At 35.4% G+C, this 144,179-nt stretch overlaps 3 protein-coding genes, 1 long non-coding RNA gene and 2 pseudogenes across 5 annotated transcripts; 3 read left to right on the forward strand and 3 right to left on the reverse strand.

Annotated features, from left to right (window-relative positions):
• Nucleotides 1-4,088, forward strand: part of LOC149203364 (uncharacterized) — a 5,115-nt pseudogene extending 1,027 nt beyond the window's left edge.
• Nucleotides 4,089-25,561: 21,473 nt separating this feature from the next.
• LOC149203365 (RING-box protein 1a-like) lies at nt 25,562-56,837 on the forward strand. The gene is made up of 5 exons (XM_089401842.1): nt 25,562-25,598; nt 42,529-42,579; nt 42,717-42,776; nt 56,508-56,579; nt 56,800-56,837. Exons 1-5 carry the CDS (start codon nt 25,562-25,564, stop codon nt 56,835-56,837), a joined length of 258 nt encoding a protein of 85 aa, XP_089257968.1.
• On the reverse strand, nt 48,101-49,026 carry LOC149203366 (uncharacterized). The gene is made up of 2 exons (XR_016253952.1): nt 48,447-49,026; nt 48,101-48,320 (listed from the first exon to the last, which is right to left on the reverse strand). It is a non-coding gene; the product is annotated as an uncharacterized LOC149203366 (long non-coding RNA).
• LOC149203367 (putative glutamate carboxypeptidase LAMP1) lies at nt 49,209-56,295 on the reverse strand (annotated as a pseudogene). The gene is made up of 12 exons (XR_016253951.1): nt 55,049-56,295; nt 52,909-52,976; nt 52,639-52,720; nt 52,456-52,547; nt 51,794-51,946; nt 51,616-51,690; nt 51,061-51,148; nt 50,877-50,960; nt 50,550-50,638; nt 50,087-50,215; nt 49,865-49,987; nt 49,209-49,762 (listed from the first exon to the last, which is right to left on the reverse strand). The product of XR_016253951.1 is annotated as a putative glutamate carboxypeptidase LAMP1 (transcript).
• Nucleotides 56,838-96,357: 39,520 nt separating the features above from the next.
• Nucleotides 96,358-97,200, reverse strand: LOC149203368 (uncharacterized). The gene has a single exon (XM_089401843.1). It carries the CDS (start codon nt 97,198-97,200, stop codon nt 96,358-96,360), a length of 843 nt encoding a protein of 280 aa, XP_089257969.1.
• Nucleotides 97,201-117,921: 20,721 nt separating this feature from the next.
• LOC149203369 (RING-box protein 1a-like) lies at nt 117,922-118,608 on the forward strand (the record flags this gene model as incomplete). Its single annotated transcript, XM_089401844.1, has 4 exons — nt 117,922-117,985; nt 118,123-118,182; nt 118,282-118,353; nt 118,571-118,608. Coding segments are annotated over 4 exons (234 nt in total), but the record flags the coding sequence as incomplete, so codon positions are not given.
• Between the last annotated feature and the right edge of the window lie 25,571 nt (nt 118,609-144,179).

Genomic DNA, 144,179 nt, shown 5'->3' on the forward strand with positions numbered 1-144,179 from the left:
TATATTTGTCTAGTGATCTCTTGTATTACTTGATATTGAATAGTGTCTAGCCGATTCCAAATGAAGTGAGTTAGAGTTGGATCAAGTTCAACATTCTTAATACGTTTCTTCCTCAGTCTTTCCATCTTTATTTTTTTAATAAAGGTTCAAAAACTATCCGGTGCTCCATTATCATCTTTCTTTATCTTTTATAAAATAAACAAATATATGTGTAAGTTATAAATTAAAAATAGTACACAGATGAATAAAAATGAATGTATAAATCAAGATACATTTTTAAATGCAAGATAAAAAGCTTTTAATGTTGATGTAGAGCTTGAATCTAGATAGTTGCATCCAACATCATCCCAACTATCCTCATTCAACTATTTAACCATTTGTTCTTGAATTTTCATGTAAGCTTTGTGACTACATAGATAAAGTAACAAAAAGTTAATATAATGATAATTATAACAAATACTACCAAGAACAACATGTTTTATTTAAAAGAAAACTTTAATCTAGAAATAAATAAAAATAATTCAACAAACTTACTTTTAAAATTCCCTAGACATTTCCTCCAATCATAATTCCGCCGACCTCACATGAGATAATCTTGTTTTGACAATTTTTTCACCTTTCACTCCTTTCGTTGCTCTCCACGGTGTGATAGTCATATCTTCTAGAAGTTGCTTCATTTCAGGAACTGATTTACTGCTACTACATATCAATGGCTTAAACTTTTTGACCTTCTGGTTTTTAATGCCAATGTTTTCCCACATGCTAAAAATTTCATCAATCAACTTCCAAACATTTCCAGTTTTAAATGCTAATTGGAAAATGTTATCAACACCTCCGAATAAATCACTAATTTTGTTGCCTTTTCCACCTTTCGAATTGGTATTCTGTTCAATTTGATAGTCTAAATGTGAAGGACAATGTACTATCAGTTGCATGTTTTCTCCAATAAAAGAAATTCATGCATGCAAAAGGACTAAAGTTCCTTGAGTATTTCACAATTTTACAGGGTGTGAGATTAGTGTTACACTTGGTAACAATAGGATCGCTAATGGAAAATTGTGCAAGGAAATAGAAGCTTGGAGGGCAGGGAGGAAGGCTTGTGAGAAGCTTTGATTTCCTATGAGCATCCAAGAGGATTGTACTAATCGCTGGCTAGATCTGAGAGCTAAGGCTTTATATAATTCTAATATATTTCCACCTTGTATGATAACACAGATAGTGGGGTTTTCAGCTAAGGCTTTCCCCCGAGTATTTTTTGTGTTTCATGTGTATTGATTCTTCTTCTTCTGGTTATATGTGTTCAGCTTGATCTTTCTCAATCTTTAAGCTTCTACAAGTTTGATAGTAGAATCAAATTATAGTATTTTTCTTTGGTATATTGCATTTCTATATGGTCTAAGAGCAAGATTTGTAGAGAATTTGCAGAATTTCTTCATAGTTCTCCTCATCCTCACAATTGGATGAAGTCTCATCTCTAGTATTGCGCCTTATTTCCTCATGTACCAAATCATACCATAAGCATTCTAAATCTGGTATTTTCTTCCTCCCATTCGTTGAATCTTGGTAGATGTGCTGACTCTCAGGAAGGGCTAGAAGGGATATTCCCACCAAATCATCTGCTGCTACAATAGCACCAATTTTACCAAGTTCTTCATGACATTGTGTGAACCTACTCAAGTATGGTGGAATGCTCTCATTCTTCTACATCTTGATATTTCAAAGTTCATCCTTAAGTACTAGTTTCGTGTGGTCACTACTGTTATGAAACAAATCTATCAGTGCTTTCCCCATTACATGTAGAGTCTATCTCCCATGGAGATTTGAGAAAATATGATATTGTACTCCCTCCAATATGGTTCTCCGCACCTTGGCTACACAATTCTTCTATTCTTCTAGGTCCTTAGCATCAGATGTTGTTGGTTTCAGAATATCATTATCAATGAATTCGTTCAACCGATTATCCTCTAGTACTATCTCCAAGAGTTAATCTAAACCTATAATAGTAACAATATATTAATTTTTTAATTTTATTTTTAATCGCACATTCAAGAAACTCTAAAGAAATCCCACAATCTTCGCTATTTTGTTTGGGAGGCATTTTAATTCCTTCACAAAAAAAAACCAAACCTTTTCCATGTCAAAAAAATAAATCCATTTATTGATTTTTATATATTTATTTATTTACTTAAACAATATAAGTATCATTCTTAAAAAAAAAATCTTTTATTTTTTTTTAATTTAAAAAAATTATATTTAAATTATTTTAGTTTTCTGAAAAAAATTAAATATCTTTATAATTTATTTAATTTATATTGTTTAAAAATAAATTAACATTAAATTTAGATTATTTTTATATGTATATTTAAATAAATTCTTATTTTTCTAATTAACATATGTGTTTTTTTAATTAACACACACACACACACACACACAGATATATATATATATATATATATATATATATATATATATATATATATATATATATATGATGGAATTGTTGTCTTTGTTTCAAGAGACATTCACATAGACACTCTATGAATACTATTGAACATACTTGAATTGAAAAGCATCACAAAAGTCAAGCAAACGGCTCGTCAAGTACATTTAAGATTATTCTTGAATGTAGCAATTCACGAGAAATAAATAAAATAAATTTTACATTGCATGTTAAAGATATTGAAAGAGATGATTGTACACATATCTATCTATATTTTGGTATGATTAACTTTGGTGGACCATATGAGGTGATGGGTAGAGTACCAGACATATGTTTGGTGCCGAATGTAGACACTATCTATGTTCTTGGAAAATTGCCCAAGACACATGAAAATGTTAGATATCGTCTCTAAAAGGTCAAGTATGACACATATGAAGAATCTACACCATTGTGTGATGAAATCACATCCAACATTTCAAATAACATTGTAAGCATGTTTATTTATATTTATGTTATGCATTATTGTAAGGATCACTAAAATTTTTATAAATGATTGATCATTGACATATTTTATTTTGTTTGATAGGATTTTCCTAAGAGTCTTTCAATGATGTTGGAAGGTATTTATTTTATAGAGCCAAATATTATTAATGTGATCAACAGTCTCCATATATAGACAAAAGAAGAAAGGAGAAGGAAGCAAAAAGCAATAATCCATGACACTGCAATAGTACATACAGGGGATCATCAAAGAATCCCTAAGGTGGTTCAATCTAGCAAAGCTAAACATGTTTTTTTGTAGATGTCAAAACTGAAGCTGAAAATTATGTTACCATTAGTGAGGAGGGGATTAGAATTTTTGTTCAAAAGGAGAAAAGAAATAAAACACCAGAAATAAAAATGGCCATGAATGTCTCTCTTCTAGTTTAACTTGAATGATTTTCTATTTTATTCTAAGAAAATTTTAATCTAATCATTTCTGCATGCAAACATCCAGGTCGATAATTGTGCAATTTGCAGTAACCACATTATGGATCTCTGTAACTATGATTTAATTATACAATTTAATGGTAGAAACCTGAGAAAATGGATTGTTTTGGGGATATTTTTGAATCAGTTTGACTAAATTATATGAAATTTGAAAATAATATTATTATATTTTCTTCTGTACATATAGGTATAGAGTGTTAGGCAAATCAAGTAACTGAGACCACTGAAGAATGCATAGTTTCATGGGGTATGTTAAAAATATGTATTATTATTATTCACTTAAGCTCAAGGTTATGAAAATTTTATATGTTTTTCTTTGATATTTGAAACAGGAGTTTGTAATCATGCCTTTGATTTTCACTGCATAAGTCAGTGGCTTAAGACAAGAAAAGTCTACCCATTAAGTATGTATTCTAAACTTCCTTCTTGTGCAATCAATCTTTAGGGCTGCATTTTAGTAGAGTGAAATTATTTTGAAATGGGAACATGAATCTTTTTAAGGAAATGGTTACCTTTTTTTTTGTTCACTTTATCTTTGGTTGGACAATGAGAGAGGATGTTTACTTTTAAGATTCATTTGTACTTTTATTTTACACCTTACTATGTATATGCTGTTGTAGATAGTAGCGAGTGGGAGTTCTAGAAATATGGACATTAGAGTTGTGATCACTACCAGTCTCCTATTTTTTTTCTTTCTAAATTCATTTGTATAATGTTGTTGGTTTGTTTATCAAATATATAATTGGTTGGCTTGTTTATTTTTGTAATTTAAAGTTTTCTTACAAATAATGTCATGTATTTTTGGAAAATGATTTATTATAAAAAACACTTTACAATGTAACATGCAGTATGCATTTTCTTCTTTTCCCTACAATTTATGTCTTAACCCAACACATTGATAAATCTCCTTGCGTTTTATATTAATTCTTCTTCACTATTTCTCTAGCTCCCTTACATTACATTGAAGTGTGTATGGGGCATTCTTTTTCCTTGATATTCCATGTTTTTTTATGAAATTCTTTCATTTTCGTGAAACACTCCATCATCTTCTTTCTTCAACATTATTATTGTATTCTCTCTATGACTATTTACATGAGCCTTAAATTCTTTAAATTTATTAAGGACATATTTCTTTTGGAGAGAAAAAATCCATGTGAATCTTGAGAAATCTCCTCTCAATATAAAATAGTATATCCACATAATGTTACTCTGTTGTGTTTACAGAACATGAAATACTAATAGAAATGGAAATTTAGAGTGAAATCAAGCATACCTTTGACCATATGCTTAGCATATAATGTTCAAGGTCCTTATTCTATATGCCTTGGTATTTGATGCCACATCATTTTCCTTGTTCTAAAGATAATGGGGCATCTATATGATTCATTTCCACCCTTGGGTATTTCTGATACTACAACCTTCGAAGCAATCAATATTTTTTTTCTTTCTAAATTTATTTGTATAATATTGTTGGTTTGTTTATCAAATATATAATTGTAACTTGATTTTTTTTAATTAAATGATTCCAAGAATATAAATATTAAAAAAAAATTAAATATAAGTTAGAATTTAATTGTAATATCATTTATTTAAAATTGAATAATTTTAAAAACTATATGAAGCAAAATATTTATAATGAATAGATGATAAATTATGATGCTATTGAATGATTGTTAAATTAATTAATGTTAAAAATATAAAAGTCATTTAATAATATATATGGGATTAAAATTAAATAATTTAGTTATATTTCTTATTAAAAACTTTAAACGAGGAAATTGGTTATTTAATTTAAAATTTTATTATGGATAATAGATTTTGGAAGATGAAATTGGATATTAAATTTAAAATTTTGTTATTGATAATATGTTTTTCTTTTTGAAAAAGAAAATAATTTAAAAATTGATAACAAAACTTTTATGAGTCACCAATACTTTGGAATAATTTATTCCAAATGGCTTTCCCCTAAATATTACTCCTCAAATTTGACAACTTAACTTAACTAACTACACCATCTAAGTTGGATAACGGAGGCATCTCTCATTTTTCTCATGATAATTTAATAGATGGACTGGTTATTTCTTCCTTTAGTGAAATGGAAATAGTGAGAGCCATATCGAGTTAAGAAGCAAAAGCAAAAGTAGGGAAAGTTTTGTACTCACAAAAATTTAAGAGGCATATTCCATTGGATTAAAAATATAATATTTCTATACCTTCCTATTGTTGTTTCAAGTCGTTAAACATTGTAAACATGGAGAACGCAATCTTTATATAATCCATGATTTATGTTGATTGTAAATTTCGTTATTAGATAAATTTTTATAATAATATGCCTCTTAAATTTTTATAATAATATGCCTCTAAAAATAATACAATGTTCTAATTATTACAATAATTGATGTAAAGATAAATTTGACAGATCCAACCCTCTCTACTAAGAATTGATTTGACCATTTAGGTCAATGAGATTCATCTCATGTTAACCACAACATGTGAACATACAATCACATTGCTTGGTAAGTCCAAATGCTCTTGCATTAATTGACAAAATGATGTGGCAACGCGCAACTAAAATAGTGTTTGATACCAATAGCATACTCTAGTGAGAAACTAAATCAATTTGAGAAGTTTTAATTCAAGAATATTAGATTTTTAAAAGGTTGAATAAAAGTGTGGTGAACTCACTTCTTTCTATTCAATTCTAAGAGATTCCTAAAATTAATAATTTATTTGAAAATGACTATCTAAAAATCATGTAGAAAAGTGTAATTTATTTTACTATATAATTAACCTAAGGGGAAGCCATCTTATAATTGAATTTCATCCACATTAATATTTAATACTTTTTTCTCTCAACCATGTAATGATTTTGGTTTTATTGCGTTGACACTGTGGCAGTGCTCTAGCGACAAGCCAACCTACAATGTTCCTTGCATTGTTACAAAACTAGTCCATTTACAACTACCTTCCGTACAAATCAAATCCATATACTATAGGCCGCTCTCCCATCCACGTGGGACAAGTCTCATTCTCTTAGCTCGCCACTATGTGAGAAGGTAATGGCCCTTCTTGTTAAACCTAAGATAATTTTTTGGTCCCTTATGTTCAGAGTTGCAACCATGACCCATACGTTGCACATTGCCAAGTGTTTGATAGAAAGTTAGTTCTGGTTGCGGAAGGCCAGGTCAAGTCATGGTTTCCTTTTCTGGTTTACAAGCATTGTCTTAGTGTTTTTTATGAGTTTTGAAAGTTACATAGAGTTTTTGGTAGAAGAAAAACCCCAGACTTGGAAATTATCCTTTGCATGTATCCTTTCGTGTACTTTGCTAAGGTACACCCTTTGCATGTATCATGTTGCTCTAGTGCTCTGTTATGAAACCAACTCAAGAAAAGATAGAAAATATAGATCAACGCCTTAGAATTCAGCCTCTTCGAGGGGGAAACCTCCTTTACATTACATAAATGAACAATTGTTCGATGATTGAAATGACAAAACCTCCTTTCTATATATAGGAGTCTAAGGAGTCATAATATAATCCAGCCGACCTAACAACAATAATATAAAGCCACAAAAATAACAATAGAGGGATTCCATGGGGCACAGAAATAACAACATGGGGGTAATAGGGGCACAACAATATAAATAACGGGTATAACTACAATAGTAATGGGGTAATCACTAGTATTATAGGGACCCAACATGCCCCTCTCCTTCAAAAAAGTGTTGTCCTCAATGCTTGAGTAGTTCTGGATACTTCTGCATAAAATTCTCATCCTCCCATGTGGAATCTTCAGCAGATAAGTTCTTCCACTTGATAAGATACTCTGAAATTGATCGATTTCATAGCTGTCGAGTTCTTGTTTCTATGACTGCTTCCAGTTCCAATATAATTTTTCCTTCCTCGTCAAGTTCTGGCAATATTGTTTGAACTGGGAGCTTGTCGCCTATAACCTTCTTTAAACATGAAACATGGAAAACTGGGTGCAATCGAGAAGCTGTAGGAAGCTCCAATTTGTATGCCATAGTACCAATCTTTTGCAACACCTTGTACGGACCATAATACTTTGGTGATAATTTATTATCCTTCTTAGCTTGCTTTAGGGACATTTGCTTGTATGGTTGTAGCCGTAGGAATACCCAATCACCTACATCAAAACTTCTTTCACTGCGATGTTGATCTGCCTGTTGTTTCATTCTATTTTTTGCCAACACGAGGCTATCCTTTAAGAGTTGGAGGACTTGTTGTTGATGTTCGATGTGATGTTCCACTGCCTGAACCTTAGAATTTTCTCTTAAATATGATGTGATGGATGGTTGTTGATACCCATAAAGTGCCATAAATGGGGTCATTTTTATTGCTCTATGGAAGGAAGTGTTATACCACCATTCAGCCAGAGGCAACCATTTGACCCATTGTGTCTGTTTATCAGATACAAAGCAACGAAGATATCCTTCCAAACATTTGTTTACTATCTCAGTTTTCCCATCAGATTGAGGATGATAAGATGAGCTATGAGCTAGCTGAGTACCAAGACAAGAGAATAATTATGTCCAAAAATTTCCAGTGAAAATGGGATCTCTCTCACTTACAATAATCTTTGGGTTTCTATGTAGCTTTTGAATTGTTTCCATAAATGCAGTAGAAACTGTACTGGCTTTAAATGGATGTGATAATGCACAAAAGTGTGCATACTTGGTAAGTCTGTCAACTACCACCATGATTACACTCTTTCCCTCAGACTTGGGTAAACCTGTGATAAAATCCATTGAAACCTCCTCCCAACGTTGGCTTGGAATGGATAAAGGTTGTAATAGACCCGGTGTCTTAATTGTTTCAACTTTATTTTGTTGGCAAACCAAACATTCAACCACAAACTTTTGAATATCTGATTTAAGGCCATCCCAAAAAAATTCCTTCTTAACCCTGTGGTAAGTTTTTAAAAATCCTGAGTGCCCTCCTATGGGAGAAGTGTGCAATTCCATAAGAATCTTTTGTTTTAGCTGGGAATTCTTACAGAGGTATAAGCGATCTTTGTACCATAACGAGTCATTTTTCCAGCTAAATGTATCAGACGTACTGGAATCTTGTTGTAGCTTTCGAATAAGTTCCCACACTTCTTCATCATTCTTCCATTCCTCCCTTGCTTCGTTTATCCAATTTGGTTGGATAATAGAAATGGCGCACAACAATGCTTCCACATCCTCATCCTTTCTTGAGAGTGCATCTGCCACCACATTTTGCTTCCCTTTTTTGTAGATGATTTCAAAGCCATAACCCAACATCTTTGTGACCCACTTTTGTTGCTCTTCAGAGGATAATATTTTTTCTAAAAAGTATTTAAGGCTATCATGATCCGTTTTTACCTTGAAGTGTCTTCCCATTAGGTAGGGTCGCCATTTCTTAAGTGCATGGAGTATTGCCAACATTTCCTTCTCATAAATAGCTTTGCTTAAAAACTTTCCCTTGATTGGATGACTTTCAAAAGCAATGGGTCTTTCATCTTGCATTAGAACAACACCAATTCCATTTCCTGAAGCATCACATTCCACAATAAAGGTTTTTGTGAAGTTCGGTGTAGCTAAGACCGGTGCTTGGCACATTGCCTCTTTAAGATGTTCAAAGGCCTTTGTTGCTTCCGGAGTCCATGAAAATGCATCTTTCTTCAATAATTTTGTTAGAGGTGCTGCTATTCTCCCATAATTCTTAACAAATTTGCGATAATACCCTGTCAACCCAAGAAATCCTCGCAGATGCTTTATGGATGTGGGGATTTTCCATTCCTTAATGGCTTTAATTTTGCTAGGGTCTACCTTAACGCCTTCATGAGATACAATATGACCCAAATATTCCACCTCCTGGACTCCAAAGAAACATTTGGATCTTTTTGCATATAATTGTTTCTCCTCCAGTAGTTGTAGCACCTTGTCAACATGTTCAACATGATCCTTCCGAGACTTGTAGATTAGTATATCATCAAAAAATACTAACACAAATTTTCTAAGGAATGGTTTGAAAATTGAATTCATCAAACCTTGAAATGTTTAAGGTGCATTGGTAAGGCCAAAAGGCATGACCGAAAATTCATAATGACCCTCATGAGTTCTAAATGCCGTTTTCGGAATGTCTTCAATCTTCATTCTGATTTGATGATATCTCGAACGAAGATCCAACTTGGTGAAGTAAATTGATCCATGCAATTCATCCAGTAATTCATCAATGACAGGAATGGGGAACTTATCTTTAATAGTGAGCTTGTTGAGCTCCCTATAATCCGGACACATGCGCCATGATCCATCCTTCTTGTGCACCAATACTACTCGAGCAGAGGAAGAACTTTGACTTGGTTGAATTATACCAGCCTCTAGCATTTCTGCAACCATACGTTCAATTTCACTTTTTTGGACGTAGGGATATTTGTACGGCCTGATGTTTGGAGGAACACTTCCTGGAATCAGATGGATAGCATGATCATGATCACGCATAGGTGGGAGACCTTTGGGAGTCTCAAATACCTTGGAATGATTGTCCAGGACTTTTTGGAGATCTGGAGAAATAGATGATTCCGATGTGGAAACATCTAGTGAACATAATTGTGCAATTACACCTCTTTGCTCCTTTTTTAGAAGCTTTGTCATAGCATTAGAGCTGACTATCTTTCCTGGTTTCCCTGCAATACCCCTTAATTCAACTTCCTTTCCTTCCGTAGAAAATTTTATGAAATGTTCTTGAAAATTAAAAGCTATTATACCCAAGGATTGTAGCCATTGGACTCCTAGTACAACATCAACACCTCCCATTGGAATGGCAAGCATTGGGCTAGTCAATACATATTCTCCCATGGATAGCTTGATATTATGGCACCTTCCAGAGCAATTTATTGTTCCTCCATTTGCAATCATCACTTGACACTCTGGTGCTGGATATAGGAAGCAATTCAATTCTTTTGCTACCCTACAATGAATAAAATTGTGGGTGCTTCCTGAATCAATCAACACTATTACCTTTTTCTTCTTGATTTGTCCTTCTATCTTGATGGTTTGAGGAGTGGTAATTCCCACCAATGCATTACAAGATATGGTTGGATTTATTTTTTCTTCATCTAGGCTTTGTTCCTGGAGTATATCTTCTTCTTTTGACCTTTCTTGCTCCTTTTCTTCTTCCTCTTCACAATCTATGTAGAATAATTTCTTCTCAGCACACTTATGACCTTTAGTGTACTTGCTATCACAACTGTAACAAAGCCCTTTTTCTCTTTTTTCTTCCAATTGTTGTGGTGTCAACCTTATAGGTTGTGGAAGACTAGGGGCAACAACACTTCTGTCTTTATAGTTGTGAGTGGTATGCTTCCTGGTTGCCATAATTTTGCTTTCCATTTTTCTTGCTAACCTGAATGCCTTCTCTAATGAATCAGTTTCCCAAAGGCAAACATCATGTTGGATATTATCCTTTAAAGACCCTATGAACACATCAATCCTATGCTCCTCTGGAATATCTTTTACCCTTATGTTCAATTTTTGGAACTCCTCAATGTGCTCCATTACTGAACCCTTTTGTTTGAGACTTATCAATTGGCTAAAAAAAGTGTTGCTTTTTGTATCTTCATAATGTGCTATCAATTCTTCCGTAAAAATTGCCCAAGTGATAAATTGTTTACGAGAGCAAAGCCATTGATACCATACAAACTGATTTGGTTCCAAATATACAGTTGCCATACGTACCTTTTGTGTGTTTTGCACATTATTGAGATCGAATAACTGCTCCCTCTGTAATATCCATGTGGCAGGATCCTTGCCATCAAACTTCCTCATATCAATTTTTGGAATATGGTGAGTCTTCAATCCAACATTAGCGTATATGGACTCATGATTAACATTTCTTTTGTTCTCATCATGAGTTTCCTTTAGTACCCTTTCACCCTTAGGGACCATTTCTTGTAGCAACTTATTCATATTTATCTTCAATTCGTCCATGTCTGTCTTCAAATCTATCTTCAAATCATCCATCTTAGCTTCCACATCAATCATCTTAGCTTCTACGCATTTCTTTAAACAGTCCATATTAGCTTCTACACCTTTATTTAAACCATCCATATCAGCTTCTATATCTTTCTTTAAACCATCCATCTTAGATTCTGTTCCTTTTTGTGCAAGGGACAGTTGTTGCACTTGGTCTTGTATTTTTGATATATCATGTTGCATTTCTTCCTCTTCTTCATGAGTCATGCTAGAGCTTTCAGGTTCCTTACTAGGTGTTTTCATTTTCTTTCCTCGGGGCATTAGTTATCGATAATAATGCTCTACTATGCCCTTTGAATTCCTTCAAAATAAATTTTCAAACCAAGCTTAAGCAAAAATTTAAGAAAATCTACACACCTTTTTTCACTTTGTAGGAGCTCGATATTGCCTCTGATGTATCTCTGTACCTTCCAATCATCTACTTCCGAATTTCTGAGCTGTAGTAGCCCTCTGTGTCCTCTTTCCAATGCCACAAGTCTGACCCAAATTGGATTCTCCAAGGAAGAGTTATGTGAAATCTCCCATAGTGACTTGCTTATAGACTAGTTCAGTAGAGCGAACTTGTACGAAGTGCCACGAGTCACTGTTTCGACCTTTGGATCTGAAACATGCATACAAGAAACTATAGTCCGTCCTCTTTTTGTACCTTTTTACAAAATTTCAATCTGATCCCCAGAGAGAAAGTTAAGACGATTTTCCCCAGGTCACTTGTTTTGAATGTAATTCAACAGTCTACAAAAAGACCAACTTCCTCAGCTCATATCTCCAGAAATATCGAGAAAAAAGCTCTGAAGTTCACATCAGCTTGGATTGCAATCACGTTTTTTCATGTATTTCTCATTTTTTGTGTAGTAGGGTCCGTCGAAAGCATGAAACGTGGGTACTCCTTGGATGAGGAATTATTTTTTGCATCCAACAAGTATTCCCATTTGAAGTTTATGTAAAACCGTACAGAGATAAGTTGAAAATATGAGTTGAAAAAGTATTTTTATTATTTGATTGTTTTTTAATCTTTTTGTTTTTTAACTCCAAAAGTGGTGAATCATCCCCATCGTTGACACCACTGTATTGAATCTTATTGGTTCTTATAAAGTTTATTTTGGTTGTACAATTTTCTTAGTAGGCACATTTTAGACCTCAAAATTCCCATAATGTTTTATTTTTAAAGATTAAAAAAATGTTTTTTTCTTAATTATCTAATTTTGTTTTATTTGATTTTCTTTAAGTTTTAAAAATAATTCTTAAATTATGTTTTTCTAGAAATATGTATTTTTTTCAAATATATATATGTATGTATTTTTTTCAATTATATATGTATATATATATATAGTTTTAATCTTTCATCTTTTTTTTTAATATTTGATTTTTTTAACATTTGCAGGAAATTCTTCATCCTCCCCTTCATCAATGGTGTTCTCATAATCCTTGGGATTAGGACTAGGTGGCAAATTTGAATTTCTATTTAGTGGAAATTCTTCATCCTCCCCTTCGTTAGTGGTGCTCTCATAATCCTTAGGATTAGGACTAAGTGGAAACTTTGAATCTCTATTTTTTGGAAATTAGTCATCCTCCCTCTCCCCTTCCTCAGTGGTGCTCTCACAATCCCTGAGATTAGGACTATGTGGAAACTTTGAATTTGGAAATCCTTCATCCTCCCAAACACCAGTGGTGCTCTCATAATCTTTAGGATTATAACTAAGTGGAAAATTTGACTCTTTACTTACTAGAAATTCATCATCCTACCCTTCATCAGTGGTGCTCTCATGATCCTTAAGATTAGTTCTAAGTGGAATAATTGACTCTCTATTCATAGGAAATTCTTTCTGCTACCCTTCATCAATGTTTCCCTTGTCATCCTTAGGATTAAGTCCAAGTGGAAATTTTTTCTCTCTATTCATAGTGAAAGAATTCCTGTTATATTCATCAAAATGAATAGAGTTGTTGCATGACGAAGATGTCGATGCTAGAGAAAGTAAAACTTCACTATTAGAGGAATCCATGAGCTTTAACCAAAAGATATCAAATGATACAAATGCACTCTTCTCCCAATGACAATTTATAGCTTAGAGTTTGAAAATTTGCCTCTAAAGTTTCCTGCCAAAAATTTCGCTGAAAATTTTCCCTCCAAAGTTCCCCCTAAAACATTTTGCCTAAAATTTTTCCTCCAAAAACTTCGTTTAAAATATTTCTCTCCAAAATTTTCTTCTAAAATTTACTTGAAAAGATATTACTAAAATTTTTGTCTTCAAAAAAATTCACCCTACTTCCTATTCAAAATATCAACATAAATTTTTGTTTAATGCATTCCTTAAAAATTAAAATAATTTTTCTATTTAAATTATTTCACATTGACTACTTAACTAAATTAATTTTTATAATTAATATTTTATTTTTTATTCCACACTTAATAAGAGTTAATCTAAACCTATAATATTAACAATATATTAACTTTTTAATTTTAATTTTAATCCCACATTCGAGAAACTCTAAAGCAATCCCACAATCTTCACTACTTGGTTTGGGGGGGATTTCAATTCCTTCATGAAAAAAAAAAAAAACTATTCCATGTCAAAAAAGTAAATCCATTTATTGCTTTTGTATTTCAAGCAACTGGCTCTTCAAGTACATTCAAAATTATTCCTAAACGGAGGAATTCATGAGAAATAAATAAAACAAATTTTACATTACATGTTAAAGATATTGAAAGAGATGATTGTACACATATCTATCTATATTGTGATATGATTAACTTTGGTGGACCATATGAGGTGATGGGTAGAGTACGAGACATATGTTTGGTTCCGAATGTGGACACTATCTACGTTCTTGTAAAATTTCTCAAGCCACATGAAACTATTAGATATCGTCTCCCAAAGGTCAAGTATGACACATATGAAGAATCTACACTATTGTATGATGAAATCACATCCAACATTTCAAATAACATTGTAAGTGTGTTTATTTATATTTATGTGTTATGCATTATTGTAAGGATCACTATTTTCTTATAAATGATTGATCATTGACATATTGTATTTTGTTTGATAGGATTTTTCTAAGAGTCTTTCAATGATGTTGGAGGGTATTTATTTTCTAGAGCCAAATATTATGAATGTGATCAACAGTTTCCATACAGAGACACAATAAGAAAGGAGAAGGAAGCAAAAAGAAATAATCCATTTTACTACAATAGTACATATAGGGGATCATCAAAGAATCCCTAAGGTGGTTCAATTTAGCAAAGCTAAACATGTTGTTTTTGTAGATGTCAAAACTGAAGCTGAAAATTATGTTACCATTAGTGAGGAGGATATTAGAACTATTTTTCAAAAGGAGAAAAGAAATAAAACACCAGAAAGAAAAATGGTCATGAATGTCTCTCTTCTAGTTGATGAAGAAGAGATTGTTTATATAGAAGATATATTAACCAGTGAGAAGAAGTCAAAATTTAGTCAATCTGCTAAAATCATGGGCAACAATGAACATCAAAGTGAAATTTCTAAAGGAAGCAAAGAAATCATAATACTGGGTGTTGATTTAGAGTATGGCATTATTAAAACAAAACAAAATGTCATTCGAGATCACTTGATGAATAATAAAATAATTATTGGTGGCAAAACAATTTTGCTCAATGTCAGCTAATTATATAGGCCAGATGAAGGACAATCTCAATATCAAATTAGAAAGTCACATCACCTACATGTCCATAATTTGAAAACATTTTTCAGGTACAATCCATGTGCACATGTGGTGGATTATGTGTTTCTTGTTCATCCAAATTATGTTCCCAACAAAGAGCCATTTAATAGGACATGCTGTTTTGAATACGAATATTATGTAATTGGAGGGAACCATTCAGCAGAAATCAAAAGACAATTGATCGAGGAATATCCCAATAACTCTCTTTTTGAAACAGTGAAATGCATCATTTATGTCGGTTTAACAAGAACAAATGAAAATTTATTGGCATTACATCATAATGAAGATAATGAGTATAGAATGCCTATGACTTTCATCCAAAGGGTCAAATTTATGCATGATGAATTTGAACATAGTTACAATCAAATGAAAAAATGACCTAGTACCCCTTTTTGTTTAGAGGGCTTAGTTTTTATACGTTAAATTTTCTAATGACTTAAGTGTGGATAATTTTTTTAAATGTTGATGATTTTCATGTTAGTAATAAAACATAAAAATAAGAATAAGAAAGCACAGCACAAAAAATCAAATACTATATATATATATATATATATATATATATATATATATATATATATATATATATATATATATATATATATATATATCATTTAAATAAAAACAAATTAAACTAAAACAAAAAATCTAAAAACATTTTCAATTGTTTTTATATATATATATATATATATATATATAATTTAAATTTATAATATATAAAAAAAATTATTTAAATAATTTTTTTTTTTCTAGTTTTAATTTTAATTTACTTTTAATTTTTAACTTTTATTTTTTTTATTTTTTATTTTATTTTATTTTACTTTTTTAGTTATTTACATTTTTTTAATATGTTGTTATTTTCTATTTTCTATTTTATTTAAACAAATTTTTTTATTTTATATATATATTTATATATATATATATTATATATATATATATATATATATATATATATTATATTATATATATATATATATATTGTGCCATTTTTTTATATTTTTAATTTATTTTTTATTATTTTTTTATTTTTTTTTCCGTTTTACAAGTTAATTCTGTTTTTTTTTTTTTTTTTTTTTTTTTTACGTTTTTATCGTTTTTTTTCGTTTTTTATTTTTTCTTTTCTATATTTTATGATATTTAATTTATATTTTGTCATGATTCCCCTTGCCACCCCTACCCATTAATTCTCTAAGGTAGCTCCTAAGAAATTTTGGAGGTAGATTCTAACTGAAAAAACTAAAGATAATAATAAAATTGCTTTACACGACTAAAATTCCTATCTTAAAAATCTTTATGAATATCCAAATGTCATGGATAACTTTGAAACCTTGCTCACAATGAAAGAAGTTTTCTCATTAGAGGACATTGATTTTGGGGTTAATCGTTTGGCTAATGGAAAATCTAAGCACATTGAAGGTTACCAGATGGAAATCTTAAAAAATTGTGGTCCTGTCCTCATCCCCAACATTCACAATCTTTTCAATCAAGCAGTCAAGCAAGGGTTCCCTAAACCATGGACTCAACGCCTCATTATCCCTATTTTTAAAAGTGGGGATACAAATAACCCCTCTAATTAATAGACAATTATCATCATCCCTCTCCTAGCCAAGTTATATGGTATTATTTTGGAAAGGAAGTCAAGCATATGGCTTGAAAGTGAAGGTAAGTGAGCTAAAGACCAAGCAGGTTTTAGAAAGCAGCACACAACAACATATGACCTCGTTATGCTTAGGATCATTGTGGAGGAATGCCGCAATGATAAATCCAATCTCTTTTGTTTCTTTCTAGACTTTAGAAAGTCTTTCGATACAGTTCCTAGAAACAACCTTTGGAAGAGATTAGAAGAGCTAAAGGTTCCTTTTGAGTTGAGAGCTACCTGTATAAGGTTATACAAGAATGTAATTGCCAAGTTAAAGAGAAATGATTGGTAGCCAAAAGATATTCCCCCTCTCCCCTACCCTGTTTGGCATCTACATCAACAAGCTAGAAGGTTGTTTAGAGGAAGCAAGATGTGATGGCATGATCTTAGCTGGGATAGTCATCATCCTTCTTCTCTACGCTGATGATATTGTTCTTCTCGCAAGGTGCCCATCTGATCTTGATAAGCAACTTATGCTTCTTAAGGATTTCTGCTCTACCATGGGTATGATTGTTAACACTGACAAAACAAAAGTTATGATTATCAAATCCAAGAAGGACACTTATGCTAATTTTATGTATGACAATAGTAACTTGGAGGAAGTGTCTTCGTGCAAGTACCTAGGAATTGATATTCATCACAGGCTCAACTGGAACTATAGCATTGAGAAAAGGATTAATGGGGGACAAAAAGCTTCTTTTGGTCCTGAAAAGAATTTTAAAACTATAAACCTCATAATGTGGGATAGAAAGAAGTTCCTCTTTGAAACTTTAGTCACTCCGGTTATCTTATATGGATGTGAGGTTTGGGGTTGTAACATCTCTAGAGAATCCTGGAGAAGGATTGAGCAAATCTAGAAGCGTTTTCTAACGTATAATATCAAAATTAAAAGCAACATACCCTATCCTAGTCTCCTTATAGAAGTGGGTCTTTCCCCCATCGATAGCATAGCTATGAATAGGCTTTTGTTGTACAAGCACACACTCAATAACATAGGAGACCATAGATTTCCTAAGCTAGCTTTAAATTCTAGCCAAAACCACCTAAGGCTCAAACAAGGTTGGTATAAAGACACCAGGGGCTGGTTAAACCATTGGGAGATCGATGAGAATGTTGCATTGCAAAACATTAATAACATTAAAAATATTGTTACTTCTGAGTTCAAAGAAAAAATGTGGCATGAGAAATATTTAGCAGCTAAAAGAAAATTAAGACATTATAAGGAGGTCATCAACCCCACCCTAGAAGATCAAAAGTATCTCTATGTTTTAATTAGCTCAAAGAAGAAAATTAATATAGCCAAGATTAGAACGAACTCTCATGAGCTCCATAGTGAAACGGGTTGTTGGGGAGTTCCTAAAACACCATTGCAAGGAGTGAAGGATGACAAACTATTCAAACCAATACTATGTCATGTGAACTCAGGTGAATTGTCATTGGACAAAATGTGCTCAGAATTTCAAAAATAATTTTGTTGAATTATTTTTACTTTTTCTTGGATTATAATTTTCCTTTAAATATAAGAAGTTGTTGTTAGTAGTATTTTTTATATATATCACTATATCAACAATTTTTATTTTATTTATTCATTCATAAAATTTATATGAAGATACAAGAACATATAGTTAGAATGTTGAATGAAGAGAGCTGGGATGATCTTGTATGCAACTACCCAGAATTAAGTTCTACAACAACACTTTAAGATTTTTATCTTGCATTCAGAAATGTATGTTGATTTTTACATTCATTTTATTCATATGTAATTTTATTTTATTTTATCACTTATACTCATATTTGTTTATTTCATTAAAGATGTCCAAGAAGGATGCAGGTGGAGTACCAAATACTTTCAAAATATTTATTGATAAAATTAAGTTGGAAAGGATGAGAAAACAACATCTTAGGAATGTTGAACTTAATCCTACTCTTACTCATTTGATTTGGAAGGGGCTGGACACTATCCAATATCAAATAATACAAGGTGATTGTGAAGACATTGCAAAACACATACCTAAAAGGGAATATGCCCTAGTTATTGCATATATTTCCCATGGTTTTAATTTCCCAGACATTGGATATGATAGTGAGACTTATACTTATGAAGCTTTTAATAAAGTGGTTACGGGCTCTCAAGAAGTCACAACATCACTAGTTTGGATATTTGTGACATTTCATTATTACACACAATTTGCAATGTTATTAACAAGCTTCAAGGGAAAAGCAAACTGAAGAATGTAACTTACATGGTAAGACATCGAAATTGTATGTTTGATTAATGTTAAAAAAAAATTATGTACAATTTAATTAAAATTTTACCATGTCATGTTATAGGAAAAAGTAAAATCTTATTTCTTCTGGAGATCAACCAATTATAAGTGATTATGAGTTCATCCATGTTGAATGTTGGAAAAAGATGATAGCTATAAGCGTATTCTTCTTAATCGAGTAGATGGAAAGAGTCATAGCCAAGTACTAGTTCCTGATGTTGTCATAAGAAAGTCAACATATGAGCATAAAGATGAAAAAGTAGAGATAGTTAACATTTATAAAAAACTGCGAGCATTGATAAATGTCTTATATATTTATGTTCAAATGAATGAGATTGGGTTTTGGATTTATTTTCGTGTTCAGGTAAGTTTTATTATATAAAATTGAATTTAATATTTTCTTTTTTAGTTTTTATGTGTTTATACTAATTTAATTACTTATTTATTTTGTGCTTGATGATTATGCCGAACACTAGCATGTTTCCCACAAAAAGGAACAAATTGCATTGCGATTGAAAAACACTCACTACAATGCAATTTTATTCAACAAAAAATTAATGCTCTTCAGTTTCTGGCAGATGCAATGCAAGAAGTTGGTTTGAGGAAAGGATATTTTAATGAATCACATGTGGAAAAAATGGCAAAGGAACCTCAACCATTGTTATATGGAATGATTGAAAAAGGACACTTTGGGAGATTTGCAGACATGAAATATCGATTAGAAAATGACATTGAGGAAAATCGAGAAGAAAATATTGTGGAAGAAGAAAATAGCGAAGCTACAGAAAATGATGAACATGGATTATATGATATTCTTAATGAACTTTAAGTTATGCTTGCAAATCAAGCTCAATTTTGAGAGATATTCATTAGTTTTACTTGTAATGTTTTGACACTGAGATTTTATGAGAAGAATGAGCATTTGATTATTGTTGTTATATGTTCAATATTTGTATTATCTGATTTTCTCTTTAATTTTTATGTGAATCATTTTCTTTTGTAAAAAAATTGTCATAACTACTAATTTTTAACATAAAATTCATAAAAAAAAAAAATTATTTTTCTAAAAAAAATTGTTAGAATTTTCCCATAAAAAACGTTTATTTAACATGTCATTTTTGACAAAAAAATATCAAAATGTGTATTTTTTTCATTGTATTTATATTGAAAATGTGTAATTTTTTGTCAAATGTTTAATATTATTGTTATTTTAGTGACAATTATTTGATTTGCATTGAAATAATAATTAACATTAGATAAATATATAGAAAATGCTAACATTAAATTATTGACCAAATTATTTTTTTTAACTATGCAAAAATTTAAGATTTTATTTCAAAAACTATTGAAAAGAAAAATTAAAAAAACAGAAATACAATTGAAAGTAAAAATGAATCTCATCAAAGCGTAAAAGTGATTCTCATCAAGGATGGAAAGGGAAGGATAAAGGTAAAGGTAAATGGTAGCCGAAAAAAACAAGGCCTCAGAATGGAGAATAGAAAAAAAATGTTGCACCACAAAAGAAGTTCAATGTAGCTGTAGTAAAATAGAGGTGATTGTACTGGACGATTGGAGTGTTGGACATGCAGTAAGGAGAACCTTAAGAGAGTTTGTCAAAAAATTAGGGTGGTAGGTCAGAGTGTTTCTTGAATCTATGCGGCATTGGATAACATACAGGCAGACCATCAGGCATGTATCATTGAGACGGATAGTAAGATTTGTGATCAAGTTGTTTCTATTTTGGTTGACCATGGATATAATTATAGTTATGTTAGCCTTGACATGGTGGATAGGTGTGGTTTGAATAAAGAAGTGCATGCAGAATCTTGGTTAGTGTAATTGGCTACAAGTACAAAGAGGTGAGTTCATCATTGGGTAAGAGCTTGTGAATTTGATTTGAATGGTATGCATACCACAGTACATTTTAATGTATTACCGTTGGGATCATACAATATGATGTTGAGCATGGATTAGTTGTACCTTCATAGGACCAAGGTGGATTGTTATCACAAAGACATTGAGTGGTTGGATGACACTGGGGAACAAAGAGTCTTACAGGGAGAGAAGAAATCCACATCACTTAGGATGGAGACAACTATGTAGGAAAAGCATAGTCATAGAAAAGGGTGTGTGTTATTTCCAGTGCATATTTCTAGTGACAAAGGTAAGGAAGTTGATGATGCAGATGTTTTGAGAAGCTACCCAGTTCTACAACAGTTTCAAGATGTGTTTCCCACAGATATTTCAGAGTTGCCACCTCATAGGGAAGTATACTTTTCTATTGAGTTGGTGCTAGGGGAAGCTCCAGTATCAAAATCACCTTACAGGATGAGCACACCTTAGTTGGTAGAGTTAAAGTTGAAATTGAAATATATGCTTGAAAAGGGATACATTAAACCAAGTGTATCACCATGGGGCACACTGATATTGTTTATAAAAGAAGAAGGATGGTACTATCAGATTATGCATTGACTATAAGAAGTTTAACAAACTGACCATCAAGAATAGGTATCCGTTGTCTAGGATTGATGGATTTTTTGATCAACTAAATTGAGTAGTAGTGTTCTCGAATATTGATTTTAGATCAAGATACTATCAGGTACACATTAAAGAGGATAACATTTACAAGACAACTCTTTGGACCAGGTATGGGAATTATGGATTTGTTGTAGATCCATTCGGTTTGAATAATGATCCATCTACCTTTATGTGTTTGATGAATAGTGTGTCGCGTCCTTATTTGGACAAGTTTGTTATTGTGTTCATTCATTACATATTCGTGTATTATAAAAATGAGGAAGAGCATGTTGAGAATTTGGCAGCAGTCTTGAGGTTGTTGAGAGAGCATCAGTTGTATGCTAAACTAAACAACTGCAGTTTCTTTCAGACTGAGGTACATTGCTTGGGACATGTTGTCTCTAAGGAGAGCATAACAATGGATCTAGAAAAGGTAAGAGCTATCATGGAGTGGGAAGCTCCTAGAAATGTAGATGAGGTGAGATCCTTCATGGGATTGGTAAGTTATTATAGGAGGCTCATTAGGAATTTCTCACAAATTTCTTATCCTATTTCATTATTGTAGAGGAAAGGTGAGAAGTTTGAATGGATAGAGGACTGAGCGGCCAGTTTGAGCAGCTCAAGTAGTTTTTGACACATGCACTAGCATTAAGGATTTTGGATCTGAGCAAAGAGTTTGTAGTATGTATAGATGCTTGCAAGAAAGGACTTGGTGGAGTCCTTATGCGGGATGGACAGGTGGTATGATATGAGTCACGAAAACAATGAGCATGACCAGAACTATCTGACACATGATCTTGAGTTGGCAATGATCATACATGCATTGAAGATGTGGAGGCACTATCTTCTTGGCATGAGGTTTGTATTTATGAGTAATTAAAGTGGGTTGAGATACTTGTCTGACCAATTGAATTTGAATGCCAAGAAGGCTAGACAATTGGCCATGATCAATGACTTCAACTTTGAGATCAAATACATCAAAGGAAAGGAGAATAGGGTCGCAGATTCTCTTAGCAAGAAGATATAGGTAATTCATACAATAGCTAGGAGTTCCTATGGGACAAATATGTTGGATAGGGTCTTGCAGGTAGGTTAACATAATATCAGGTACATGGAGATTATGTGCAGGTTGCAACGTAACATAGGTACAAGTATAGGTAGTAGTATAGATATAGATGCAAGTGCATAGGATGTCGACTATTTTCTTACAGTAGTGGCTTGATTAGGTTTAGAGATAGGATATATGTGCCAGACAATCGTGAGCTCAAGAAGGTGATCTTGAGGGATTTTCGTGTGAAACCATATTTAGATCACCTAGGCTATCAGAAGACGTTGACCGTAATGATGAAATTCTATTATGGGCTGAATCTAAATAAGGATGTAGCAAAGTTTGTGGCTAGATGTTTTAATTGTCAATAGATAAATGTAGTGTGTAGGCATCCAGGTGGACTCCTACAATCTATTGCAATTTCAGAGTGGAAATGTGAGGTCATTTTCATGGACTTTATCATGAGTTTTCCGAGGACAGTGAAAAATCATGATTCCATCATGGTAGTGGTGGACGGGTTGAAAAAGGTAGCGCACTTCATTCCAATGAAGTCTACATTATCAGTGAGTGATGTAGCATAGGTGTTCATCAGATACATGGTCAGATTGCACAATGTTCCAAAGAATATTATTTTAGACAGGGATGCAAAGTTCACTTCTATGTTTTGGAAGGATTTGAAGGAGCACCCACATTCTCCCTCTCATTTTGCATAAGTCTCTAAGCTTTTCCGGTTCTCTTCCTACCTTCTTTCGATGATTCTATTAGAGGACTCCATACTTTCTCTTAAAGGAAAAGCATTCCATAAAAAGGTCCAATTGGTGGTTCAAATCCCCATTCATGTACCTTTACCTTTAGAAGCTATCTTTATGGTTTGACGATTGAGTTTCGTCCACCAACCATGGCCAAGGCTACTTCAGATGACTCATAACGTTCACAATATACATAAAGCAACAAATAACTTTGTAATGATATTTAACAAATTCATATTATTTTTTAAATTCTAAAAATATGAAACTAATATATTTTTAATAATAATATTTACTAAAATGGTTGAGTGTAAATTGCCATGCCGAAAATGGTTTGTTTAAATCAAATTTAATTTAAGGTGTCTGTTCCCCACTACATCATAGGTATCATGGATTTTGAACATGAAGCTCCATAACCACATCCTAAAAATGAATATATTTAGTTTTTATTTATGATATATAAACAAATATTTGATTGCACGTATTAGAATCAACCTATGTAAAACCCTTGCACCTTTCCTAATTCCAAGGTGAAGATAATTCATTATATTTTAATAAAATAAGAACCTTTTTCTTGTAATAGTTTTTATGACTTTCTGCTTATTTATATTTTATTTTGAATGTCATATTATAGTGATGTACATTATTTCTTATTTCTTAGTAATTTAAATATGTAATATAATTTTAAAAAGTAAGGTTATCAAGTTTTTATTAATATAAAGATTTAAATGTGAAAATTTTAAAATAATTCTAATTAAAAGTGAATTTCATTAACAAATTTCTTTTTTATATATATAGCATAAAAAATAATTATATTTAAAAAATAAAATAATTATAATATATATTTATGAATGGAAATATTTAGTTTAAATGAAAGAGAGTTATGTAATTGATGTGATATTTGGAGTACCTACTAAGTATATGATATGCATTTATAGTTTGGGAAATTTTATCAACGACTATAGTGTTTTACAGTGTTTGTTATGCTATACTGACTTTCAATAAATTAAAAAACTAGATTTGTGTCACTTGGCTCCCGCCCGTCAATTTCCTATGGGTTTGAGAATATTGCAATTCTAATATGTTCCTTCAATGATAAGTTCCTCATTATTATTTATAACATCCATTTATATGTAAGCAAATGTTATTTAGAAAAATGGTCCTTTAACTTTAATTAATCTAAAAAATTAGATTTGTGCCATGTGGCTCCCCACCGACCAATTTCCTAGGTATTGGAGATTATTCAAATCCTAATAAGTTCTTCCATGATAAGTTCCTCATTATTATTTATAACATTCATTTATATATAAGAAAATTTTATTTAGCAAAATGGTCCCGTTTACAAAAAGATGTTTAATTCTTCTTTTTCCTAAGTTAAAGTTGACCCGTGTCAAAAAACAGATGGACAAATGTCAAATGGAGATGAAAAAGGTAGACAATGCCTAGCCTGGCCATTTTCAAAAGGAGAAAATATTCACATAATGTTACTATGTTTTGTTTACAAAACATGAAATATTAATAGAAATCAAAATCTAGAGTGCAATCAAACAAAACTTTAACCATACCTTTAGCGTATAATGTTTCAAGGTCCTTATTATGTATGCCCTAGTATTTGATGCCACATCATTGTCCTTTTTCTAAAGATAATGGTGGCTCCATATGATTCATTTCCACCCTTGGGAAAAAAAAAATTGAGCCTAAGCACATAGACTCGATTATATCTTTCATACGAAAATGCTCCCATTTCAGACTTTTTATGGATATTGAGCTCTTGGTATGTTATATTTTTTTCAAGATACATTTAAAGTGATAGGAAATATAGAAACATATGCAGAATAGTGTCAGGCCAGGAGGTAACTCCTAAAATGTGATTGTATTATTCATTCAGTTTGTTCATTATTATATACAAGAGGGAGTGACTATTTAGTTCATCTACCAATGACTCTCCATTTTCTGTATTATTTATTTACAGTTGTTCACCCAATCCTTCTGATTAGGTGTCAACATCCCCCCCCATAATATGAAGGGAAGTTGGTGAGTCCAAGCATCGTTCTGAATCTTTCAAGCTTTTCTCTTCCAAGCGCTTTGGTGAACATGTTTGAAATTTTCTCATTATTGGAACAATGGTGAAGATGGATTGTTTTGGCCTCAACATGATGTCGAATTAGATGATATTTTGTATTGATGTGCTTCATTCGATCATGGAACTTTGGGTTCTTGGCCACCATTATTGCCAAGGTATTTTCAATCATGAGTGGAGATGATTGTACTTGTTTTACCTACAAATCTTCAAGAATTCCCTCAGCCGCACAATTCCTTTTGTTGCCTCAACTACTACCACATATTCTGCCTCTATTTTGGAATCTGCTGGAATTGATTATTTGTGTGATCTCCAAGAGACAGCTCCTAATCCAAGACTCATAGAATAAACTGAAGTAGATACCCCAGTTTATTTATCTCCATCGAAGTTTGAATCAGAGTATCCAATCAAGCTCAATTCGTCCACCTGTGTATACTTGATTCCAAAGTCTTGAGTTCCCTTCAAGTACTTTAGAACTCTTTTTGCAGCAGACCAATCTCCCTCACAAGGCTTTTGAATAAATTTGGAGAGGATTCGAACAGTAAACGAAATGTCAGGTTTGGTAGTAGTTAGGTAGTTGAGACTTCCTACAAGTTGTCTATACTTTGTTGCATCCTCAAATTATTTTCCTTCAATGGATGTGAGCTTTAAGTTTTATTCCATTGGAGTAGTTAGAGGATTGCATTCAGTCATGCAAAACCTATTCAACAGATCTCCAATGTACTTATTTTGAGAAAGGAATATGGACTTCAGATGTTGAGTTACTTCAATACCAAGATAGTAATGAATGTAGCCCAAATTAGTCAGTTCAAAATCTTTCAAAAATTCTTTCTTTATGGATGCAATGTAGCTCTCATTGTCCCCTATCATCAAAATATCATCTACATATACCACAAGATATACAAATATTTTTCCAACCTTCTTGACAAACAGAGTTGCATCATCAAGATCATAATGTTTGAAATTGAGATTCAAAAGATGCTCACTTAGTTTTTCATACCAGGCTCGTGGTGCTTGTTTGAGGCCATACAAGGATTTCAAAATTTTTCATACTTTATGTTAATGTTCTTTCATCACAAATCCTTCAAGCTGGGACATAAAGACATTCTCTTTTAGATCTCCATTTAAGAAAGCAGTTTTTACATCCATTTAATGGACTTTCCAACCATTCTGAGCTACTAAGGCAAAGAGTGTCCGGATGGTAGCCCATTTTGCCGTGGGGGAAAAAGTATCCTCATAATCGACCCACTCCTTCTGTGCAAAAGCTTTTGCCACAAGCCAGGCTTTGTGCTTGTCAAGTGAGCCATCAACTTTATACTTGTTCTTGTAGACCCACTTGCAGCCAAGTGGCTTGGTTCCCAATGGAGGATCAACCAGCTTCCAAGTGACATTATTTATTAAGGCATCATACTCCTTTTGCATTACTTCTTTCCATTCGTCATGAGAAGCAACTTCTTCGAAGGAAGTTGGCTCAAAATCTCTAGACAAATTCAATTCACAATCATAAGAAACATCCACATCAACAGGTGAACCAAAGTCATCTACATCACTCCATTTTGCCAGTTTGAATTTCTAGTTCCTGTCTTTCCAACCTCATAAGAATCAACACTTTCAAGTGTCTTTGTCGGCCACTTTGGGGGACCTTTCCCAGATGGTCCAAGCTTCTCCATCGATTGAGTTGGGACTGAACCAAGATTGAGTCTCCCAATTCTATCAATCACATCACTCAAAGTATCATTCATTGTTGAAGTTTCATGTGGGGGAGAGAGTGCTTCAGAAGAAGATTCCATGTGTTGATCTAGTATAGGAATCCCCCCTTCAAGATATGGAATTTGATTATCAAATTCTTCAAATGTTTTTTCATTTGAAAATCTATCCAAGCGATCAAACTGCTACTCAAAAACATTGTCAGTTTTGGAAGATTCAAGAAAGATTACATCTCTAGATACAAAAAACATTTTATTGACTTCATCATAGAGACGGTATGCTTTGGAGGTGTTTGAATACCCCAGGAATACACTCCCGACTTCTTGCACCAAGTTTGTTTCTATGTACCTTTGGTATCAAGGCATAACATGTGGAACCAAAGACCCTGAGATGCTTTACTGAAGAAATGTGCCCATACCACATTTCATAAGGAGTCTTGTCTCTAATATCATTATATGGGCATCTATTCTTTACATATATAGCACATAGAACTACATCAACCCAAAACATCAATTTTACATTTTTGAAAAACGTCATGGAGCACACCATATTTAAGATTGTCCTATTCATTCTTTTAGATACTCCATTCTGTTGGGGATTATAAGGAATGGTTTCTTGATGTTTGATCCCATGTTGGTGAAGACAGTTTTCAAATTCATTTGAAGTGTATTCTTTTCCATTATTAGTGCGAATAGAGCCAATATGAGATTGTGCATCATTTTCAATGCATCTATGTGTTAGAGTTAACATAGAAGAATTTAAAACACAAATAAGACACACATCATTCAACCATGAAGAAACACAGATTTTAACATTGTTCACCCAACCAATCTGGGCTACATCCACCAAAACAGAGGCATCGACAATCTTATTATCCAACAGGAGATTACAACAACATAATTCTTCACACCCTCTCAGCTCACATATTCTCTACGAGCTTACATTTTATAGCTGGGAGAAGAAAACTGAATCATAAATTCTCTCACAACAAATATAGGATGCAATAACTCCTCCTCAGGAATAAATGGAGCTAATTTAGCAACAAATCCTATTGTTGTCACATTCATGAGATTTTTTCCAAATTTAATTAACAGAAAATTTCAACAATCTCCACCTTGACAACAATTAGACTGATACCCTGTTCCTTTATTATTTTATGTTTTCTGCAAGCGAAGAGAAGCCAGACACCAACGTAGTTTCTTTAGAAAAACTGGTTTCGTGAACATGTCTGCACAGTTTTCCTTTGTATGCACTTTTTCAAGAGAGACTCCCCTTTCAGTGATAACCTGTCTTACAAAATGGTGCTTGATAGGTATATGCTTTGATTTACTATGATAGGCCGAATTCTTAGCCAAATGAATTGCACTTTGACTATCACAAAATAACTTGATGTTGTCCTGTAACCTACCAAACTCACCAAACAAACCTTTCAACCAAATCACTTCTTTGCAAGCATGTGAAGTAGCTATGTATTCTACTTCAGTAGTGGATAAAGCAAAAATGTTCTGTAGCTTTGACATCCAGCTAATAGCTCCACCTGCTAGAGTAAAGACATACCCTGAAGTTGACCTTCTCTTATCCAAATCACCTGCAAAATCGGAATCAACATATCCGCAAAAAAATTCACTACTCCTGTTATAAGTGATACAATAATCACTTGTACCTCTCAAATACCGAAGCACCCATTTCATTGTTGACCAGTGTTCTTTTCCTAGATTTGCCATATACCTGCTGACAACCCCAACTGCATGTGAAATATCTGGTCGAGTACAAACCATCGCATACATCAAACAACCTACTACATTGGCATATGGAATTCGAGACATATATTCTTTTTCTTCATTTGTATTAGGACATAAACTAGAAGAAAGATTAAAATGGGAAGCTAAAGGGACTGAAACAGGATTCACATTGTTCATACCAAACCTCAAGAGTATTTTCTCAATATACTTCTGTTGTGATATCCACAGCTTAGCATTGCTCCTGTCTCTGAATATCTCCATGACCAAAATTTGTCTTGCTGCTCCTAGGTCTTTCATATCAAACGTCCTAGCCATCTGAGCCTTTAACCTGTTGATCTCTATTATGATTTTGCTTGCTAAAAGCATATTGTCAACATACAACACTAAGATAATGAAAATGCCATTACTTGATTTCTTAAAGTAAACACAATGATCATATTCACTTCTTATATAATTTTGACTCATCATGAGAGAATCAAATATCTTGTACCATTATCGAGGCGACTGCTTCACACCATACAATGATTTCTTGAGCCGACAGACAAATTTATTGTTGCGATTTTGAAAAAACCCTTATGATTGTTCCATGTAAATCTCCTCATCTAAATCTCCATGTAAAAATGTAGTTTTAACATCTAGTTGTTTTAATTCTAAATCAAGTAAAGCAACTAGTGCTAATACAATTCGAATTGAAACAATTTTTACAATTGGTGAAAATATCTCATGAAAATAAATGCCTACTTTCTGAGAGAAACCTTTTGCGACCAGCCTTGCTTTTTACCTGTCCTCTGTATCATCAACACCCCTTTTCAATTTGTAAACCCATTTACATCCCACAATTTTTCTATCTTTAGGAAGTTCTACCAAATCCCATGTTCCATTCTTGACTAATGCCATCATCTCGTCCTTCATAGCTTCTTTCCACTCTTCAGTTTTAGAACCTTCTACAGCTTCCTGATAGCATAAAGGTTCATCATCATTAGCAGTTAAAGCAATTGAAGTAACATAATCATCATACCTTTTAGGAAGACATTTTATTCTTGTGGACCTCCTTAAAGATGTTTCTGGTACTTCCACAATTTGTTGATTATTACTTGTAGGAACTTCTTCATTATCTGCATCTGAAACACGTCCATGATCTGCATCTGAAACTTGTTCATAATCTTCATCTGAAACTTGTTCATCTTGACTATCATCAGTATTTGAACTGGTTTCAAAGTGAATGTGTTGAAGCTTAGATACATTATCCTGTTTCAATTTATCATCTACATCTGGATTTTCAAGTGAAGATTCATTAAATTTAATATCTTTGTTAATGATGATCTTGTGAGTAGTAGGATCCCACAACCGGTACCCCTTAGTCCCATCACCATATCCAAAAAAGATATATCTTTTTGATTTAGGATCTAATTTAGAACGTTGATGTTTCAGAACTAGAGCATATGCATCACAACCAAAAACTTTAAGTTTAGAATAATCACAAGGATGACCTTTCCATACCTCTTGAGGAATTTTGCATCCAATTGCAGTTGATGGTGATCGATTTATCAAATAGCAAGCTTTAGAAACTGCTTCTGTCCACAATTCCTTCTGCAAATTGGCGTTACCCAACATACTTCTTGCTCTCTCTAAAAGAGTCTTGTTCATGCATTCAACAACTCAATTTTGCTGAGGAGTATATACAGTGGTTTTATGTCTTTCGATCCCAGCGTCCTTGCAATAATTATCAAATTCCTTTGAAGTAAACTCACCACCATTGTAAGTTCTTAAACATTTAATGGTTCTTCCAGTGATTTTTTCAACAAATGCTCTAAACTGTTTGAAAACTGTGAATACATCAGCCTTCTTCTTTAACATGTAGACCCACACTTTTATAGAGAAATCATCAATAAAAGATACAAAATATGACGATCCTCCATATGAGGTTGTAGGAGATGGACCCCAAACATCAGAATGGATATAATCAAGGATTCCCTTATTAGTATGTTTTCTAGTTTTAAACTTCTGCTTGCTCTGTTTCCAAAATAGGCAATGTTTGCAGAAATCTAACTTAACAGACTTGAAATTAGGAAGTAACTTACGATCAGATAAAATCTTTAAACCTCTTTCAATCATATGGCCCAACCTTTGATGCCATAAACAAATAGAATTACTGTTGTTTTCAGATACTGTAGAAACATGATCTGACTCTATTCTTCCTTCTAACTGAAAAAGATTTCCAACCTTCTTTGCTTCATTACTAGTAAAATTCCTTTATAAACTTTCATTACTCCACCTTGAATAAAAGTTTTATATCCATTAGTGTCTAGTACTCCTAGTGAAATGAGGCTTTTTCTTAGTTTAGGTACATGTCTTACATCAGTTACAATTTTATTTGTCCCATCAAACATTTTAAACTGGATTCTTCCAATTCCCACAATGTTACATGTGACATCATTTCCCATGTAAACTACTCCATGATTGATTGATTTATAAGTTTTAAACCATTCTCTATGAATGCACATGTGATTTGATGCACCCGAATTTAACAACCAATGTTGATCATGATTAGACAAATTAACTGATAACACTTCATCACTCATACCTGAAATGGATACCGAACCTGTATCTGTCGTGCTTGCTTCTTTCTTCTTTGTCGAAGAGTCTTCTTTCGATGTTTGCTGTCTCTTCCAACAGTCCTTCTTCAAATGTCCCGATTTGCCACAAAACTAGTTTTTTACTTTACTCTTCTTCCCTTTCGATTTTGAAAGCGCGTTGTTGTGCTTACTGGAGAATCTTTCTTTAGAACAACCTCTGACCATCATTGCTTCTGATGTAGAAGTTTCTGAATTTGACCTCTTCCTTGTTTCTTCGGACAACAAAGCTCCAACAACATCATCAAATTCAAGGGTTTCTGATGAACTAAGACTTATACAAGTAACAAAATGATCCCATGACTCGAGCAACGAGCATAATAAAGTTATAGCTTTATCTTCTGATTCAAATTTTACTTCTATACTTTCTAACTGCACCGGAGAGTATTAAAGGTATTCAAATGATCAATAATAGATGTACCTTCCTTCATGCGCAAACTCTACAACTGTCGCTTCAGAAGAATCCTATTGGTTAAGGATTTCGTCATGTACAACTTTTCAAGCTTTGTCCACAAACCAACAGTAGTTTTCTCTGACACGATGTTAAACAAAACATCGTCCGCCAAACACAATCGAATGTCACTCAGTGCTCTTTCATCCAAGTCACTCCATTCATTATCTGTCATGGTGTAAGGTTGTTTAGCTTTTCCAAACAAGGCCTTTGCCACACCTTGTTGCACGAGTAGATCATACATCTTCACTTTCCAGATCTTGAAGTTGTTTTTATCATTGAACTTCTCGATCTCAAATCGAGCACTTTGAGTTTTGTCCATGTTTTGTTACACAAAATCTCCAATCGAAACTTTTAATAAATGAAATTTTTATTTAAAAAAAAATTTCCTTCCATAAATAAAATTCCTTTGCCTTCAAATATCATGGCATATTACCATTTAAAAACAAAATCTGATATAGATAACTTTTATCAAAAAACCTTCAAATCGACTTTAATGCAGAATCATTGCCTACTACTAATTAATGGGCTATATGTTGTGATATTAAAAGTATAAACTGTTTGTTTTCTTTAAAAGATTAGTGTGAAAGCATTTTCAAATAGATCAAGTAATTTGTGCAAAGATTATCCAAGAGCTACCAAGTCAACATAAACTGAGTCATTGCATAAAGTTTATAACGAATTTGAATCTCAACATCCCACTGACTTACCATCCATCCATCATCGAATTGACAACGCTTTCTCTGCGCCTTTGACTCCTTGTGTAGGAACTTTAAGATAAATTAGCATCAATTTATGTAAATTGATCTGTCTTCATCCGTCGAATCTTCCACTTCTGAAAAACATCATTCCGGAAATTATATAATTTAACCTCTGCATTATTTATCACTTCTGGAAATCAAATGTTTCGTCTGAGTTAGGATAGGATCCATCAAATGGATTAAACTCTTGCATCATTTCCAGGTCCGAGCCACATTCTGCAATTACAATGATATTAAAATCGATTTTAAAAATTCGATATGGTACCGTTTATGTCTGAATTGACACAACGTATACAACCACTCAATTTTGCAACTGTAAAATAGTTTTCTTCGGCATTTCAACGCATCCACATCGGCTCTGCACAGCACCGTCTCATTCGATGGTACATCTAGATCCACGCATCAGACTTGGAATATCTTGGTCTCTGTCACACGTACCCGCTCAACAACCTGCTCTGATACCAAGTGTTAGAGTTAACACAGCAGAATCTAAAACACAAATAAGACACACAGCATTCAACCATGAAAAAACACAGATTTTAACGTGGTTCACCTAACCAATCTGGGCTACATCCACCAAAACAGAGACATCGACAATCTTATTATTCAACAGGAGATTACAACAACATAATTCCTCACACCCTCTCAGCTCACACATTCTCTACGGGCTTACATTTTATAGCTGGGAGAAGAAAAAATAATCATAAATTCTCTCACAACAAATATAGGATGCAATAACTCCTCCTCGGGAATAAATGGAGCTAATTTAGCAACAAATTCTATTGTTTTCACATTCATGAGATTTTTTCCAAATTTAATTAACATAAAATCTCAACACTATGAAAGTTCTTGAATGTTTGAAAAGCATCAGATTTGTTCTTCAATAAATAAACCCAACACATTCTAGTGTAGTCATCAATAAATGTCATCATATATTCATTTCCATTTGCAGAAGAAACAAGCATTGGACCAAATAACTCTAAATAAATGAGTTCAAGTTTTCTATGTGATCTGGAATTTGAATCATGAAAAGATTGTTTGCTATGCTTTCCTAGAATGCAAGCATCACATTGTTTAAGTTTCCTAGGAGTTGTAGGAAAACTAGTAACACCACATTTCTTCAACAAGCAAGGCTATCATAGTTCAAGTGTCCAAAGCTAGCATACCATAATAAACTTGATGGAAATTTACCTTCTTGATAATGAGAATTGTATGAGAGATTTTGTGCACAAACAAAGGTAGCCTGTAGCTTGAGAAGCCTTTCTTCTTCAATCCTCGTCATGACAAGTGAGTGGTCTAATGCTTTTCTCACCTCAAGCTTTCCATCAAAAATATGAATGGATTGTCCTTGCTTTTCGATGTGGACCAAGGACAACAAGTTTCTCCTCAGCTATGGGAGATATAGAACATGATGCAGAAGAAAGTCAGGAAGACCAGGCAATTTAAGCCTGATTGTGCTAGGCCCTGATGGCTTGAGTTTTGATTTGTCTGCAAAGTACACTACTCCATCAACATTGTTAGTAAATTCTTCAAAAGAATCTCTTCTAAAATTCACATGGCAATTTTCTCCTGAATCAAGAAACCAATCGCTTTTCCAAGATTGAATTAAGTGAAGCATTAAATAAGCTTTCATTTACTCCAATATTATAGTGTGCCCCAACATAGTGAGCGGATTTAGGTGATTTACCTTTCTCTTTGTCATTAGTTTTACCTTTGGTTTGGTTTCTTTCCTACTCAATTCTGTCCCAAGGCAACTTGCATGTGGATGCATCATGTGATCCATCTCTTTTACAGTGTATGCACTGCAAATCTGACTTTTCTCCTTGAGAGTGTCTGCCCCCCTTGCCTCTAAAATTTCTTCCTCTTCCTCTTCGACCACCTCTTCCTCTAGAAGAATCTTGAGGAAGATTCTTTTCTCTATGAGCAAGGCACACAACCTTTTCAGAATACTGAGGGGTTGTCTTCTTCCAAAAAGCCTTCTCTCTTTCAACAATTTTTTTCACAAGGGAGTCAAAGGTAATACCTTTGAGGTTTCCATTTGCTTGCAATGACTCGAGATAATTTGAGTAAGTGGGATAAAGTGCCTTGAGGAAAGCTATCAAAGGAATATCCAATTCAACATTAGTGACTTTGATGTCATGCATAATAGATTTAGCTTCTAATGCAAGAGCAAGAGGATCATCATTTTGTAATTCGAGGGTGAATAGTTTAATCATGAGTTGAACAACTTCAAGTGCAGAGTGTGAGTCATAGGGTTCCTTCAGTTTTTGTAAGGCTTAAAAAGCATTTGAAAATGGAAAAATATGGTGACTCACCTCTTCATTTACTGATGTTGCAATCAATGCATAAGCCTTGTTGTTCTTATTTTCCCAAATGGCTAATTCCTTATCTGAGGTAGGTTGTTCTCGCTCTTTGTCCCCATTTCCAACACACACTCCTTTCCACAGCTCATTAAAAATGAGAGTGTGTTTGATTTTCCATGACCATTCTGGATAGTTCTCCTTGCTGGTGAGAACCACTTCCACAATAGATATTAATGAATGCATTTTAAAAATCTGTGTATTGTAAAACTACTTCTGTTGTCAATGTATGCAATTTGTACTTCTGGTGGTAAAACAATCATAATATGATATGTATAGGGTGGAGGTATTACTGGGGGATGGTATATTTGGGAGAGGGAGTATGTACGGGAGATATTATAAATAAATCAGATTTATTTACCATGTAATGGAGTTATATGGAGGCACTGCGAGTGATGGGACTTGTCCTGCAAGTTAAGAGGGAGAGGATACCCTATAGCAGATATATGTGGAGGAGCGAAGATGTGGGAGTAGTGTAGTGTGGGAGGAGGGGCTGTATAGTCCAGAGAATAGCACAACATGGGAGGAGGGGACGCATGGTCTAAGGAGCAGTGCAACGTGGTAGGATTTTAATGCAACGTATGGAGTGAGCAGAGTGGAAGTCTACGGATATCTTATATTTCATAGTTAAAATTCTATTGTGGGTAACCCGGGAGTGGTATGGCCACATAGCGTATATAATAGTTAGTGGCAGGCCTTTGTAATATGACAACATGCAAGTCGTATGGAGTATGGGAGGTGCTCGACAGTGTGGGAGTGATTGTATGGGAGCATATACTTTCATAACAATAAGAAAAGGTGTATTAAATAGTGTGGGGGAGGTGTTATGAATGATACTAGTGTGAGGGAGGTGTTATGAAAACAACATTGAAAACAATATGGCTCAGAGCCACAATGGCACCACAGTAGTTGAGTCTTTTCCCGTAGTGGCGTTCCCTCATTAGCCTTCGATTTTTCTTCTGCAAGTTTTGGACTTAGCGGAGTTTTGATTTGGGAGTGCTAATATCCGAATTGGGGGTGTCAATAGTAGATGCTGGAATAGGCACCACAATACACTCAAAGGTGTCAGTTCTACAATATGAGCGGAACATAGGTAGAATAGGTGGAATAGGAGTCACAGGGGAGCGAATGCTAAAAATAGAGTTGGCTCTGATTCCATGTTAGGCCAGGAGGTAAATCCTGAAATGTAATTGTATTATTCATTCAGGTTGTTCATTATCATATACAAGAGGGAGTGATTGTTCAGTTCATCTCCTGATGACTCTCCATTTTCTCTGTTATTTATTTATAGTTGTTCACCCAATCCCTATGATTAGGTGTCAACAAAGAGTAAAAGAAATTTGATAGTTCCTATGGAATATCTTCAAATTGTGCAAAATCTAATGAAGAAACAAGTTGATGAACATGGAACTGAAAGACAGTTAGAGGAGGGTGATTGGGTAATGAACATGGAAGTGAAAGACAATTAGAGGAGGATTACTGGGTAATTTTGATACTACAAACTTAGAAGCAATCAACACTCAAGGAAAAAAATTGAATCATAAACTAGCTCCAGAATTTTACTTACAAGCAACCTGTATGCCCTAATTCCAATGTTTCCTTCTGCTATTGTGTAACCTTGTTAAAGACATTAATGATGAGAGGTAACTCTTAAATCCTCTAATGAGATTGATATCCCGATATTGTACATTGGAAAAAATAATTTACTCATAGAAGTGTGCGTCCATTCTTGAAAGTGCTAAAAAATGCAAGTCCATCCTGAAAAGTATGTGTGTGGGGCTTGGTGGAGCATTGGTATACAACAATAGGATTGAGTGCATGTTTCCAAAAATGATTAGATGCAAAAAAAAATAAAAAAAAAATAAAAAAAATCTATGTACATAACTTTATTAAATGCAAAAGTGCATCTAAAATATTTGTTATAAAAGCTCATTCTCATTATACCACTATTCATTATACTACTATCCCATGATATAGTAGGGAATAAAAAGAACTTACCAATAATGGTAAAGATTATTGCTAAAAAAAATTAATATTACTTCAAAATAGTCTAAGGATTGAATAGGAAATCATAATAAAAAGAAAAAAAATGTAGGATGAAGTAAATAAAATAAAAGTGATTTCTTAAAAATAGAATGTGATTTTCTCAAAAACTAAGAAACAAAGATAAAGAAAAATAAAATATAAATATCTATAATAAGCTATGTGTGTTGAAACAACGAAACAGGGAAAATAAATATAAATATTTATAAAATGATATGTGTGTTGTTAAAGATACTCATATACAACATCTATCACAAAAAGAAATAAATATACAACGAACTCTATTCTCAACTCTATTCTCAATTCTTTTCTAAGCCAATAAAAGAATTGAGAAACACTAAATCAAATTTGACATCCCTTCAAACATATGTCACTCTAAGGGATGGAAAATACAAATGGTAGTTTTGGGGACTTTTTGTGTAACCCACAAGTACCCCCAACTCTTTTGTATGCTCTAACTTCTTCCTTTACTCTTTGGAGACATGGAAACAAGCAGAGGCTCCAAAGATATTGAACTGTGACACATCAAGCTTCCTCCTCGAGAAATTCTACTCTGGTGTGATCATGCCAATAATCCAATGAGGATCCTTGTTCTGTAAATACACCATTGTGTTGCATGCTTCAACCCACAATTGTAGAGGTAGGATTTGGTCATGCAACAACACATGTGCTACTCCCATAATGCTATGGTTCTTCATCTCAGCAACCCCATCCTATTGTGGGTTGTGGGGTGTTTTCAACACTCACCAAATTCCTTCTTTGGCACAAATTTTTTTAAACTCATTCGACATGTACTCACCTCCATTATCACTTCTAATATCCTTCACCTTCTTGCCCGTTTCTTTCTCCACAAGTGCCTTGAACTCTAATAAATTAGAGAAAGTCTCATCTTTCTTCTACATGAAGAAGACCCAACACTTTCCTGAGAAGTCATCAATAAATATGACAAAATTTGTGTATAGCAGTGGAGGTTTTCGAGAAAGGTCCATAGACATCAAAGTGGATCCTTTCAAGGACTACATGTTCTGTGATGTCACAATCATGGAAAGTGGCTTTTGTGTACTTCGCTAAGGTACACCCTTTGCATGTATCTTGTTGCTCTTGTGCTCCTTTGGGGAGCCCTGTGGTAATCTGTTGCATGATATTTAAAGTGCCATGATCAAAATGACCAACTATTTTATGCCAAAATTCACTCACATCGTGACTCTGCACCATCTCTGCCTTTGTGCTCAATGAAGCACAATCCTCCATATCCAGCTTGTAGAGGTTCTTCACACGAACCTCAATATTCTTCACCTATCATGTGGCTATGTGTCTCAGGAATTCCATTCCTTTGTTGAAGATCATATTGTATCCACAGTCTTTGAAAACTGCAACAAATATAAGATTCTTCTCTAGACCCAAAAAAACATCACATCGTTGAGACTGAGAGCATAGCCTCACTCCCTATAAAAGGTGACTGCACCAATCCCAGTCACGATGTACCTTCCATGATATCCCATCTTGATGTGCATTTGGAGATCCTTCTCCTCCAAATCATTGAAAAAATATTTGTTCCCCGTCATATGGAATGAGGCACCACTTTCAACATACCATACACTTTCCATCATTGTGATGGCCATGCATGCAATTAGAGTAAAATCAAGCTCAAATTGTGTAGCTAAAGCTTCACCTATTGCTCCTCTTGAGGTCTTCTTATGTATCTTCTTATGTGGAAACTTCGTGGAATAGTGCCCAAATTCATGAAAGTGAAGACACTTGATTCTGGACAAGTCTTTCTTCTTCCCCCCTTGGCTAGATTCTGCTTTTGATTGGGATTTCTTCCCTTCCCCTTTATTTTCATTTCCATCCAAGGCACAATTATCCTCATCCTTGGCATTGGATGAAGTCCTGTCTCTAGTAAAGCACCTTATTTCCTCCTATAGCAAATCAGACCATAAGAATTACCAATTTGATAGTTTCTTCATCCCATTCACAGGATCTTGGTAGTTGTGCCAACTCTTGGGAAGGCTTAGAAGGGATAGGCCCACCAAATCATCCACTTCTATAGTAACAGAAGCTTTACCAAGATCTTCATGACATTGTGTGAAGCCTCTCAGGTATGGTGGAATGGTCTCATTCCTCTTTTTCTTGATATTTCAAAGTTTGTCCTTGAGTGCCAAATTCTTATGGTCACTACTATTCTAGAACAAATCTATCATTGCTTTCCACATTGCATGCAGAGTCTATCTCACATGGAGATTTGAGAAAATATGGTATCATACTCCCTCCAATATGATTCTCATCACCTTGGCTACACACTTCTTCCATTATACTAGATCCTTAGCATCAGATGCTGCTGGTTTCAGAATATCATTATCAATGAATTCCTTCAACCGATTATCCTCCAGTACTACCTCCATGTGGTACTTCCAAGAAACATAATCTGAGCTTCCCTCAAGGGCATACTCGAGACTTAGTCCATTGAAAACCATATTGTCAGTCCTGGAGTAAACCTACAACATTGATCTTCAAATTTAAATCTCCTGCAATGACAAATTCAAAATATTTTCACCAGAGTGATTCCAGCTCTAATACCATGTAGAAATTAATGTGTAGATTCAATACTTCTCATGAATTTACTAAATCACAAGACTTGAAGCTACTCTACCTATTGGCGGAAGTTAATTCACCATATAGAACACAAATCATAGACATGCAAAAGGAAACATCACACACATGCACACATATTTATCTAGGGGAAAGCAACTACTCAAAATTGCTTACTATCTATATTTCATTAATCACATAATAGAGATGAAATATGTATGCTTAATCAATCTTGAGCACACCCTGCACGTGTATAGTCTATCCCTTTGCCTGACTGACTGACCCTAACCAACATTTAGCCAATTTTAAGCCCCCCAAGCTCTTATTTCCTTGCGATGTTTCCCTAGCAAATTGGCCCATATTATTTAGGAATCTCCACTATTGAATTGTGCAATTCCCTAGCGTCCTTCATGTGACTGCATGCATCACCTGTACACATGGGAATATGCTACAACTCATAGTACACTGCCTTGGAATCTCCATCTCAACTAGGTAACTCAAATTCTCTACATGCAACAATTATTTTTGGTTGATTGATTAGATAACTGGTTGATCACTAAGTGTGGTTGAAGTTCCGCTTCCATAACTTGACCTCCACTAGTTGTTATGATAGTTAGAACAAGTTAAATTGATAATAACTCAAATTAACTAAAATAGATTGTTGCAAATTAGCAATCAAACATATTGAACTGAATTCAATCTTCCTCGACTGGAATTAAATTACTTAACTGAGTGACAAGTGCCATGTCATCTTAGTTAACTACCTCCAAGATTTATGTGGAAATAGAAATTCGAATTTTCTCTAGTTTGACCAAGGCAAAGTCAAACTAAGATTTTCTTGCTACAGTTTCAACAGAAAGTGAATAGATATTCCCATTCTACACCAAAATGAATTAGAGGATTTTTTTATTATGAAATTTAAATCAAACCAATGTTATTTTTTCCAATTAAATTTATTTATAGGAATTAAAAATGACCAGTATAGGTCATTTCGATAACCTTTGCAGGGAAGGAGACAAAACATGGGACATCTTTGTCACAAAAATAATGAAATCTCCATTCACTCCATCTCTCTATCTCCATTTTTCTCGCGTTCTTTCTCTCTCCCTTTGCCTGCCTCCCTCCCTCATTGTCTCTCTCCCTCTCTCCCCCATCACTATTTCTCTCTATACATCTCCCTTCATCTCTCTTTATGTCTTTCTTCTTCCCTCTCTCTCCTCAAACCATATCTATCTCTATATCCCTATGTATTTCTTCTTGATCTGTCTCTCTTTATCTCTCCCCTCCAACTCTCTCTCTCCCTTTATCATCCCTCAAACCCCATCTCTATATTTTGGGTCTAAGGCTTGAGATTCTTCGCCTAATCATGGTCAAGGCCACCTTGGACACCTCAATTGTTTTTTTGGGACCTACTGCATTAAATTATTCCATAAATCATTTCTAGGGTCCTATGAGACATAAGTACTAGTGAAAACCACTTAGTGGCATGGGATCTATAATCACAAGCCAAACACATCTCTAAGAGCCCATGTGTGGTTTTTCAAGGCATTCTTCTTGGCCTAGATGGATAAAAGCTTTTTTTGTGGTTGAAAGTCCATGCTTCCATCATAGCCATGTCCTGGGATAGAAAACCCATGCTTGAGCTAACATTATTATCCATAGGTTCCTAAAGAATTTCTTTAGGGCTTAGGGCTAGGTTCCACACCTCCATCCATCCCCCCAACCCCAAAACAATTTTCATGGCACTATGACCCAAATCTATTGCTAAAAAACTTCTAGAGGACTCCATACTTTCTCTTAAAGGAAAAGCATCCCACAAAAAGGTCCAATTGGTGGTTCAAAACCCCATTCCCATCCCTTTACCTTTAGAAGCTATCTTTATGGTTTGACGATTGAGTTTCCTCCCCCAACCATGGCCAAGGCTACTTGGGATGAATCATAACTTTCATCATGACTTATGCATGCCTTCTTCCCTATATCATTTCTAGGGTTGTGGGACATGTAGCTACTACTCAATACCACCTTGCATTGAAAATTACATGGTCGGTTCAATAATTAATTAATGGTTGATGATTAAAGATACTAACCATAAATATACATCAACGAATAAATAATTTTGTAATGTGATTTAATAAATTTTTATTATTTTTTAAATTTAAAAAATATGAAACTAATATATTTTAAATAATAATATTTACTAAAATGGTTAGGTTTAATTTTATTCAAACTAATTATTGAAAATAATTAAAAGACAAAATATAGTAATACATATAGTTAATAAATCAATAATTTGGTAGATAAATTACAATAAATATAGAGAGAGTTATTCATATTGCAAGTTTTTAATAAATAAACAAAATATAGTTTATTGTAAAAATTAATAAATACCCGTTAAAAATATTGTTACCTAAATTTATGTCAATAAAGAAATCAACATTTATTACTCAATAAAATCAATTTTTTAGAAAGTCCTGATTTAATGGAAAGAAAGTCATATTTTCTTTTATGGTCGGCTCATTCGTAATAAAAACTTGAAGCACCAAAGGGCACGTATAAATACATTGCGATCTGATATATATGTGATATCGTGTTGAGTTTCATTGACACATGATCTGAAATTGTTTAAACCACCCGAAAGTGTGTAGGGCGTATTTTGATCGTTCGTTTCAACGTAAAATTGAACTGTTCAATCTCAATTTCAATCTCAGACAAGAATCCTTCTCACTAAAAATATCCAATTTAACTTGAATGATTTACTATTTTATTCTAACACAATTTTAATCTAATCATTTCTGCATGCAGACATCCAGGTCGATAATTGTGCAATTTGCAGAAACCACATTATGGATCTCTGTATGTGCTATTTATTTATATAATTTAATGGTAGAAAATTGAGAAGATGGATTGTTTTTGGGAGATTTTTGAATCAGTTTGACTAAATTATATGAAATTTGAAAATAATATTATTATTTTTGTTTTTGTACATATAGGTATAGAGTGTCAGGCAAATCAAGGAACTGAAACCACTGAAGAATGCAGTGTTGCATGGGGTATAACTAGCATTTGCACCACATGTTGAAAAGGAAACGCCGTAAGGCAATGATATAAAAAACAATAGCATAGAAGAAAGAAGTCAAATTTTTATGCAAATGACATAAGAAACAACAGCATAGAAGAAAGAAGTCAAATTTTTATGCAATTTTGTTTCTTTACCGGTGTTATTTGTTATCATCAACAAATGGCTAGATCATCTATTCATATTACCAAGTGCTTTCAGTTCATAAGGTTTATCCTAAGGTCCTTGATGGATGCCAATACTGTCTTCTGACATTGCTTGATGAACATTTGACAAAGGATGAGAACAATGATGTAATTGAAATTCAAAGATTATGAATAAATAAGGAAGACCTTTATATAAGGGAAATTAACTCAATATGTTCATTTTAAAGATATGCTATCACCAATATTAATATTCATTAGGTTGGGGACAAATAGAAAATTAGCATTAGGTTTCTAACATCCAAATGGTCTCACCATTGTTTGAATTAAGCACTCCTAGTGATAAAAAGAGTGAAAATATGTTAAAAATTGGATTCTATGAGCTTCTAAAGGCCATTATGTTGTCAAAGATTGCCCGAGGTGAGAATTAATCAAGTGTCGGATACCCAAAAAACCAGCGATTGGATTTAGTAAACTACAAGTAAAGCCTGTTCAAGGTGTAAGATCGAATTTACCATAATGAGCATAGACAAACTAACTAGTGGACAGGTAGTCAAACAAACTATGTGCTTCTAAAGGCATTATGTCGTCAAATATTGCAGATGCCCCAACATGAGAATTAAACAGGTGGATGATACTAGAATTAGGTGGATGATACTAGAATTTGAATGTGTAACATCAAAGTTCCAAATGGCTAGTTTATAAAGAGAAAATTAGTAAGAAAGGAGCAGGGTAATCTTATATAATTTCATTGGCTTCACATTTGAACATTATGTTGTTCTGAACCATGATACCCTTAACTCATATATTAATTCAATGGAGTTGCCCTCTGTCAGGCTTGCCTGGGCATGTATTTATTTATGTGAGGTTGTGGCTAGTATCACAGTCACATGTCTCTGCCTTTCGCTTGCATGGATCTATGTTGGGCCCTGGCCGACCAGTAGTCTGCTCTACTTTCCATTGGTGCAACAGTGAGACACAGCCTTGAACAAAAGTTCAGTCTAGTAACGTAATAGAAAAGGCATATGTTCTTGACTTAAAGGGATGACCGGCTGGTGATCTCATATGTCGTTTTCCCATTTTCTGAGCATTCACATCCACCACTTCTTTAAGTATCGCTTGTGTTACAAGCGAAAGTTAGATTGCTTCTCTGTGTTGAATGATCCACTCAGGAGATTAATTTGAGTGTTAGGATGTTTAGCCAGTTTATAATTGAAATCGTGTAGAAAATTAATGAGAATTTGAAATCACTATTTTATTTATGAAACGAAAAAACGATTTAAACACATTAATTTTTTTCACCATATTCCGATGAGAACTGGGTCGTCGGGGCAAAATTGTAGTTTCAATAGATAATGCATCTCCTAAATCGCGTAGTCTAAACAGATCACAATTTTGCTCGAAAAAAAATTTGAAATTCTAATATGATTTTGAGAAAATCTCACAGAATTTTTTGAGAATCTCGGATACCACTGTCAAGCTTCAGGATTTTGGGGTGCCCTCCTCTGTTTTCAAAGTCTTAATTTATATTGGAGAAGGGAATGACCAATGTCTTTTTATTTTCATTTTTGTTATACACTAAAAGAACTACTAGTACCCTTTTATCCACAATTTCTCTATACAAGGAGCATAGATTTAAATTTCCCAAAAAAAAATAACCTGTTACAATTTTACAAAATGTTAAAAGACACAACAGCATGAATACAGGGTATGCCAGCTTCCTTTTAAAAGCTTTGCACATGAAATCGAGCTCGAAACCAGATCTGCATAATCTTATATAATGTGACCACGATCTTACAACTGATGCATGAACTCCCTCTCCTGGGTAACAAATCTGGCTAAAGCAAACTTCCCAGCACTTTTATAGGCATCTATAACTGCCTTGAACCTGAATTCGTTTCGCTGAAAACCCTTGTGTTTCATTTTGTAAAACATTCTCCTAACTCCGTCTACCAACCCTAGCTTCCCATAGCTAATTGTCATACTTGCATAAGTAATTGTATCTGGTTCAAGACCTTTGGCTTGCATGATCATGAACATGTTGTAAGCTTCATTAATCCTCCCAGCACTACCAAGTGCATATATAACAGCATTGTAAGAAGACACATCAAAATCCAACCCAGAAGCTCTCAGTTCATCACAAGCTTCCAAACCTTCAGCATGCATCCCCACTGCAGAAAAGATTGTCATTCTCAAGGCCTGAATACCATGTGGAAGCTATACAAGGAGCATAGATTTAAATTTCCAAAAAAAAGAATAACCTGTTACAATTTTACAAAATGTTAAAAGACACAACAGCATGAATACAGGGTATGCCAGCTTCCTTTTAAAAGTTGTGCACATGAAATCGAGCTCGAAACCAGATCTGCATAATCTTATATAATGTGACCATGATCTTGCAACTGATGCATGAACTCCCTCTCCTGGGTAACAAATCTGGCTAAAGCAAACTTCCCAGCACTTTTATAGGCATCTATAACTGCCTTGAACATGAATTCGTTTGGCTGAAAACCCTTATGTTTCATTTTGTAAAACATTCTCCTAACACCGTCTACCAACCCTAGCTTCCCATAGCTAATTGTCATACTTGCATAAGTAATTGTATCTGCTTCAAGACCTTTGGCTTGCATGATCATGAACATGTTGTAAGCTTCATTAATCCTCCCAGCACTACCAAGTGCAGATATAACAACATTGTAAAAAGACACATCAAAATCCAACCCAGAAGCTCTCAGTTCATCACAAGCTTCCAAAGCTTCAGCATGCATCCCCACTGCAGAAAATATTGTCATTCTCAAGGCCTGAATACCATGTGGAAGCTATACAAGGAGCATAGATTTAAATTTCCCAAAAAAAAAAAAAACCTGTTACAATTTTACAAAATGTTAAAAGACACAACAGCATGAATACAGGGTATGCCAGCTTCCTTTTAAAAGTTGTGCACATGAAATCGAGCTTGAAACCAGATCTGCATAATCTTATATAATGTGACCATGATCTTGCAACTGATGCATGAACTCCCACTCCTGGGTAACAAATCTGGCTAAAGCAAACTTCCCAGCACTTTTATAGGCATCTATAACTGCCTTTGAACATGAATTCGTTTGGCTGAAAACCCTTCTGTTTCATTTTGTAAAACATTCTCCTAACACCGTCTACCAACCCTAGCTTCCCATAGCTAATTGTCATACTTGCATAAGTAATTGTATCTGGTTCAAGACCTTTGGCTTGCATGATCATGAACATGTTGTAAGCTTCATTAATCCTCCCAGCACTACCAAGTGCATATATAATAGCATTGTAAGAAGACACATCAAAATCCAACCCAGAAGCTCTCAGTTCATCACAAGCTTCCAAAGCTTCAGCATGCATCCCCACTGCAGAAAAGATTGTCATTCTCAAGGCCTGAATACCATGTGGAAGCCCACTTTTACGTGCAACATCGAGCTGCTCTACTGTATCCCTTGGAATGCCTCCTCCCTTTAGAAGAATGCCCAGTGTTTTGTATGTATTCTCATTGGGTGAAGCCTTTAGTTTTAACATTTGATGAAAAACTTCAGCAGCCTCTCTCAATCTTCCATCTGCAATGAACAGGCTAATGACGCTATTAAAAGAAAGAACGTTAGTAAGAAATCCCGATTCTAACATTTCCTTTGCAATTTCAGTGGCTTCATTAAGCCTTCCATTCTTTTTTTATAAGGACAACATCATGGAAAAAGAAAATTCATTTGCGTGCTGCTTTTCCTTCAAGACTTTGAATACTTCTTGTGCTTCAGTCACTATATCAGTGCGAGCATAAAGGTCAAGCATACAGCCTGATAAAAAGGCATCTGGTTCAACACCCAATTTCTGTATGCGTTTGTACGTTTCTTGTGCTTCCTTAAAAAAACCACGTTTACTATAAACCTTAATCAAAGAACTATACACCACAGAGTTCCCTGCAAAACCAGCATTTTGCATTATTTGAAAGTAACGTACAGCTTCTTCCACACATCCAGCTTCAACAAATGCATTTATCAAGGCACCATAAACAAAAACATCTAGCTCCACACCTGCGTTAACCATCTTTTCAAACATCTTCTCTGCCTCTGCAGCTCGACCCAATCTTCCATAGGCTGCAATAACAACACAAAATGATGAACCCTGGAGGTTGGGAGTGGATCATAAGCTCCCGGAAGAAACTTGGAAACTGAGGAGGCCAAGCTATAATGACACTGGGTAGCAGACCCCGCAATTACAAAGGAAAAGAACATACATTAGGTAATGTTAAACGTATGTAACTGGTAAACAAGCTGCAATTATTAAACGGAGATCAAGTTGGCCGATGCCACATATCCAAATCGAAGATTTATAACTCTTTATAATGTAGACAACTCCTTGAAATATGTAAACGATATAACATACGGGCAAACACGAGTAAGCAAGGAATTGAGTATACATCACATTATTTTATGAAGATATAACCGAAGACGCAAACCCCGAACTAGGTATACATATTTAGCAAAGATTCAAAAACAAATTTAAGCAAATGGTGCCGTCGACTGCTGGCCATGGTAGCCATATCAAACCGCAAAATAATTAACGGCACAGCTCTATAAACCTTCATCGTCACAAAAGAGAATAACAGGAAACTACATAATTTCAGAGCAGAATAAGCTCTAGGTAATATCTGAAATGATAATCACATCGTCATAGCAAAATTTATTTACATTTGGGAAAAAACCCATTAAAAAGCTCTAACCCTCTTCTAAATTGAGCTTTTTGGCTACGAAACAGGCATCCCATAGATGCAGAGAGCCATAACCACGCTTTAAGTTTCCCCTCCAACCAAGGCAAGTTCTTACCCAAAACTGGAAACTCCGCCACTGTAGACACGTCGCCCTACCAAGCAGGTTGAGCCAGCTCCGGGTCCCAACGTCCTGCGTTGCATTTCAAATACAAGAAAACTGATTAGGGTATCTGATAGGGATTGAACGCCTACAGTCACGAAGAACAAGGAAATAAGAGCAGAACAAGTAAATAAGAGCAGAGAACCAGCTGAAAGATAAAACCAAAGCTTTTTACCTGTAAACATTTCTGATCCACCGCCAGACCATCAAACAGGACCCAAACAGAGTTACCGACCACTGAAACAGCATTGCGGAAAATGGCCGCATCAGAGCAACCTTCGCGGGTGGAATGCAAAACAAATGAAGTCATTCTCTCCACAGTTGGAGATGAGGAAACTCTGGCAAAAGCTCCACCGTTGGGTCGCATTGGAGCCACGCTTTAAATTTCCCCTCAAACTATGGCAAGTTCTTACCCGTAAGGAAACTCTGCCACTGTAGACACGTCGCCCTACCAAGCAGGTTGAGCCAGCTCGGGGTCCCAACGTCCTGCGTTGCATTTCAAATACAGGAAAACTGATTAGGGTTTATGATAGGGCTTGAACGCCTACAGTCACGAAGAACAAAGAAATAAGAGCGGAGAACCAGCTGAAAGATAAAACTAAAGCTTTTTACCTGTAAACATTTCTGATCCACCGCCAGACCATCAAACAGGACCCAAACAGAGTTACCGACCACCGAAACAGCACTGCGGAAAATGGCCGCATTAGAGCAAACTTCGCGGGTGGAATGCAAAACAAATGAAGTCATTCTCTCCACAGTTGGAGGATCTGAATCTGGCATCTTCGTTCATAATCCAGTCCGTCCTCTGTCTGTAAGGGGATTTTCATTCATAAAACGCGGGAAATTTCTTCTGATCGATGCAGGATTTCTCTTTCGATGGAGGAAATTTGAAGCCCTGAAGATCCATTGAAAACTTTGCCTGCAAAACCCTCACTGGAGATAAAAGCTCATCAAGCTCCAAGCTCCTAGAGTCGGATGCCCAGAGACGCTGCCTGCTCAGGGAGATTTGAAGCAGCGAGAAAAACTGTGCGGCGATTTGAAGCAGCGAGAAAAGCTGTGCCAAAAAAATATAAAAAACTAACCTAAACTACATCCAACGGTCTGGAACGTTTCAATCGTCTAACATCTAATCTGATGGCTCAAACAAGGACACAGTGGCAATTGGGGGAGTTGATTTCAGAGGGAAACGCCTTACGGCGTAAAAATGTTAGGTAGTAGCGGATCCTTTTTGTGAGAAATAATTTACGCAAGTCACTTGCAACCATAATAATTGTTTTGCATATGTAAAAATCTCTCTCCATCATAAATTAATATTCTGATTGTTGGTTGTCGGAGAAAACAAGGCAATATATTTATGATGATAATGCTGGGATATTACAAAATGACAACACAAGATCGTTAGCTTGATTCTAATTATTGTAACCTTATAATATGCTGATTACAATTTTAATAGCTTTCTTGTTTATGACGTACTAAACCATACATAAGGAAAACTAGAGACATAGTTTTACTCTGATCTTGTTTGCCCCAGTGCCCCATCTAACCTGATGATTTATCGAAAACCAGAGATACGTAGTTTTACTCTCATTTTGTTAGTTCCTAAGCTAACATGATGATGGGCCTTATGGTATCAATCCCACTGGCCTTATGGCATCTCATGTGCCATTGCCTTTGTTTACCCCCCTGGGAACATTTTGAATAGAGACTCAACTCATAACAGCTTGAAAATGACCAAATCAACTGAGCTCCCCATGAATGACCAGAGCTACACGGCTGATTGCTCTTGACACCCTCCATATTTGGTGCTGTACACCAGCCCACCCATCACCACTATGATTGGCCTCATCACCTGCTACAAGCGCAAGCAAGTCACTTATACCAGGAAACGCTGTTGTCCCATACTTGTTGATTTTAGACGGCCCATATACCTGCATGCGAGCCAAACATATGTGCAACTCTGTTTTAATAACCTTGCATTTAAGAAACATCACAAACACAGCAATCATATATTTTGAACATATGTCCTTTACCAAGTGCTTATACCAAGGCGAACCAGGCAGCCCATCTGCGTCTGTAAATGCACGCTCTGCCATTACAAGATGGTCATTCAAGCTCCTCAGCTCTGCACTTTCATCCTCAAGAGCCTCCAGTTCCTGAATTTAGAGCATTATAAAGTTGTACCTAATCAATTACCATCCAAAAATTTAAAGGCCTTTATATCTCTTGCAGGGGTTTTGAAGAAGAAACCAAACCTGTGCTTTTTTCTTAATCTGCAACGCAGCTTTTCTGAGCTCAGCAATGGACTTATGCAATGGATTTGTAGACACGAAGCAAGGTGCATCGACAGAGCTTAACTGTGATTCTAATGTATCCACATACAACTGTCCCAATTACAGGCCAAATATGTCAAAGAATTTTCAATGGATTTTCAAAATTTGCATCTTCTGATACTAATTTGCCAAGTATAAGCAGTTGATTTATAGCATATGGTATCAATTAGAATTAGACTGAACAAAACTTCCTACTATCAATTAGAAAAGAGTTAACAAACACTTTGCTGCCATTTATGTTCAGAACAGCAGATGAATTTATGTTAGGTTTAGATTTTATTTATTTAAAATGAAAAACTTAACATGAATTTTTGCTGGTTTTTTAATATATTTGTTTATAAAAAAGACAAAGTCTTCATTTAAACTAATCCAACATCTTTCCTACCTGCAGATTGTCGGCATACGTTGTATAGTTGAAAGGGAGAACCTTTGCATCCGCTAGCTTGAGCGCTGTTAGACCCCACATTGCTCCCACTGGACAATAGGTAGAAAATCAAATGTTTGATTATAATCATTAAATTTAACTCTCCGACCATCTTCAAAGGGGCTAGGGATGTCTGCCATGAACAAATTGCACAGATACTAAGACTTTACAGGTTGTGCTGTGGGATGTATGTTACTGCAACCTGTAAGCCTTTGGATCCACACAACTTGTGCATGGCTGATATTCCTTGCCAGAGGGCAATGTATGGAACGTTGACAATGTACTTACGTGCAACATGCCTATGAAAATGCGGGTCGCCATATTTTTCCATCCACATGTAATCATCATACAGAGAATGATATGCCGGAAAGTCTATCATCAATACATTGTAGAAATAAGTACAATAACTTGTTGATCTCTCTATTTGTATTTAATTTCAATTTCCTGTATTCTATGACTGTGATTTCTTTACCTTCTCCAAAGGTGAAGTCAGTGCCTGGAATTCCGGCATGCTGCACAAATGGGGCATAATCGGATCCCCCTCCACCTAACCTTTTAATCTGAGATGGAAATTTAGTAAGCTCTTTACAGCAATACCCAATTTTTATTGGCAATTTACAGCAATACCCGATTTTTATGGGCAAATATTAAGCACCATGTAGTCAAATCCGATGAGAATAATGTGATATTCAATTTGACCAGATGAAAAGAGAGTAAACCAAAACTAATCATTGACTTACTGTGTGGTACTTAATATTTGCCAAATTTCCTTCTGATAGGGAATCAGATTAATCATATTGATTTAAAACCAATGAGATGTAATCTTACTTATCCTTATCATTAATTGAAGCATAAAGTCATGAAACAAAACATGAGGACTTACAGAAGGATGGGAATCTTGGCTGGAAGAAGCCAAGATTAATCAGAATCAGATTAATCATATTAATTTAAAACCAGTGAGATGTAATCTTACTTATCATATCATTAATTGAAGGATAAGGTAATGAAACAAAACATGAACACTTACAGGAGGACGGGAATCTTGGCTGGAAGAAGCCCATGATTCATAGATTGTCTTTCCAGGATTGTCTGGATCTTCCACCTTTGCAAATCAGAGTATAATAATCAATTCAAAGTATAACGATCAGTATTTTACTGACAGTGGAAAGTAGAATAGACCCACTTGAATAAAATATCCAACTGACCTCTTTAGCTATATCCTGAATAAAATCGTCAAGTTGGGGTGTTGATTGAAGTTTAAACCCCGGGCCCTTGACAGCCTCATCAACATTGAGATATGCCACGGCTGATGAGAACAGTAAATCATAGTTCTGCTCCACCCATTCCGTGGATCCAATCTGCAATTTTTATTGGTTGATAAATAGCATATATCTCAGAAAGATTCTAAGTTTTGTGTTAATCACATTTATTTAACATAGAAAGAGAAAAGTAGTAAAATTTTCAGAACTTTTTTGGATTAATCTATATATATATATATATATATATTTTTTTTTTCAATGTGAACTTTGTGGGGAATTTAAAAGAGTAAAGGGAACAGGACACCTACAGCTAATCCATAATTAAACAAATATTTAGTAGTAGTAATATTACTACTACTAGAGACTAGTTAAACTTACCCATCGATATAGACTCTTCTCTTGGTACAATGAGTAGCTATAATTATATTTTTGGAATCCCAAATGGATATCCTTGACACATACCTCCTCTATCTTAATCTAAACTACCATATTTATTCATGGATCAGATAACCGTCAAAAACAGAGCCCCAGAACATAATTGGGATGAAATACCGATTGCCAGAACATCATATTCCTCCACTCTTCATAAAGTAAATACAAGTTCTTACCAATGCGTATTCCTCTGCATCCAGTTACACAATAGTATACTTCTCTTTGGCTGCCAACCCTGTTTTAGCAACTTCCCTAGTCTCTGAGATATCTGAACAAGACAGAGAGTGGTTAACTTGGATATCTTTACGAATAGAAATAGGTTAGAAAAGAAGGGGGATTAAGCTAGCAATGATTCAGACTTCCAGAAGGGTTGCAGTTCCGCTATTCGGGTCACAGGCACCAAAAGTCCATGCATCGCGGTGGTTACCCAGCAAAACATACCTGCTTATCACCAAAGATATCTTTTTCTTATATCAATAGCTACAGTATTTCAAGCTGTAATATATTTAGTGAAGACTTGCAACAGGAGTTAGATGATATTAACCATTGTTTCAGCGTTAAAATACGCTCCATGAATGGACATGCATTGATACACTCATGAAGTTAAAGTCCCAGAAGGTGATCCATACCTGTTAGGCTCCTCCGAACCTTTTATGAGTCCAAATACATCTCGAATTGGGGCAATGGTATGATTTGACTGAAATTACAATCAAACATCAATATGTAAGGATCTCTGCCTTGTATCAGAACTACAAAGATATTCAGATTAATTGCAACAAACATTACATGAGAGGAAAGACAGCTGTTATACAGTGTGAATTTGATCTAAAATCACCAGAATGTAAGATTTCCATTAAAGAAAAATAAGTATAGATTTCATAGCTTCTCACCCAAATATAAAATGTACTTTAAGGAGAGTGCTAAACACCATGCTTCTAACTGGTTATGAAATATGCACATATCACTACATATGTCCTAAACTAATGGTTCCGTTGAGGGGGCCTAAGTTCTAAATCTTGTTTGGAGAAGGCAGTCTCATGGAAGCAAATAGCCGAGCCTTTCATGAGTAATGGAATTTATATCTCATGAAAATTCTAATCTCCTCCTACTTCGGAGATTCTGATAATCTCACTGTCTTTTCTCTTATTCCGGTCGTCGAATTTTGCTGGCCTTGTGCGGTTTTCTGCTTCTTCATATCGCCAAAGTAATGTCTTTTGCAGCCTTGCTACTCCGAAATCTTTCTCAGAAGACACTTTTCAGAATAATACGAAGCCCCTCTGTATAAGCATAGCCTAATATTATGCTTTGTGTGTAACAGAAAGCTAACTATCCACACCAGTTTTTAGAAAAATAGGAAGCTCCTCAATGAAACTATAGCGTAATATTGTACTTTCAGTGTTACAGGACGCTAGCTATCTACACCTTTAAATTAGATGAATTGTTAAAAGAAATGATGAAAGGGGCATATAATCAGTGATAGAGTAAGAGCAAGTACTATGTTTAATTCTTAGTTTATCCACTTTTCAACATGGTATTGGATTCAATAGGCTCCTCCAGGATGTTAGCAGTTCTGAGCAAGGGCGTTGGAAATCATGGAAAAATTGACAGAAACATACTTATTTTGAGGTATAAAATTTGACAAATTTTAATATCCCTGAAAATGGCAATTATAAATGATAGAAACATATTTATTTTGAAGTATAAAATTTAACAAATTTTAATATTCCTGAAAATGGCAATTATAATTGTTTGATAATATTACTCTAAAAATTTCAAAAATAAATGTCTGATAATATTACTATAAAAATTTCAAAAATTTTAGATTGTTATCTAATTAAACCCTACAAATTTTAACTTTTTAGAGAGTAAATCACGCCTTTAGATTCAACTGTTAAGAATTCAGTTCTTAGTTTCAATTGTTAATTTCAATTATATATTAGCATTCTAATAAATGTTTCTTCTAAATTAAAGAGTTAGTTGGGCTGCTATCTAGCATTAGATTGGTAAGAGTTTATTATATTTGGTTCTTCTTAGCCAACTCATTTGTTCTACCTTAAGGCCACTCCTCTCAAAATTTTCAATTTCAATCGTTGCCAAAATTTGGGTAAGCAATTTAGAAAATTAATCTTGATTTCAATGTCAGGAAAAAATTGGGTGGTTTCAATCCAGATTAAAAAAAAAAAAGATTGTGTTATTAATGCAAATTGTGTAGAGTTCAGATACTCCACCATCATCAAAGACACATAAAACTTGGAATAAATAGGATAGAGAACAGGACTAAGAATAAATAAAATTTAGGACTGAGAATAAACAAAACTGGATGGCTTTCTCCTTAAAATTAAGGATTGATTTTGAAACAGAATTGTTGGTTGGGCTGCTCTCCAGCCGTAAATTGGTAAGAGATTATTATATTTGGTAGCTTTCTGTCTGGAAAAATCATATTGGTGCATTCCCGGCTAAAATTTGGGTTCTTTCCGTGCAGGAAAAAAATAATTGAAACAGAAGCTAGTTTTTAAGGAGATGCGGTTTGAGCAACTCTTCCCAGCAGTTTCAAATTCAATCCTCGGACAAAAACGGGGTAGTGCTTGTCCCCTGCCCGCTGGTTTGAAACAGAAGCAAGATCTTCCAATTGGGAGGATTCATCGTGTCTTTTTAGGGGGTTTGAAGCAAGAAGTTGCGTAAAATCCTTATTGTGGAAAACTAAGATGTATGATTTTGGGGCTACAGAAGGGATGCAGGGTTAGATTGAATAAAGATGGGCATGCTTACCTTGTAATGAAGATTGAGAATGCTTGGTCCCCCACCAAGGCGATATGCAGGCAAGTCCAGAGCACCATGCCAATCAGCAGGAGCAACAGGGCCACCAAGCGACTTCATTATGGTTGTGGCATCCTCCGCTGATATTGGAATCGATGGAATCGTAGGCAGTTTAGTCCTGGGATCATCTACTGATAAGCGTTCTGAATCAGGGAGACTGGGCCAACCGGGCGTTAGGATCCCCAATTTCTTGATAAATAGAACCTCGTTGAACTCCAGATGGAGGTAACCATGTAGAGTCTGGATAGTATCCTTGTGTTCTGTTCCCTCCATAGTCTCGAGGATCAGAATATATCATAACTCCAACTGCTCCAGCTCCTGCAGCAATCTCTACGATATCTCCTCTGAAACTTTTTCCATATTTTGCGATAACAATGGCACCTTTAGCATCCAATCCCATGTCTCTGAGAGTGGAGTAGTCCTCTTCTCTGCCATAGTTGACAAACACCACTTCTGCAGAAATGTCTGCGGATGGAGAGTAAGAATGAAAGGTGGGAATGACTTTGGCGTTCTTGGTGGAAGGATCGCTTTCTATTTCCTGCTCCTTCAGTTTTAGCTGGATGACCTCCCCCTGCGGTAATGCGAGGGATAAAGACCTTGACAGAGGATAAGTCAGCAGAACTTCATAATCTGTGTAATGAGCATCCAGACCAGAATTATGAAAAGTGGAGAGAACATAGTCTGCTGTGGCAAAGTTTTCAGGGGTGCTGGCCACATGGGGTTCTTGGGTGATGACCTTGAGATGTTGAGCTATGGTGTCGTTGCATCTCATCTTCAAGAACAGTCTGTGATAGTCCTCGGCGCTGATGGTGGTCTTGGCCTTGATGGGTATTTCGAGTATTCGAGTACTGAAGGGGACGAGCATGGCTGCAGCGAGGAGAAAGGCGGTATATATCCCGCAGAACAGCTTGGAACGGTGCAGAGTCCATCTGGATGAAGATGGATTGGAATCCTGAACAAGGAGAGGCTCTTCCCGTAGTGAATACTTCCATAATCCCATTGATAACTTGCTTCTGAATAACGCTACTCTGCTTTTTCTGTTCACCAAGTGCCCAACTGAAATGCCCAATTCATCCTGTATTAACACAAGACGGCCAGTTGATGTTTACAAAAACGATAGAGGTTGCCTAGTATCCAGTACACCGCCCTCATGCAGGTCCGCCTCTGCAGGTCCGCCGCCGCCCCCTCAACACCCTCTAAACCCTAAAAAACTTTAACCTCTTAATCAACGGTTCATTTTTCTCCAATCGTCTAACACTAGATCTAAGGGCTACGATTACGACACGAAGACATTTTGGGAGGTTGATTTCAGAGGGGAACGCCTTACGGCGTAATAATAATATTATTATTATTATTGGCTTAAGCTCTAGGTTATCAAAGTTTTATATGTTTTTTTTTACATTTGAAACAGGAACCTGCAATCATGCCTTTCATTTTCACTGCATAAGTCGGTGGCTTAAGACAAGACAAGTCTGCCCATTATGTATGTATTCTAAACTTCCCTCTTGTGCAATTAATCTTTAGGGTTGCATTTTAGTAGAGTGAAATTATTTTGAAATGGAAACATGAATCTTTTTAAGGAAAATTATGGTTAGTTTTTTTTCTGTTCACTTTATTTTTGGTTGGACAATGAGAGAGGAAGTTTACTTTGAAGATTCATTTGAACTTTTATTTTACACCTCACTATGTATATATTGGTGCAGATAATAGTGAGTGGGAGTTCCAGAAATATGGACATTAAAGCTGTGATCACCACCAGTGTCTTATTTTTTTCTTTCTAAATTCATTTGTATAATGTTGTTGGTTTGTAAATCAAATATATAATTGGTTGGTTTGTTTGTTTTCATAATTTAAAGTTTTCTTATTAATAATGTGACGTATTTTTTGAAAATGATTTATTATAAAAAACAATTTACAATGTAACATGCAGTATATTCACTAGCTTTGTTAAATTCATGTGTGCATGGAGTATTCTTGTTCCTTGATATTCCATGTTTTTTATGAAATTCTTTCATTTTCGCAAAAGAAATTGCCTTGCATTTTATATTAATGTCTTATTCACTATTTCTCTAGCATTTTATATTAATATCTTATTCACTATTTCTCTAGCTTAGTTACATTGATGTGTGCATGGGGCATTCTTTTTCCTTGATATTCCATGTTTTTATGAAATTCTTTCATTTTCGTGAAACACTCCATCATCTTCTTTCTTCAACATTCTTACATGAGCTTTAAATTCTTTAAATTTATTAATGACATAATTCTTTTGGAGAGAAAAAATCCATATGAAAGAGGAAAGAGTAAAAGGGCTTTGTGTACATAGTGGAAAGTAAAATTATGGCAACAAGGAAGTCTACACCTCATAACTATAAAGATGGAAGTGTTGTTTCTGTTAGCCTTCCACAACCTACAAAGGTTACACCACAACAATTGGAAGAGAAAAGAGAAAAAGGGCTTTGTTGCAATTGTGAAAGAAAATGCACTAAAGGTCATAAGTGTGATGAGAAGAAATTATTTTACATAGAGTATGAAGAGGAGGAAGAAAAGGATCAAGAAACATCAAAAGGAGGGGATATACATTAGGACCCAACACTAGAGAAAGAAGAAATGAATCAGACCATATCTTTTAAAGCATTGGCAAGAATTACCACTCTTCAAACTCTCAAGATAGAAGGACATATCAAGAAGAAAAAGGTGCAAGAAGTGAAAGATCACATCGGAAGAAATGAATCCAACCATATATTGTAATTCATTGGTCAAAATTACCACTCTTCAAACAATCAAGATGGAAGGACATATCAAGAAGAAAAAGGTTCAAGCAGAGAAAGATCACATTGAGCATCAACAACAAGTTCTCCAACTTTTAAAGGATAACACCACTTTGGTGAGAAATTGAATGAAGCAACAGGTAGATCAACATCATAGTGAAAAATGTTTTGATGTAGGTGATTGGGTAATTTTACTGCTACATCTCAAGCAAGCTATTTATGAGAAGGAAGCACTTAAGAAATGGCAACCTTACCAAATGGGAAGACACTTGAAGGTAAAAATGGGTCATGATTGTCTTAAATACCTTTTAGAACAACTATTATTTTTAAAAGAATAGAAAAAATGTGTCACAAATATGATGGGTTATGACTTTGACATCATCTATAGAAAATGGAAGCAAAATTTTGTTGCATATGCACTCTCAAGAAAGGATGAGGATGACGAAGCATTGTTTTGTGCTATTTCTATTGTTCAACGAGATTGGATAAACGAAGCAATGGATGAATGGAAAGGGATGAAGAAGTATGGCCACTTATTCGAAAGTTGCAAAAGATCCCAATTCAAACAATATTGCTAGAAATTGAAGAGGAAGGAAAAATCATATTGGAACCTGGAGTAGTCACAGAAACAAGAACCCAACCACTACAAAATCGATGAATTTTGGAGTATCTCATCAAGTGGAAGAACTTACCCGCTGAAGATTCCACATGGGAGGACAAGAATTTTTTACAGAAGCATCAAGAACTACTCAAGCATTGAGGACAACACTTTTTGAAGGAGTGAGGCATGTTAGGCCCTTATACTACTAGGGTAACCCCTTATTGTTATTAGTACAACCCCCTTATTATATTGATGTACCAATGTAGTGCCGATATTGTTACTATTGTGCCCCATAGAATCCCACTATTGTTATTATTCTGCCCTTACATTATTATTGTTATGTCGGCTTTGATTATATTATGACCCCTTAGACTCCTATATATAGAAAGGAGGTCTTTTCATTTGTATCATCCAAGAATTGTTTATTTATCATCCCATAAGTATAATGAAAGTCCTTGGTCATGCCTCTATTCCTCCTCTCTGCCACCCATTTTGTTGTGGGTTGTGAGTGCATTCAAATCCCTTCTAATAATCTACGTGGCACGTAATTATTTGAAGGCATTAGACATACTCTCCTCAATTATCACTTCTCAGGGATTTAATTTTCTTTCCAATTACATTTTCAGCTAAGGCTTTAAATTAAACAAACTCTGAATAAGCCTCATGTTTCTTTCCACACACATATGAGCGAACTCGCTGCAAGATGGCTTCAACTCTACTATCTCGGCCTTGGAAGGAGGATTTAAAATATTTCCTATGAGTGAATCCCTTGCAGACATCATGTTGATCAATGATGAATCTTGGAAATTGAATGGTGATCCATTTCATTATTTTCAAAACTCCATAGTGTAGGTCTCCCACACGCCTATGCCATAGCTCTCCAACATCTCAGCCCTAAACATGTTCTTCCTTGCTAATCAATGCAATGCGTGCATCCACCTCTAGCTCGTAAATATTTTTAACCCAAACACCATTTCTTTTACTTGTCTAGCAACAACACACTCTAGATAAGCCTTCCCTCTTTTGAACACCAAATAATATCCTCTATCTTCCATAACAACTACATAAATTAATTTGTTTTTATTATATCAAATGAGACAATGATCAATTACAATGACAACTTCAATCATTGAATCTCAATCTGCACTACAATACTAATCTCCTGCTTTTCCCACATGAACAACACTTAGCTAAAATAGGCCTCCAAATTCCTCCTATTTCCTTGCACAATTCCTTCTCCTAAAGAATAGATAACTACTATTTCCTTACGCAATTCTTGAGGAAATTCGCTCACCTGCTACATGCAAACATTGTACACTCACTTGTATAGAATAATAATTACATTCATGCCATTTTTTCCTCCACTAAACTGGGCAATTCAAATTTCATGCATGACGAGCTATTTTTAGTACATTGACTAGTTAACTAAGAGATCAGTGGGTTAAAAAACAATTACAACTACTCAACTAAACTCATATTGACTCTATTCATTATTATAGCTCATATAACTAGTTTTAACTAACTATAAATCTACTAGATTGCTATATCTTATCAATCAACTCATACAAAACTCTAACTTTTGTCCACAAACTCAAATTGATTGGCTTAACTAAGTCACTTGGCCATGTCACTCTTGCTAAATGCAACTCAAGTCATCCTACTGATGTGGAAATTCAAATTTCTCCATTTGACTAAGGAACAATTCAAATGAATCCTTTTCTTGCTACAATTTAACACTCCCTCTTAGAAAGAAATGGGTTTTGAGCAACCCCAATCCTTCTCTTATGGAACTTAGACTTACCTCTTGAAAAATTGTTTTTCAATATGTCTACATCCTGCTCCTCTATAGGAATTTACTGTAACATAAAAATCCTCCTATGCACACAATTTCTTAGGCGATTGTACCTAATTGTACCTATCATAAAACATTGGATTTTCAAAGAGTTTTATACAACTCTAATTGTCACACTTGATAAATGTAGGCTCCATCCCATTAATAAAGAGATCAACGAGGATCTTTCTCATCAAAATATTCTCGCATTTTACTTGACTAGAAACCATATACTCAACCTCTACTGAGCTAAGTGCTACAAATCTTTGTTTCCTACTATAACAATAAACTACTGTTAACCCAACACTGAAGACTACTCTCGATGTCCTCTTACTATCTATGGTTCTCCCTGCCTAATCTGCATCTGTGAAGCCTTGGAGTTTCACTCCATCAGTCTTCCTATACTATAAACCAAGTCTATTCTGCCTCTGAGGTATCTTAGAATATGTTTTGTTGCTTTCCAGTGAAGCGTGGAAGGCCACACCATAAACTGACTAAGTTGATTAACTGTAAAAAAGATGATAGTCCTTTTTTTCACCATGTACATCAAGGACCCTACCAACTATCTGTAGATAGTTGCATTTACTACCTCTCTTGTAGAATCATTATATTTCCTCCAGTTAGTAGCTAGAGGAGTTTATATGGGTTTGCAATCATGCATACGGAATCTATGAAGGAATTCAGAGGTGTACTTCTATTATTGACCAAATAGCTCTCCATCTCCCCACCACATCTCCAAGCTAAGAAAGTAGTGCATCAAACCCATGTCCTTCATCTTGAAATCTGTTGTGAGGTCCTCCTTGCAATATTGGATCAACCTCTCATCTCATGTCAGTATCGAATCATCAACATACAAAACTAATATGAGAAGAATGTCATCTACCAAAATTTAGTAGACATTGGGATCTACTTCACTCTTAGTGAAGCCCACTCTACTAAGGTTAGAATCTATACGAATGTACCAAGCACGAGGTGCCTACTAAGGACCATAGTGGGCTCTTATGAGTGTACACACATGTGTTTCCCTGTAAAGTGTCCCAAACCCTTGAGTTTTATCTACGTAAATTTCTTCCTAAACCACTCCTTTGAGCAAGGAAGTTTTCACACCCATTTGGTGGATCCTCCACCCAAACTGTGCTGTCAATGAGAGTATGGTCCTGATAGATGAGTATCTTGCCACAGGGGAAAATTTCTCCTCATAATCAATCCCCTCCACCTATTAGAAGCCTTTGGCCACAAATTTGGACTTGTACTTCTCAATACTACCATTAGCTACATGTTTCACTTTGTACACCCAGTTCTACCCCAAACTCTCTAAAAGTGAGTTTGGGTTGATAGAGATGTTGTATCTGGGACACATCATAGGGTTAGATGGAGTGAGGGTCCATGAGGAGAAGATCAGGGCCATCAGAGAATGGCCAGAGTCGAGAAATGTGACGGAACTTCAAGGATTCACTGGCATTTATACTTACTACCAGAAGTTCATCAAAGGTTTCTCACAGCTTGCTGCACCCTTGACATATTTGATGAGGAAGGGGGCTTTCTGTTTGTCAAATATAGTGCAGCAAGCCTTCGATAAGCTCAAGGAGGGTATGAACAACTGCCCAGTGCTTGCATTACCAAATTTCATACAACCATTTGTTTTGGAGTGTGACGTGTCGGGAGAGGGGATCGACATAGTATTGATGGAGGGAGGTCACTCTATAGCCTTTGAGAGTCGGAAGCTCCTTCTGCACAAGAGGTTGTATTCCATATACGACAAGGAGATGTTGGCCATCATGCATGCATTGGCTAAGTACCGGTAGTATTTGGTGGGTAAAAGGTTTAGGGTGAGGACTGATCACAAGAGCCTCAAGTTCTTTTTGGAGCAGAATAAGCTACAGGAGAGGTAGCAGAAGTGGATCAGTAAGATCCAAGCATATGACTTTGACATTGAGTATGTCAAGGGTAAGAACAAGGTGGTAGCAGATGTCCTTTCACGTAGATCAGCCACGTTGTCTCTTATGAGCTTGGATACAGATTGGAGGGCTCGACTCTTAGTAGAGTACTCCAAGGACAGGTTTGCATGTGAGGTTTTGGATGGGTAGGTGGCAGATGACAGGTACAGGGTGGTCGATGAGATCATCTATTACAGGGACCGGATCTTCTTAAGTGAGGGGTCGAAGCTCAAGAAGAAGATACTCCAGGCATCACATGATTCACCTTTGGCAGGACATGAGGGGTTTACCAAAACCTACAGGCCCATTAGAGAGAGGTTCTCATGGAAGGGCCTCAAGGATGATGTACTCCAACACATCTGGGAGTGCAATGTTTGCCAGAGGAACAAAGGAGAGATGAGCCATCCCACGGGTTTATTGCAACCTCTTCCCATTCCAGAGGGGAAATGGGAGAGTATTTCAATGGACTTCATCACAGGGTTGCCCATGGTATAGCGAAAGGATTGTATCTTTGTCGTCGTTGATCGACTGATAGAGTACGCACACTTTTTTGCCATATCCCCACACTATACAACAACACAGGTCACTGAGCTATTCTTCAGAGAGATCTTCAGGCTACACGGTCTTCCTAAGACCATCGTCAATGACAAGGACAGCCATTTCATGGGTGGGTTTTGGTAGGACCTTTTCTGGTTGGTGCAGATAGAGTTGACAACGAGTACTAGTTATCACCTACTATCAGGTACACATTAAAGAGGATTACATTTACAAGACAACTCTTTGGACCAGGTATGGGAATTATGGATTTGTTGTAGATCCATTCGGCTTGAACAATGATCCATCTACCTTTATGTGTTTGATGAATAGTGTGTTGCGTCCTTATTTGGACAAGGTTTTTATTGTGTTCATTCATTACATATTGGTATATTCTAAAAATGAGGAAGATCATGTTGAGAATTTGGCAGCAGTCTTGAGGTTGTTGAGAGAGCATCAGTTGTATGCTAAACTAAACAACTGCAATTTCTTTCAGACTGAGGTACATTTCTTTTGACATGTTGTCTCTAAGGAGAGCATAACAATGGATCTAGAAAAGGTAAAAGCTATCATGGAGTGGGAAGCTCCTAGAAATGTAGATGAGGTGAGATCCTTCATGGGATTGGTAATTTATTATAGGAGGCTCATTAGGAATTTCTCACAAATTTCTTATCCTATTTCATTATTGCAGAGGAAAGGTAAGAAGTTTGAATGGATAGAGGAGTGAGTAGCTAGTTTGAATGGATAGAGGAGTGAGCGGCCAGTTTGAGATCAAATACATCAAAGGAAAGAAGAACATGGTGGTAGATTCTCTTAGCAAGAAGATACTGGTAATTCATATAGCAGCTAGGAGTTCCTATGGGACAAATATGTTGGATAGGGTCTTGCAGGTAGGTTAACGGAATATCAGGTACATGGAGATTATGCACAGGTTGCAACATAACATAGGTACAAGTATAGGCAGTAGTATAGATATAAATGCAAGTACATAGGATGTCGACTATTTTCTTACAGTAGTGGCTTGATCAGGTTTAGAGATAAGATATATGTGCCAGACAATCATGAGCTCAAGAAGGTGATCTTGAGGGATTTTCGTGTGAAACCATATTCAAAGCACCTAGGCTATCGGAAGACGCTGACTGCAATGAAGAAATTCTGTTATGGGCTGAATCTAAATAAGGATGTAGCAAAGTTTGTGGCTAGATGTTTTGATTGTCAATAGATAAATGTAGTGTGTAGGCATCCAGGTGGACTCCTATAGTCTATTGCAATTTCAAAGTGGAAATGGGAGGTGTTCATAAAATATGTGGTCAGATTGCATGATGTTCGAAAGAATATTATTTTAGGCACGGATGCAAAGTTCACTTTTAAGTTTTGATAGCACTTGAAGGAGCACCCACATTCTCCCTCTCATTCTGCATATGTCTCTAAGCTTCCCCAGTTCTCTTCCTACCTTCTTTCGATGATTCTATTAGAGGACTCCATACTTTCTCTTAAAGGAAAAGCATTTCATAGAAAGGTCCAATTGGTGGTTCAAATCCCCATTCCTGTACCTTTACCTTTAGAAGCTATCTTTATTGATTGATGATTGGGTTTCCTCCCCAAACCATGGCCAAGGCTACTTCAGATGACTCATAACTTTCATCATGACCTATGCATGAACTTCTTTCCTATATCATTTATAGGGTTGTGGGACATGTAGCTACTACTCAATACCATATTCAAAATTACATCGTCGCTTCAATAAATAATGGTTGATGATTAAACATACTAACCATAAATATACATAAATCAATAAAATAATTTTGTAATGTTATTTAACAAATTTGTATATTTTTAAATTTTAAAAATATGAAACTAATATATTTTAAATAATAATATTTACTAAAATGGTTGAGTTTAATTTTATTCAAACTAATTATTGAAGACGATTAAAAGACAAAATATAGTCATACATAGAATCACGAATAGTGTAAAATGCCATGTCGAAAATGGTTTGTTTAAATCAAATTTAATTTAAGGTGTCTGTTCCCCACTACATCATAGGTATTATGGATTTTGAACATAAAGCTCCATAACCACATCCTAAAAATGAATATATTTAGTTTTTATTTATGATATATAAAAAAACATTTGATTGCATGTATTAGAATCAACCTATGTAAAACCCTTGCACCTTTCCTAATTCCAAGGTGAAGATATTTCATTATATTTTAATAAAATAAGAACCTTTTTCTTGTAATAGTTTTTATGACTTTCTGCTTATTTATATTTTATTTTCAATGTCATATCATAGTGATGTATATTTATTTCTTATTTCTTAGTAATTTAAATATGTAATATAATTGTAAAAAGTAAGGTTGTCAAGTTTTTATCAATATAAAGATTTAAATGTGAAAATTTTCAAATAATTCTAATTAAAGGTGAATTTCATTAACATAATTTTTTTTTTATATATAGCATAAAAAAATAATTATATTTAAAAAATAAAATAATTATAATATATATTTATGAATGGAAATATTTAGTTTAAATGAAAGAGAGTTATGTAATTGATGTGATATTTGGAGTACCTACTAAGTATATGATATGCATTTATAGTTTGGGAAATTTTATTAACGACTATAGTGTTTTACAGTGTTTGTTAGGCTATACTAACTTTTAATAAATTTGAAAAATTAGATTTGTGTCACTTGGCTCCCGCCCATCAATTTCCCAGGGATTTGAGAATATTCCAATTCTAATAAGTTCCTTCAATGATAAGTTCCTCATTATTATTTATAACATCCATTTATATGTAAGGAAATGTTATTTAGCAAAATGGTCCTTTAATTTTAATAAATCTAAAAAATTAGATTTGTGCCATGTGGATCCCCACCCACCAATTTCCTAGGGATTTGAGATTATTCAAATTCTAATAAGTTCTTCCATGATAAGTTCCTCATTATTATTTATAACATTCATTTATATATAAGAAAATTTTATTTAGAAAAATGGTCCCTTTTACAAAAAGATGTTTAATTCTTTTTTTTCCTAAGTTAAAGTTGACCCGTGTCAAAAAACAAATGGACAAATGTCAAATGGAGATGAAAAAGGTAGACAATGCCTAGCCTGGCCATTTTCAAAAGGAGAATATTCACATAATGTTACTATGTTTTGTTTACAAAATATGAAATATTAATAGAAATTGAAATCTAGAGTGCAATCAAACAAAACTTTAACCATACCTTTAGCATATAATGTTTCAAGGTCCTTATTATGTATCCCTAGTATTTGATGCCACATCATTGTCCTTTTTCTAAAGATAATCGGGGCTCCATATGATTCATTTCCACCCTTGGGAAAAAAAACTCTGAGCCGAAGCACATAGACTCCATTATATCTTTCATACGAAAATGCTCCCATTTGAGGCTTTTTATGGATATTGAGCTCTTGGTATGTTATATGTTTTGCAAGATACATTTAAAGTTATAGGAAATATAGGAACATATGGAGAAGAGTGTTGTTCACCCAATCCCTATGATTAGGTGTGAACATCCCCCCCCTTAATCTGAAGGGAAGTTGGTGAGTCCAAGCATCGTTCTGAATCTTTCAAGCTTTTCTCTTCCAAGCGTTTTGGTGAACATGTTTTCAATTTGCTCATTATTGGAACAATCATGAAGATGGATTGTTTTGGCCTCAACATGATCTTGAATCAGATGATATTTTGTATTGATGTGCTTCATTCAATCATGGAATTGTATTGTCAATCATGAGTGGAGACGATTGTACTTGTTTTACCTACAAATCTTCAAGAATTCCCTGAGCCACGCAATTTCTTTTGTTGCCTCAACTGTTGCCACATATTTGTTAGGATATTTTGACACATAGGATATAGTTAAGTTCAACTTGGTCTAGTGTAGAGTTAGGTATAGAGTTAAGTAAAGTGTGTTTCTTTACCGTTGTACATTTTGTAACTTACAATCCGACGGTCACGATATGTAGCGATCCGACGGTTCATTCTCTCCTCGGTATTACCGACACTTGATCCATGGCTTGACACCCGATTGGTCCATGAATTCTATTTAAAGCGCATGGAGGGTCATTTGTAGGGTAATCCGTGCATGAGAGAAGCTTATGTAAATTTTCATTCTTTGATTAATAAATTTCCTGAAGTGGCCGCGTTGGGTCAGGCCGTGGACTGTTTCCCTCTTTGAGGGTTTTAACCACGTCAAAAATACTGGTGTATTGATCTGTGATCTGGTTGTGAGCGGTGTCCTTTTGGTGTTCTTTCTGAGGAACTTACCTTGCAAATTCCTACATGGTATCAGAGCTATTTGAGGGCCACGTCCATTGGTGATCCAAATCTGAAGCCGGTAGAACTGCATCCGACTGTCGTTTCCTAGATCTACTGTTTCTGACTGCTTTCGGGCCGAGTGGACTGCTCTGTTGTGTTCAGAGCATCTGTTCCAGTGAGGGACCCCTTTCTTTTCACGCAAAAGGGTTTCCGGTAGCCCTAGATGCGTCATTTTTAAGATCTGGAGGTATATAGTGTTTATTTGCAGTTTACTATTGTTTTCTCTGTGCTTACTTCGGTTTCAGTTTATTTAGTTTTTTTTAACCGGATCTATACCTTTCATTTCTACGTATGCTCTTTTCCCTGCGACTCTGTGCGATCTGGGCAAATCAGAAACAAAAAGGAAGGATTTTTCTCATGCATATTCTCTTTTCCCTGCACCTTAGTGTGATCTCGGAAAATCAGAAACATTGAGAAAAATATTTAGTTTTTCGGCTAAAGCTAACTTTGAGCCACAAGGTTCAATTTTTGAAAATATTTAGTTTTTTGGGTAAAGCTAACTTCGAGCCGCAAGATCAAGCACGTGGTTTGATAGGGATGTATATTTCTCCAGATCTTAGATTCCATATTGCAGAACTTGAAACTCCTCATGAAGCCATGGAACAAATCAATAAAGTTTTTGGGATTAAAAATGAAATTAGAGCCCATCAACTTGAAAATGAGTTGCTTACATTGGACCCTAATAATTTTTCTTGCATTGAAGATTTCTTGTCTAAGTTCAAGACCCTTAGATATCTTTTGGAAGGTGTTAAGGTTAAGAAAGAAGATAGTAACCTTATTTATTCCATCCTTACTAAGTTGGGACCAGCCTACTCTGTATTTGTTTCCACCTTCCATTCTACAAGAGAAGCCTTCATTTCTCAAGGAAAAGACTACAAGACCCCTTCCTTTGACTCTTTTTGTGATTCTTTAATAAGAGAACAAGAAAAACTCTTACACCTTGGTCTTCTTAATCTTGGAAACTCTTCCAGGAAAGCGTTAGCCGCCCAGCAGCAACCAAATTCAAAGAATCCTAAGAAGTCATATCCTAAAAAGAATGGTCCTAAACCAAACAAGGGTCCTAAGCAATTTCAGCCCCAAAATGAAAAATCATTTCAACAAAATAATAAAAACAAAGGGAAGAAGATTGATAGACATTGGAATTTTTGTAATCGAGATGGCCACTTAGAATCAAAATGCTTTAAAAAGATGGAAGCCTTGGAAGCAACAATGAAGAAGCATAACATCCATTTGGGGCAATCTTCAACTTCAACTTCATCTTCAGGAATGGCACTTTCTGCATGTGGTTGTCAAGCATCTCGGTCTGGCTATGCATTAAATGTATCTTCTTCTTCTCATTCTAATGAGTGGCTCACTGATTCTGGAGCTTCTTATCACATGGCCAAAAACAAAGCCATGTTCTCTTCTTTAAATGATTGTAACACCAAAAATATATATGTTGGTGATGATAGATATCTTAATGTTGTAGGGACTGGAACTGTTCATCTAGACAATGGTCAGTTTAATGATGTATTATGTGTTCCAACCTTATCCTGCAACCTTCTATCTGTATATCAGATAACTCATTCAGGTGAAGGAAAAATCGTTGAATTTTCACCTCATGATGTTGTAATCAAGGACTTAAAAGATCCTAAACAGATTTTGGCTACTGGCATTGCTGATGATTCTACAAGGTTGTATAAGTTTCACAACTTTGGGTCATCAAATCTTCCCTCAGTATTTGTTGCTCATAACGATGAAGTGAGCAAACTTTGGCATGAGCGATTTGGTCACTTAAACTATCGCTCCCTTCAGCATCTATGTAAAGAAAATATGGTGACAGGTCTTCCTATGGTATCTTGCAGAGATGGTGTTTGTTCCGGATGTGCACTCGGAAAACATCATCAGGACAGTTTTGAAAAACGTACCTCTTGGCACGCCTCAGCCCCTTTACAACTTGTGCATAGTGATTTATGTGGTCCACTTCCAGTTGTGTCATTCTCTGGTTGCAAGTATTTCTTAACTTTCATTGATGATTTCTCCAGACGCACTTGGGTATACTTCTTAAAACTCAAGAGTGAAGTATTTAACACTTTTTTGGCCTTCAAGGCCTTTGTTGAAAAACAATTTGGACATCAAATTCTTAAGTTAAGATCTGATAATGGCGGAGAATATGTTAAAAACACATTCATCAACTATTGCACTGAGAATGGAATTCAAATGCAACATACTGTTCCATATACTCCGCAACAAAATGGTGTAGCTGAAAGGAAGAATCGCACCTTAAAGGAAATGGCTAATTGTATGCTACAATCTAAAGGACTTGGTCTTAGTTTTTGGGCAGAAGCAATTAACTGTGCAAATTACATAATAAATCGCACTCCTACTAAGGCTTTAAAGAATATCACTCCAGAAGAAGCATGGAGCTCAATCAAACCAGATGTAAGTCACTTTCGTGTTTTTGGAAGTGAAGCGTGGGCCCACATTCTAGAGGAAAAGCATAAAGCTTTAGAACCTAAGAGTGAAAAATGTACTTATTCCATTTAAGTCCAAAAATGTTATCATTATAAGAGATGTAAAATTTGATGAAAATATATCGGCCTGCGAGCCTAGTCCGGCGGATGTGCCACCTCTCCCTATCTCTTCTACCTTTGAAAACATTTCTTCTTCAGATGATGAAAGTGAGGATGACAATCCTTCCCCACCATCTCAGGATCCTCCTTCAGCTCCTGAGCTTCCAAAATGGGTTCGTGCTACTCGAGATGCAGCAGGTGATCTTGCCGGTGATCCTACAGATCAGCGACGCACACGTTCTCAGTTCGAGAGAGCCTCTTCTTTACTGGCTCAAGCTCCAATAAATTATGATCTTGACACCTTTGCAGAAGCTTCAGGCCATCCAGATTGGGAAGCAGCTATGAATGAAGAATATCATTCATTATTGGCAAATGATACATGGGATCTTGTTCCTTTACCAAAGGGATGAAAACTTGTTAGATGCAAATGGGTTTACAGAACCAAGTATGGACCAAATGGGAAAGTTGATAAACATAAAGCTCGTCTTGTTGCTAAGGTCTTTTCACAGGTTGAAGGCATTGACTACACTGAAACCTTCTCCCCTGTTGCCAAAATGAACTCTATCCGCCTTGTTCTTTCCCTTGCTGCCTCTTTCAAATGGGAAGTCCATCAGATGGATGTTAAATCTGCCTTCTTGCATGGGGACTTGCATGAAGAAATCTATATGGAACAACCCATTGGCTTCATACAAACAGACTCCAGCCTTGTTTGTCGACTTAAGAAATCCCTTTATGGTCTCAAGGAAGCTCCTCGGGCTTGGTATGCCAAAATGGATAGCGTTCTTTTAGAATCTGGCTTTTCTAGGTGTCATTCTGACAATACTGTCTACACCAAGAAAGTGGGAAACTCTCTTATCATCCTTGTTCTTTATGTTGATGATCTTATCCTTACTGGTAGTGATCCCAACCTTAAAAACCATGTGAAGTCTAGCCTCAAAATGAAATTTGAAATGACAGACTTAGGACACTTACACTATTTTCTCGGTCTTCAGGTCTTGCAATCCAAGGAGGGTATTTCCCTTTCCCAGGCCAAGTATGCTTGTGATATTCTACGTAATTTTCACATGGAAGACTGTAAGCCAGCCCCTTCTCCCTTTCAGTATGGAGTCAAACTTTCAGTCACTTGTACTTCTCCTGAAGTTGATGCTACATTATACCGTCAACTTGTAGGAAAACTTTTGTATCTAACCCATACTCATCCTGACCTTTCCTTTGTTGTTGGCCTTGTTGCTCGGTTCATGCAAAACCCCCGTGAAAGTCATTGGAAATCAGCTAAAAGAATACTTTGTTATGTTCGAGGTACAGTTCAGTTTGGCATTCATTACAGTGCCAAAGCATCTCCTCTATTGGTTGGTTTCACTGATTCCGATTGGGCTGGTGACGCTGATGATAGGAAGTCTACTGCTGGTTATGTGTTCACTCTTGGTTCAAGACCTATTACATGGGCTTGCAAGAAACATGGTGCCATTTCTCTTTCATCAGCAGAAGCAGAGTATCGTGGTGTCATAGAAGCTAGTAAGGAAGCCTTGTGGCTTCGTCAGATCCTGTCAGAGTTTGGCTTTGAGCAGCAGCATCCGACTACACTTTGGTGTGATAATCAAAGTGCCATTCAGCTATGCAAAGATCCAGTCCAACATCAGCGCAACAAACACATTGAACTGCACATGCACTTCATCAGAAAGCTCATTCACGACCACGTTCTTGAAGTGCAATATTGTTCAATAGATGATCAAGTTGCAGACATCTTCACAAAGGCTCTCACAGAGGCGAAGTTCACTAAACTTCGATTTATGGTTGGAGTTCAGGAAGTTGTCACTAAGGGGGGATAGGCTCTAGTGCCTCCTTCCTTCTCCTATTGTGTCATATTTGTAAATCCTTCAATCCTATCCCAGGTTGTTCTTAAGGGGGGATGGTAGGATATTCCGACACATAGGATATAGTTAAGTTCAACTTGGTCTAGTGTAGAGTTAGGTATAGATTTAGGTAAAGTGTGTTTCTTTACCGTTGTACATTTTGTAACTTACAATCCAACGGTCACGATATGTAGTGATCCGATGGTTCATTCTCTCCTCGGTATTACCGACACTTGATCCATGGCTTGACACCTGATTGGTCCATGAATTCTATTTAAAGTGCATGGAGGGTCATTTGTAGGGTAATCCGTGCATGAGAGAAGCTTATGTAAATTTTCATTCTTTGATTAATAAATTGCCTGAAGTGGCCGCGTTGGCTCAGGTCGTGGACTGTTTCCCTCTTTTAGGGTTTTAGCCACGTCAAAAATACTGGTGTATTGATCTGAGATCTGGTTGTGAGCGGTGTCCTTTTGGTGTTCTTTCTGAGGAGCTTACCTGTAAATTCCTACAGTATTCTGCCTCTATTGTGGAATCTACTGGAATTGATTGTTCGCATGATCTCCAAGAGACAGCTCTTGATCCAAGACTCATAGAATAACCTGAAGTAGATACCCCAGTTTATTTATCTCCATCGAAGTCTAAATCAGAGTATCCAATCAAGCTTAGGTCGCCCACCTGTGTATACTTGATTCCAAAGTCTTGAGTTCCCTTCAAGTACTTTAGAACCCTTTTTGCAGTAGACCAATGCCCCTCACAAGGCTTTTGAATAAATTTGGAGAGGATTCGAGCAGTAAACGAAATGTTCGGTCTGGTAGTAGTTAGGTAGTTGAGACTTCCTACAAGTTGTCTATACTTTGTTGCATCCTCAAACTCTTTTCCTTCAATGGATGTGAGCTTTAAGTTTTATTCCATTGGAGTAGTCAAAGGACTGCATTCATTCATGCAAAACGTATTCAACAGATCTCCAATGTACTTATTTTGAGAAAGGAATATAGACTTCAGATGTTGTGTTACTTCAATACCGAGATAGTAATGAACATAGCCCAAATTAGTGATTCCAAAACCTTTCGTAAATTCCTTCTTTATGGATGCAATGTAGGTCTCATTGTCCCCTGTCATCAGAATATCATCTACATATACCACAAGATATACAACTATTTTGCCAACCTTATTGACAAACAAAGTTGCATCATCAAGATCATAATGTTTGAAATTGAGTTTCAGAATATGCTCACTTAGTTTTTCATACCAGGCTCGCGGTGTTTGTTTTAGGCCATACAATGATTTCACAATTTTGCATAATTTATGTTCATGTTCTTTCATAGAAAAGTCTACAGGCTGGGACATAAAGAAATTCTCTTTTAGATCTCCATTTAAGAAAGCAATTTTTACATCCATTTAATGGACTTTCCAACCATTTTGAGCTGCTAGGGCAAAGAGTGTCTGGATGGTAGCCCATTTTTCCGTGGGAGCAAAAGTCTCCTCATAATTGACCCATTCCTTATGTGCAAAACCTTTTGCCACAAGCCTGGATTTGTGCTTGTCAAGTGAGCCATCAACTTTATACTTGTTCTTGTAGACCCACTTGCGGCCAAGTGGCTTGGTTCCCAATGGAGGATCAAGCAGCTTCCAAGTGCCATTCTTTATTAAGGCATCATATTCCTTTTGTATTACTTCTTTCCATTCATCATGAGAAGTAACTTCTTTGAAGGAATTTGGTTCAAAATCAGTAGACAAATTCAATTCACAATCATAAGAAACATCCATATCAACAGGTGAATTAGAGTCATCTACATCACCTCCATTTTGCCTGTTTGAATTTCTAGTTCCTGTCTTTCTAACCTCATCATAATCAACAATTTCAAGTGTCTTTGTCAGCCACTTTGGGGGACCTTCCCTAGATGGTCCAATCTTCTTCGTTGATTGAGTTGGGACTAAACGAAGATTGAGTCTCCAAATTCTATCAATCACATCACTCAAAGTATCCCCTCTTCAAGATGTTGAATTTGATTATCAAATTCTTGAAATGATTTTTCATTTGCAAATCTATCCAAGTGATCAAGCTACTACTGAACAACATTGTCAGTTTTTGAAGATTCAAGAAAGATTACATCTCTAGATACAAAAAACTTTTTATTGACTTCATCATAGAGACAATATCTTTGGAGGTGCTTGAATACCCCAGGAAGATACACTTACGACTTCTTGCACCAAGTTTGTTTCTATGTACCTTTGGTATCAAGGCATAACATATGGAACCAAAGACCCTGAGATGCTTTACCGAAGAAATGTGCCCATACCACATTTCGTAAGGAGTCTTGTTTCTAATAGAATTAGATGGATATGTATTCTTTACATATATAGCACATAGAACTACATCAACCCAAAAAATTAATTTTACATTTTTGAAAAACATCATGGAGCGCACCATATTTAAGATTGTTCTATTCATTCTCTCAGCTACTCCATTCTGTTGGGGATTATAAGGCATAGTTGTTTGATGTTTGATCCCATGTTGGCAAAGATAGTTTTCAAATTCATTTGAATTGTATTCTTTTCCATTATCAATGCGAATACAGCCAATATGAGATTGTGCATCATTTCCGATGCATGTATGAAAGTTCTTGAATGTTTTAAAAGCATCAGATTTGTTCTTCAATAAATAAACCCAACACATTCTAGTGTAGTCATCAATAAATGTCATCATATATTCATTTCCATTTGCAGAAGGAACAAGCATTGGACCAAATAACTCTAAATAAATGAGTTCAAGTTTTCTATGTGCTCTGGAATGTGAATCATGAAAAGACTGTTTGCTATGCTTTCCTAGAATGCAAGCATCACATTGTTTAAGTTTCCTAGGAATTGTAGGAAAACTAGTAACACCATTTTTCTTCAACAAGCAAAGGCTATCATAGTTCAAGTGTCCAAATCTAGCATGCCATAATAAACTTGATGGAAATGTACCTTCTTAATAATGAGAATTGTATGAGAGATTTTGTGCACAAACAAAGGTACCCTGTAGCTTGAGAAACCTTTCTTCTTCAATCCTCGTCATGACAACTGAGTGGTCTAATGCTTTTCTCACCTCAAGCTTGCCATCAAAAATATGAATGGATTGTCCTTGCTTGTGGATCTACACCAAGGACAACAAGTTTCTCCTCAACTATGGGAGATATAGAACATGATGCAGAAGAATGTCTGGAGGACCAAGCAATTTAAGCGTTATTGTGCCAAGACCTGATGGCTTGAGTTTTTATTTTTCTGTAAAGTATACTACATCAACATTGTCAGTAAATTCTTCAAAAGAATCTCTTCTAAATTCACATGGCAAGTTTCTCCTGAATCAAGCAACCAATCATTTTTCCAAGATTGAATTAAGTGAAGCATTAAATAAGCCTTCATTTACTCCAATATTATAGTGTGCCCCAACAAAGTGAGTGGATTCCGGTGCTTTACCTTTCTCTTTGTCATTAGTTTTACCTTTGGTTTGGTTTCTTTCCTGCTCAATTCTATCCCAAGGCAACTTGCATGTGGATGCATCATGTGATCCATCTCTTTTACAGTGTATGTACTGCAAATCTCACTTTTCTCCTTGAGAGTGTCTGCCCCCTTGGCTCTCAAATTTCTTCCTTTTCCTCTTCGACCACCTCTTCCTCTAGAAGAATATTGAGAAATATTCCTTTCTCTATGAGCAAGGCACACAACCTTTTCAGAATAATGAGGGGTTGTCTTCTTCCAAAAATCTTTCTCTCTTTCAACAATTTTTTTCATAAGGGAGTCAAAGGTAATACCTTTGAGGTTTCCATTTCCTTGCAATGACTCAAGATAATTTGAGTAAGTGGGATAAAGTGCCTTGAGAAAATCTATCAAAGGAATATCCAGTTCAACAGTAGTGACTTTGATATCATGCATGATAGATTTCACTTCTGATGCAAGAGCAAGAGGATCACCATTTTGTAATTCGAGGGTGAATAGTTTAATCATGAGTTGAACAACTTCAAGTGCAGAGTGTGAGTCATAGGGTTCCTTCAGTTTTTTTAAGTCTTCAAAAGCATTTGAAAATGGCAAAATATGGTGACTCACCTCTTCATTTACTGATGCCGCAATCAATGCATAAGCCTTGCCGTTATTATTTTCCCAAATGGCTAATTCCTTATCTGAGGTAGGTTGTTCTCGCTCTTTGTCCCCATTTCCAACACACACTCCTTTCCATAGCTCATTAAAAATGAGAGCGTGTTCGATTTTCCGCGACCATTCTAGATAGTTTTCCTTGCTGGTGAGAACCACTTCAACAATAGATATTAATGAATGCATTTTAAAAATCTGTGTATTATAAAAGTACTTCTGCTGCCAATGTATACAATTCGTATTTCTGGTGGTAAAACAATCACAATATGATATGTATAGGGTGGAGGTATGACTGGGGGATGGTATATTTGGGAGAGGGAGTATGTAGGGGAGATTTTCAAAATAAATCGGATTTATTTACTGCGTAATGGAGTTATATGGAGGCATTGCGAGTGGTGGGACTTGTCTTGCAAGTTAAGATGGAGAGGATACCCTATAGCAGATATATGTGGAGGAGCGACAATGTGGGAGTAGTGCAACATAGGAGGAGGGGATGTATGGTCTAAGGAATAGCACAACATGGGAGGAGGGGCTGTATGGTCTGAGGAGCAGTGCAACGTGGTAGGATTTTAATGCAACGTATGGAGTGAGTAGAGTGGAAGTCTATGGATATCTTATATTTCAAAGTTACAATTTTGTTGTGGGTAACCCGGGAGTGGTATGGCCACACATCGTATATAATAGGTAGTGACAGGCCTTTGTAATATGACAGTGTGCAAGTCGTATGGAGTATGGGAGGTGTTGGACAGTGTGGGAGTGATGGTATGGGAGCATATACTTTCATAACAATGCATTCATAACAATAAAAAAAGGTGTATTAAACAGTGTGAGGGAGGTGTTAAGGATGATACTAGTGTGAGGGAGGTGTTATGAAAACAACATTGAAAACAATACAGCTCAGAGCCACAATGGCACCACAGTAGTTGAGTCTTGTCCCGTAGTGGTGTTCCCTCCTTAGCCTTCGATTTTGCTTCTGCAAGTTTTGGACTTAGTGGAGTTTTGATTTGGGAGTGCTACTATCCGAATCAGAGGTGTTGATATTAGATGCTAGAATAGGCACCACAGTACACTCAAAGGTGTCAGTTTTGCAATATGAGCAGAACATAGGTAGAATAGGAAGAATAGGAGTCAAAGGGGAAGGAATGCTAAAAATAGAGTTGGCTCTGTCAGGCTAGGAGGTAAATCCTCAAATGTAATTGTATTATTCATTCAGGTTGTTCATTATTGTATACAAGAGGGAGTGATTGTTCAGTTCATCTCTCGATGACTCTCCATTTTCTCTATTATTTATTTATATTTATTCACCCAATCCCCATGATTAGGTGTCAACAAAGAGTAAAAAACCTTTGATAGTTCCCATGGAATATGTTCAAATTGTGCAAAATCTAATGGAGCAACAAGTTGATGAACATGGAACTAAAAGAGAGTTAGAGGAGGGTGATTCGGTAATGAACATGGAAGTCAAAGACAATTAGAGGAGGATTATTGGGTAATTTTGATACTACAAACTTAGAAGCAATCAACACTCAAGGAAAAAAATTGAATCATAAACTTGCTCTAGAATTTTACTTACAAGCAACTTGTATGCCCTAATTCCAATGTTTCCTTCTGCTATCGTGTAACCTTGTTAAAGACATTAATGATGAGAGGTAACTCTTAAATCCTCTAATGAGATTGATATCCCCATATTGAAGGGTGTATATTGGAAAAAATAATTTACTCATAGAAGTGTGCGTCCATTCTTGAAAGTGCTAAAAAATTCAAGTCCATCCTCAAAAGTATGTGTGTGGGGCTTGGTGCAGCATTGGTATACAACAGTAGGATTGAGTGCATGTTTCCAAAAATGATTAGATGCAAAAAAAAAATCCATGTACATAACTTTATTAAATGCAAAAGTGCATCTAAAATATTTGTTATAAAATCTCACTCTCATTATACCACTATTCATTATACTACAATCCCATGATATAGTACGGAATAAAAAGAATGTACCAATAATGCTAAAGATTATTTCTAAAACAAAATAATATTACTTCAAAATAGTCTAAGGATTGAATAGGAAATCATAATAAAAAGAAAAAAAATGTAGGATGAAGTAAATAAAATATAAGTGATTTCTTAAAAATAGAATGTGATTTTCTCAAAAGCTAAGAAACAAAGATAAAGAAAAATAAAATATAAATATCTATAATAAGTTATGTGTGTTGAAACAACGAAAGAGGGAAAATAAATATAAATATTTATAAAATGATATGTGTGTTGTTAAAGATACTCATATACAACATCTGTCACAAAAAGAAATAAATATAAAACGAACTCTATTCTCAACTCTATTCTCAATTCTTTTCTCAGCCAATAAAAGAATTGAGAAACACTAAATCAAATTTGACATCCCTTCGAACATCTGTCACTCTGAGGGATGGAAAATACAAATGGTAGTTTTGGGGACTTTTTGTGTAACCCACAATTATGCCCAACTCTTTTGTAGGCTCTAACTTCTTCCTTTACTCTTTGGAGACATGGAAACAAGCAGAGGCTCCAAAGGTATTGAACTGTGACACATCAAGCTTCCTCCATGAGAAATTCTACTCTGGTGTGATCATGCCAATAATCCAATGAGGATTCTTGTTCTGTAAATACACCATTGTGTTGCATGCTTCAACCCACAATTGTAGAGGTAGGATTGGTCATGCAACAACACCTGTGCTACTCCCATAATGCTATGGTTCTTCATCTCAGCAACCCCATTCTATTGTGGGTTGTGGGGTGTTGTCAACACTCACCAAATTCCTTCTTTTGCATAATTTTTTTTAAACAAATTTGACATGTACTCACCTCCATTATCACTTCTAATATCCTTCAACTTCTTGCCCGTTTCTTTATCAACTAGTGCCTTGAACTCTAATAAATTAGAGAAAGTCTCATCTTTCTTCTACATGAAGAAGACCCAACACTTTCCTGAGAAGTCATCAATAAATATGACAAAATTTGTGTCTAGCAGTGGAGGTTGTCGAGAAAGGTCCATAGACATCAAAGTGGATCCTTTCAAGGACTACATGTTCTGTGATGTCACAATCATGGAAAGTGGCTTTTGTGTACTTCACGAAGGTACATCCCTTGCATGTACCTTGTTGCTCTTGTGCTCCTTTGGGGAGCCCTGTGGTAATCTATTGCATGATCTTTAAAGTGCCATGATCAAAATGACCAAGTATTTTATCCCAAAATTCACTCTCATCGTGACTCTACACCATCTCTGCCTTTGTGCTCAATGAAGCACAATCCTCCATATCTAGCTTGTAGAGGTTTTTCACATGAACCTCAATATTCTTCACCTATCATGTGGCTATGTGTCTTAGGAATTCCTTCCATTTGTTGAAGATCACATTGTAGCCACAGTCTTCGAAAACTGCAATAGATATAAGATTCTTCTTTAGACCCAGAAAAAGCATCATGTCCTTGAGACTAAGAGCAGAGCCTAACTCACTCTAAAAGGTGACTGCACCAATCTCGGTCACGATGTACCTTCCATGATATCCCATATTGATGTGCATTTGGAGATTCTTCTCCTCCAAATCATTGAAAAAATATTTGTTCCCCATCATATGGAATGAGGCACCGCTTTCAAGGTACCATACACTTCCCATCGTTGTGATGGCCATGCATGCAATTAGAGTAAAATCAAGCTCAAATTGTGCAGCTAAAGCTTCACCTATTGCTCCTCTTGAGGTCTTCTTATGTATCTTCTTATGTGTACACTTCGTGGAATAGTGCCCAAATTCATGAAAGTGAAAACACTTGATTAAGTCTTTCTTCTTCCCCCCTTGGCTAGATTCTGCTTTTGATTGGGATTTCTTCCCTTCCCCTTTATTTTCATTTCCATCCAAGGCACAATTACCCTCATCCTTGGCATTGGATGAAGTCCTGTCTCTGGTAAAGCGCCTTATTTCCTCCTGTAGCAAATCAGACCATAAGCATTACCAATTTGATAGTTTCTTCATCCCATTCGCTGGATCTTGGTAGTTGTGGCAACTCTTAGGAAGGCTTAGAAGGGATAGGCCCACCAAATCATCCACTTCTATAGTAACAGAAATTTTACCAAGATCTTCACGACATTGTGTGAAGCCGCTCAGGTATGGTAGAATGGTCTCATTCCTCTGCATCTTGATATTTCAAAGTTTGTCCTTGAGTGCCAACTTCTTATGGTCACTACTATTCTAGAACAAATCTATCAGTGCTTTCCACATTGCATGCAGAGTCTATCTCACATGGAGATTTGAGAAAATATGGTATCATACTCCCTCTAATATGATTCTCGTAACCTTGGCTACACACCTCTTCCATTATACTAGATCCTTAGCATCAGATGCTGCAAGTTTCAGAATATCATTATCAATTAATTACTTCAACCGATTATCCTCCAGTACTACCTCCATGCAGTACTTCCAAGACACATAATCTGAGCTTCCCTCAAGGGCATACTCGAGACTTAGTCCATTGAAAACCATATTTTCATTCCTGGAGTAAACCTACAACATTGATCTTCAAATTTAAATCTCCTGCAATGACAAATTCAAAATATTTTCACCAGAGTGATTCCAGCTCTAATACCATGTAGAAATTAATGTGTAGATTCAATACTTCTCATGAATTTACTAAATCATAAGACTTGAAGCTATTTTGCCTATTGGCGGAAGTTAATTCACCATATAGAACACAAATCATAGACATGCAAAAGGAAACATCACACACATGCACACATATTTATCTAGGGGAAAGCAAATACTCAAAAATGCTTACTATCTATATTTCATTAATCACATAATAGAGATGAAATATGTATGCTTAATCAATCTTGAGCACACCATGCACGTGTATAGTCTATCCCTTTGCTTGACTGATTGACCCTAACCAACATTTAGCCAATTGTAGGCCCCCCAAGCTCTTATTTCCTTGTGATGTTTCCCTAGCAAATTGGCCCATATTATTTAGGAATTTCCACTATTGAATTGTGCAATTCCCTAGGGTCCTTCATGTGACTACATGCATCACCTGTACACATGGGAATATGCTACAACTCATAGTACACTGCCTTGGAATCTCAATCTCAATTAGGTAACTCAAATTCTCTACATGCAACAATTATTTTTGATTGATTGATTAGATAACTGGTTGATCACTAAGTGTGGTTGAAGTTCCGCTTCCATAACTTGACCTCCACTAGTTCTTATGATAGTTAGAACTAGTTAAAATGATAATAACTCAAATTAACTAAAATAGATTGCTGCAAATTAGCAATCAAACATACTGAACTGAACTAGAAAATAAATCCAGAACCCACTCTCCTTCATTTGAACATATGTCTATAAGATAGTTAATCAATAATTGTGGTTTTTCATAAATGTTAACTATCTCTCGTTTTGCTTCTTTGTCTTCATATGTTATTTTTCTCACAACATTGAAGAGCATTGCATCTAAAGAAATTGAAGAGAATTAATTCTTTGCTGAATGAAATTGCACTATATTGGATATTTTTCAATTGCAATGAAATTTCTTCCTTTTTGAAGGCAACATGCTAGTGTTGTACCTAATTATCAAGCACAAAAGAAATAATGAGGTAAATTAGTACAATGACATATTAATTACAAAATAACATATTGAAATTCAATTCAATATAATAAAACTTACTTGAGCTAGAAAATAAATCCAGAACCCACTCTCCTTCATTTGAACATATGTCTATAAGATAATTAATCAATAATTGTGGTTTTTCATAAATGTTAACTATCTCTCGTTTTGCTTCTTTGTCTTCATATGTTATTTTTCTCACAACAACATCATAAGTCAGTATTTGGCTATGACTCTTTTTGTCTACCTGATTAAAAAGCATAGACATATAGCTATCATCTTTTGCCCAACTATCAATATGAATGAACTCACAATCATTTCTAAATTGTTGATCTTCAAGATTAAGAAGATTTGACTTTTTCCTGTAACATGAAATAGTAAAAGTTCAACTAACTTGTACATAAATGAATTTTTCAACATTAATCAAATGTACATTTTAAACGTCTTACCATGTAAGCTGCATCCTTGAATTTGTTTTCCCCTTGAAGCTTGAGAATATCATTGCCAATTGTATGTCTGAATGAAATATCACAAATATCCATAATGGTGATGACGTGCCTTCTACAAACCGCGCAACCACTTTACTAAGAGCTTGATAAGTATAAGGGTCACTATCATAGTCAATGTTTGGAATATTGAAACCATGGGGAATATCTATAATAACTAGGGCATAATCCATTTTAGGTGTGAGTTTAGCAATGTCTTCATAGTCGCCTTGTATTACTTGATATTGAATAGTGTCTAGCCGATTCCAAATGAAGTGAGTTAGAGTTTGATCAAGTTCAACATTCTTAATACGTTGCTTCCTCAGTCTTTCCATCTTTATTTTTTTAATAAAGGTTCTAAAACTATCTGGTGCTCCATTATCATCTTTCTTTATCTTTTATAAAATAAACAAATATATGTGTAAGTTATAAATTAAAAATAGTACACAGATGAATAAAAATGAATGTATAAATCAAGATACATTTTTAAATGCAAGATAAAAAGCTTTTAATGTTGATGTAGAGCTTGAATCTAGATAGTTGCTTCCAACATCATCCCAACTATCCTCATTCAACTATTTAACCATTTGTTCTTGAATTTTCATGTAAACTTTGTGACTACATAGATAAAGTAACAAAAAGTTAATATAATGATAATTATAACAAATACTACCAAGAACAACATGTTTTATTTAAAAGAAAACTTTAATCTAGAAATAAATAAAAATAATTCAACAAATTTACTTTTAAAATTCTTTAGACATTTCCTCCAATGATAATTCCCCCGACCTCACATGAGATAATCTTGTTTTGACAATTTTTTCACCTTTCACTCCTTGCATTGCTCTCCAAGGTGTGATAGTCATATCTTCTAGAAGTTGCTTCATTTCAGGAACTGATTTACTGCTACTACATATCAATGGCTTAAACTTTTTGACCTTCTGGTTTTTAATGCCAATGTTTTCCCACATGCTAAAAATCTCATCAATCAACTTCCAAACATTTCCAGGTTTAAATGCTAATTGGAAAATGTTATCAACACCTCCGAATAACTCACTAATTTTGTTGCCTTTTCCACCTTTTGAATTGGTATTCTGTTCAATTTGATAGCCTATTCCCATACAACATTCCTTTAGGAAATCTACAGTAACATTTATCCTATTCCTACCACATTTTTCTTGAAATTCACTATGAATAAATCTAACCCATTGATGAAAGTGATATACATCCTATATTCATTATCTGAATTATCATCCCATGCCACTAACTTGGATTATGTATCTGATAAACCAGCATAAATGATACATTTCATTGTTTCAAAATGTGGGTTATTAGGATATTCCTCCATCAATTGTCTTTATAATTCCATCCTCTAAATCATCTCCTAGTGTAATGATTTCTCTGCTTTCTTTTGAAGTTTCACTAGGTTCTTGACTACTGGTAATGACTACTTCAAAATCTTTAACTTTACTTTTCTTCGTCATAACATTCTCAACAGATTTATTCTTGGGCATTGTTACTTTTGGCTTTTTATAACTCTTCTCAGTTCCAATGTCATCTTCAATAATGGCAACATATGTTTCACTGTCAGTTTCAACTTCATCGTCCTCAAAAGTAACTTGTCTACCCTTGCTAGATTTATCCACTAGAAGCCTTTTTTTATAATCCTTTGGATGTAGTTTTGTAGCATCATCAATTACTACATTTTGCTTGTTTTCCATATCTTCTTCTGACACTCAGTAAAAACTGTTGAAAACTTTCATGATATAATGCTCCATGAAATGAATGCCTCCCAACCTAATTGAACAACTTTCAACAAAATTCTGCCAAACAAAATATCATATGTCAATAAAAACAAAGTTAAAAAATATAGCGAGACACTTTCAAGAACGCCAAATACAAATATAAATAACAATACTTACGATGTTTTGTTTCATCTCATTTATGATTTGTTTATTGTAGATACCTCTCTCATGTCATACAATGAATATGATAGTCAGTATTTAATCCTTTCATGTGACTTGGGCGCTTTTGTAAGTATGTAAAAATCTTTAGTGTTCGGTACCAAACACATATCTATGACTCTTCCCATCACCTCATAAAAAAATAATATTTCGGTATATCAATATATAGATTTATATTCGCATTTTGGCTTTCACTTTCTTTCACATACCAGATTCTTGATGGAAATTTCACCTGTTTTGAATTCCTCTAATATGAAGTCATATTCTTATCATTTGAGGCACTAGAAAGATTTGTAGCCATGAGCTCATGTGGAGTTTGTTCACCAATCTTTTTGGAAGATGCACCTTTAAGAGTCTTTGGTCCAGAAAGATTCACAAAAATCTTCTTTGATGCCATTTTCCTGAAAAATAGAAACATATAAATCAGTAAATAATGAAAACATATTAACTTAAATTAACAATGAAAATATATCATAAATTTTTAATTTGTATAATCAGATAATTGAAATTAAAAAAATATTAAGACTAAGAAAATCGCCTGCCACCCTGTGGGTAAGTAGGCCGTTGGGGTGGTCCACGGGGAGGCTATGGCAAAAACTTCTACCATTTGTCCCCACATTGATCTCCTTCTCCGTCCTCAATGTACCCACCTGCCCACCCGGCACCCACCCATCCGTCCGCCCACCCGTCGCCCACCTGCCCACTTGCGCCCACTAGCTTGGTTGTCGCTCGCCTACCCACCTGCCCACCTGCCCAGCGCCCACTCGTGGGGTTTCCTGCCTGCCCGGTCGTCTGGCCATCTACCCGCCCACCTGCCTGGCACTCACCGACCCACCCACCGACCCACCCACCTACCCGACACCCGCACAATTTCCAACCCACTCACTCGGCACCCACCCACTCGCCCGCCCACCCGATGACCACCTTCCCGCCCCCCCACTCGGTGCCCACCCGCCCACCAGCCTAGCGCCCACCCACTCTCCCGCCCGCTTGCTGCCTGCCCACCCGCCTGCCTGCCCGCCCGATGCCCACCCACTCTCCCGCCCACCTAGCCGCCCACCCGCCCTACGCCCACCTGCGTGGTTGCCTGCCTGCCCATTTGCCCACACACCTGCCCGGCGCCCACCCACTCGCCCACCCACCCACCGGGCTCCCACCTGCCCGCTCACCCGCCCGACGCCCACCTGCAGGGTTTCCCGTCCACCCGCCCGCCCACCCACCCGCTCTCCCGCCCGGCGCCCACCTGCTAGGTTCCTCGCCCAGCCACCCGTGTGCCCACCCGCCGACCCGCCCACTCGCCCACACAATGCCCACTCGCCCAGCGCCCACTCGCGAGGATTCCTGTCTGCCCAACGCCCACCCGCCTGTTCGCCCCCCTGGCGCCCACCCGTGGGGTTGCCTGCCTGCTCGCCCGCCCAGTGCACACCCATGGGGTTTCCTGTCTACTCGCTTGCCGAGGATGGCTGATCAATTTTGAGAATCCCCCAGCCAACCCTGGGGATCGGGTGGGCTACTCGGGTGGTGTTGTGTGGGGTTGACATGCCCACCCCATGCCACCCGGGTGGCCAGCCCACCCCGGGGGGCGTGGGCCTTCGGGGTGCTACTGGGTGGGGTTGTGGCACCCACCCGTTCGGGATGGTTGTTGGCTAATTCCTGAAATCACCCAAAAGCCTACCCAGTGGGTGGGCAGGCCACTATGGTGCCACGAGGTGGGCTGCCATCGTGAGTTTTATCGTGCCCACTATGCTCATGAGAGACGTATTGGTTAATTTGGCTCACAAGAAGTATTAATTTAAAAAAAAAATATATCTACTTCATTAAACTAATTTAATATGAAAATTTTCAAAGAAAAAATTTAACCTTTCAATTGCGATAATTCTTCGTTGAATATGTTGTTGATAGCAATGTAGCTACTCCACAAATTCGCTCAAGTCTTTTAACGAACCTCAAAAATCTTGATGTGATGTGAGTAACAGTGATAATGGAATTTAGTATGTAGGTGAAATTATGGAGATGTTTTACTGTATAGTTAATGTGGGATAATTTGTTTGAAAAAAAATTAACATGTTAATTTTTTTATGGCAATAAAGGAAAATATGATAAAGAAAATATTATGGAATTCTTTTACAGTGGGGTGACTATGGTATTAATTTGTTTTAGAATGTATTATAAAAATAAAAAAACATTCAATTTTTTAGTAAATATTATATACTTTAACTATTAAAATAATTAATGTAGAAGTTGTTGTTTACAATTTTAATTCGAATGATTTATTTCATAAAAAATTTAGTTTACTTTTTTCAATAAATTGTAGAATAATATAATGAAGGGAAATAAATCTAATAAACTTTTTGGAGGGAAAATTTCATTCTCTAAGCTATATAATATCTTTAGGAGACTCTTCATTTGTATCATTCAACATCTTCTATTTGAAAGGGATGGATTTTCCTGATAGTGAAGTTTTGATTTATACAACATTAACATGGTCATCACATAACAACTCTCTTCATATTGATGAATATAGCGGGAATTCTTCCACTATCAATAGAGAGTCAATTATTTCTCTTAGTCCTAATTCTAAGGACTATGAGAGTAGCATTAATGAAAGAGAGGATGGAGAATTTCAAATAAATAAAAGTCACAGATTCCACTTCGTCCTAATTCTAAGGACTATTAAAGCAGTAGTAATGATGAGCTTGATGACAAATTTCAAAATAATGGAGTGTCATAGTGTTCACTTAGTCCTAATTCTAAGGACTATGAGAGCAACAATGATGAAGAGAATGATGGTGAAGTTAAAAAGAATGGAGTGTCATGGTGTCGACTTAGTCCTAATTCTGAGGACTATGAGAGGAGTAGTGTTGAAGAGTATGATGACGAATTTCAAAAGAATGGAGTGTCACGGTGTCCACTTAGTCCTAATTCTAACGACTATGAGAGCAGCAGTGATGAAGGGCCTAATAATGAATTTCAAAAGAATGGAGTGTCAAAGTGTCCACTTAGTCCTAATTATAAGGACTATGAGGGTAGTAGTGATGAAGAGCATGATGATGAATTTCAAAAGTATGGAGTGTTACAGTGTCCATTTAGTCATAATTCTAAGTACTATGAGAGCAGTAGTGATGAAGAGCTGGATGATGTATTTCAAAAGATTGGAGTGTCACAGTGTCCACTTAGTCATAATTATAAGGACTATGAGAGCAATAGTGATGAAGAGCGTGATGATGAATTTCAAAAGAATGGAGTGTCACAGTGTCCTCTTAGTCCTAATTCTAAGGACTATGAGAGCAACAGTAATGAAGGACAAGATGATGCACTTAGTCCTAATTCCAATGAGTATAAAGGTAGCAGTGACAAAGGACAAGATGTAGCATCTTCAATAACTAAACAGTCACATTTTTTACGTAGTCCTAATTCTATGGACTATGAGAGTAGCACTGACAATGCACATGAGGAAGAATATACATTAAACATCAATTCAAATTTTCCATTCATTCTGAACTCTAAGGACTATGACAGTAGCACTAAACAAGGGAAAGATGAAGAATATCCTCCAAGTTAGTATTTGAAAAGCATAGCTTATCATGGTGTGGATAACATTCCTCTTAATGATGATGAAAATCCTTATAAAAATGATGATCCAATGATGGAGATGTTGCCAAGAAATATTGTATTGAGGAGTAGGAGCAGACCTTTTCGTATCAATGGTAGATGTTCTAGTTATACAAGGGGTAGAGCATAATATCTTACGAGAAGAAGTTCTATCAGCGCTCTCATTTCAAGTGAATGTTGCCAAAAGGATTGCTTGAAACATATGGATGTCAAAGATCTGCATTAGAGAGTAGGAAGAAATATTTGTCAATGAATAAAAGCATGCAAAATTCACATTTAGTTGGGTGCATGCAATCAACATTGTCAGGTTATGATTATCATATTAGGACTTTATTTATCTGTAGATATTTCAAAATGTTTCATTCGATTGGGAATTTTCGTCTCTCGAGAATTCAAGAAAATTTGGAAAAGGATCCCACATTTTTTTTAGAAGTACATCATAAAGGATAGTTTGGGCCATTATCAAACACTCCAATGTCATGGATGAAAGATTTATTTTCAAAGCATGGAGAGTGTATTCCAAATTGAGAGACAATACATATTCCAGATAATTTTTCAAGACGAGAATTCTACAACTTATGCAAAGAATATGCAGAAGGTGATGAGGGACATGGCCGGTTTATTACATATCAATATTTTGTGAAGGTATGGAAGAAAGAATTCGACAATGTCCATATTCCTAAGAAGACAAGGATGGGGATTTGAAGTACATGTGCTTCTCTTAAATAAAAAAGGGACAAATGTGAAGGGTGAGAAATAGGTAAGCATTCATAACTTTAACTTTTAAAATTGTATAGTCATCAACTATGAAAACATATTTCTTAATGGCTTTCTTTTATGTTGTGTAGATTCAATTGTCAAAGAACTTCAGGAGCATCACGAACAACAAAAAAATGAAAGGAAAATGTTGTACAAGCATCGGAAGAAGTGTTATGATAATCCGAATAAATATTTGGGTTTGATAATTGACGGTATGGACCAGAAGAAAACACTTACCACATTTTTTTCGCACACCCAAAAATTTACAGGAGGAAGATTTTATTCAGTATCACTTGGTCAATTGTATGGTCTTCAATGGGAAAATGTTGCCAAGGGTGTACTTCAGAGCTCCAAATATTCATAATGATGTAAATATTACCATAACCATAATTCTTGATGTGCTTTCTCATTGGTTTGGTAACCTTCCTGAAGTTTTGGTATCTACAATCGGACAACACTTGCTGTGGGAACAAAAATCAGGTTGTTTTTGGATATCCAAACATGCTTGTTGAATTGAGAATTTTTCAAAAGGTAAAGGTTGGTTTCCTTCTTGTAGGGCACACTCATGACCATATTGATCCGATGTTTAGTCATTTTTCGGTCACATTGAGGAGGAAGGAAGTTGGGAGCTTGCCATCATTAATTTAATGTATTAAGAAATCATACATGCCAGAGCCTACTTTTGATGTGTTGGAAGAAACTATTGACATGCGAAGGTTTATTCTAGGATCATATGGTGAGGGGAAATGCATTGAACAACTTAATGACATTAGCTTCCAACATCAATTCCGTATCAAAAAAATTGATGGGAAAACACTAATATGGGGCAAGAAGTATTTAGCTACTGCAGAATGGGCACTGTCATTAGGTTTGCAATTTTTGAAGTTCATTCTAGATCATCCAATCTTTTCATAAAAAATATTGTTATTACAATTAGTTGGTGAAGTTCATAATGCACGCAGACAAAATAGAGATATAAATTATTCTGATTTCCTAGAAGAAATTAAAAAATGTACTAGATATACATATGAGTACTTTGGCATTGTTGATTCAGTTTGGTGGGAGTCATTTTTCAATAATCAAAGTGATATCATTTCAAAAACAAAAAAGTTAAGATATACCTTTGAAAAATCCATTTATTTGGTTAGAAAATGTGTCAAATGAACATGAGGAAATAAACATTGTTGAACAACAACAATCTCAAGGTATTATTAATTTTTCACAGGTAGAGGAAAGAGAGATCTATATTGGTTCCAGAAAATCTCGTGCACAACATGAATCCATGGAAGACCTTTATAGGGGTTTAATAGAAGATATTAAGGAGGGTTTCATGATCACAGTGCTAGCAGATGGAGATCCCAATGGCTATCCATTCTGGGTTGCTAAAGTTATAACGGTCTTTACAGAAAATGAGGATGTCACAAGTGTTGAAGCACATTGGTATGCCACAAATACACACCCATTCATTGGTTTTTATAATCCAAAGATGGTAGCTGACAAGAAAATGGTAGAAAGAGAAAAGGAAAGGGTACAAATATAAATCGTCGCCGCAAAGACATATTAAAATTGGAGGATGTTGACATACTTGTTTATGACTTCAATTTAAAAAAGAGAGGAACTCCTCACTTCAAGATGATAGAGATTTTGAAAAGGTTGTTACCAGAAGGAACAATGTTGAGATGGGAGTCTGCTGAAACCAATCGTAGATCTAGAAGAATTTTGAAACCTGAAATGGTGGGCATGCGTGTGGACTCAGATGGGCCACTAGTTGATGAAAGAGAAGAATATGGAACATCTTCATGAGCATCCAGTCACTCATCTGAAGATGTGAATTCTGATGGTGTGTAAGAAAATATGAGTGATTTTGAATAATTGATTAAGACAGTTTATATAATTGATGTATGAATCATGTCTTGAAATAAAATTTTTGATTTCCATATGGTGTTAAATGAGAAGTTATGAGGCATTTTTATGTTGTTGGATTATATGTTTTGATTATGATAATTTTTATTGTTTAAAATATCTACAATGTAACATTAAATTAGAGATATAATGTATGTTTTATTCAATATACAAATAATGACTTTTGAATTCATTTAGTGATGTAATTTTTTCATAATGTCATGGTTTTTTAATTTTATAGTTCAAAAATTTTCAATTTCTTTTGTATCTAGCATGTTTTTTTTTTTCTCGTTAAGACTATGCTATTCTATTATGTACATAAACAGGAAAACAGTTACAGTCATGCGGTCATGTTGCCAGAGGCCAAGAATGGCATTCTGGACTGACAGTAATCAGAAAAACCTCCCACACCTGTGCCACAGCATCAGGACAAATCACCCACGCAGGGGTATCACCCTTGAGAAAAACCACCCACGCAGGGGCGCCACCACTGAGAAAGATCACCCACACAGGGGCGATAAACCGTTGAGGAGCAGTAAAAGCGAAAATTGACATCCCACGCAGGGGCACAAAAAAGGAAAAGAAGGCTATCATATGGAGCCCTTGCATGGGCATTGACAAACATTGAACAAGAAAATTCTCGAACCAGACAGAAACAACCACAGTATACAGAGGGCCATGGTAGCAAATGAAGCAAAACATAAGAGAACCTGAGCAGCGTCTGAAGGGGAGAACTGGAGCGAACGGACTACTCTCCGTCTGTTTCCTCCTCGATGATCCAGCACATACCTTCCGGGAGAGGGTCCCATGCGGCTTTGTCCTTCTCTGGCGGAGGTGCTGCCTGAGTCGAAGGTGGAATGTCAGCATGCTCTGGGCGGACCTCTGGAAAACCCTCAGCATCCCCAGAGCTTCCAGCTTGGTGCAGCTTTGTGCTGGGCTGTTCCTTGCCCTCTTCCTTTGGTTCTTCAAGAAAAAGGACCGAGACATGGGCGTTGATGCGAGAATTGCCCTCGGAATTGCCGAAGGAGAAGACTGCGGTTCCAAACGAAGGTAGCGGAGCTGAATTCGGATCTGGATTGCTGGAATCCAAGAAGTGGCTTGACTAGATGGGATTAGCCTCTGCAACTTGATGGCATAGACATCTACAGTAGCAGGAGGGGGGAGTTTCCACTGAGGGGAGAGAGGACCCGCCTCTGCTAGTGCCTCGACGACTGAGGAGGCGCTGTCGGGGCCTGACCATGTTTCGACTGTTAGCAGGAAAACGAAACAGAGCAGGATAAGAGGAGTCAGAGAAATTGAGACCTGAAACCACCCTCTTAGACCTGAAACCACTGTCAATTTCCAAAGGGGCGACGTGAGCTCCAGCTCTGTGAGCCATCGACCAAACGCCCACTCCCGAAATCTGAACTCGACCCAACACATTACATTCCAATGCCTCACCATTCTTATGCTCCTCTGCTCTTCCTCGAACACCACAAGCCATAATTGCACTCTGAATGCGCGATTGAAACCCGGACAGAGCAATGAATTGTCGTCCCTTATCGCCCCTGCACCCACGCTAGAGCTCCATGGTGGTGGATCGCAGTAAATGCGAGTCTTATGCTTGGGGCTTCCCATGGTGACCATGTGGCACCGCCTTCTCCGTTGTCGTGTCACCCGCATCCGGGGAGGCAACATCGCTTTGGACCAGCCTATCAAAGTCCTGAGCCTGGGCATTATCTGGTATAATGGCTGATGTTCCTGTGAGGAGATTATGATCCTTATCTGCTCCTATGTTAGCTAAGAGGTCAGCAACCTTGTTTCCTTCTCTTTTTGTGTGGATGAAGGTGATGGCCCTATTGCTGCGGAGAGCTTGTTCAATGGCTTCTAGTCTGGCTGCGAGTCTCCAGCTGTTTGTGATTTTTTTCGCTTGTGAGCCATTCTGTAGTCTCTTGGCCATGTTTATTAGAATCTGGGAGTCTCCTTCCACAATCAAGGGTTGAATATTGAGGTTCCAAGCGAGAAGGAGTCCTTGCCATAGTCCTTCAATCTCCGCCGAGTTGTTGGTGTCCCAACCCAAGGATCTGAAGTATATCTGTAGGGGAGTGCCTTCGTGATTCCTAAGGATACCTCCAAAACCTGCCATTCCAGGGTTACCTTTGGAAGCCCCGTCAAAATTGAGCTTATAAGAGTGTTTAGGAGGGGCGATCCAAGAGCCTCTGATTGTACTGCTGCTTGTGGAGGAGCTGTTCTTGTGTTGGGTCTGAGGTAGGAGCAATTGCCAGTTGCTTAGAATGCCTTTTTCGACATCTAGGGATGGAAGATCTTCCGGGGTCCAAGAGTGGAGCAGCAGCGTCTCATTGAGGTTCCCACATAGTCTGGTCCATATGTCTTCAATCCTTGAGCTTTGATTTTTGAATATATGTTTATTCCTTTCCTTCCATATCCCCCATAAGATGAGTCCAGGGAGCAGGTTCCACAAGCAGTTGAGAAGCTCGCTCTTGTAAGGATTCTGTAGCCAATGTCTTAGGGAGTCGGTTATATCATTCTTTGTTCTGCATCTTTTTTGACATCTGAAGCTAGCCTTTTCCCATAGTAGATTGGCTAAGGGGCAGGAGTCCAAGAGGTGTTGAAGCGTTTCCTCATTTTGATTGCAATTGGGACACATCGATGGACCATGAAAATTTCTTCTTCTTAGTTTGTCCCAAGTGAGGATTCTTTTGTGACTAACCAGCCATAGGAAGTAAGAGACTTTGGGCCAGGAACCAAGACCCCATATTTTGCTCCAGATTTGATCAGAGGGGTAATTGCTATTGCAAACTATCTTGTAGGCTTCTGAAGTGGAAAAGTCACCTTTTGGTCGGTATCCCCATCTTAGGATGTCATTGCCTTCGTCGTGTCTGATTCTTCTTTTTCCAAGCTCCTTCTCCAATTCCCCTATATCCTGTAGGTTTGTGAAGTTGATTAACTAATTACCCTATTTCCATTTCCTGAATCCATGCTCCATTTCCTGCATCCAGAAGTGTTGGATCTTTTCTTGTTGCTGCTCCAGCCTTACAAGATCCAGAGGAGAATGAAGAGTGGGTAAGCTTTGGCAGCTGGTTCCATGCATCCGTCCAAAATCTAGCCATTTTACCATCCCTGACCTCCCAAAAACTGTGTTGTTGTATTAGTTGGAAGTGTTGTTTGGCCGCGTTCCAAATTAGCGATCCTTTTTCCGTGGGGGTGAACCGGACGAGCTCCTCCTAAGGTCAATTATTAGCATATTTAGCTGTCCAAATTTTTGCCCAGGGTTTTTCTGGATTGGTAATCCAGTGCCACCATATTTTGGCACTCATGATGGAGTTACTATGCTTCGGGTCTCTCTGACCAATACACCCTTTATCGTTTGGTTGACAAACTGTGGGCCATTTGACTAACGCCCATTTGCGATTAGTTGCCGAACCTCCCCATAGAAAGCTACGCTGAATATTCCTGATACTTTTTAAGACCCATTTGGGTGCAGCAAGGATTGAAAAAAGGTACAGGGGTATTTCCTGAAGAACTGACTTAATGAGCAGAACCCGACTGGCCAGGTTGAGAGATCTGTGCGTCCAAAGGTTGAGACGAGACTCAAGCTTCTCAATGAGTGTACGCCAAGAGGAGTGCTTTATAGCTGAGGCAGTGAGGGGGGCTCCTAGGTATTTAGAGGGAAGGGGGGCCGTGGGAAAGCCAAGGATTCGGGTAACTGCCGATTTAACAGGGGGAGGCGTGTGAAAGAAGAATATTTGCGATTTGGTACAGTTAACATCAGTGCCAGACGCTTCAACAAAGTCATTGAGCAGGGATTTGAGGCAAGCGGCTTCCTGGACCGAGGGATTGTTGTCATCAACAAAATGCTGATGAGATGTGGTAGGGGTATTGTGAACTAAAAGACCTTTGAGGAGGCCAGATTAGAGAGCTTGCTTAATGTGACGGCCAAGCCCTTCTGCCATTAGAACAAAGAGGAAGGGGGATAGGGGATCCCCTTGCCTAATTCCTCTTGATGGCTTGAAGGGTCGGGAAGGGATTCCATTCAGAAGGATGGAGAATTGAGTGGAATTAATTAAGTTCATGATCTAGCGAATCCACATAGTGCTAAAACCAAAAGCCTTTAGCATTTGCTGAATGAAAGTCTAGCTGAGTTTATCAAAAGCCTTAGAAAGATCTAGCTTAAGAAGCATACCTACCTGTTTTAATTGTTTGAGGGAGTGTATAATCTCGTGCGTGAGGAGAATACCGTCCATGATCTGTCTTCCTTCCACGTAACCCGACTGTTCCGGAGATATGAGCAGCGGGAGCAGTGGCTTCAGCTGGTTAGCCACCACTTTAGATATGACTTTGTAAATGACATTACAAAGTGCAATCGGCCTGAATTTGTCGGGAGTAATTGAGTCCTCCTCTTTGGGGATGAGGGCAATGAAGGTGGTATTGAGAGAAGGCAGCAGCCAGTTGAGAGCTCTCGATTCTTCAATGATTTGCCAGACTTCCTGTTTTATCAACTCCTAGAAGGTGTGAAAGAACATAGTGGTAAATCCATCCGGTCTAGGGGATTTTCCTTCCTTAAGCTGGGACATTGCCTCATCCACCTCTTGAGGTTTAATCGGTCGGAGGAGAAGCTCATTGTGTTCCTCTGTAATGATCCTTGGCACATTGTTGGTGATTCTCTCTATTGCCTGACATCTATCTCCTTCCGGCTCTTGAAGGATCTGGTTGAAGTGATTGCAAAATTCTTCCTCGATTTCCTCATGCGTTTCTACTTTCACCCCTCCTTGCTTTTGAATAAACGGGATGCTATTGTGCATTTTTCTTTGAATGGTGGTTCTGTGGAAGAATTTGGTGTTGTGTTCTCCCTCCTTCAACCATCTTATTCTGGATTTTTGCTTCCAGTAGAATTCCTCCTGCTTCTGCCTTTCCTCGATCTGTCTGTGGATACGTCATTCCTGTTCCAAGGTCCCTTCACTGTGTCACTCTGTGGATATTCTTTGTTGGAGATCCATCAGTTCCCGATTGAGATCTTGCTGTGCTTTGAAAATATCTCCAAAGGTTTCTCTGTTCGAGCGTTTTAGGTGGTTTTTAAGGAACCAGAGCTTCTGTTGGAATTTATACATCTTTGACCCATCTCGGGGAATAAAATATGTCCATGTGGTTTTGAAAAAGTCTTTGAACTCAGGGTGCGTGAGCCAGAATCCTTCGAAGCGGAAGGGTCTTCGAGTCTGATCGCCAGGTCGTTTCCATTGGAGGACTATTGGCCAATGGTCTGAGCCGGTATGTGGAAGAATTGCAGCTGTGATGTCACCTCCAAGGTGGATCGTATTGTCTAAGATGAGAAAGTGATCTAGTTTGGATGCAATTTGGTGTTTTCTGGCTCTGCGATTGCTCCATGTGAAGGTACCATTGCAAAAAGGCAAGTCTCTGAGGGAGGCGTTTTGAATGAAGTCCTTGAAATGGATGTCTTCTTGTTCCATTCTATATCTCCCCCAATCTTCTCCTCTAGCTTGGTGATCATATTAAAATCCCCTCCGATGATCCAGAGTGGGTGTCTCGTGTTATTGTTCAATGCCTCTATGGTGTCTAGAAGCGCAATTTTGCTCCCTGTATCCTGCGGGAAATAAACATTTGAGAGATTTCCATGGACGTTCGTACCCAAAATATGGAAGGCTGCCTGTATGAGGTGATGAGAAGCGTGGAAATCTGAGAGATTTAACGCTTGAGTATTCCATGCAATGGCCAGCCCCCCTGACGCTCCAGATGCATCGACTGCTACTGAACGACATCCTGGCCAAGCTTTGGTTACCTAGTGTAGATCCATTACATTTGGTTTCCTGGAGTAAGCATATTTGCGGCTTTTCCATTTTAATCATGTTTTTTAACATTCTAAGTTTCCCTGGGCTATTGAGCCCTCTTAAGTTCCATGATACCAGCTTCATGATTCAACTATTTGTAGAGGGTTTATAATACTTTGTCAATTTCGCATACCTGCCTGAGTCTACCAAGAGTTTCCCAATCTCGATCGTTCTCTGTAGATCTGTTCTTTGTCCTCTCTTTTTGGTTTCTTTGGGGGATGGCTTCCATCCCACTGGCTTCCTGGTTGAATCCCTAGTTGCTGCTGCTGGTAAGCTCTCGAGATAACCACCTCCAGCTTTCTGAGTTGGGTTTCAGTTATGCTATCATATGCTTTCGTTTTGCATGCTAGTTCCAGTTCCAGAATGTCTAGGCCATGCAGGTCTATGCTTTCTGGTTCTTCTTCCATCTGTTGCACCTAATTGCCTTATGCCCCATTTATCTCTGAGCTAGAGGGAGGGTCTAGCTTTCCATCAATTTCCATATCCTTTTCTTTCTCTGTCGGTTCTTTCCTGTCTCCTGAGGGTAAATCATGGAGGATTATGGGGGTTTGGCATTTGGGGGAAGAAGCTGGGGGAGGGGGGGGCAGAGGATGAGGGATGGGAAGGGTTAGACTCAGAGATAGGGGGAAGATCATCAGAGGATTGAGCCAGGATTTCGAAACTGTTCTTAGAAGCTTGGCCAAAAGTGTTGTTTTGCTGGGGCTTGAGCCCATTAGAAGGTTTCTTGTGCGCTCGTCTACGACTTGGGGCTTCGGTGAAGCCATCCTGGGAAGCAGAAACCAAAGGATTAGGTGAGGTGGCTTTGGTGTTCAGGGGATAGTCACGGAAAAGATGCCCAAGAGCATGGCATTTTCTGCACCGGAAGGGTACATGCTCATAGTCCAAGGGTTGAGTCCACTCTTCGTCATGGTGGGAGAGACTTATCGATTCTGGTAATGCTTCATTCAGTCGCATGAAGATGCAGATGCGAGCGTAGGAAATGAATCTGCGCAGCTTGGTCTCTTCTGCAGTCCTGATGTACTCCCCTAGCCCATTTCCTATGTTCTTGAGTACGTCCTCGTCCCAATATTCATCTGGAAGACCATACATTCTGATCCAGACTGGCACCCATGTGAGATCTTCCTTATCCGGATTGAATCTCGGTATCCAATCTCTCATATACAAGCCCGCAGCGTTGAAGAAGTGAGGCCCTGTTCCCAGTACCCTGAGTTTATCCTCAATACAGTAAAAAATAACTGTGAAGAAGCCCTTCGGCCCTAGCTGCAGGGTGACATCTCCTTTTGGCTTCCATTTCACTGTGATCCACCCGTATAAGGCTCTTTCCGTGGGCCAGAACCCTATAAAATTCCCAATAATGGTGTGATCCCTCATGAACTCGATTCGTGCATCTATCTTGTCTCCAGGTAGCTCTATTCGTGGCCTTTCTATGGCTATTGGCTTGCATGTTGTTGAGGATACTTTTGGTGTTTCCTCTGGATTTTTCCCTCTGTCTTGAGTGATGCTGGCTGATGCTGCTACTGCCTGTTCCCATTGTTCAAGATCTCCATGTCAACCGATCCGAATAGGAACGCCTGCTCCGGATCATGCTGCATTGGGGAGGGCTCTGATGCCCCCCCGAGTATTTTCCATAGAGCCGCTCTAATGCTTTGCCGTTCAGCTACGCGCCAGTGGATGTGGTCTGGTTTGTGAGCAGGGCCAGAGCTGTACTGTCTGCGCCGTTGATGCTTTCGAAGAAACCCTAATCGCTACAGCTGCCCAGAGTGCGCAGAAACCCTCAAGAGTTCAATCAATCATTTGTTTTGTATCTAGCATGTTATGGTTAAGAACATATTGAATTTATACGTAGGAAAGAAAAATGGTATTCTACCAAAAACATTAGTGTGTTTTTTCCCTCATAAACAACTTTGTTTAGCACATAAAAATTTGGTTTTACTAGCATTTTTTTAAATTTTTGAAGATTGACCCTAAAAAAAAAACCATCATTCTAGTACACACACTTTTCGTTTTTAGCACTGTTTTTGATGCTTTCTCCAGGGTTTTTTGGCCAGAGTTCTCATTTTGAGTTTATAGTTCCCATTTCAAAGTTTACATTGTCCCCTGTACTTTTCTTTTCTTTTGTCTGCTACATGCTTCACCTTCAAGATCCATCTTGAACCCACAACTTATTTGTCTGCTAGTCTTGGGAACACTTCCCAAACAATGCTCTTCACAATGGACTTGTACTCCTCCATGATATCCCATATCGGTGTGCACTCAGAGATCCTTCTCCTCAAAATCACTGAAAAAATCATTGTTCCCTGTCATATGGAACAAGGCACTGCTTTCCAGGTACCATATGGTTCCCATCATTGTGATGGCCATGCATACAATGACAATAAAATCAAGCTCGAATTGTGAAGCTAGAACTTCACTTGTTTCTCCTCTTGAGGTCTTCTTGCTTGTCTTCTTATGTGGACACTTTGTGGAATAGTTCTCATTCATGGAACTTTTCATGTTTTTATTTGTAAATGAATAAATAATTGATGCAAGACCTAATTGGTGTTGTAACACCTAATGTGAGAAGGTAATGGCCCTTCTTGTTAAACCTAAGATAATTTTTTGGTCCCTTATGTTCAGAGTTGCAACCATGACCCATACGTTGCGCATTTCCAAGTGTTTGATAGAAAGTTAGTTCCGTTTGGGGAAGGTCGGGTCAAGTCATGGTTTCCTTTTTAGGTTTACAAGCATTGTCTTAGTGTTTTTTATGAGTTTTGAAAGTTACATAGAGTTTTTGGTAGAAGAAAAACCCCAGACTTGGAAATTATCCTTTGCATGTATCATTTTGTGTACTTTGCTAAGGTACACCCTTTGCATGTATCATGTTGCTCTAGTGCTCCTCTGGGGAGGCCTGTTGTAATCTATTCCATGTTCTTCAAAGTGCCATGATGCAAATGGCAAAGTATTTTATGCTAAATTTCACTGGCATTATGACTCTACACCTTCTTTGCCTTTGTGCTCAATGCATCACAACCCTCCATATCTAGCTTGTAGAGGTTCTTCACACAAACCTCAATATTCTTCACTTATGCTATGGATATTTGTCTCAGGAAGTCCTTTCCTTTGTTGAATATCACATTGTAGCCACGATCTTCCAAAACTATAACAAATACAAGATTCTTCTTTAGACCCAGAAATAACATCACATCACTGAGACTGACAGGGGAGCCCGACTCCCTCTGAAAAGTGACTGCACCAATCCCGATCGCAATGTACCTTCCATGATATCCCATCTTGATGTGCACTTGGAGATCCTACTCCTCCAAATCACTGAAAAATATTTGTTCCCCGTCATATGGAACAAGGCATCACTTTCCATGTAACATACACTTCCCATCGTTATGAGGGCCATGCATGCAATGAGAGTAAAATCAAGCTCGAATTGTGAAGCCAAAGCTTCACCTATTTCTCCTCTTGAGGTCTTCTTGCTTGTATTCTTATGTGTACACCAATTTTACCAAGTTATTCATGACATTGTGTGAACCTGCTCAGGTACGGTGGAATGGTCTCGTTTTTCTGCAACTTGATATTTTGAAGTTTGTCCTTGAGTGCTAGTTTCCTATGCTCATTGCTATTCTGGAACAAATCTACCAGTTATTTTCACAGTGCATGCAGAGTCTATCTCCCATGGAAATTTGAGAAAATATGGTATCATACTCCCTCCAATATGATTCTCCTCACCTTGGCTACACACTTCTTCCATTGTACTAGATCATTAGCATCAGATGTTGCTGGTTTTAGAATATCATTATCAATGAATTCATTCAACCGATTATCCCCTAGTACTGCCTCCATATAATACTTCCATGCAACATAATTCGAGTTTCCCTCAAGGGAATACTCAAGACTTAGTCTATTGAAATTCATCTCCTCAGTCCTGGAGAAAACCTACAAGATTGATCTTCAAATTTAAATCTCCTACAATGATAACTTCAAAATATCTACTCTAGAGTGATTCCAACTCTCATATCATTTAGAAATTAATGTGTAGATTCAATACTACTCATCAATTTACTAAATCACAAGACTTGAAGCTACTCTACTTATCTGCAGAAGTTAATCCACCATATAGAATAGAGATGAAATATGTATGCTTACTCAATCTTGAGCACAACATACAAGAGTATAGTCTATCCCCTTGCTTGACTAACTGACTCTGACCAACATTTAGCCAATTTTCAAGCCCCCTAAGCTCTTATTTCTTTGTAATGTTTCCTTGGAAAATTGGCCCCTATTATTTAGGAATTTCCCACGATTGAATTGTGCAATTCCCGAGGGTCCTTCATGTGACTGCATGCATCACCTGTATAGATGGGAATATGCTACAATTGATAGTACACTCCCTTGGAATCTCCAACTCAATTGGGCAACTCAAATTCTCTACATGCAACAATTATTTTGGGTTGATTGATTAGTTAACTGGTTGATCACTAAGTGTGGTTGAAGTTCCACTTCCATAACTTGACCTCCACTAGTTCTTATGATAGATAGAGCTAGTTAAACTAACAATAAATCTAATTAGCTAAATTAATGAAATCTCCATTCACTCCATCTCTCTATCTCCATTTTTCTCACGTTATTTCTCTCTCCATTTCCCTCCCTCCCTCATTATCTCTCTCTCTCTCCCCCCCATCACTATTTCTCTCTATACCTCTCCCTTCATCTCTCTTACTATCTCTCTTCTTCCCTCTCTCTCCCCAAACCATATCTATCTTTATGTCCCTACCTATTTCTTCTGGACCTGTCTCTCTTTATCTCTCCCCTCTAACTCTCTCTCTCTCCACTTTTCTCTATCTCTCCCTTTCTCACCCCTCAAATCCATCTCATATTGCAAGTTATTAATAAATAAACAAAATATATTTTATTGTAAAATTTAATAAATACCTGTTAAGAATATTGTTACCAAAATTTATGTCACGAGGATAATGTCATAAAGAAATCAACATTTATTACTCATAATAAAATCAATTTATTAGAAAGTCTTGATTTAGTGGAAAGAAATTCATATTTTCTTTTATGGTCGGCTGATTCGTAATAAAAACTTGAACCGCCAAAGGGCACATATAAATAGATTGAAGTTTCACGTTTTGAATATATATATATATATATATATATATATATATATATATATATATATATATATATATAGAGAGAGAGAGAGAGAGAGAGAGAGAGAGAGAGAGAGAGAGATATGGACAATTACGATTTGATATATATGTGAGATCATATTGTCTCAACCTAAAATTGTGTGTGCAACCAACCACAACCTCATAGGGAGTTTTATTGATACATGATCTGAAATTACTTAAACTACCCAAAAGTGTCTAGGCCGTACTTTTGATCGTTTGTTTCAACATAAAACTGTGTAATCTCGATCTTGTAGGGAAATTTGGTAGGGTAGAAATTGTGCAATCTCGATCTCGTAGGAAAATCTGGTAGGGCAGAAACTATGCAATCTCGATCTCATAGGGAAATCTGGTAGGGTAGGGCAGGGTGTGATGGCATCAAGAGATGCAGACAGGAGGATGATGCAAGAGTCTATAGGAGATGGAGGTGGAGATGGAGAGGGAGAGGGCTCTAGTAGTCAAGTTGTGGCACCATGAACAAATTCCACCAGGAATAACATATTCGAAATTAATAAATGGAGTGTTGTTGCACTTTGGGCATGGGTATCATGTGCTTCCAACCTTGATGCATTTATTTATTTATTTAAAACAGAGTCGTTTTACACTAGTCTTCAAACTGTCTCTCAAATAAGAATCCTTCTCACTAAAAATTTCCAATTTAACTTGAATGATTTACTATTTTATTCTAACAGAACTTTAATCTAATCATTTCTACATGCAAACATCCAGGTCGATAATTGTGCAATTTGCAGAAACCACATTATGGATCGCTGTGTGTTCTATTTTTTATATAATTTAATAGTAGAAAATTGACAAGATGGATTGTTTTTGGGAGATTTTTCAATCAGTTTGACTAAATTTTATGAAATTTGAAAATAATATTATTATCTTTGTTTTCGTACATAAAAGTATGAAGTGTCAGAAAAACCAAGGAACTGAGACCACTGAAGAATGCACATTTTCATGGGGTATGTTAAAAAAATATATTATTATTATTATGAAAGGGATAGATGCTAGACCAGTTAGATACTGAAGAGTGCAGAGAAGGATTGACTACAATGTAGAAAGGTAGAGTCAGCAGAAGCACAAAGTTTTCAATTGACAGAGGTAATAACAATTAGAGACTTTGATGATAAATGCATCATACTGATTCAGGTTGGATATTTTTTTTTCTTCCGGTGCTGATGGAGCAACAACACTAGAGAGAAGTGTTGCATGCATAACATTCCAAAGGTTCAGAATCGAGATCGAGTTGAATTCCTTTCTTGTTGAGAGGGTGTGTTGATAATAGCAACAAGAAATGATAAAAATAGAATCCAGAATATTCCAATTTTAATTTGTCCTTGAATTAAAATTGAGAATTAAAATTCGAATTTAGTCTCACCAGCTACTTGAAAAATAATTAATTAATTCATCTTTGATTAATTGGTTGGAGAAATTCAAGTTAGAAGTCTTTGTAAAGTCATGCAACAATTATCCCTTAAATTAAGGAGATTATCACATAATTAAGGAGATAAGATTGAGTTATATTTGAGTTGTAATTAATTAGCTCAGTTTACTGAGTTAAGTCCAGTTAAATTAGCTCCAAACCGTTTGAGGAACTAATTATGAGTTATCAGTTAGTTGATGCATGGATGCACTCAATAAATGTAGTCTGGATAACTGAAGATTCCCTCATAAGAAAATCGTGCATGTCTATTCTGAGAAAGACCTAGTTGATCTAAATGTCAAGGACAATGTACTATCAGTTGCATGTTTTCTCCTTGAGTATTTTACAATTTTACAGGGTGTGAGATTAGTGTTACACTTGGTAACAGTAGGATCGCCAATGGAAAATTGTGCAAGGAAATAGAAGCTTGGAGGGCAGAGAGGAAGGCTTGTGAGAAGCTTTGATTTCCTATGAGCATCCAAGAGGATTGTACTAAGAGCTGGCTAGCTGTGAGAGCTAAGGCTTTATATAATTCTAATATATTTCCACCTTGTATGATAACACAGATAGTGGGGTTTTCAGCTAAGGCTTTCCCCTGAGTATTTTTTGTGTTTCATGTGTATTGATTCTTCTTCTTCTGGTTATATGTGTTCAGCTTGATCTTTCTCAATCTTTAAGCTTCTACAAGTTTGATAGTAGAAGCAAATTATAGTATTTTTCTTTGGTATATTGCATTTCTATATGGTCTAAGAGCAAGATTTGTAGAGAATTTGCAGAATTTCTTCATAGTTCTCCTCATCCTCACAATTGGATGAAGTCTCATCTCTAGTATTGCGCCTTATTTCCTCCTGTACCAAATCAGACCATAAGCATTCTAAATCTGGTATTTTCTTCCTCCCATTCATTGAATCTTGGTAGATGTGCTGACTCTTAGGAAGGGCTAGAAGGGATATGCCCACCAAATCATATGCTGCTACAATAGCACCAATTTTACCAAGTTCTTCATGACATTGTGTGAACCTACTCAAGTATGGTGGAATGCTCTCATTCTTCTACATCTTGATATTTCAAAGTTCATCCTTAAGTACTAGTTTCCTGTGGTCACTGCTATTATGAAACAAATCTATTAGTGCTTTCCCCATTACATGTAGAGTCTATCTCCCATGGAGATTTGAGAAAATATGATATTGTACTCCCTCCAATATGGTTCTCCGCACCTTGGCTACACAATTCTTCTATTCTTCTAGATCCTTAGCATCAGATGTTGCTGGTTTCAGAATATCATTATCAATGAATTCCTTCAACCGATTATCCTCTAGTACTATCTCCAAGAGTTAATCTAAACCTATAATAGTAACAATATATTAATTTTTTAATTTTATTTTTAATCGCACATTCAAGAAACTCTAAGGAAATCCCACAATCTTCGCTATTTTTTTTGGGAGGCATTTCAATTCCTTCACAAAAAAAACCAAACCTTTTCCATGTCAAAAAAATAAATCCATTTATTGATTTTGTATTTGAAAGAAGCAAAAATAAATAAATAAATAAAATAGTTTTTTCTTTAAAACCATATATATTGAGTTTTAAAATTTTATATATTTATTTTTTTATTTACTTAAACAATATAAGTATCATTCTTAAAAAAAAATCTTTTATTTTTTTTTAATTTAAAAAATTATATTTAAATTATTTTAGTTTTCTGAAAAAAATTAAATATCTTTATAATTTCTTTAATTTATATTGTTTAAAAATAAATTAACATTAAATTTAGATTATTTTTATATTTATATATATTTTTTAAATAAATTCTTATTTTTCTAATTAACATATGTGTTTTTTTAATTACACACACACACACACACACACACACACACACATATATATATATATATATATATATATATATATATATATATATATATATAGATATATATGATGCAATTGTTGTCCATGTTTCAAGAAACATTCACATAGACCATCTTTGATGCCATCTTCAGGGATATATACATATATATATATATATATATATATATATATATATATATATATATATATATATCCCTGAAGATGGCATCAAAGATGGTCTATGTGAATGTTTCTTGAAACAAGGACAACAATTCCATCATCTAAAGTTTCAGTTGGACACTCTATGAATACTATTGAACATACTCGAATTGAAAAACATCACAAAAGTCAAGCAAACGGCTCGTCAAGTACATTTAAGATTATTCTTGAATGTAGCAATTCACGAGAAATAAATAAAATAAATTTTACATTGCATGTTAAAGATATTGAAAGAGATGATTGTACACATATCTATCTATATTTTGGTATGATTAACTTTGGTGGACCATATGAGGTGATGGGTAGAGTACCAGACATATGTTTGGTGCCGAATGTAGACACTATCTATGTTCTTGGAAAATTGCCCAAGACACATGAAAATGTTAGATATCGTCTCTAAAAGGTCAAGTATCACACATATGAAGAATCTACACCATTGTGTGATGAAATCACATCCAACATTTCAAATAACATTGTAAGCATGTTTATTTATATTTATGTTATGCATTATTGTAAGGATCACTAAATTTTTTATAAATGATTGATCATTGACATATTGTATTTTGTTTGATAGGATTTTCCTAAGAGTCTTTCAATGATGTTGGAAGTTATTTATTTTATAGAGCCAAATATTATTAATGTGATCAACAGTTTCCATATATAGACAAAAGAAGAAAGGAGAAGGAAGCAAAAAGCAATAATCCATGACACTGCAATAGTACATACAGGGGATCATCAAAGAATCCCTAAGGTGGTTCAATCTAGCAAAGCTAAACATGTTTTTTTGTAGATGTCAAAATTGAAGCTGAAAATTATGTTACCATTAGTGAGGAGGAGATTAGAATTGTTGTTCAAAAGGAGAAAAGAAATAAAACACCAGAAAGAAAAATGGCCATGAATGTCTCTCTTCTAGTTTAACTTGAATGATTTTCTATTTTATTCTAAGAAAATTTTAATCTAATCATTTCTGCATGCAAACATCCAGGTCGATAATTGTGCAATTTGCAGTAACCACATTATGGATCTCTGTAACTATGATTTAATTATATAATTTAATGGTAGAAACCTGAGAAAATGGATTGTTTTGGGGATATTTTTGAATCAGTTTGACTAAATTATATGAAATTTGAAAATAATATTATTATATTTTCTTCTGTACATATAGGTATAGAGTGTTAGGCAAATCAAGGAACTGAGACCACTGAAGAATGCATAGTTGCATGGGGTATGTTAAAAATATGTATTATTATTATTCTTATTATTATTATTCACTTAAGCTCAAGGTTATGAAAATTTTATATGTTTTTCTTTGATATTTGAAACAGGAGTCTGTAATCATGCCTTTCATTTTCACTGCATAAGTCAGTGGCTTAAGACAAGAAAAGTCTACCCATTAAGTATGTATTCTAAACTTCCTTCTTGTGCAATCAATCTTTAGGGCTGCATTTTAGTAGAGTGAAATTATTTTGAAATGGGAACATGAATCTTTTTAAGGAAATGGTTACTTGTTTTTTTATTCACTTTATCTTTGGTTGGACAATGAGAGAGGATGTTTACTTTTAAGATTCATTTGTACTTTTATTTTACACCTTACTATGTATATGCTGTTGTAGATAGTAGCGAGTGGGAGTTCTAGAAATATGGACGTTAGAGTTGTGATCTCTACTAGTCTCCTATTTTTTTCTTTCTAAATTCATTTGTATAATGTTGTTGGTTTGTTTATCAAATATATAATTGGTTGGCTTGTTTATTTTTGTAATTTAAAGTTTTCTTACAAATAATGTCATGTATTTTTGGAAAATGATTTATTATAAAAACACTTTACAATGTAACATGCAGTATGCATTTTCTTTTTTTCCCTACAATTTATGTCTTAACCCAACACATTGATAAATCTCCTTGCGTTTTATATTAATTCTTCTTCACTATTTCTCTAGCTCCCTTACATTACATTGAAGTGTGTATGGGGCATTCTTTTTCCTTGATATTCCATGTTTTTTTATGAAATTCTTTCATTTTCGTGAAACACTCCATCATCTTCTTTCTTCAACATTATTATTGTATTCTCTCTATGACTATTTACATGAGCCTTAAATTCTTTAAATTTATTAAGGACATATTTCTTTTGGAGAGAAAAAATCCATGTGAATCTTGAGAAATCTCCTCTCAATATAAAATAATATATCCACATAATGTTACTCTGTTGTGTTTACAAAACATGAAATACTAATAGAAATGGAAATTTAGAGTGAAATCAAGCATACCTTTGACCATATGCTTAGCATATAATGTTCAAGGTCCTTATTCTATATGCCTTGGTATTTGATGCCACATCATTTTCCTTGTTCTAAAGATAATGGGGCATCTATATGATTCATTTCCACCCTTGGGTATTTCTGATACTACAACCTTCAAAGCTATCAAAATTTCTTTTCTTTCTAAATTTATTTATATAATATTGTTGGTTTGTTTATCAAATATATAATTGTAATTTGATTTTTTTTAATCAAATGATTCCAAGAATATAAATAAAAAAAAAAAAATTAAATATAAGTTAGAATTTAATTGTAATATCATTTATTTAAAATTGAATAATTTTAAAAACTATATGAAGCAAAATATTTATAATGAATAGATGATAAATTATGATGCTATTGAATGATTGTTAAATTAATTAATGTTAAAAATATAAAAGTCATTTAATAATATATATGGGATTAAAATTAAATAATTTAGTTATATTTCTTATTAAAAACTTTAAATGAGGAAATTGGTTATTTAATTTAAAATTTTATTATGGATAATAGATTTTGGAAGATGAAATTGGATATTAAATTTAAAAATTTGTTATTGATAATATGTTTTTCTTTTTGAAAAAGAAAATAATTTAAAAATTGATAACAAAACTTTTATGAGTCACCAATACTTTGAAATAATTTATTCCAAATGGCTTTCCCCTAAATATTACTCCTCAAATTTGACAACTTAACTTAACTAACTACACCATCTAAGTTGGATAATGGAGGCATCTCTCATTTTTCTCATGATAATTTAATAGATGGACTGATTATTTCTTCCTTTAGTGAAATGGAAATAGTGAGAGCCATATCGAGTTAAGAAGCAAAAGCAAAAGTAGGGAAAGTTTTGTACTCACAAAAATTTAAGAGGCATATTCCATTGGATTAAAAATAGAATATTTCTATACCTTCCTATTGTTGTTTCAAGTCGTTAAACACTGTAAACACAGAGAACGTAATCTTTATATAATCCATGATTTATGTTGATTGTAAATTTCTTTATTAGATAATTTTTTATAATAATATGCCTCTTAAATTTTTATAATAATATGCCTCTAAAAATAATACAATGTTCTAATTATTACAATAATTGATGTAAAGATAAATTTGAGAGATCCAACCCTCTCTACTAAGAATTGATTTGACCATTTAGGTCAATGAGATTCATCTCATGTTAACCACAACATGTGAACATACAATCACATTGCTTGGCAAGTCCAAATGCTCTTGCATTAATTGACAAAATGATGTGGCAACGCGCAACTAAAATAGTGTTTGATACCAATAGCATACTCTAGTGAGAAGCTAAATCAATTTGAGAAGTTTTAATTCAAGAATATTAGATTTTTAAAAAGTTGAATAAAAGTGTGGTGAACTCACTTCTTTCTATTCAATTCTAAGAGATTCCTAAAATTAATAATTTATTTGAAAATGACTATCTAAAAATCATGTAGAAAAGTGTAATTTATTTTACTATATAATTAACCTAAGGGGAAGCCATCTTATAATTGAATTTCGTCCACATTAATATTTAATACTTTTTTCTCTCAACCATGTAATGATTTTGATTTTATTGCGTTGACACTGTGGCAGTGCTCTAGCGATAAGCCAACCTACAATGTTCCTTGCATTGTTACAAAACCAGTCCATTTACAACTACCTTCCGTACAAATCAAATCCATATACTATAGGCTGGTCTCCCATCCACGTGGGACAAGTCTCATTCTCTTAGCTCGCCACTATGTGAGAAGGTAATGGCCCTTCTTGTTAAACCTAAGATAATTTTTTGGTCCCTTATGTTCAGAGTTGCAACCATGACCCATACGTTGCACATTGCCAAGTGTTTGATAGAAAGTTAGTTCCGGTTGCGGAAGGTCAGGTCAAGTCATGGTTTCCTTTTTTGGTTTACAAGCATTGTCTTAGTGTTTTTTATGAGTTTTGAAAGTTACATAGAGTTTTTGGTAGAAGAAAAACCCCAGACTTGGAAATTATCCTTTGCATGTATCCTTTTGTGTACTTTGCTAAGGTACACCCTTTGCATGTATCATGTTGCTCTAGTGCTCTGTTATGAAACCAGCTCAAGAAAAGATAGAAAATATAGATCAACGCCTTAGAATTCAGCCTCTTCGAGGGGGAAACCTCCTTTACATTACATAAATGAACAATTGTTCGATGATTGAAATGACAAAACCTCCTTTCTATATATAGGAGTCTAAGGAGTCATAATATAATCCAGCCGACCTAACAACAATAATATAAAGCCACAAAAATAACAATAGAGGGATTCCATGGGGCACAGAAATAACAACATGGGGGTAATAGGGGCACAACAATATAAATAACAGGTATAACTACAATAGTAATGGGGTAATCACTAGTATTATAGGGACCCAACATGCCCCTCTCCTTCAAAAAAGTGTTGTCCTCAATGCTTGAGTAGTTCTGGATACTTCTGCATAAAATTCTCATCCTCCCATGTGGAATCTTCAGCAGATAAGTTCTTCCACTTGATAAGATACTCTGAAATTGATCGATTTCATAGCTGTCGAGTTCTTGTTTCTATGAATGCTTCCGGTTCCAATATAATTTTTCCTTCCTCGTCAAGTTCTGGACATATTGTTTTAATAGGGAGCTTGTCACCTATAACCTTCTTTAAACATGAAACATGGAAAACTAGGTGCAATCGAGAGCTGTAGGAAGCTCCAATTTGTATGCCATAGTACCAATCTTTTGCAACACCTTGTACGGACAATAATACTTTGGTGATAATTTATTATCCTTCTTAGCTTGCTTTAGGGACATTTGCTTGTATGGTTGTAGCCGTAGGAATACCCAATCGCCTACATCAAAACTTCTTTCACTGCGATGTTGATCTGCCTGTTGTTTCATTCTATTTTGTGCCAACACGAGGCTATCCTTTAAGAGTTGGAGGACTTGTTGTTGATGTTCGATGTGATGTTCCACTGCCTGAACCTTAGAATTTTCTCTTAAATATGATGTGATGGATGGTGGTTGATACCCATAAAGTGCCATAAATGGGGTCATTTTTATTTCTCTATGGAAGGAAGTGTTATACCACCATTCAGCCAGAGGCAACCATTTGACCCATTGTGTCTGTTTATCAGATACAAAGCAACGAAGATATCCTTCCAAACATTTGTTTACTATCTCAGTTTTCCCATCAGATTGAGGATGATAAGATGAGCTATGAGCTAGCTGAGTACCAAGACAAGAAAATAATTATGTCCAAAAATTTCCAGTGAAAATGGGATCTCTCTCACTTACAATAATCTTTGGGTTTCCATGTAGCTTTTGAATTGTTTCCATAAATGCAGTAGAAACTGTACTGGCTTTAAATGGATGTGATAATGCACAAAAGTGTGCATACTTGGTAAGTCTGTCAACTACCACCATGATTACACTCTTTCCCTCAGACTTGGGTAAACCTGTGATAAAATCCATTGAAACCTCCTCCCAACGTTGGCTTGGAATGGATAAAGGTTGTAATAGACCCGGTGTCTTAATTGTTTCAACTTTATTTTGTTGGAAAACCAAACATTCAACCACAAACTTTTGAATATCTGATTTAAGGCCATCCCAAAAAAATTCCTTCTTAACCCTGTGGTAAGTTTTTAAAAATCCTGAGTGCCCTCCTATGGGAGAAGTGTGCAATTCCATAAGAATCTTTTGTTTTAGCTGGGAATTCTTACAGAGGTATAAGCGATCTTTGTACCATAACGAGTCATTTTTCCAGCTAAATGTATCAGACGTACTGGAATCTTGTTGTAGCTTTCGAATAAGTTCCCACACTTCTTCATCATTCTTCCATTCCTCCCTTGCTTCGTTTATCCAATTTGGTTGGATAATAGAAATGGCGCACAACAATGCTTCCACATCCTCATCCTTTCTTGAGAGTGCATCTGCCACCACATTTTGCTTCCCTTTTTTGTAGATGATTTCAAAGCCATAACCCAACATCTTTGTGACCCACTTTTGTTGCTCTTCAGAGGATAATATTTGTTCTAAAAAGTATTTAAGGCTATCATGATCCGTTTTTACCTTGAAGTGTCTTCCCATTAGGTAGGGTCGCCATTTCTTAAGTGCATGGAGTATTGCCAACATTTCCTTCTCATAAATAGCTTTGCTTAAAAACTTTCCCTTGATTGGATGACTTTCAAAAGCAATGGGTCTTTCATCTTGCATTAGAACAGCACCAATTCCATTTCCTGAAGCATCACATTCCACAATAAAGGTTTTTGTGAAGTCCGGTGTAGCTAAGACCGGTGCTTGGCACATTGCCTCTTTAAGATGTTCAAAGGCCTTTGTTGCTTCCGGAGTCCATGAAAATGCATCTTTCTTCAATAATTTTGTTAGAGGTGCTGCTATTCTCCCATAATTCTTAACAAATTTGCGATAATACCCTGTCAACCCAAGAAATCCTCGCAGATGCTTTATGGATGTGGGGATTTTCCATTCCTTAATGGCTTTAATTTTGCTAGGGTCTACCTTAACGCCTTCATGAGATACAATATGACCCAAATATTCCACCTCCTGGACTCCAAAGAAACATTTGGATCTTTTTGCATATAATTGTTTCTCCTCCAGTAGTTGTAGCACCTTGTCAACATGTTCAACATGATCCTTCCAAGACTTGTTGTAGATTAGTATATCATCAAAAAATACTAACACAAATTTTCTAAGGAATGGTTTGAAAATTGAATTCATCAAACCTTGAAATGTTTAAGGTGCATTGGTAAGGCCAAAAGGCATGACCAAAAATTCATAATGACCCTCATGAGTTCTAAATGCCGTTTTCGGAATGTCTTCAATCTTCATTCTGATTTGATGATATCTCGAACGAAGATCCAACTTGGTGAAGTAAATTGATCCATGCAATTCATCCAGTAATTCATCAATGACAGGAATGGGGAACTTATCTTTAATAGTGAGCTTGTTGAGCTCCCTATAATCCGGACACATGCGCCATGATCCATCCTTCTTGTGCACCAATACTACTGGAGCAGAGAAAGAACTTTGACTTGGTTGAATTATACCAGCCTCTAGCATTTCTGCAACCATACGTTCAATTTCACTTTTTTGGACATAGGGATATTCTGTACGGCCTGATGTTTGGAGGAACACTTCCTGGAATCAGATGGATAGCATGATCATGATCACGCATAGGTGGGAGACCTTTGGGAGTCTCAAATACCTTGGAATGATTGTCCAGGACTTTTTGGAGATCTGGAGAAATAGATGATTCCGATGTGGAAACATCTAGTGAACATAATTGTGCAATTACACCTCTTTGCTCCTTTTTTAGAAGCTTTGTCATACCATTAGAGCTGATTATCTTTCCTGGTTTCCCTGCAATACCCCTTAATTCAACTTCCTTTCCTTCCGTAGAAAATTTGATGAAATGTTCTTGAAAATTAAAAGCTATTGTACCCAAGGATTGTAGCCATTGGACTCCTAGTACAACATCAACACCTCCCATTGGAATGGAAAGCATTGGGCTAGTCAATACATATTCTCCCATGGATAGCTTGATATTATGGCACCTTCCAGAGCAATTTATTGTTCCTCCATTTGCAATCATCACTTGACACTCTGGTGCTGGATATAGGAAGCAATTCAATTCTTTTGCTACCCTACAATGAATAAAATTGTGGGTGCTTCCTGAATCAATCAACACTATTACCTTTTTCTTCTTGATTTGTCCTTCTATCTTGATGGTTTGAGGAGTGGTAATTCCCACCAATGCATTACAAGATATGGTTGGATTTATTTTTTCTTCATCTAGGCTTTGTTCCTGGAGTATATCTTCTTCTTTTGACCTTTCTTGCTCCTTTTCTTCTTCCTCTTCACAATCTATGTAGAATAATTTCTTCTCAGCACACTTATGACCTTTAGTGTATTTGCTATCACAACTGTAACAAAGCCCTTTTCTCTTTTTTCTTCCAATTGTTGTGGTGTCAACCTTATAGGTTGTGGAAGACTAGGGGCAACAACACTTCTGTCTTTATAGTTGTGAGTGGTATGCTTCCTGGTTGCCATAATTTTGCTTTCCATTTTTCTTGCTAACCTGAATGCCTTCTCTAATGAATCAGTTTCCCAAAGGCGAACATCATGTTGGATATTATCCTTTAAAGACCCTATGAACACATCAATCCTATGCTCCTCTGGAATATCTTTTACCCTTATGTTCAATTTTTGGAACTCCTCAATGTGCTCCATTACTGAACCCTTTTGTTTGAGACTTATCAATTGGCTAAAAAAAGTGTTGCTTTTTGTATCTTCATAATGTGCTATCAATTCTTCCGTAAAAATTGCCCAAGTGATAAATTGTTTACGAGAGCAAAGCCATTGATACCATACAAACTGATTTGGTTCCAAATATACAGTTGCCATACGTACCTTTTGTGTGTTTTGCACATTATTGAGATCGAATAATTGCTCCCTCTGTAATATCCATGTGGCAGGATCCTTGCCATCAAACTTCCTCATATCAATTTTTGGAATATGGTGAGTCTTCAATCCAACATTAGCGTATATGGAATCATGATTAACATTTCTTTTGTTCTCATCATGAGTTTCCTTTAGTACCCTTTCACCTTAGGGACCATTTCTTGTAGCAACTTATTCATATTTATCTTCAATTCGTCCATGTCTGTCTTCAAATCTATCTTCAAATCATCCATCTTAGCTTCCACATCAATCATCTTAGCTTCTACGCCTTTCTTTAAACAGTCCATATTAGCTTCTACACCTTTATTTAAACCATCCATATCAGCTTCTACATCTTTCTTTAAACCATCCATCTTAGATTCTGTTCCTTTTTGTGCAAGGGACAGTTGTTGCACTTGGTCTTGTAATTTTGATATATCATGTTGCATTTCTTCCTCTTCTTCATGAGTCATGCTAGAGCTTTCAGGTTCCTTACTAGGTGTTTTCATTTTCTTTCCTCGGGGCATTAGTTATCGATAATAATGCTCTACTATGCCCTTTGAATTCCTTCAAAATAAATTTTCAAACCAAGCTTAAGCAAAAATTTAAGAAAATCTACACACCTTTTTTCACTTTGTAGGAGCTCGATATTGCCTCTGATGTATCTCTGTACCTTCCAATCATCTACTTCCAAATTTCTGAGCTGTAGTAGCCCTCTGTGTCCTCTTTCCAATGCCACAAGTCTGACCCAAATTGGATTCTCCAAGGAAGAGTTATGTGAAATCTCCCATAGTGACTTGCTTATAGACTAGTTCAGTAGAGCGAACTTGTACGAAGTGCCACGAGTCACTGTTTCGACCTTTGGATCTGAAACATGCATACAAGAAACTATAGTCCGTCCTCTTTTTGTACCTTTTTACAAAATTTCAATCTGATCCCCAGAGAGAAAGTTAAGACGATTTTTCCCAGGTCACCTGTTTTGAATGTAATTCAGGAGTCTACAAAAAGACCAACTTCCTCAGCTCATATCTCCACAAATATTGAGCAAAAAGCTCTGAAGTTCACACCCAAGGTTCAACACGATTTCTTCTCAAATGGGTTTTTTTTGCAACTTCTGAAACGTCACAGAAAAAGGTTATAGCGAAACTTCCACGATGACCTTTTTGGAGCAGCGAAACCCTAGAATCTGAAGCTCTGATACCAAATGTTATGAAACCAGCTCAAGAAAAGATAGAAAATATATATCAACGCCTTAGAATTCAGCCTCTTCGAGGGGGAAACCTCCTTTACATTACATAAATGAACAATTCTTCGATGATTCAAATGATAAAACCTCCTTTGTATATATAGGAGTCTAAGGAGTCACAATATAATCCAGCCGACCTAACAATAATAATATAAAGCCACAAAAATAACAATAGAGGGATTCCATGGGGCACAAAAATAACAACATGGGGGTAATAGGGGCACAACAATATAAATAAGGGGTATAACTACAATAGTAATGGGGTAATCACTAGTATTATAGGGACCCAACATGCTCCTCTGGGGAGGCCTGTTGTAATCTATTCCATGTTCTTCAAAGTGCCATGATGCAAATGGCAAAGTATTTTATGCTAAATTTCACTGGCATCATGACTCTACACCTTCTTTTCCTTTATGCTCAATGCATCACAACCCTCGATATCTAGCTTGTAGAGGTTCTTCACACAAACCTCAATATTCTTCACTTATTCTATGGATATTTGTCTCAAGAATTCCTTTCCTTTGTTGAATATCACATTGTAGCGACGATCTTCCAAAACTATAACAAATACAAGATTCTTCTTTAGACCCAGAAAGAACATCACATCACTGAGACTGACAGGGGAGCCCGACTCCCTCTGAAAAGTGACTGCACCAATCCCGGTGGCAATGTACTTTCCATGATATCCCATCTTGATGTGCACTTGGAGATCCTACTCCTCCAAATCACTGAAAAATATTTGTTCCCCGTCATATGGAACAAGGCATCACTTTCCATGTACCATACACTTCCCATCGTTATGATGGCCATGCATGCAATGAGAGTAAAATCAAGCTCGAATTGTGAAGCCAAAGCTTCACCTATTGCTCCTCTTGAGGTCTTCTTTCTTGTATTCTTATGTGTACACCAATTTTACCAAGTTCTTCATGACATTGTGTGAACCTGCTCAGGTACGGTGGAATGGTCTCGTTCCTCTGCAACTTGATATTTTGAAGTTTGTCCTTGAGTGCCAGTTTCCTATGCTCATTGCTATTCTGGAACAAATCTACCAGTTATTTTCACAGTGCATGCAGAGTCTATCTCCCATGGAAATTTGAGAAAATATGGTATCATACTCCCTCCAATATGATTCTCCTCACCTTGGCTACACACTTCTTCCATTGTACTAGATCATTAGCATCAGATGTTGCTGGTTTTATAATATCATTATCAATGAATTCATTCAACCGATTATCCTCTAGTACTGCCTCCATACGGTACTTCCATGCAACATAATTCGAGTTTCCCTCAAGGGAAAGGCCACTATGAAATATCTTTAAGCTTCTACAAGTTTGATAGTAGAAGCAAATTATAGTATTTTTCTTTGGTATATTGCATTTCTATATGGTCTAAGAGCAAGATTTGTAGAGAATTTGCAGAATTTCTTCACAGTTCTCCTCATCCTCACAATTGGATGAAGTCTCGTCTCTAGTATTGCGCCTTATTTCCTCCTGTACCAAATTAGACCATAAGCATTCTAAATCTGGTAGTTTCTTCCTCCCATTCATTGAATCTTGGTAGTTGTGCTGACTCTTAGGAAGGGCTAGAAGGGATATGCCCACCAAATCATCTGCTACTACAATAGCACCAATTTTACCAAGTTCTTCATGACATTGTGTGAACCTACTCAAGTATGGTGGAATGCTCTCATTCCTCTACATCTTGATATTTCAAAGTTCATCCTTAAGTACTAGTCTCCTGTGGTCACTGCTATTCTGAAACAAATCTATTAGTTCTTTCCCCATTACATGTAGAGTCTATCTCCCATGGAGATTTGAGAAAATATGATATTGTACTCCCTCCAATATGGTTCTCCACACCTTGGCTACACACTTCTTCCATTCTGCTAGATCCTTAGCATTAGATGTTGCTGGTTTCAGAATATCATTATCAATGAATTCCTTCAACCGATTATCTTCCAGTACTGTCTCCAAGAGTTAATCTAAACCTATAATATTAACAATATCTTGATTTTTTAATTTTCTTTTTAATCCCACATTCGAGAAACTCTAAAGCAATCCCACAATCTTCACTATTTTGTTTGGGGGTCATTTCAATTCCTTCACAAAAAAAAAAACCAAAACTTTTCCATGTCAAAAGAATAAATCCATTTATTGATTTTGTATTTCAAAGAAGCAAAAATATATAAATAAATAAAATAGTTTTTTTTCTTTAAAGCCATATATATTGAGTTTTAAAATTTTATATATTTATTTATTTATTTATTTAAACAATATAAGTATCATTCTTAAAAAAAAATCTTTTATTTTTTTTTTTAATTTAAAAAAAATAAATTATATTTAAATTATTTTAGTTTTGTTAAAAATAAATAAAAAATATTTATAATTTCTTTAATTTATATTGTTTAAAAAAAATTAACATTAAATTTAGACTATTTTTATATTTATATATTTTTTAAATAAATTGTTATTTTTCTAATTAACATATGTGTTCTTTTAATGAACACATATATATATTCCTAAAGTTGGCATCAAAGAAGGTCTATGTGAATGTTTCTTGAAACAAGGACAACAATTCCATCATCTAAAGTTTCAGATGGACACTTTATGAATATTATTGAACATACCTGACCTGAAAAACATCATAAAAGTCAAGCAAATGGCTCGTCCAGTACATTCAAGATTATTCCTGAATGGAGGAATTCACGAGAAATAAATAATTTTTTGTTTACATTGCATGTTAAAGATATTGAAAGAGATGATTGTACACATATCTATCTATATTGTGGTATGATTAACTTTGGTAGACCATATGAGGTGATGGGCAGAGTACCAGACATATGTTTGGTGCCGAATGTAGACACTATCTATGTTCTTGCAAAATTGCCCAAGACACATGAAAATGTTAGATATCATCTCTGAATGGTCAAGTATGACACATATGAAGAATCTACACCATTGTGTGATGAAATCACATCGAACATTCAAGTAGCATTGTAAGCATGTTTATTTATATTTATCTTATGCATTATTGTAAGGATCACTAAATTTTTTATAAATGATTGATCATTGACATATTGTATTTTGTTTGATAGGATTTTCCTAAGAGTTTTTCAATGATGTTGGAGGGTATTTGTTTTTAGAGACAAAAGAAGAAAGGAGAAGGAAGCAAAAAGCAATAATCCATGACACTGCAATAGTACATACAGGGGATCATAAAAGAATCCCTAAGGTGGTTCAATCTAGCAAAGCTAAACATGTTTTTTTGTAGATGTCAAAACTGAAGCTGAAAATTATGTTACCATTAGTGAGGAGGAGATTAGAATTGTTGTTCAAAATGAGAAAAGAAATAAAACACCAGAAGGAAAAATGGCCATGAATGTCTCTCTTCTAGTTTAACTTGAATGATTTACTATTTTATTCTAACACAATTTTAATCTAATTGTTTCTGCATGCAAACATCCAGGTGGATAATTGTGCAATCTGTAGAAACCACATTATGGATCTCTGTAACTACTATTTATTTATATAATTTAATGGTAGAAATTTGAGAAAATAGATTGTTTTTGGGATTTTTTTGAATTAGTTTGACTAAATTATATGAAATTTGAAAATAATATTATTATATTTGCTTTTGTACATCTAGGTATAGAGTGTGAGGAAAATCAAGGAACTGAGACAATTCAAGAATGCATAGTTGCATGGGGTATGTTAAAAATATGTATTATTATTATTATTAGTATTATTATTCGCTTAAGCTCAAGGTTATCAAAATTTTATATGTTTTTCTTTAATATTTGAACAGGAGGCTATAATCAGGCCTTTCATTTTCACTACATAAGTGAGTGGCTTAAGACAAGACAAGTCTACCCATTAAGTATGTATTCTAAACTTCCTTCTTGTGCAATCAATCTTTACGGCTGCATTTTAGTAGAGTGAAATTATTTTGAAATGGGAACATGAATCTTTTTAAGGAAATGGTTAGTTGTTTTTTTTGTTCACTTTATCTTTGGTTGGACAATGAGAGATGAAGTTTACTTTTAAGATTCATTTGAACTTTTATTTTACACAATACTATGTATATGTTGTTGCAGATAATAGCGAGTGGGAGTTCCAGAAATATGGACATTAGAGCTGTGATCACTACCAGTCTCCTATTTTTTTTTCTTTCTACATTCATTTGTATAATGTGGTTAGTTTGTTTATCAAATATATAATTGGTTGGCTTGTTTATTTTTGTAATTTAAAGTTTTCTTAGTAATAATGTGATGTATTTTTGGAAAATGATTTATTATAGAAAACACTTTACAATGTAACATGCAGTATGCATTTTGTTCTTTTCCCTACAATTTATGCCTTAACCCAACACATTGATAAATCTCCTTGCATTTTATATTAATGCTTATTAACTATTTCTCTAGCTTCCTTGCATTACATTGAAGTGTGTATGGGGTATTCTTTTTCCTTGATATTCCATGTTTTTATGAAATTCTTTCATTTTCGTGAAACACTCCATGATCTTCTTTCTTCAACATTCTTATTGTATTCTCTATATGATTATTTACATGAGCCTTAAATTCTTTAAATTTATTAAGGACATATTTCTTTTGGAGAGAAAAAATCCATGTGAATCTTGAGAAATCACTCCTCAATATAAAATAATATATCCACATAATGTTACTCTGTTGTGTTTACAAAACATGAAATATTAATAGAAATGGAAATCTAGAGTGAAATCAAGCATACCTTTGACCATATCCTTAGCATATAATGTTCAAGGTCCTTATTCTATATGCCTTGGTATTTGATGCCACATCATTTTCCTTGTTCTAAAGATAATGGGGCATCTATATGCTTCATTTCCACCCTTGGGTATTTCTGATACTACAACCTTAGAAGCAATCAACATTCAATTAGAAGAATTGAAGCAATCAATATTTTTTTTCCTTCTAAATTTATTTGTATAATGTTGTTGGTTTGTTTATCAAATATATAACTGTAATTTGATTTTTTTTTTAATTAAATGATTCCAAGAATATAAATATTATTATAAATCTTTAAATATAAGATATAATTTAATTGTAGTATCATTTATTTAAAATTAAATAATTTAAAAAACTATATGAAGCAAAATATTTATAATGAATAGATGATATTTTATGATGCTATTGAATGATTGTTAAATTAGTTAATGTTAAAAATATAAAAATCATTTAATAATATATATGGGATTAAAATTAAATAAATTAGTTATATTTCTTATTAAAAAATTTAAATGAGGAAATTGGTTATTTAATTTAAAATTTTATTATGGATAATAGATTTTGGAAGATGAAATTGGATATTTAATTTAAAATTTTGTTATTGATAATGTGTTTTCCTTTTTGAAAAGGAAAATAATTTAAAAATTGATAACAAAACTTTTATGAGTCACCAATACTTTGGAATAATTTATTCTAAATGGTTTTCCCCTAAATATTACTCCTCAAATTTGACAACTTAACTTAACTAACTACACCGTCTAAGTTGGATAATGGAGGCATCTCTCATTTTTCTCATGATAATTTAATAGATGGACTTATTATTTCTTCCTTTATCGAAATGGAAATAGTGAGAGTTGTATCGAGTTAAGAAGCAAAAGCAGAAGTAGGGAAAGTTTTGTACTCGCCCGACCAGCTCTCAACAGTTGTTTCCTTCTCTTTGATGCTGACCTGTCAAAGAAATTATACATTGACTTTCTATACGGGATTGGAGAAGCACAAAAATTTAAGAGGCATATTGCATTGGATTAAAAATAGAATATTTCTATACCTTTCTATCATTGTTTCAAGTCGTTAAACATTGTAAACACGGAGAATGTAATCTTTATATAATCCATGATTTATGTTGATCGTAAATTTCATTATTAGATAAAATTTTATAATAATATGCCGCTTAAATTTTTATAATAATATGTCTCTAAAAATAATACAATGTTCTAATTATTACAATAATTGAGGTAAAGATAAATTTGACAGATCCAATTGTCTCTGCTAAGAATTCATTTGACCACTCAGGTCAATGAGATTCATCTCATGTTAGCCACATGTGAACATGCAATCACATTGCTTGCTATGTCCAGATGCTCTTGCATTAATTGACGAAATGATGTGGCAACCCGCAACTAAAATAGTGTTTGATACCAGTAGCATACTTTAGTGAGAAACTAAATCAATTGTAGAAGTTTTAAGTCAAGAGTATTAGATTTTTAAAAGGTTGAATAAAAGTGTGGTGAACTCACTTCTTTCTATTCAATTCTAAAACATTACTAAAATTAATAATTTATTTGAAAATGACTATCTAAAAATCATGTAGAAAAGTGTAATTTATTTTACTATATAATTAACCTAAGGGGAAGCCATCTTGTAATTGAATTTCATCCACATTAATATTTAATACTTTTTTCTCTCAACCATGTCATGATTTTTATTTTATTGTGTTGACACCAGGGCACTGCTCTAGTGATAAGCCAACCTACAATGTTCCTTGCATTGTTACAAAACCAATCCATTTACAACTACCTTCTATACAAATCAAATCCATATACTATATGCTGCTCTCCCATCCACGTGGGAGCAATCTCATTCTCTTAGCTCGCACTCCGTTAGGTAAATGTTGCAATTGCTATATCATGTGTCGTCATTCAATTCGAGAAATTGAAAGTAAACATTCTTCAAAATGTGCCATCAAAAAACTCATTTCCTATGAATTTCATTTTGAAACTAAAAATTCAAGGGAAAAATCATTAAAACAAGAAAACCCTCATTGTCAAAATCATTACTAACAATAAAAAGGGCATTTAGAAATTTAAAATCTCTTCTAAGAGTGAAATTTATTTATGGTAACATAATTGCAACTTATGGGTTTAATTGCTTGAACTTAAGTGGATAGGCAGAATAATTTAAGTAGAAAGAATCTTCATGCCTCCTTAATCCATGCATGATAGCTAAATTCCTCCTAAATACCTGTTCGTGCCATCTTTCACTGTGTAAGAGATTCAGGAAAGTACATTTGGAGTATGAGAAGTGGTTATATAGATAAAGACCATAAAATCTGCTTTAGTCTAAAAACCAGCTTGGATTGCAATCACGTTTTTTCATGTATTTCTCATTTTTTGTGTAGTAGGGTCCGTCGAAAGCATGAAACATGGGTACTCCTTGGATGAGGAATTATTTTTTGCATCCAACAAGTATTCCCATTTGAAGTTTATGTAAAACCTTACAGAGATAAGTTGAAAATATGAGTTGAAAAAGTATTTTTATTATTTGATTATTTTTTAATCTTTTTGTTTTTTAACTCCAAAAGTGGTGAATCATCCCCATGGTTGACACCATTGTATTGAATCTTATTGGTTCTTATAAAGTTTATTTTGGTTGTACAATTTTCTTAGTAGGCACATTTTAGACCTCAAAATTCCCATAATGTTTTATTTTTAAAGATTAAAAAAATGTTTTTTTCTTAATTATCTAATTTTGTTTTATTTGATTTTTTTTAAGTTTTAAAAATAATTCTTAAATTATGTTTTTCTAGAAATATGTATTTTTTTCAATTATATATATATATATATATATATATATATATATATATATATAGTTTTAATCTTTCATTTTTTTTTAATATTTGATTTTTTTTAACATTTGCAGGAAATTCTTCATCCTCCCCTTCATCAATGGTGGTCTCATAATCCTTGGGATTAGGACTAGGTGGCAACTTTGAATTTCTATTTAGTGGAAATTCTTCATCCTCCCCTTCGTTAGTGGTGCTCTCATAATCCTTAGGATTAGGACTAAGTGGAAACTTTGAATCTCTATTTTTTGGAAATTAGTCATCCTCCCTCTCCCCTTCCTCAGTGGTGCTCTCACAATCCCTGAGATTAGGACTATGTGGAAACTTTGAATTTGGAAATCCTTCATCCCCCCAAACACCAGTGGTGCTCTCATAATCTTTAGGATTATGACTAAGTGGAAAATTTGACTCTTTACTTACTAGAAATTCATCATCCTACCCTTCATCAGTGGTGCTCTCATGATCCTTAAGATTAGTTCTAAGTGGAATAATTGACTCTCTATTCATAGGAAATTCTTTCTGCTACCCTTCATCAATGTTTCCCTTGTCATCCTTAGGATTAAGTCCAAGTGGAAATTTTTTCTCTCTATTCATAGTGAAAGAATTCATGTTATATTCATCAAAATGAATAGAGTTGTTGCATGACGAAGATGTCGATGCTAGAGAAAGTAAAACTTCACTATTAGAAGAATCCATGAGCTTTAACCAAAAGATATCAAATGATACAAATGCACTCTTTCCCAATGACAATTTATAGCTTAGAGTTTGAAAATTTGCCTCTAAAGTTTCCTGCCAAAAAATTTCGCTGAAAATTTTCCCTCCAAAGTTCCCCCTAAAACATTTTGCCTAAAATTTTTCCTCCAAAAACTTCGTTTAAAATATTTCTCTCCAAAATTTTCTTCTAAAATTTACTTGAAAAGATATTACTAAAATTTTCGTCTTCAAAAATATTCACCCTACTTCCTATTCAAAATATCAACATAAATTTTTGTTTAATGCATTCCTTAAAAATTAAAATAATTTTTCTATTTAAATTATTTCACATTGACTACTTAACTAAATTAATTATTTTTTATTCCACACTTAATAAGAGTTAATCTAAACCTATAATATTAACAATATATTAACTTTTTAATTTTAATTTTAATCCCACATTCGAGAAACTCTAAAGCAATCCCACAATCTTCACTACTTGGTTTGGGGGGGATTTCAATTCCTTCATGAAAAAAAAACTATTCCATGTCAAAAAAGTAAATCCATTTATTGCTTTTGTATTTCAAGCAACTGGCTCTTCAAGTACATTCAAAATTATTTCTAAACGGAGGAATTCATGAGAAATAAATAAAACAAATTTTACATTACATGTTAAAGATATTGAAAGAGATGATTGTGATATCTATATTGTGATATGATTAACTTTGGTGGACCATATGAGGTGATGGGTAGAGTACGAGACATATGTTTGGTTCCAAATGTGGACACTATCTAAGTTCTTGTAAAATTTCTCAAGCCACATGAAACTATTAGATATCGTCTCCCAAAGGTCAAGTATGACACATATGAAGAATCTACACTATTGTATGATGAAATCACATCCAACATTTCAAATAACATTGTAAGTGTGTTTATTTATATTTACGTGTTATGCATTATTGTAAGGATCACTATTTTCTTATAAATGATTGATCATTGACATATTGTATTTTGTTTGATAGGATTTTTCTAAGAGTCTTTCAATGATGTTGGAGGGTATTTATTTTCTAGAGCCAAATATTATGAATGTGATCAACAGTTTCCATACAGAGACACAATAAGAAAGGAGAAGGAAGCAAAAAGAAATAATCCATGACACTACAATAGTACATATAGGGGATCATCAAAGAATCCCTAAGGTGGTTCAATTTAGCAAAGCTAAACATGTTGTTTTTGTAGATGTCAAAACTGAAGCTGAAAATTATGTTACCATTAGTGAGGAGGATATTAGAACTATTTTTCAAAAGGAGAAAAGAAATAAAACACCAGAAAGAAAAATGGTCATGAATGTCTCTCTTCTAGTTGATGAAGAAGAGATTGTTTATATAGAAGATATATTAACCAGTGAGAAGAAGTCAAAATTTAGTCAATCTGCTAAAATCATGGGCAACAATGAACATCAAAGTGAAATTTCTAAAGGAAGCAAAGAAATCATAATACTGGGTGTTGATTTAGAGTATGGCATTATTAAAACAAAACAAAATGTCATTCGAGATCACTTGATGAATAATAAATTAATTATTGGTGGCAAAACATTTTAGCTCAATGTCAGCTAATTATATAGGCCAGATGAAGGACAATCTCAATATCAAATTAGAAAGTCACATCACCTACATGTCCATAATTTGAAAACATTTTTCAGGTACAATCCATGTGCACATGTGGTGGATTATGTGTTTCTTGTTCATCCAAATTATGTTCCCAACAAAGAGCCATTTAATAGGACATGTTGTTTTGAATACGAATATTATGTAATTGGAGGGAACCATTCAGCAGAAATCAAAAGACAATTGATCGAGGAATATCCCAATAACTCTCTTTTTGAAACAGTGAAATGCATCATTTATGTTGGTTTAACAAGAACAAATGAAAATTTATTGGCATTACATCATAATGAAGATAATGAGTATAGAATGCCTATGACTTTCATCCAAAGGGTCAAATTTATGCATGATGAATTTGAACATAGTTACAATCAAATGAAAAAATGACCTAGTACCCCTTTTTGTCTAGAGGGCTTAGTTTTTATACGTTAAATTTTCTAATGACTTAAGTGTGGATAATTTTTTTAAATGTCGATGATTTTCATGTTAGTAATAAAACATAAAAATAAGAATAAGAAAGAACAGCACAAAAAATTAAATACAATATATATATATATATATATATATATATAGAATTTAAATAAAAACAAATTAAACTAAAGGATTTCTGATCTTGATAAGCAACTTATGCTTCTTAAGGATTTCTGCTCTACCATGGGTATGATTGTTAACACTGAAAAAACAAAAGTTATGATTATCAAATCCAAGAAGGACACTTATGCTAATTTTATGTATGATAATAGTAACTTGGAGGAAGTGTCTTCGTGCAAGTACCTAGGAATTGATATTCATCACAGGCTCAACTGGAACTATAGCATTGAGAAAAGGATTAATGGGGGACACAAAGCTTCTTTTGGTCCTGAAAAGAATTGTAAAACTATAAACCTCATAATGTGGGATAGAAAGAAGTTCCTCTTTGAAACTTTAGTCACTCCGGTTATCTTATATGGATGTGAGGTTTGGGGTTGTAACATCTCTAGAGAATCTTGGAGAAGGATTGAGCAAATCTAGAAGCATTTTCTAACGTATAATATCAAAATTAAAAGCAACATACCCTATCCTAGTCTCCTTATAGAAGTGGGTCTTTCCCCCATCGATAGCATAGCTATGAATAGGCTTTTGTTGTACAAGCACACACTCAATAACATAGGAGACCATAGATTTCCTAAGCTAGCTTTAAATTCTAGCCAAAACCACCTAAGGCTCAAACAAGGTTGGTATAAAGACACCAGGGGCTGGTTAAACCATTGGGAGATCGATGAGAATGTTGCATTGCAAAACATTAATAACATTAAAAATATTGTTACTTCTGAGTTCAAAGAAAAAATGTGGCATGAGAAATATTTAGCAGCTAAAAGAAAATTAAGACATTATAAGGAGGTCATCAACCCCACCCTAGAAGATCAAAAGTATCTCTATGTTTTAATTAGCTCAAAGAAGAAAATTAATATAGCCAAGATTAGAACGAACTCTCATGAGCTCCATAGTGAAACGGGTTGTTGGGGAGTTCCTAAAACACCATTGCAAGGAGTGAAGGATGACAAACTATTCAAACCAATACTATGTCATGTGAACTCAGGTGAATTGTCATTGGACAAAATGTGCTCAGAATTTCAAAAATAATTTTGTTGAATTATTTTTACTTTTTCTTGGATTATAATTTTCCTTTAAATATAAGAAGTTGTTGTTAGTAGTATTTTTTATATATATCACTATATCAAAAATTTTTATTTTATTTATTCATTCATAAAATTTATATGAAGATACAAGAACATATAGTTAGAATGTTGAATGAAGAGAGCTGGGATGATCTTGTATGCAACTACCCAGAATTAAGTTCTACAACAACACTTTAAGATTTTTATCTTGCATTCAGAAATGTATGTTGATTTTTACATTCATTTTATTCATATGTAATTTTATTTTATTTTATCACTTATACTCATATTTGTTTATTTCATTAAAGATGTCCAAGAAGGATGCAGGTGGAGTACCAAATACTTTCAAAATATTTATTGATAAAATTAAGTTGGAAAGGATGAGAAAACAACATCTTAGGAATGTTGAACTTAATCCTACTCTTACTCATTTGATTTGGAAGGGGCTGGACACTATCCAATATCAAATAATACAAGGGGATTGTGAAGACATTGCAAAACACATACCTAAAAGGGAATATGCCCTAGTTATTGCATATATTTCCCATGGTTTTAATTTCCCAGACATTGGATATGATAGTGAGACTTATACTTATGAAGCTTTTAATAAAGTGGTTACGGGCTCTCAAGAAGTCACAACATCACTAGATTGGATATTTGTGACATTTCATTATTACACACAATTTGCAATGTTATTAACAAGCTTCAAGGGAAAAGCAAACTGAAGAATGTAACTTACATGGTAAGACATCGAAATTGTATGTTTGATTAATGTTAAAAAAAAATTATGTACAATTTAATTAAACTTTTACCATGTCATGTTATAGGAAAAAGTAAAATCTTATTTCTTCTGGAGATCAACCAATTATAAGTGATTATGAGTTCATCCATGTTGAATGTTGGACAAAAGATGATAGCTATAAGCGTATTCTTCTTAATCGAGTAGATGGAAAGAGTCATAGCCAAGTACTAGTTCCTGATGTTGTCATAAGAAAGTCAACATATGAGCATAAAGATGAAAAAGTAGAGATAGTTAACATTTATAAAAAACTGCGAGCATTGATAAATGTCTTATATATTTATGTTCAAATGAATGAGATTGGGTTTTGGATTTATTTTCGTGTTCAGGTAAGTTTTATTATATAAAATTGAATTTAATATTTTCTTTTTTAGTTTTTATGTGTTTATACTAATTTAATTACTTATTTATTTTGTGCTTGATGATTATGCCGAACACTAGCATGTTTCCCACAAAAAGGAACAAATTGCATTGCGATTGAAAAACACTCACTACAATGCAATTTTATTCAACAAAAAATTAATGCTCTTCAGTTTCTTGCAGATGCAATGCAAGAAGTTGGTTTGAGGAAAGGATATTTTAATGAATCACATGTGGAAAAAATGGCAAAGGAACCTCAACCATTGTTATATGGAATGATTGAAAAAGGACACTTTGGGAGATTTGCAGACATGAAATATCGATTAGAAAATGACATTGAGGAAAATCGAGAAGAAAATATTGTGGAAGAAGAAAATAACGAAGCTACAGAAAATGATGAACATGGATTATATGATATTCTTAATGAACTTTAAGTTATGCTTGCAAATCAAGCTCAATTTTGAGAGATATTCATTAGTTTTACTTGTAATGTTTTGACACTGAGATTTTATGAGAAGAATGAGCATTTGATTATTGTTGTTATATGTTCAATATTTGTATTATCTGATTTTCTCTTTAATTTTTATGTGAATCATTTTCTTTTGTAAAAAAATTGTCATAACTACTAATTTTTAACATAAAATTCATAAAAAAAAATGTTATTTTTCTAAAAAAATTTGTTAGAATTTTCCCATAAAAAACGTTTATTTAACATGTCATTTTTGACAAAAAAAATATCAAAATGTGTATTTTTTTCATTGTATTTATATTGAAAATGTGTAATTTTTTGTCAAATGTTTAATATTATTGTTATTTTAGTGACAATTATTTGATTTGCATTGAAATAATAATTAACATTAGATAAATATATAGAAAATGCTAACATTAAAATATTGACCAAATTATTTTTTTTAACTATGCAAAAATTTAAGATTTTATTTCAAAAACTATTGAAAAGAAAAATTAAAAAAACAGAAATACAATTGAAAGTAAAAATGAATCTCATCAAAGCGTAAAAGTGATTCTCATCAAGGATGGAAAGGGAAGGATAAAGGTAAAGGTAAATGGTAGCCGAAAAAAACAAGGCCTCAGAATGGAGAATAGAAAAAAAATGTTGCACCACAAAAGAAGTTCAATGTAGCTGTAGTAAAATAGAGGTGATTGTACTGGACGATTGGAGTGTTGGACATGCAGTAAGGAGAACCTTAAGAGAGTTTGTCCAAAAAATTAGGGTGGTAGGTCTCAGATATATAGTGTACAAGATGCGTAGAATGTTGGGGATGTTGGTCAGAGTGTTTCTTGAATCTATGCGGCATTGGATAACATACAGGCAGACCATCAGGCATGTATCATTGAGACGGATAGTAAGATTTGTGATCAAGTTGTTTCTATTTTGGTTGACCATGGATATAATTATAGTTATGTTAGCCTTGACATGGTGGATAGGTGTGGTTTGAATAAAGAAGTGCATGCAGAATCTTGGTTAGTGTAATTGGCTACAAGTACAAAGAGGTGAGTTCATCATTGGGTAAGAGCTTGTGAATTTGATTTGAATGGTATGCATACCACAGTACATTTTAATGTATTACCGTTGGGATCATACAATATGATGTTGAGCATGGATTAGTTGTACCTTCATAGGACCAAGGTGGATTGTTATCACAAAGACATTGAGTGGTTGGATGACACTGGGGAACAAAGAGTCTTACAGGGAGAGAAGAAATCCACATCACTTAGGATGGAGACAACTATGTAGGAAAAGCATAGTCATAGAAAAGGGTGTGTGTTATTTCCAGTGCATATTTCTAGTGACAAAGGTAAGGAAGTTGATGATGCAGATGTTTTGAGAAGCTACCCAGTTCTACAACAGTTTCAAGATGTGTTTCCCACAGATATTTCAGAGTTTCCACCTCATAGGGAAGTATACTTTTCTATTGAGTTGGTGCTAGGGGAAGCTCCAGTATCAAAATCACCTTACAGGATGAGCACACCTTAGTTGGTAGAGTTAAAGTTGAAATTGAAATATATGCTTGAAAAGGGATACATTAAACCAAGTGTATCACCATGGGGCACACTGATATTGTTTATAAAAGAAGAAGGATGGTACTATCAGATTATGCATTGACTATAGGAAGTTTAACAAACTGACCATCAAGAATAGGTATCCGTTGTCGAGGATTGATGGATTTTTTGATCAACTAAATTGAGTAGTAGTGTTCTCGAAGATTGATTTTAGATCAAGATACTATCAGGTACACATTAAAGAGGATAACATTTACAAGACAACTCTTTGGACCAGGTATGGGAATTATGGATTTGTTGTAGATCCATTCGGTTTGAATAATGATCCATCTACCTTTATGTGTTTGATGAATAGTGTGTCGCGTCGCGTCCTTATTTGGACAAGTTTGTTATTGTGTTCATTCATTACATATTCGTGTATTCTAAAAATGAGGAAGAGCATGTTGAGAATTTGGCAGCAGTCTTGAGGTTGTTGAGAGAGCATCAGTTGTATGCTAAACTAAACAACTGCAGTTTCTTTCAGACTGAGGTACATTGCTTGGGACATGTTGTCTCTAAGGAGAGCATAACAATGGATCTAGAAAAGGTAAGAGCTATCATGGAGTGGGAAGCTCCTAGAAATGTAGATGAGGTGAGATCCTTCATGGGATTGGTAAGTTATTATAGGAGGCTCATTAGGAATTTCTCACAAATTTCTTATCCTATTTCATTATTGTAGAGGAAAGGTGAGAAGTTTGAATGGATAGAGGACTGAGCGGCCAGTTTGAGCAGCTCAAGTAGTTTTTGACACATGCACTAGCATTAAAGATTTTGGATCTGAGCAAAGAGTTTGTAGTATGTATAGATGCTTGCAAGAGAGGACTTGGTGGAGTCCTTATGCGGGATGGACAGGTGGTATGATATGAGTCACGAAAACAATGAGCATGACCAGAACTATCTGACACATGATCTTGAGTTGGCAATGATCATACATGCATTGAAGATGTGGAGGCACTATCTTCTTGGCATGAGGTTTGTATTTATGAGTAATTAAAGTGGGTTGAGATACTTGTCTGACCAATTGAATTTGAATGCCAAGAAGGCTAGACGATTGGCCATGATCAATGACTTCAACTTTGAGATCAAATACATCAAAGGAAAGGAGAATAGGGTCGCAGATTCTCTTAGCAAGAAGATATAGGTAATTCATACAATAGCTAGGAGTTCCTATGGGACAAATATGTTGGATAGGGTCTTGCAGGTAGGTTAACATAATATCAGGTACATGGAGATTATGTGCAGGTTGCAACGTAACATAGGTACAAGTATAGGTAGTAGTATAGATATAGATGCAAGTGCATAGGATGTCGACTATTTTCTTACAGTAGTGGCTTGATTAGGTTTAGAGATAGGATATATGTGCCAGACAATCGTGAGCTCAAGAAGGTGATCTTGAGGGATTTTCGTGTGGAACCATATTTAGATCACCTAGGCTATCAGAAGACACTGACCGTAATGATGAAATTCTATTATGGGCCGAATCTAAATAAGGATGTAGCAAAGTTTGTGGCTAGATGTTTTAATTGTCAACAGATAAATGTAGTGTGTAGGCATCCAGGTGGACTCCTACAATCTATTGCAATTTCAGAGTGGAAATGTGAGGTCATTTTCATGGACTTTATCATGAGTTTTCCGAGGACAGTGAAAAATCATGATTCCATCATGGTAGTGGTGGACGGGTTGAAAAAGGTAGCGCACTTCATTCCAATGAAGTCTACATTATCAGTGAGTGATGTAGCATAGGTGTTCATCAGATACATGGTCAGATTGCACGATGTTCCAAAGAATATTATTTTAGACAGGGATGCAAAGTTCACTTCTATGTTTTGGAAGGATTTGAAGGAGCACCCACATTCTCCCTCTCATTCTGCATAAGTCTCTAAGCTTTCCCGGTTCTCTTCCTACCTTCTTTCGATGATTCTATTAGAGGACTCCATACTTTCTCTTAAAGGAAAAGCATTCCATAAAAAGGTCCAATTGGTGGTTCAAATCCCCATTCATGTACCTTTACCTTTAGAAGCTATCTTTATGGTTTGACGATTGAGTTTCGTCCACCAACCATGGCCAAGGCTACTTCAGATGACTCATAACGTTCATCATGACCTATGCATGAACTTCTTCCCTATATCATTTCTAGGGTTGTGGGACATGTAGCTACTACTCAATACCACATTGAAAATTACATTGTCGCTTCAATAATTAATGGTTGATGATTAAACATACTAACCATAAATATACATAAATCAACAAATAACTTTGTAATGTTATTTAACAAATTTGTATTATTTTTTAAATTCTAAAAATATGAAACTAATATATTTTTAATAATAATATTTACTAAAATGGTTGAGTGTAAATTGCCATGCCAAAAATGGTTTGTTTAAATCAAATTTAATTTAAGGTGTTTGTTCCCCACTACATCATAGGTATCATGGATTTTGAACATGAAGCTCCATAACCACATCCTAAAAATGAATATATTTAGTTTTTATTTATGATATATAAACAAATATTTGATTGCACGTATTAGAATCAACCTATGTAAAACCCTTGCACCTTTCCTAATTCCAAGGTGAAGATAATTCATTATATTTTAATAAAATAAGAACCTTTTTCTTGTAATAGTTTTTATGACTTTCTGCTTATTTATATTTTATTTTGAATGTCATATTATAGTGATGTACATTATTTCTTATTTCTTAGTAATTTAAATATGTAATATAATTTTAAAAAGTAAGGTTATCAAGTTTTTATTAATATAAAGATTTAAATGTGAAAATTTTAAAATAATTCTAATTAAAAGTGAATTTCATTAACAAATTTCTTTTTTATATATATAGCATAAAAAATAATTATATTTAAAAAATAAAATAATTATAATATATATTTATGAATGGAAATATTTAGTTTAAATGAAAGAGAGTTATGTAATTGATGTGATATTTGGAGTACCTACTAAGTATATGATATGCATTTATAGTTTGGGAAATTTTATCAACGACTATAGTGTTTTACAGTGTTTGTTATGCTATACTGACTTTCAATAAATTAAAAAACTAGATTTGTGTCACTTGGCTCCCGCCCGTCAATTTCCTATGGGTTTGAGAATATTCCAATTCTAATAAGTTTCTTCAATGATAAGTTCCTCATTATTATTTATAACATCCATTTATATGTAAGCAAATGTTATTTAGAAAAATGGTCCTTTAACTTTAATAAATCTAAAAAATTAGATTTGTGCCATGTGGCTCCCCACCCACCAATTTCCTAGGGATTGGAGATTATTCAAATCCTAATAAGTTCTTCCATGATAAGTTCCTCATTATTATTTATAACATTCATTTATATATAAGAAAATTTTATTTAGCAAAATGGTCCGGTTTACAAAAAGGTGTTTAATTCTTCTTTTTCCTAAGTTAAAGTTGACCCGTGTCAAAAAACAGATGGACAAATGTCAAATGGAGATGAAAAAGGTAGACAATGCCTAGCCTGGCCATTTTCAAAAGGAGAAAATATTCACATAATGTTACTATGTTTTGTTTACAAAATATGAAATATTAATAGAAATCAAAATCTAGAGTGCAATCAAACAAAACTTTAACCATACCTTTAGCGTATAATGTTTCAAGGTCCTTATTATGTATGCCCTAGTATTTGATGCCACATCATTGTCCTTTTTCTAAAGATAATGGTGGCTCCATATGATTCATTTCCACCCTTGGGAAAAAAAACTTTGAGCCTAAGCACATAGACTCGATTATATCTTTCATACGAAAATGCTCCCATTTCAAACTTTTTATGGATATTGAGCTCTTGGTATGTTATATTTTTTGCAAGATACATTTAAAGTGATAGGAAATATAGAAACATATGGGGAACAGTGTCAAGCCAGGAGGTAACTCCTAAAATGTGATTGTATTATTCATTCAGTTTGTTCATTATTATATACAAGAGGGAGTGACTATTTAGTTCATCTACCAATGACTCTCCATTTTCTGTATTATTTATTTACAGTTGTTCACCCAATCCTTCTGATTAGGTGTCAACATTCCCCCCCATAATATGAAGGGAAGTTGGTGAGTCCAAGCATCGTTCTGAATCTTTCAAGCTTTTCTCTTCCAAGCGCTTTGGTGAACATGTTTGAAATTTTCTCATTATTGGAACAATGGTGAAGATGGATTGTTTTGGCCTCAACATGATGTCGAATTAGATGATATTTTGTATTGATGTGCTTCATTCGATCATGGAACTTTGGGTTCTTGACCACCTTTATTGCCAAGGTATTTTCAATCATGAGCGGAGATGATTGTACTTGTTTTACCTACAAATCTTCAAGAATTCCCTCAGCCGCACAATTTCTTTTGTTGCCTCAACTACTACCACATATTCTGCCTCTATTGTGGAATCTGCTGGAATTGATTATTTGCGTGATCTCCAAGAGACAGCTCCTAATCCAAGACTCATAGAATAAACTGAAGTAGATACCCCAGTTTATTTATCTCCATCGAAGTTTGAATCAGAGTATCCAATCAAGCTCAAGTCGCCCACCTGTGTATACTTGATTCCAAAGTCTTGAGTTCCCTTCAAGTACTTTAGAACTCTTTTTGCAGCAGACCAATCTCCCTCACAAGGCTTTTGAATAAATTTGGAGAGGATTCGAACAGTAAACGAAATGTCTGGTTTGGTAGTAGTTAGGTAGTTGAGACTTCCTACAAGCTGTCTATACTTTGTTGCATCCTCAAATTCTTTTCCTTCAATGGATGTGAGCTTTAAGTTTTATTCCATTGGAGTAGTCAGAGGATTGCATTCAGTCATGCAAAACCTGTTCAACAAATCTCCAATGTACTTATTTTGAGAAAGGAATATGGACTTCAGATGTTGAGTTACTTCAATACCAAGATAGTAATGAATGTAGCCCAAATTAGTCAGTTCAAAATCTTTCATAAATTCCTTCTTTATGGATGCAATGTAGCTTTCATTGTCCCCTATCATCAAAATATCATCTACATATACCACAAGATATACAAATATTTTTCCAACCTTCTTGACAAACAAAGTTGCATCATCAAGATCATAATGTTTGAAATTGAGTTTCAAAAGATGCTCACTTAGTTTTTCATACCAGGCTCGTGGTGCTTGTTTGAGGCCATACAAGGATTTCACAATTTTTCATACTTTATGTTAATGTTCTTTCATAACAAATCCTTCAAGCTGGGACATAAAGACATTCTCTTTTAGATCTCCATTTAAGAAAGCAGTTTTTACATCCATTTAATGGACTTTCCAACCATTCTGAGCTACTAAGGCAAAGAGTGTCTGGATGGTAGCCCATTTTGCCGTGGGGGAAAAAGTATCCTCATAATCGACCCACTCCTTCTGTGCAAAAGCTTTTGCCACAAGCCAGGCTTTGTGCTTGTCAAGTGAGCCATCAACTTTATACTTGTTCTTGTAGACCCACTTGCAGCCAAGTGGCTTGGTTCCCAATGGAGGATCAACCAGCTTCCAAGTGACATTATTTATTAAGGCATCATACTCCTTTTGCATTACTTCTTTCCATTCGTCATGAGAAGCAACTTCTTCGAAGGAAGTTGGCTCAAAATCTCTAGACAAATTCAATTCACAATCATAAGAAACATCCACATCAACAGGTGAATCAAAGTCATCTACATCACCTCCATTTTGCCAGTTTGAATTCCTAGTTCCTGTCTTTCCAACCTCATAAGAATCAACACTTTCAAGTGTCTTTGTCAGCCACTTTGGGGGAACTTTCCCAGATGGTCCAAGCTTCTCCATCGATTGAGTTGGGACTAAACCAAGATTGAGTCTCCCAATTCTATCAATCACATCACTCAAAGTATCATTCATTGTTGAAGTTTCATGTGGGGGAGAGAGTGCTTCAGAAGAAGATTCCATGGGTTGATCTAGTATAGGAATCCCCCCTTCAAGATATGGAATTTGATTATCAAATTCTTCAAATGTTTTTTCATTTGAAAATCTATCCAAGCGATCAAACTGCTACTCAAAAACATTGTCAGTTTTGGAAGATTCAAGAAAGATTACATCTCTAGATACAAAAAACATTTTATTGACTTCATCATAGAGACGGTATGCTTTGGAGGTGTTTGAATACCCCAGGAAGATACACTCCTGACTTCTTGCACCAAGTTTGTTTCTATGTACCTTTGGTATCAAGGCATAACATGTGGAACCAAAGACCCTGAGATGCTTTACTGAAGAAATGTGCCCATACCACATTTCATAAGGAGTCTTGTCTCTAATAGCATTAGATGGGCATCTATTCTTTACATATATAGCACATAGAACTACATCAACCCAAAACATCAATTTTACATTTTTGAAAAACATCATGGAGCACACCATATTTAAGATTGTCCTATTCATTCTTTCAGATACTCCATTCTGTTGGGGATTATAAGGCATGGTTTTTTGATGTTTGATCCCATGTTGGTGAAGACAGTTTTCAAATTCATTTGAAGTGTATTCTTTTCCATTATTAGTGCGAATAGAGCCAATATGAGATTGTGCATCATTTTCAATGCATCTATGTGTTAGAGTTAACATAGAAGAATTTAAAACACAAATAAGACACACATCATTCAACCATGAAGAAACACAGATTTTAACATGGTTCACCCAACCAATCTGGGCTACATCCACCAAAACAGAGGCATCGACAATCTTATTATCCAACAGGAGATTACAACAACATAATTCCTCACACCCTCTCAGCTCACATATTCTCTACGGGCTTACATTTTATAGCTGGGAGAAGAAAACTAAATCATAAATTCTCTCACAACAAATATAGGATGCAATAACTCCTCCTCAGGAATAAATGGAGCTAATTTAGCAACAAATCCTATTGTTGTCACATTCATGAGATTTTTTCCAAATTTAATTAACAGAAAATCTCAACAATCTCCACCTTGACAACAATTAGACTGATACCCTGTTCCTTTATTATTTTATGTTTTCTGCAAGCGAAGAGAAGCCAGACACCAACGTAGCTTCTTTAACAAAACTGGTTTCGTGAACATGTCTGCACAGTTTTCCTTTGTATGCACTTTTTCAAGAGAGACTCCCCTTTCAGTGATAACCTATCTTATAAAATCGTGCTTGATAGGTATATGCTTTGATTTACTATGATAGGCTGGATTCTTAGCCAAATGAATTGCACTTTGACTATCACAAAATAACTTGATGTTGTCCTGTAACCTACCAAACTCACCAAACAAACCTTTCAACCAAATCACTTCTTTGCAAGCATGTGAAGTAGCTATGTATTCTACTTCAGTAGTGGATAAAGCAAAAATGTTCTGTAGCTTTGACATCCAGCTAATAGCTCCACCTGCTAGAGTAAAGACATACCCTGAAGTTGACCTTCTCTTATCGAAATCACCTGCAAAATCGGAATCAACATATCTGCAAACAAATTCACTACTCCTATTATAAGTGATACAATAATCACTTGTGCCTCTCAAATACCGAAGCACCCATTTCACTGCTGACCAGTGTTCTTTTCCTAGATTTTCCATATAGCTGCTGACAACCCTAACTGCATGTGAAATATATGGTCGAGTACAAACCATCGCATACATCAAACAAACTACTACAATGGCATATGGAATTTGAGACATATATTCTTTTTCTTCATTTGTATTAGGACATAAACTAGAAGAAAGATTAAAATGGGAAGCTAAAGGGACTGAAACAGGCTTCACATTGTTCATACCAAACCTCAAGAGTATTTTCTCAATATACTTCTGTTGTGATAGCCACAGCTTAGCATTTCTCCTGTCTCTGAATATCTCCATGACCAAAATCTGTCTTGCTGCTCCTAGGTCTTTCATATCAAATGTCCTAGCCATCTGAGCCTTTAACCTGTTGATCTCTATTATGCTTTTGCTTGCTAAAAGCATATCGTCAACATACAACACTAAGATAATGAAAATGCCATTACTTGATTTCTTAAAGTAAACACAATGATCATATTCACTTCTTATATAATTTTGACTCATCATGAGAGAATCAAATTTCTTGTACCATTGTCGAGGCGACTACTTCACACCATACAATGATTTCTTGAGCCGACAGACAAATTTATTGTTGCGATTTTGAAAAACCCCTTATGATTGTTCCATGTAAATCTCCTCATCTAAATCTCCATGTAAAAATGTAGTTTTAACATGTAGTTGTTGTAATTCTAAATCAAGTAAAGCAACTAGTGCTAATACAATTCGAATTGAAACAATTTTTACAATTGGTGAAAATATCTCATGAAAATCAATGCCTACTTTCTGAGAGAAACCTTTTGCGACCAGCCTTGCTTTTTACCTGTCCTCTGTATCATCAACACCCCTTTTCAATTTGTAAACCCATTTACATCCCACAGTTTTTCTATCTTTAGGAAGTTCTACCAAATCCCATGTTCCATTCTTGACTAATGCCATCATCTCGTCCTTCATAGCTTCTTTCCACTTTTCACTTTTAGAACCTTCTACAGCTTCCTGATAGCATAAAGGTTCATCATCATTAGCGGTTAAAGCAATTGAAGTAACATAATCATCATACCTTTTAGGAAGACGTTTGATTCTTGTGGACCTCCTTAAAGATGTTTCTGGTACTTCCACAATTTGTTGATTATTACTTGTAGGAACTTCTTCATTATCTGCATCTGAAACACGTCCATGATCTGCATCTGAAACTTGTTCATAATCTTCATCTGAAACTTGTTCATCTTGACTATCATCAGTATTTGAACTGGTTTCAAAGTGAATGTGTTGAAGCTTAGATACATTAACTTGTTTCAATTTATCATCTACATCTGGATTTTCAAGTCAAGATTCATTAAATTTAATATCTTTGTTAATGATGATCTTGTGAGTAGTAGGATCCCACAACTGGTACCCCTTAGTCCCATCACCATATCCAACAAAGATATATCTTTTTGATTTAGGATCTAATTTAGAACGTTGATGTTTCAGAACTAGAGCATATGCATCACAACCAAAAACTTTAAGTTTAGAATAATCACAAGGATGACCTTTCCATACCTCTTGAGGAATTTTGCATCCTATTGCAGTTGATGGTGATCGATTTATCACATAGCAAGCTTTAGAAACTACTTCTGTCCACAATTCCTTCTGCAAATTGGCGTTACTCAACATACTTCTTGCTCTCTCTAAAAGAGTCATGTTCATGCATTCAACAACTCAATTTTGCTGAGGAGTATATACAGTGGTTTTATTTCTTTCGATCCCAGCGTCCTTGCAATAATTATCAAATTCCTTTGAGTTAAACTCACCACCATTGTAAGTTCTTAAACATTTAATGGTTCTTCCAGTGATGTTTTCAACAAATGCTCTAAATTGTTTGAAAACTGTGAATACATCAGCCTTCTTCTTTAACATGTAGACCCACACTTTTCTAGAGAAATCATCAATAAAAGATACAAAATATGACGATCCTCCATATGAGGTTGTAGGACATGGACCCCAAACATCAGAATGGATATAATCAAGGATTCCCTTATTAGTATGTTTTCCAGTTTTAAACTTTTGCTTGCTCTGTTTCCAAAATAGACAATGTTTGCAGAAATCTAACTTAACAGACTTTAAATTAGGAAGTAACTTATGATCAGATAAAATATTTAAACCTCTTTCAATCATATGGCCCAACCTTTGATGCCATAAACGAATAGAATTACTGTTGTTTTCAGATACTGTAGAAACATGATCTGACTCTGTTCTTCCTTCTAACTGAAAAAGATTTCCAACCTTCTTTGCTTTCATTACTAGTAAAATTCCTTTATAAACTTTCATTACTCCAGCTTGAATAAAAGTTTTATATCCATTAGTGTCTAGTACTCCTAGTGAAATGAGGTTTTTTCTTAGTTTAGGTACATGTCTTACATCAGTTAGAATTTTATTTGTCCCATCAAACATTTTAAGCTGGATGCTTCCAATTCCCACAATGTTACATGTGACATCATTTCCCATGTAAACTACTCCATGATTGATTGATTTATAAGTTTTAAACCATTCTCTATGAATGCACATGTGATTTGATGCACCCGAATTTAACAACCAATGTTGATCATGATTAGACAAATTAACTGATAACACTTCATCACTCATACCTGAAATGGATACCGAACCTGTATCTATCGTGCTTGCTTCTTTCTTCTTTGTCGAAGAGTCTTCTTTGGATGTTTGCTGTCTCTTCCAACAGTCCTTCTTCAAATGTCCCGATTTGCCACAAAACCAACACTTTACTTTACTCTTCTTCCCTTTCGATTTTGAAAGCGAGTTGTTGTGCTTACTGGAGCATCTTTCTTTAGAACGACCTCTGACCATCATTGCTTCTGATGTAGAAGTTTCTGAATTTGACCTCTTCCTTGTTTCTTCAGACAACAAAGCTCCAAGAACTTCATCAAATTCAAGGGTTTCTGATGAACTAAGACTTATAGAAGTAACAAAATGATCCCATGACTCGGGCAACGAGCATAATAAAGTTATAGCTTTATCTTCTGATTCAAATTTTACTTCTATACTTTCTAACTGCACCAGGAGAGTATTAAAGGTATTCAAATGATCAATAATAGATGTACCTTCCTTCATGCGCAAACTCTACAACTGTCGCTTCAGAAGAATCCTATTGGTTAAGGATTTCGTCATGTACAACTTTTCAAGCTTTGTCCACAAACCAGCAGTAGTTTTCTCTGACACGATGTTAAACAAAACATCATCCGCCAAACACAATCGAATGTCGCTCAGTGCTCTTTCATCCAAGTCACTCCATTCATTATCTGTCATGGTGTAAGGTTGTTTAGCTTTTCCGAACAAGGCCTTTGCCACACCTTGTTGCACGAGTAGATCATACATCTTCACTTTCCAGATCTTGAAGTTGTTTTTACCATTGAACTTCTCGATCTCAAATCGAGCACTTTGAGTTTTTTCCATGTTTTGTTACACAAAATCTCCAATCGAAACTTTTAATAAATGAAGTTTTTATTTAAAAAAAATTGCCTTCCATCAATAAAATTCCTTTGCCTTCAAATATCATGGCATATTACCATTTAAAAACAAAATCTGATATAGATAACTTTTATCAAAAAACCTTCAAATCGACTTTAATGCAGAATCATTGCCTACTACTAATTAATGGGCTATATGTTGTGCTATTAAAAGTATAAACTATTTGTTTTCTTTAAAAGATTGGTGTGAAAGCATTTTCAAATAGATCAAGTAATTTGTGCGAAGATTATCCAAGAGCTACCAAGTCAACATAAACTGAGTCATTGCATAAAGTTTATAACGAATTTGAATCTCAACATCCCACTGACTTACCATCCATCCATCATCGAATTGACAACGCTTTCTCTGCGCCCTTGACTCCTTGTGTAGGAACTTTAACATAAATTAGCATCAATTTATGTAAATTGATCTGTCTTCATCCGTCGAATCTGCCACTTCTGCAAAACATCATTCCGGCAATTATATAATTTAACCTCTGCATTATTTATCACATCTGGCAATCAAACGTTTCGTCTGAGTTAGGATATGATCCATCAAATGGATTAACCTCTTGCACCATTTCCAGGTCCGAGCCACATTCTGCAATTACAATGATATTAAAATCGATTTTAAAAATTCGATATGGTACCATTTATGTCTGAATTGACACAACGTATACAACCACTCAATTTTGCAACTGTAAAACACTTTTCTTCGGCATTTCAATGCATCCACATCGCCTCTGCACAGCACCGTCTCATTCGATGGTACATCTAGATCCACGCATCAGACTTGGCATATCTTGGTCTCTGTCACACGTACCCGCTCAACAACCTGCTCTGATACCAAGTGTTAGAGTTAACACAGCAGAATTTAAAACACAAATAAGACACACAGCATTCAACCATGAAAAAACATAGATTTTAACGTGGTTCACCTAACCAATCTGGGCTACATCCATCAAAACAGAGGCATCGACAATCTTATTATTCAAGAGGAGATTACAACAACATAATTCCTCACACCCTCTCAGCTCACACATTCTCTACTGCTCCTCGGGAATAAATGGAGCTAATTTAGCAACAAATTCTATTGTTGTCACATTCATGAGATTTTTTCCAAATTTAATTAACATAAAATCTCAACACTATGAAAGTTCTTGAATGTTTGAAAAGCATCAGATTTGTTCTTCAATAAATAAACCCAACACATTCTAGTGTAGTCATCAATAAATGTCATCATATATTCATTTCCGTTTCAGAAGAAACAAGCATTGGACCAAATAACTCTAAATAAATGAGTTCAAGTTTTCTATGTGATCTGGAATTTGAATCATGAAAAGACTGTTTGCTATGCTTTCCTAGAATGCAAGCATCACATTGTTTAAGTTTCCTAGGAGTTGTAGGAAAACTAGTAACACCATTTTTCTTCAACAAGCAAGGCTATCATAGTTCAAGTGTCCAAAGCTAGCATGCCATAATAAACTTGATGGAAATGTACCTTCTTGATAATGAGAATTGTATGAGAGATTTTGTGCACAAACAAAGGTAGCTTGTAGCTTGAGAAGCCTTTCTTCTTCAATCCTCGTCATGACAAGTGAGTGGTCTAATGCTTTTCTCACCTCAAGCTTGCCATCAAAAATATGAATGGACTGTCCTTGCTTTTCGATGTGGACCAAGGACAACAAGTTTCTCCTCAGCTATGGGAGATATAGAACATGATGCAGAAGAAAGTCAGGAAGACCAGGCAATTTAAGCCTGATTGTGCTAGGCCCTGATGGCTTGAGTTTTGATTTGTCTGCAAAGTACACTACTCCATCAACATTGTCAGTAAATTCTTCAAAAAATTCCCTTCTAAAAGTCACATGGCAAGTTGCTCCTGAATCAAGAAACCAATCGTTTTTCCAAGATTGAATTAAGTGAAGCATTAAATAAGCTTTCATTTACTCCAATATTATAGTGTGCCCCAACATAGTGAGCGGATTCAGGTGATTTACCTTTCTCTTTGTCATTAGTTTTACCTTTGGTTTGGTTTCTTTCCTACTCAATTCTGTCCCAAGGCAACTTGCATGTGGATGCATCATGTGATCCATCTCTTTTACAGTGTATGCACTGCAAATCTGACTTTTCTCCTTGAGAGTGTCTGCCCCCCTTGCCTCTGAAATTTCTTCCTCTTCCTCTTCGACCACCTCTTCCTCTAGAAGAATCTTGAGGAAGATTCTTTTCTCTATGAGCAAGGCACACAAACTTTTCAGAATACTGAGGGGTTGTCTTCTTCCAAAAAGCCTTCTCTCTTTCAACAAATTTTTTCACAAGGGAGTCAAAGGTAATACCTTTGAGGTTTCCATTTGCTTGCAATGACTCAAGATAATTTGAGTAAGTGGGATAAAGTGACTTGAGAAAAGCAATCAAAGGAATATCCAATTCAACATTAGTGACTTTGATATCATGCATAATAGATTTAGCTTCTAATGCAAGAGCAAGAGGATCATCATTTTGTAATTCGAGGGTGAATAGTTTAATCATGAGTTGAACAACTTCAAGTGCAGAGTGTGAGTCATAGGGTTCCTTCAGTTTTTGTAAGGCTTCAAAAGCATTTGAAAATGGAAAAATATGGTGACTCACCTCTTCATTTACTGATGTTGCAATCAATGCATAAGCCTTGTTGTTCTTATTTTCCCAAATGGCTAATTCCTTATCTGAGGTAGGTTGTTCTCGCTCTTTGTCCCCATTTCCAACACACACTCCTTTCCACAGCTCATTAAAAATGAGAGTGTGTTTGATTTTCCACGACCGTTCTGGATAGTTCTCCTTGCTGGTGAGAACCACTTCCACAATAGATATTAATGAATGCATTTTAAAAATCTGTGTATTGTAAAAGTACTTCTGCTGCCAATGTATACAATTTGTACTTCTGGTGGTAAAACAATCACAATATGATATGTATAGGGTGGAGGTATTACTGGGGGATGGTATATTTGGGAGAGGGAGTATGTAGGGGAGATATTAGAAATAAATCGGATTTATTTACCGTGTAATGGAGTTATATGGAGGCACTGCGAGTGGTGGGACTTGTCCTGCAAGTTAAGAGGAAGAGGATACCCTATAGCAGATATATGTGGAGGAGCGAAGATGTGGGAGTAGTGTAGTGTGGGAGGAGGGGCTGTATGGTCTAAGGAATAGCACAACATGGGAGGAGGGGCCGTATGGTCTAAGGAGCAGTGCAACGTGGTAGGATTTTAATGCAACGTATGGAGTGAGCAGAGTGGAAGTCTGCGGATATCTTATATTTCACAGTTACAATTCTATTGTGGGTAACCCGGGAGTGGTATGGCCACATAGCGTATATAATAGGTAGTGGCAGGCCTTTGTAATATGACAGCATGCAAGTCGTATGGAGTATGGGAGGTGCTCGACAGTGTGGGAGTGATGGTATGGGAGCATATACTTTCATAACAATGCATTCATAACAATAAGAAAAGGTGTATTAAATAGTGTGGGGGAGGTGTTATGAATGATACTAGTGTGAGGGAGGTGTTATGAAAACAACATTGAAACAATATGGCTCAGAGCCACAATGGCACCACAACAGTTGAGTCTTTTCCCGTAGTGGCGTTCCCTCATTAGCCTTCGATTTTTCTTCTGCAAGTTTTGGACTTAGCGGAGTTTTGATTTGGGAGTGCTAATATCCGAATTGGAGGTGTCAATAGTAGATGCTGGAATAGGCACCACAATACACTCAAAGGTGTCAGTTCTGCAATATGAGCGGAACATAGGTAGAATAGGTGGAATAGGAGTCACAGGGGAACGAATGCTAAAAATAGAGTT

Source organism: Pinus tabuliformis, chromosome 2_1 (genome assembly GCF_031772625.1).
Source record: "Pinus tabuliformis cultivar Carrire ecotype Pingquan chromosome 2_1, CPIR1, whole genome shotgun sequence".
Taxonomy (NCBI): Eukaryota; Viridiplantae; Streptophyta; class Pinopsida; order Pinales; family Pinaceae; genus Pinus; species Pinus tabuliformis.

Excerpts from the sequence above, each read along its gene's own strand:
- LOC149203365 (XM_089401842.1), top strand. The coding sequence starts at position 25,562 with ATGGAACTTTGGGTTCTTGGCCACCATTATTGCCAAG. Across the intron at positions 25,599-42,528 it reads TGGCCACCATTATTGCCAAG|ACATCCAGGTCGATAATTGT; the intron begins GTATTTTCAATC and ends TTCTGCATGCAG. Across the intron at positions 42,580-42,716 it reads AAACCACATTATGGATCTCT|GTATAGAGTGTCAGGCAAAT; the intron begins GTATGTGCTATT and ends TTGTACATATAG.
- LOC149203368 (XM_089401843.1), bottom strand. The coding sequence starts at position 97,200 with ATGAGGGATCACACCATTATTGGGAATTTTATAGGGTTCTGGCCCACG.